General features: G+C 39.4%; 7 protein-coding genes across 8 annotated transcripts; 3 read left to right on the forward strand and 4 right to left on the reverse strand.

Annotated features, from left to right (window-relative positions):
* Positions 1-12416: 12416 nt before the first annotated feature.
* Positions 12417-15062, reverse strand: nkx3.3 (NK3 homeobox 3). The gene is made up of 2 exons (XM_086258105.1): positions 14253-15062; positions 12417-13624 (listed from the first exon to the last, which is right to left on the reverse strand). The coding sequence occupies exons 1-2, from the start codon at positions 14494-14496 to the stop codon at positions 13089-13091; spliced, it is 780 nt and encodes a 259-aa protein (XP_086114231.1). The 5' UTR covers positions 14497-15062; the 3' UTR covers positions 12417-13088.
* A 2610-nt stretch (positions 15063-17672) lies between these two features.
* nkx2-3 (NK2 homeobox 3) lies at positions 17673-20373 on the reverse strand. Its single transcript, XM_086258106.1, has 2 exons — positions 19726-20373; positions 17673-18962 (listed from the first exon to the last, which is right to left on the reverse strand). Exons 1-2 carry the CDS (start codon positions 20114-20116, stop codon positions 18319-18321), a joined length of 1035 nt encoding a protein of 344 aa, XP_086114232.1. The 5' UTR covers positions 20117-20373; the 3' UTR covers positions 17673-18318.
* Positions 20374-29405: 9032 nt separating this feature from the next.
* On the forward strand, positions 29406-34493 carry got1 (glutamic-oxaloacetic transaminase 1, soluble). Its single transcript, XM_086259550.1, has 9 exons — positions 29406-29652; positions 31016-31197; positions 31282-31405; positions 31694-31806; positions 31899-32003; positions 32170-32320; positions 32681-32846; positions 32955-33097; positions 33292-34493. Exons 1-9 carry the CDS (start codon positions 29544-29546, stop codon positions 33429-33431), a joined length of 1233 nt encoding a protein of 410 aa, XP_086115676.1. The 5' UTR covers positions 29406-29543; the 3' UTR covers positions 33432-34493.
* Positions 34494-34581: 88 nt separating this feature from the next.
* cnnm1 (cyclin and CBS domain divalent metal cation transport mediator 1) lies at positions 34582-50616 on the reverse strand. Its single transcript, XM_086259549.1, has 10 exons — positions 49141-50616; positions 44529-44672; positions 43284-43424; positions 43000-43169; positions 42681-42780; positions 41055-41200; positions 40339-40582; positions 37991-38095; positions 37007-37108; positions 34582-36702 (listed from the first exon to the last, which is right to left on the reverse strand). Exons 1-10 carry the CDS (start codon positions 50585-50587, stop codon positions 36623-36625), a joined length of 2679 nt encoding a protein of 892 aa, XP_086115675.1. The 5' UTR covers positions 50588-50616; the 3' UTR covers positions 34582-36622.
* A 4033-nt stretch (positions 50617-54649) lies between these two features.
* Positions 54650-105016, forward strand: hpse2 (heparanase 2). The gene is made up of 12 exons (XM_086258107.1): positions 54650-55044; positions 56737-56891; positions 57974-58135; positions 81325-81498; positions 82483-82654; positions 89533-89580; positions 95109-95202; positions 96019-96125; positions 96272-96386; positions 99399-99544; positions 101668-101814; positions 103947-105016. Exons 1-12 carry the CDS (start codon positions 54659-54661, stop codon positions 104107-104109), a joined length of 1869 nt encoding a protein of 622 aa, XP_086114233.1. The 5' UTR covers positions 54650-54658; the 3' UTR covers positions 104110-105016.
* Positions 105017-111143: 6127 nt separating this feature from the next.
* hps1 (HPS1 biogenesis of lysosomal organelles complex 3 subunit 1) lies at positions 111144-119137 on the forward strand. Of its 2 annotated transcripts, none has more exons than XM_086259551.1 (18): positions 111144-111424; positions 113139-113330; positions 113437-113568; positions 113993-114135; positions 114214-114322; positions 114436-114596; positions 114750-114852; positions 114943-115027; positions 115213-115268; positions 115350-115517; positions 115789-115959; positions 116163-116239; positions 116328-116465; positions 116613-116677; positions 116880-117025; positions 118071-118184; positions 118287-118369; positions 118444-119137. In XM_086259551.1, exons 2-18 carry the CDS (start codon positions 113214-113216, stop codon positions 118604-118606), a joined length of 2031 nt encoding a protein of 676 aa, XP_086115677.1. In that variant the 5' UTR covers positions 111144-111424; positions 113139-113213; the 3' UTR covers positions 118607-119137. The 2 variants fall into 2 exon arrangements, with proteins under 2 accessions (XP_086115677.1, XP_086115678.1); XM_086259552.1 differs by lacking the exon at positions 111144-111424 and adding an exon at positions 112934-113048.
* Positions 119137-121688, reverse strand: st3gal7 (ST3 beta-galactoside alpha-2,3-sialyltransferase 7). Its single transcript, XM_086259553.1, has 8 exons — positions 121553-121688; positions 121161-121326; positions 120928-121054; positions 120502-120839; positions 120213-120399; positions 119933-120073; positions 119605-119757; positions 119137-119516 (listed from the first exon to the last, which is right to left on the reverse strand). The coding sequence occupies exons 2-8, from the start codon at positions 121307-121309 to the stop codon at positions 119430-119432; spliced, it is 1182 nt and encodes a 393-aa protein (XP_086115679.1). The 5' UTR covers positions 121310-121326; positions 121553-121688; the 3' UTR covers positions 119137-119429.
* Between the last annotated feature and the right edge of the window lie 208 nt (positions 121689-121896).

Genomic DNA, 121896 nt, shown 5'->3' on the forward strand with positions numbered 1-121896 from the left:
AGTGAGAAACAAAACGCTGGATAACCTGACTTAGAAAGACATTCTCATGTTTGGCAGTTTATTTAAAATGTCAAACATTTAAGCGTTTACAAAGCTCAGCCTCTAAATAGAGCACTGTAATTCTGATAATATTGTGTACCAACATGATCATTAATATGTTATCACCTGTTACAGCAGTTATACACAACAAACAGCGCAAATTACTTTCACAATTACCCCTTTATATAGATACAGTGCTACACCCTTTACACTTTCAGTCATAATTAAGCCGAGGTGTTTACCCAGTGGGCGTGTGTGTGTGTGTGTGTGTGCGTGTGTGTGTGTTACACATAATGTGTAAGTGTGTGGTTTAGTAGCTGCTGTGCCCTAAAACAAACCTGGAGTACTTTCACTCCTGAATATTACCTCTGCTTTAAGGACATCTTGCACGACTGCTTTGACAACAAGGCAGACACACACACATTCATGCAGTTGTGTTTCTATTACAATAATTCACCATAGTGACTGGTGAAAAAGATTACAAAATGCTGAAGGGCTGGTATACATAACCTCCCTTGCACATTAGCGTAAGTCCATGTTTTGGAAACTCAAGCCTGCAGTCAAAGCCCCTTACAGCAAGCACCTGTGGAGCTGTGTTTTTACACACACAGTAACACGCAACAAGGGTATTAGGAGTGTGAACGCCTGAAGGACTCAGGTCCCCTACAAGATTTCTCCCTTAGTAGCTTAGTAGTCTTCTCTCCCCCTCTATTGCTCTTTGGTTGTTTCTCTTGTCAGATCTCTCTCCATATTTTAAGCTAAATCGCAACTGGACCACTCAGCATGAATTACAGGGTGATACAGGATTATGCCATAATGTCCACTTATTTCCACACTTGCCAACAGATAATAAATGAGGTGTGATTATGGTCTCTTCATCTAATTCGCTGGGATACACACAGACACATATAGTTTGTGATCTCACGCTCCTTGGGGGTGCTGCTGGATAAAGGAGCTGTTGCTGTAATCCCCTTGGCTGCTGCAGTCTCTCCTGCTCTAGGCAGATTTGCAGGGAAGGCAAGGAGCCAAGAGAGGAGGAGAAACCGGTAAAGCAGAAAGGAGCTAACATAATTGGTGTTAGTGAATAAAAGATCACATGATATCCATTTATGGCTGGCATAATTTGTTTAGATTGTTTTATTTACTGGCTTTCTGTAAAACCTGAAATCACTTTGCAGCCATGAACTGAGATGTTATCTCTTCTTTTATATCCACGGTTCTAGTAGAGTGCTAACCGGAGTTTCATAATCTAATTCATTTGCTAAAGTGATGCTGAAGCATTAACCCCCACCCCTCAGTCTCAGAATTTAAATCCACATGAGTGTAAAAATATAGTCACAAGACAAAGAAAGCACCCCATCTTTTAATCCTAAGGTTTTATGCACCTGCTGACTTGAGTTTGTTTTGTAACCACAGGACCTGAGCATGCTTACACTTATTGAGTCTAAAATGAACTCCTCTGTATGCCAAATGATCTCCCACATAGCAGCAACAGAATGGCTGAAAAAGGAGGCAACTAATCCAAACTAGTCCTCAAACAATGAGTGAAAAGGGGCCTTCACAGAGTTGTGCAAAAAATAACAAATAAATGAATAAATATTAACAATAATAATAAAATGCAAACCTCATTTACATGAAACAACAATGTAATGAAGAAAACTATTTACAACAATGTTACTTTGAGTTATTGCTTCTAAATTATGGAGTGTGCATAGTTTTCCCACACACAGATTCTGTATTGTGGTTTTGCTTTTGTTACACAAATAATGACGCAGTGTAGTATGTCATGTGTTGTTGATATCAGGTTGTATTGAAATAATTTTGAAACCTGTTAGGGACCAGGTGATTTAAAATGCTGATATTTAAAACCTTATTACCCTTATTAATTAAAAATATTAAGTCTTCGTTTGTGATATCAGCTAAAAGGGTGATCGTGGCTCAAGAGTTGGCAGTTCGTCTTGTTTGAGCCCCGGCTCGGACAGTCTCAGTCATTGTGTCCTTGCGCAAGACACTTCACCCGTTGCCTACTGGTGGTGGTCAGAGGGCCCGGTGGCGCCAGTGTCCGGCAGCCTCGCCTCTGTCAGTGCGCCCCAGGGCGGCTGTGGCTACAATGTAGCTTGCCTACACCAGTGTGTGAATGTGTGTGTGTGAATGGGTGAATGACTGAATGTAGTGTAAAGCGCTTTGGGGTCCTTAGGGACTGAGTAAAGCGCTATACAAATACAGGCCATTTACCATAAAATACTCAAAATTGCATTTTGATACAAACAGCAGGCTGTACCTAAAGGTGTCATGTTGGTGTTAGGTATGGATTGTAGATGAATCCAGACCTTTGAAGTGAGGTTTGCAGGGTGTTGGCTTTAATTACTGTAACACCTTAATGACAAACACAGCAGTACTGAGTGTCTGTTTATTCTTATAATAAGAGAATAAACGGACAAGACAGTAAGCGTAACAGACAAAATGTCAATGATAGCTCTCAGTCAGCAGGAATACTAAAAGGAATCCAGAAAGGACATGTGACAAATTTACTAAAGACAGTTAAACTAAAATATGGCACACACTCATTTGTCTTTAAATTGCTTGTATGCCAGATTACAAGGTGGTGTTTTATTTCTTTGAATGGAAGATGATTTGCAGTGCTGAAAATACATTTTTTCCATGAGGTTCTTGCATGTTCTGTATTTGGTCATTTGTGTTGTGCACACACAGCACTATGGGACAAAATCCAATGGATGACACATTCACTTTGCATAAATCACGACATTTTACAGTCAAGACATGCTTTAAGGTAAGGTTGAGGCTTAATTTGGGTTAAGGATAACGAGAGGTAGCGTCGGAAATAGGGTTAAGAGAAGTCACTGCATCCAGTCTCTATCCATCCATTCGCCTATCACATCTGTCTTAGGGCAAGAGGCAGGGTACACCCTGGACAGGTCGCCAGTCTGTCACAGGACCTGCAGTCTTTTCATTCAAAGTCTTTTCATTCACATGAAGCTCCAAACTGACAAGTCCCTATGCAGAAGGCTCTACAAATCAGCTCTAAGCTGGCCTCCAGTATTTTCAGTGCTCCAAAAAAATGGTAAAACACTTAAATGCTTCCCACATTTGTCTGATCAACTTTGTCTTGTTTAGTAAGACCCACATTCACCGGTAGCATTCAGAAACCTCGATAAGATTTGTGCCACAGTTTTCAAATTTCTTCAAGAAAACTCCAGCTGGAATATTGAGGGGTTTTTTGTGTTTACACATGAAAATACAATGAAGAAAAAAAGCCCGGATTCTTTAAACACAAAATCATTCCTGGAATAAATCCATGAGAACAGACATTTTTCGTCTCGCTTCTTTTTAGATGTTCTCACAAAGTTCCAAACATACCACTTTCAACCTTTAGAGACAAGTGACAAATGGTTTCTGGCTGTTTCTTGTTAACTCAGACATGACTCCAAAGATGGCAATCGGGGTGAAATATGAAGCACAAACAAACAAAATATCAACTAAAATAGCTCACAGATCACCAACTTGCTGTGCCAGTTGTGACTTGAATGTCTCCCATAGCATGTGTGTGCGTGTGTGCGCGTGTGTGTGTGTGTGTGTGTGTGTGTGTGTGTGTGTGTGTGTGTGTGTGTGTGTGTGTGAGCTATGAAGAATTGTGATATGGGGGAGACACAGCTCCTGTCATCACTTAAGAGAACAAGTAGGGGAGGAAACATTTTCCCACCACTGCAAGGATACAAGATGATCAGTGAAACGCAATAAAATGCTTACACATGCGCACACATAGTAACTCTGCAACTCTGTGGGAGAAGGTTGGAGAGAAAGACACACCAGCTGTTTTGATTCTGAGCATTCATACTCAGGGATGTAAAGACACAAGCAATGGGGCGATGTTGTGGGCGGCTTTGGCGTGCGTGTTAGTTTGAAACGGGATCCTTTTCACTTGTCGTGCAATAAAAGAACAACATGCAAGACTTGCACTGAATACAAAGCTCCTTGATAAAGCCAAGTGTTTACAGTATAGTAAAATGCCAGTGCTAATGGGCCAGAATAAGGAGAGGCGGGTAATCCTCCTACAACATGGAAGCTGATATTTTAAAATGAGCAACAAAGCCAAGATGTGTTATTTTAAAAAAAATGAATTCAATGGCCTATAAAAGACCTAACGATGCTTTGTGGAACGGTTCTTTGTTTAAAGATGGAAATGTATTTTTTGCCTCAGGAGGAATCCACCAATTAAAAACTTACTTTGCCATGCTTCTGTCATGATCAAAGCAAAGGCCATACACGCACGCATGCACGCACAAACACATGCACACACACGTGCACACGCAAACCCTTGGGCCTTTGGGAGTGAAGCCTTGGCAGGGTCTGATGAACTGCAGCATTGTTACAGATCACTGCAGGTGTCCAGCACTCTTTCTCCTCAGACCTTCCTTCTGCCTTGAATGTTGTGACAAATTCTGTGAATAAAAGGTAGTCGAGGTCATAAAACCATCTCGGAAACATTTTGGAAAAACACCTGCACAATTAAAAATTTCCGCTGCACAACAGATGTGCAACAGCTAATGCTTGCAAACTTGTGCATGCGTGTGTGTGTGTGTGTGTGTGTGTGTGTGTGTGTGTGTGTGTGTGTGTGTGTGTGTGTGTGTGTGTGTGTGTGTGTGTGTAAGCAACACAGGTGCAGTCAGGGACACAGGGAGAAACAACGCTCTTGCCCTTTGAACTTGATCTTGAAAAGAAAGCTGCTTTTGCTTCCTGTCAAATAAGCTTAACTGTTATGCCTTCAAGCTCTAGTCAGCACAAACTGGTCTGGCAAAAACTACAAGCTATTCATTTATTCACAGGAAGCTCTCAAACCATTTCAAAAGTTTTATTCACACTCTTGTCTAAAACAACTCCAGTGACAGCTATTGTCATTTTATAGTTTTCTTTTTTTGATTTGTGGTGTTGTACTTGGAAGATATTGTTACAGGACCGGTGACAATCATAAATTTTATCTCAGCTTATGTCCAAAAATGTTTTTTTCTTTTCTCACTCTCTGGCAAACAGCTCCAGGCAGGATCTGCCTAATTCACGTTGCATTCGTTGGTGTTTGTTGGGAAGTAGGCATATGATATCTAAGGGATGACACCTGGCCCCTCAAAACTTTAACAACCTGGAGGTGTAGACCAGGAAGTGGAGGAGGAGGGAAGCTTGAGAGCCCATAAGTGGAGCCCGAGTAGCTCCTTTATCAACTCGCTGATAGGAGACGACTGTGTATGTGTGTGTCAGAGCTGTTCAATGCTTTGCTTGTCTCTGCTTATCACCGCTAATTAAAACATTTGGATTCTTCTGGCTGGCTCTGGAGGAGTTGCTGTGTGTCTGAGCATGTGCGTGGGAGACATGAGAGCGGAGAGGAGTCAAAGGAAGGAAATGTTGCAGCTTGAAAGACTTCCTGTCCATCTATGGACAGAAGGGCTCAACACATACTCGCTATCAACAGCTGGCAGACATGCTGTTTCTGCAGAGACTTATTTAGAGACAGCTGTGGTTTCTGCATGTTCAGGCTAATATTCCAAAATGATTTTTATCTGTTTTATTATTTGTTACTCATCATATGTAATAGCACTTCATATCTAAATACATTAAACAATACATATATAATCTGTTCATAGAAACATAAATGCAACTGAGAGGTGCTGAGGGGCAAATCCATTTATGGTACTTGCTTTCTCACAAGCTTTACCTTTGCACTCCTACTTAACTCTCAGACCCTCATCCCTGAGCTATCTGTGTCTGTTCCTAATGGACACAGCACACACAAACACACACACACATACATGTAGAAACACACACAAACAATAAAGACTAGACCTACTTCCTTAAATATGGCCCTGCTCTTTATAAGATCTGGGTGGGCTCATCTCTGTATCCTTTCTAATCCTTGCCATGACCTCTGTCCCCACTCATACAAACACAGCGGTGGGGTAACTACATTTCCTAACACACAAAATATCCCTGATAAAATGAAACAAAAAAAGAGAGCACATTTTCATAAAATGCCAAACATTGGTAAGAAAAACAAAACATGCCACCTTCTTCCCAAAAAGTTGATTCTGTTCATCTGGACGTAGCGATTCGAACAGAATCAAGTTTTTGGGATTGTCTTACCTGGATGATTGAGCATGCATCAAAACATCTCACTTTCTTACGTTGCTGCGTGATCACGTAACATAACGAATTTACCAGTATGCCAGAGGAACAATGAGGACTGATTATGTGGAATCTGCTCAAATTGTGCAGAAAGGTGTCATATCTAATTCCTTTTGAAACCACGAGGCCTGTGAGTGCTGATGTGGTTGCCCTATGATGGATGGGCCTTCCCCTGGGGTAGCTGATGTCTTTTGGCTTTACTGTAAATGTTTACATTCCTACTTGCACTGATGCTATCTGCTAATAGTTTCTGGGACAAGCCTGAGGAAGCCTGAGGAGTCCTCTGGGTGGGATTATTTGCTGTGTGTGTGTGTGTGTGTGTGTGTGTGTGTGTGTGTGTGTGTGTGTGTGTAAGAGAGAAAGAGAGAGGAAGAGAAAGACAGAGACCAGGTCAAAGGGAAGCAGATCTGTCTTTATACTTGGGGATTAACCATGACCCCTCTCTTTCCTGAGTCCTGGCCTGTGCCTCCTTGGGGGGGGGGGGGGGGGGGCAGCGCATTAACAGCACCTCACTGCTGCTCCATTTTCTTCCCAAAGCAGAAAAAGACATTTGGCTGTCTCTGACAGTACAATCACCAACTGGCACACTCGTGAGAGGGCAGCCTCTCCCAGTCTCAGTGTGGCGTGAGCTCTAAATCCGTTCATTTCACCGAGAAGTCTCGGTGCCAACAGCCGTTATGTGACCGTGGTATTGTTAAATCAACAAGGCCCTTAAGAAAATAATTCCTATTGCAATAGGCGCATCGGAAATGCATGCATAATTGCTGCTCAGGAGCCTTGTGAGAATGCTCTGTCAATAGATCTGTATCTTAAAACGCAGCCTAGCATGGATTATGTGAGGACTGCCATTCCTGTGTTGCACACTACATAGGCAGCCCCACCCTCAAGGCATTCCTCTGCAACATAAAAGACAGCAGGTAATTACCTGTTTCCACTGCCATTATTAAGTGTTATTTAAATCTGCTATTAATACTCTGTTAAGTTGTGGGAGCTGGTGCGAGTGATTGTTCAAAGAGGCGGACAAACACGTTCTTCTGCACCGCTGTCTGGTCGTCTCTTCCCTTTCTTTCACTCTCTCTCTGCCGTCTCCGGACGTGCTCGCGAGGAGACACAAAAACAAAGCACAACTCAAAATGTTTATATACTTAAGCATCGCATTTAGAGTAATGTTTCATAGCTCAGTGGACTACTGGCTGGAGCACATTCCCGGGCACAAATGCTCTTAAAGAAGTGATAAAGGATGTGACCTTAGAGTGATTCACTGCAGTGATAATAAAGAACGGATAAGAGCTGTTGTTTCCGGTTTTGTACCTGGAACGAGTTTGAATTTCTTATCCACAGAACATCTGACCTACCCAGAAAACGGTGGCAAGCACTTCTAAACAATTGTTGAACTTTGGTGATAATAGTGAAGCTGGTACGATGGTTACGAATCAAGGAGCTATCAGATAATGACAAAGGAGTGCCGAGATAGTTTTTTTTTTTAACTCCCCAGTGTATAATTTTAGAAGTGGAGCAGTAAAAGGAGTCATTAATGTAATGAGTTGTGTTTTACAGATGCCATAATGACAGTTATGAAGCTCAATAGCTGACGGTGATCAAAAAATTCTTAATTTGATGCTACCTGTTGGGTAAACTCATGGGTGTCAATTGCACATTCTGTCAATGACGGTGTTTAAAGTGATACTGAGTAAGCGATGCCTATGTTATGGTTATCTTAGTAAAGCATGTACTAATTGCTACTTAGGCCACAATCGTCTGGAATGGGGGTTAAAATCCTTGCAGAGATCTCTATATTTACTCCATCAGATAATTTAAAAGAAATAACCGTGCAGTGTAACCAGCTGCTTTTCCAGTGATTATCTTATCCCACAGATGAACTTCAACTCTTCCCTCTTGAACTGCTGCCAAGTCTCTACCATGTAAGTGCACTGGGTTCCTCGGTATCTTAGCCAGATCTAGCCCTTGCTCATCTCATCCAGTTTCAGTATTGTATTACAATTATGAGATCTAGGATGCTTGCATTGGATAACCAATGTGATGTTACCAATGGCTGCCATCATATACCTCTGTATAGATCTGTTTAGATCAGAATATGCATATATTCAGTCAACAGGAGTCTTGTTCTGCCAAAGGTTTTCTTTGTTTTTTCTATTAAACGGGAGTTTTACCTTCCCACTGTCACCTTGTGTTTTCTCATAGGGGATCATCAGACTGTTGGGGTTTTTGCTCTAATAATTTATGGTCTTTAACTCGCAGCATTAAGGGCTTTGAGGTGTCTGTTGTTGTGAATTGGTGCTACATAAACAAATGAACTGAAAAGCCTCTCCAGAGCAGAACAAGGACTACCGACACCAGCTGCCAACACCAACTGCAGAGTCGACACCAGATCCTCTCTGAAGAAACAGATGAATGACATGGAAGAGCTCCTCGATAGCACACAGGCTGGTAGGAAAAACACAAGATAGCGAGGGCTCGGGGTAGCTGGTTAATAATAAGTGAACACTCAAAATAAGAGCAGTGGGATTGTCCTTTAGGAAATCATTGCATTTTATGTGAAAAATGCTAAAATGAGACGCCAGTTGCACCACTCAAGCAAGGCTTTGTGTTTAAAACACTGATGTATGTTGCTATAATAGACTGTATATAAAAATGGGAATCAGCTACAGTAGTAGTTTAAGTATTATTAATATGCTCAGGGTAAGATTTTTGCATGGGTCACTACACACATTCAGACACCTGGAAATTAATTCACATAAAAACTACTAATTAACATATTACTAGAAATTAACTTAATGTACTACATTGTTTGCAGTAAAAGCCTTAAAATGCTCCAAAAGTATCACAAAGACTGTGAGCAGCTTCAGTTGTAGATCTCCAAATCCAGTTAAAGCATCCACAGTCCTGATGCCATTTAGCATTACCACAGCTACTGTCACAGATGACACTTCCTATGTTAAGTGCAAATCTGCTGAAATAAGTGCCAGCAGCAGAAGCAGCATTGCAGTGCAATAATAATAACACAGAATTATATCCAGGGACACGGTATTAGTCAACTGTGAGCACAAAACTAGCCTAGGTAAGTGTTTTCTCTGGGAATTTGAAGTAAAAAGTATGAAATAACCGTACAACACTTTAGTTTAACAATAACTAAATAATAAATCAACTGAACCTTGCAACTCTTCAGGAGCTGCACAATATTGTCATAAAACCGAAAAATATTTTCTACCTTGCATCTTGTATCTTGGGTTACGTTTTTTAACCAGCTGCTTAAAGCTCTGGTTTTCCATGGTGTAACCATTACCAGTAATTTTGTCCTTTTTCATAGCCTGGTCATTCTCAGCCCTGTTTTTTGATGAAACATATTTGTTTTGTCCACCTTTAGCAGGAGATTTTTTTTCCTATGCTTTTCAGAATTCTGTGCTTTGTTAGAATTTGCTGAAGCAGCTTCCTTTTTGGGTAATAAATCATTAATGGTGGTGACATACGGCTCCTGCTCTCAGACATGCCTGGGCTTATCTCAGTGTTGCGTGCACTAGGACATGGCAGTACAATACCAATGATATCATGACATGGCATTTTTATACCACATAAAAATTTATGCTGGTATTGTTGTTATGATATGGCACCGAGCTAAATCCATGCTCAGAATTATGTTCACCATGGTGATGCAGTGGTTAGCACTCTCACACCTTTTTGCATGTTTGCATGTTCTCCCTGTGCCTGCATGGCTTTCCTCTTGGCACGATTCAAAGACAAGCATCTTAGGTTACAGATTAAATATGGTGAAATGCAGCTCAGGCAGTCCATTTCCATGAAAAAACAAACAAACAAACGATATTTTGATAATTACTACAGTGCATGGATGTAATCTCACCAAATACAGAACCACTGAACTGACCTGATAAAACTAGTAAGGGCCAAGGTCAATCCAGTAATTGAAGTCCATTCTGAGGGGACATGAACATTGGCATTTTATTTCCATTGGTGATCTTTTCCATTGTTTTTTTTTTTTTTAAAGTTAATCGGGTGCAAATAACATTACCAGGTTGACCCAACACTGACCTAACCTTCTTAATATAGTATATCATTTACATGCTGCTTTTACAATGCAAATAGAGATGGTGCATGTGTTTACTTTTAGCTTTGCAATCATATAGGGCAGTTTACATATTGTGGATAAACCCCTGACTGGTTCTCTAACCTCTGTGATGTCTGACTGCTTGTGCTCTTTTTTTCCCTTTTTTTTTTTACGGGGGGCACCTTGAACTTTGTTGTATGAATGGTAGGTACAGCTCCCAGCAGCTCAGCAGTGTCTTTGATGGAGACAATGTCATAATGTAAAGTAAGGTAAATTGACCTTTTAGCTGAAGCTCACCTGTGAATGAGTTTTAACTGGTGTTAAAACCTTAAACTTATCCTTTGTCGCAGTCTCCTTTCACCGTGCCTGTTTTGTTGTCTGTGGGTGGAAATTTACACGAGTGTGACACATCACAGAATAGGTGCAGGAAAAGAAAAACTCTTATCTTGTCACGGTAGAAAGCTCTGACTAGACCAACTATTTACCAGCACAATGTGAATAATCAGAGCACATAGAAAGTGGCGTACCGTGGCGCAACAGTGTTACACCCTGACCTTTTCTGCTGAAAAGTGTTGTTTTTTTTAAGTCTTTAAAAGCAAGTGTGCGCAAATGAAAATAATTTATCTGTGAATTATGGTTAGACATCGAAAAGAAGATGTGTTTTTCCTCCCACCCTGAAACCTGCTGCGCACAGTGCCAACCACTTACTGTAGTCTGAAGTGCTGTTTTGATACAAGAGATAGATGGGGTTTGGGCTGGAGCCAGAGTGCAGCAAAAGGTGATCATCTCTGCCAAAGCTGCCTGCGTTGGGAAAAGGGAAGCTGAAGCACTGTTACATCCCAGTTCTTTGATGTCTCTTTAATGTTGTAGTACTGTAATGATAATATTGTTTGGGATTATAAAGACAGGACACTGCGGTGCTTTTTAGACCTTGCAAACCTTTTGTAACCCTGCAGTGTCAAGGGGATCAGTAAACATGTTACATAAACTGTATCTTTTTTAAATATTATTCCTGGGGGAAGATAAATTATTTTATCTGACCATCCTTTCTCCACCAGCTGCAAGCTCCTTTGATAAAACACAGGCCTAGATGTTAACTCCCTCTGGATGGTAAATGCAATCAGTTAAAAACCAAACTAAAATGCTGGTCCCCTTGTATAGGAATTATATTTTTTCCTATGGCGTCTGATCACTGTGCCGTTCCTTGAGAGTGATGATGAGGGTGTAGTCTTTTCAGTAAAGCATGATTAATGTGCACTGTCTTGTGCAGCCTGGCTCCATGGTGCAACATCTCCACGGTCTATTAACCATCTCTGACTAGTGCAGCACATAGTAGAGAGCACACCTATGCAGAAGGATTAAGAAACCCCCCCACACACAATTTTTGTATAAAACAACAGCAAAGATTCTTCTTCCTAATATCACGTAAAGGTTTGTGCAATGCTGAAATGTTAGAGGAGGAAGTCAGCCAACTAGATGAACACCCATTTCCAAACAGACACTTTAAAAGCATAAACTCTATCCGTGTGAGATACAGAATGTTAGAAGTACATTCGTGTGAAGAAGCCTTATTGCTTTCTAATCTGTTGCTTTAGTACCGTGCAAAAGAAGAATGTCTTCTTGCAGGTGTTAATGTTAAGTTTCACGATCAATAAAGGTGTCCCATAAATAAAATAAATGCCCACTAAAAGTGTCAGAGGCCTCGGTCAAGCTTCTCACACATCAAGATAAGCTACTTTCTCTTGTTGGGTTTGTATAACTTCCAGATTCCTTTCTGCTCCGTCTGGTCGCTCACAATGAGCTGTTGCTGGCAGTCATGGGGGAAGAAGAAAAAAACAACATATATATCATCCTATGAACTTGTGAGAAACCCAGTCAGCACTTCATTTTAAGACACTGCAGAGATGACCCCATCAAATTTCTAAATTGCATTTAAGATATTGTGCACCATCTGACACCGTAGTATAGGTATGAGGTTAAATATGACAACAGAACCTACATTATTTATATTTTATTTTCATCCATATCCTTATATAGATATTAAAAAACACAGTTCTTATATTTATCACTGTTGTGACCTTGATTTGATTATAAAAACCCCGAATAAAAATCTTGATATAAAAACATGGAGTATTTGAGATGGTGCATCATGGAGAAAGGGGTGATCTACAAATCTGTTGCAAACATAATGTTTTTTTTTTTATGAACAGAAAGAAGAACTCAGAGTAAAGAAAACTTTTAGGGTCGTGAGAGAAATAATTTCTCCTATATTATTTGAATAAGTTCAAACTTTCATGATGATTTCCACCGTCAACACAATGAAAATGGTTTGCTTTGTTGTATTTCTTTTCTTTTCTTTTATTAATCCCACAAGAAAAGGTTGAAATATAACATTGTAGTTAATAATATTATTTTTTTTTACTTTTGAAAGTTTTGAAATATAATTCATAAAATCACTTTTTAAAAAGTTAAAAGAAATATTTAAAAGTCATGATCCTGGCCAAAGATATACCTGTCACATAAGAGGTTTGAAGAAATCAGTAGTATTTCCCTTTAAAATGTTTTTTTTTCTAACTTGCAAATAGTTACACAATATGAAACTGACAAAATATTAAACTACATTACTTATTCCGATTTAAAAATGGAGGATTTTCTGTATAAAATGTCCAATTACATCGTAAAATCCATCGAGTCAGCAGAAACCTCCTAAAGAGCAGAACGCTTGCATTTGAAGCGACACTTGTTGAAAACAGTTCTGCTTCTTTGCTTCGGAGCCTCAAAGCATCCCTCCACAAAACATGTCCATGTTCCAGGGTTGGTGGTAGTAGTAGTGCAGGTACGGGTAGTACTGATAGCCCCGGTACAGTGGCACAGTCATGGGGATATGTACTCCAATCCCCTGGTGGTATTGCTTTTGATCGTCCCGCACCAGAACTTTTACAGCCACTTTCTTTGGGGAGCTGCATACGACCATTTCGGTCGCTATCTGGCGACGTTTGGTTTTATATCTCCGGTTCTGGAACCAGATTTTCACCTGGGTCTCTGTAAGCTTCAAGGCTCCTGCCAGATCGGCCCGTTCGGGACCAGAAAGGTACCTTTGATTGCTAAAACGGCGCTCCAGCTCGTGGACTTGAGCGTGAGAGAAGGCCGACCTGGTGCGCTTCTTTGCACTGGGCCTGCACTGCTGCGCGTCCGGCGAACAGCTGGAGGTCTCCCCGCCGCGGTTACATCCCTCCTCCTCTGCACTCTCGCACTGCAGTCTTTTCTGCTGTTCGCCCTGCTCCTCACACTGCTCCTGGTCATCTGCAGCGACTGAAATAAAATATAAATCCGTGAACACAAGTAAATGTGCTGCTTCTGTACGTCAGGGTGATAAAGCACAAGGCGCCTGTTTTTTGCTGATAGGTCATTCCAACAAGGTGCTGATGCTGGCCAATATGACAGTTTTCTATTGTATTTCTGTCATGATATTAAAGTTAAGGGATGTACCTGAATAAATACTTTGAACAAGTTTAAACAAATCCCACAGATTTCCACGACGCAGCGTTATAGTTTTTATTTTCCCACAAGCGATGTGCTCTTTACGCACAAAAAAGTCACATGGGGCATGAATAAATAGATACAAATTCTTGAGACAGTAATAATTACACTGTAGTTAGTTAAATTACACATCGATGTATTTTTATGGGGGAAATAATACACAGTTCTTCAATTTAAACACACGGTAACGGGATTTTTTTCTATTGTGAAAACGGTTTCTTACGCAAAATAAATAACTCGATAAAGTGATTATGGCGTGAAACACATTCGAGTTTTGTGATGAATGTTTATGTTCCTTCAACATGATGCTTTGTGCAATATAATTTAGATGAGAACGCCTACACACCAGTTTAAGATTTTTTTCCCGATACTCTTTACAGATGTTAAAAAAAAACCCCACCTTCTATGAGCTCTGACTCTTCTCCTGTGTCCTCCTCTGTAGAAACCTCCGATTGGGCGCTTATAACGCGGGGATGTGTGGGAAGTGTCTCCGGGTAGACCTGGTTGCCATCCCTGCCACCATAGCCGGTGCGTGTGTTGTTCGCCTTTGTTTCGCAGAACTCCCCCGCGGTTCCCGGCTTGCCGTTGGCATCGAGTCCGGTGAGGATGTCTTTGATGGAAAAGGATGAAAAACTTAATGTCATAATTCAGATAAGAGCACGGGTATTTCCTCACTCTCGCGCGCGATTTCTTGGGAGGCATCAAGAAATCCGCCACTGGAAAGCAAAAACAAGCCCTCACTACTGATTCGCTCTTTTGCGCGTTGTAATTTAATTGCGGCGAACAGTCTAATGTGCTAATGAGCAGCCTATATCAGGATCTGTCAAGACTGTCAAGCAGTATTTCAACTGCAGCTCCAGTTAAGTTGTGATAGGATGTTATCTGTGCCTGCTGGTCCCTCCTTCGCACCGCCCAGCTTTAACGCTGGCCTCTTTGCTCAGTGTCAGTGAAGGACGAAGGACATTGATTCCCAAAGCTACATGGTTTTATTTTCTTTAGCTCTCGGTATTAGTACTGTGATTTTTTTTTTAAAAAAAAAAAAGTAAAATCAATCTAGTTTAATCTGTAAGAGCCAAAGAAAATAAGTAGAACCTTCTGGTTATTCTTAACATGCTATCTGATACTAAACATGAATCAGACCCATTGGAAAATGTTTTCAGTTATTTTTACGCACAGAGCTGCTTTGTTTGCTTAACAGCTTCTTCTTCTCCTCTTCTTTCTCTTCTTCTTCTTCTTCTTCTTTAGGCTGCTTCCTTTAGGTTTACCAACTATCAGATGTCATGTACATGTGTGAAAACCCAACGGTTTACGTTCACTAAGCGTGCGTAAAAATGCTGCTCAGTTCTGGTTTTCACCTGTGAGTTTGGTTTTAAAGCATTTCACAATGCAGGAATTTGCATTTAAAAACCATAAATAACTCTTTTGAAAATTCAAGTTTACTTTCCACTTGAGTCTAAACTAATCCAAAAAGGACTAGTTTGATTTTTAAAAAAATCTTCCATCTATCCATTCATCCATTCATCCATCCATTCGCTACCGCTTATCCTTTTCAGGGTCGCGGAGGGGGGGGGGGGCTGGAGCCAATCCCAGCTGTCATAGGGCGAGAGGGTACACCCTGGACAGGTCGCCAGTCTGTCGCAGGGCTTCTTCCATCTATTATTTAGTTTTAATTAAACTAAATGTCCATTTTTTATCATTGTGAATTATGTGACTGGTAAAATTGTGCACAATTTGAATCCTAAAGACCTGCATGTTTAAATATTTTATAATAAAACACATCTTAAGTCCAGTGTGAAGATGGACGTCTGCTGGTTCTGCCTTGTTGCTCGAACAGGTGTCTAGCGCCGCCATGTGGACAGGATTCTTGGTCTTCGCAGTTACACGTGAGTGAAAATAAAAGACGACAGCTACGCACATGCACATACGCACTCCCATAAAGACCAGGATTACACAATCTACCTTTCAGGTGAGGAGATGTACTGACAGATGCGGCGAGCTGCTTCCTCCATGTTTTTTGTTTCTAGTAATTGCAGTAAAATCTCCCTTTGTACCTCAAAGCCAGATCACCCTCCAGGGTGTTTTTAAGTGCCTGGGAGGGATAAATTTAAATTTTAGCGCAGTTTCCTGTGTCCAAACCACAACATGTCAGTTTCAAAATAGAACATCTGAATCCTGCAAATCAGCTTCGGAATGCAGTTTATTATTCATTTTGCAAAAACGGTTTGAAATCAATGGCGTCATGTTGATTATAATTATGGAGTCTCACACGTCATTACACGTGTCTAAATAAAACCTCGACCCTACTTGCCTTTGTCCAGTGAGGAGCGTTAAGCGTGAAATTCTGCAAGTGCATATGTTCTACCAAAAGAGATATTTTTGATGAGATTTGGTTTGTGAGGAAAGATTTAGTTTACTGTTGTGCTCACACAGAAAGAGTATAACGTTTGAACTTTTGTGGACTTGTGATCAACTGGCTTTTTCAGTCAAAACCTTTTCTTTTTTTCTTTTTTCTTTTTTAATATTTAATACTATATCAGATAAAAGCCAATCAAGTCACGCGGAATTTTGACGACTTATTATTGTTTTACGCTAAACCGAATATTAACGTTCCAGTATTCTTGGTTCCAGTATACTTGGTAATAGTGCTGTAGACATGAAAACATGTCCTAGCACAGCTGACAGGGTGCAGCCAGAATGAAACCCAATGATAGAGCTTTTATTCCCGCTTTCTTTCCTTCTCTATATTTGGGCCTCGGTTCTACTGTGAGCTCCTTGCGTGTCTGCCTCTAGACACTTTGTTTTAGGAAACTCCACGCCTATACAGCGCAGCGATGAGCCGCTGAGCTGCTATCTTTGGAAGCAGAAGATAGCGATCGCGGCAGTGTCTGTCAGAGAACCCGTGGCCAAGCCGCGTCCTCAGGCATCGCCGTCCTGTCGCCAGCTCTATTTACACTAGTGACTCTGCAGCACTTAGAGCTGACACCAGGTATGTCCTACCGGCAGTGCAGTAGCCGAGGGAAATGGCCAGTGAAGCTATCAAGGGAGACAAACACGCTGTTTACTTTGCCATTTATCTCCATTAATAGCGTCAGGGTATTCGGCGTGCCTGGTGGGTAAAGGCTTTGCTTAAGTCCATCGCTAAACAACGAAGTGTGTGTGTGTGTGTGTGTGTGTGTGTGTGTGTGTGTGTGTGTGTGTGTGTGTGTGTGTGTGTGTGTGTGTGTGTGTGTGTGTGTGTGTTAGAGAGAGTTGAAGAAAGAGTATATATGTGGTCTGGGTTTGCCTCACTGTGAGTGAGTGCAGATCAGTATTTATTATGTAATTATGACATTATTGTAATTATAAATGTGACACAGCTTTAGGTAATCTATTATTATTATTATTATTATTATTATTATTATTATTATTATTATTATTATTATTATTATTATTATTATTATTATTATTTAGCAAAAGAAGAGGAGTCGTAAGAGTATTTATCATCCAATGTTCTTCTCGTTTTTATGCTCTGTGGGTCCGGGGATGCTGGCCGTCTGGTTAATGTCCATCTCTGAATCCTGACCGGACATTAGCTCGCCTTTAAATTCTCTCTGTTTCTGGTTCTTGTCTCAAGCCGAAGTCTAGCGCAAGCTTTCTCACACAAGAAAAAAAAAAACGTTTTCTTGGCTTGAGAAAAGATTTCAGACGATAAGAAATGTTGGAATAGACCTCAGTCAACATCATTAAAAAAAAAGAAGAAAAAGAACAGATACACGCACAGATTCACACACAAAGCACACTCCACTTCAATCAGTCGTGCCATGACAGTTATTATGCTCTTTAATTCCACGATCGCTGATAACTTGCATCGTTTTGTGGTTTTTAACTCGAGCCTAGAAACAGCCTTATTTGAGCGCCTCTTTTTTTAAATCAGTTCATTGGCTTTCAGTGTCACTCACTTAGTTTTGGAGTGAAAAAACAAAGCCTTAAGGTTAAACCCAAGTCACACAAATTTTAAAAAAGAGGGGGGAGATCTTAATAGAAATAATACTAAATTGTCCTGCATTTGTGATCCATGTTAATTTCTTGCAACTTTATGCATCCAAATAAAATTCATGAAAGACTTCACTTTCTTAATGAAATCTATAGGTCTTTGCGTAACCGAAAATTTACACGGGATTTTCCTTTATTTTTTAAGCACAATACATCAATTTTGAACCATTACGGATAGTTTTGGCTAATCCGTCAAACATAACACAACAACTTCACTAAGTTTTCTAAACACGTGGCTCAGAGGGGGGAAAAATTATTATAATTATAATAGTCCATTTTTCTTCATATGCCTGTGGAGTTAGAACAAACTGACCCCTGCGCTCTGTAATGTGTTACGGAATTTGAAATTGTGGTTTTCACGGCATTAGTTGAAGATGTTTACATGCTCGAGTCTATCCATCAAGACAGGCTTCTGATTGTGCGCAAAGACCGCGCTACCATGCCCGGATGCCCTGCAGAGCTCCTTGGCAGGGTGTGACACTTGGTCCTTGGGGAGCCTGGCTTTGCGTCTGTCCGCTAATGTTCCCCAAATTCATATTCATGAAAGCATTGGCAGAGGCGTTGCTGGGCGGGAGAGAAGGGAAACTAGAATAAGTACAAGAGTAAGTGTTGCTATACACCGAGTTGTTATAGCTGTAGGCTGGATAGCCGTTGTAGCTGTACGGATTGGGAGCTCCGACTGTGTAAGGGGGATTATAGTTCTGAGATCCAGCGAGACAAGGCCTCCCGTCTCGGACGAGAACCGGCACAGCCACCCTCCTTGGAGGCGGTGGTGGGTGGTGATGGTGGTGATGATGACCCGCAATCTCCAGGGTCTTGTCCTGCCGCTGCCTCTTGCATTTGTACCTCCTGTTCTGGAACCAGATCTTGACCTGGGTAGAGGTGAGCTTAAGGGAGCTGGCCAGATGCTCTCTCTCCGGGGCGGACAGGTAACGCTGCTGCTTGAAGCGCCGCTCCAACTCAAACACCTGAGCCTGGGAAAAGAGGACGCGAGGTTTCCGTCTGGTCCTCTGCTGCTTGGTGGCCGGCTTCTCCGAGTCTGGATCCTCACACTCACCCGGCATGACACCGCAGCTCTCTGCATGGAGAAACCATGTTCAATTACACATCAGAGCTAGCATCTTGATTATTTTCAAGTATATATTTATTACAATTTTAATTCTTATTCTTATTATTTATTGTACAAGTGTATTGGAAGTGGCCTAATTGAAAATTGCTAGTAAAATGTATTGAAAAATAAAATTAGGGAGGCATACTAATAATGACGTCATGTTATATACGAACATTAACTAAACGTGAATGTTGATACATTCAAATCAGATGAGGCTAAATATAGTTTCTGTCTTGTGTTTCTGGAAGTGTCTACGTCTTTTTAAATGCGTGACAATTTGGATCATCAGTTTAATATATTCAGCAAACATAAATTAGCAGCTTGCAAATGTAAACACTTTAATCTCTGCCAGTCTTACTCAGTTAGCTGGCAGCTAATGAATTGTATGAAATAATAATCTTTTTGTTGTTGTTGTTGTTCTTTGCCGTCCATTGTTTGGTCCTATTATGAAAATATATATTATGTATATTATTAACCAGGGGCCTATTTTCTTGTTGTCCGTGTTAGGCGATCAATTTATAATAATTTAAACAGAAATCGGAAAACCGTTTCTCCAGAAACTGCTCATCAAATGTATCAATGTCAGATTTGATGAGCCTTTTTTTTGTCTCGTAGGAAACTTTAATTCAGATTTTATGATTTGATTTTCTCCTTTGGCATTTTCGTCCATGTGCATTTTTATACAATTAACACCCTCAGAGTAACTCGCTTCAGTAGACTGTGTACTCACTGCCGTCATGCTCGTCCTGCTCTGTCTCCGGCCGGAGGTCTGCAGAGTGGGTTTGCCCCAGGTTGCCGAACACCTCCACGTGGATACCGGAGTCCGTCAGTCGGTCTTGCACATTCAGTGAGTTGAGGTACGCCATCCTCTCCTCGCTCTCCGACAGGCAGGAGCTGATGGGGCTTGGGGTGTCTCTGCCCGCCAGCATGCAGGAGAGCGGCGAGTGAGAACGGAAGGATTTGTTCGATAGAGCTCCAGGCTGTGAGAGCGCACCAGAGAGACCGAAGCAGGAGATCAGCTGTAGCTGGTGCTGCTGAGACTGTTGTTGGAGCTCTAACTTCAGAATGTCCTTCACGGAAAAAGGCGTGGAGGACGAACCTATGACCGGACTAGGAATCATTATTACCACCAAGAAAGAGATGGCAAAATATACCGATCAGCAGTCCAAGAACGGGACCGATTCGCCTCCGGACGCGCAAAAGAAGAAAATTAGGCGTGCGTAAACCAGAGGAACGGCCGCGCTCTGTTGTTTTTGCATACACACCGAAGACAACTGATTTTCTCTCAGCTGTGACATCCCTCTTAGTTGCATATGCGTCTGTGGCTGGATGGGTGAGAGAGAAAGAGAAAGATCGATCCCGTTTGGTTGGCTGAATTCAGTTATCTAGCGAGAGAGGGTCAGCCAAGATGCTGTCCTCTCCCTCTCAGTGACGTCCTGAAGCGGGGGAGGGATTGGTAGGGTCTCTCTCTCTCGCTCTCTCTCTCTCTCTCTCTCTCTCTCTCTCTCTCTCTCTCTCTCTCTCCCTCTCTCTCTCGCACTCTTCCTCCCCCTTTCCCTCTCTGTTCTATTTAGGTGTAGCCTACATATGTCAGGAAGTTATCCCTAATTTATGAAATAATATTGATGCCATCGACTGCAGTGAAACTGGGAAATATTTTGAAAGGTAAGGAACTTCTTAATTCATGCTTTAAATGTTTCTGCATCAACGCTGTCACACAATTGTAATAATTAGGCAAAGCATATTATGTTGTGTAGTTTAATGCAAATAGCCCACAAAAATACTTAACTTGGCGGAACCAATATTTATTTATTCGATTATTTATGTATTATTTTTAAAGAATTTCACTTATTTCTTGGACGATCCCTCAACATCGCAGATTTGGCGATTTTTAAGATTAGGCCTATCTTTTTTTCCCCTCTCGGCAATTCCTTGATAATATCATATAACGAGAGAGTGGGAAATGAGATGAATCCGGCAACCGTGAGAGGCATAAAGAATGCTCAGTGCTAAATTGTTGTCTGTGAATTATTTATGGCTTATTTATTTGTGGAAGTTTTAGGATGATTTGGCCACGAAAATGTGGCCACAATAATAGTTCCTCTTGACACTGGTAAAAGGAAAGCAAAAACCTTTTTTGAATAAATAAATAAATGATCAGCTTCAAGCGCTACAAGGAAAGAAAATAATAATTATTATATTAACAATTATATTATATTGTATATTAATAGGTAAATTAATGAGCTTTCATTTTAATTTACCTTTGTGCTTAAGGGATAAACGTGCTGAAACGAGACACCTCTCTTCTGGTCGACTATCTTTGGCCAGGTCCAGGCGCCAGGGTTTGAGGACCCATTGCTCTCAAACCGTGTGGAAAGAAAAGAAGAGCATGTCCACATAATCTCATCCGCTCACCATCAACAAGGCGCTGTTTAGAAATGGATAGCGTCACCCCCTCCCATGGAGATACACGTCTATTCAAAAAAGGCCGGTTTAAGTGGAGTAGTTTAAGTCAAGAGCTGAACTGAGTCTGAAAAAAAGAAAAGCTTTTAGGCCACAGTAACTCTCTGTGCACTCTGAAAAAATATAGTGGTCACTTAGTGCTGCTTGGACGCAAATTTAAACATTAAATAATTTATCAAGATTTACTAATAAGGAAAAGTAATTTCCACACAGTGGAAGTTTGCGCGAGTTAGGTGGAATTTACGTGATAGAAGCTCGTAAAGCAACCCAAAGGGCAGTAAATCTGGTCATTTTGTTTCCCAAATATTTACTCATTCCTTTTTAATGAGTGCAATAATTTAAAAATACCAAACATAGACATAAATGAGTAATAGCTGTGTGTGTGTGTGTGTGGGGGGGTGCTTTGTTTTGTTTTATTTAAAGTGTTTAGGAGAAAATTATTAATACCCCAAAAGAGATTACGCGGTTAAAACAATTACTTGTATACACGGGTCCGAGCAGAGTCACCACGCTTTCGACCTAGAGTGCACAGGGCCTCTAAAGCCCCCCACTGACCATCATCACGGGCTTCGCGTGCCACCGGCAGTCCAAAAGTGGCCAAGTAAAGACTCGTGTTTACGGAGCGGAAGAGTCTGTTTCCTGCCTTTAACAAAACCCAGACTCCCAGAGAGTGTCAAGGAGCGACTCGTTGGTGAATGCGACTCCCCAATACATCATCTTCATTTCTGAATCGTCTTGATAGCCTCGGTAAGGTCGAGTCCACAGCAGAGGTCAGAGCGGATACAGGCTACAGAGGCCTAAGCCTTAAAAAAAATTAAATGGATTTTGAAAAATAACTTTAAAAAAAAAACCCGATCAGCTTTCTGCCTCCGTGGGAGTCAAATTTCAGTCACTCCGCACAATTCACTTTCTGGTGAGTTCTTCAAAGTTAGTGTTTTGCCAAGCAGCGCTTAACGTGTCTCTTCTTGTTTCCCTCCTTATCTCCATATTTCTGGCAGTCTAACGTATACTGAAGCAGGGCTTCGGCATCAGAGGGGCAGGTGTACAGTACACCACTGAGATACAGGGTGCACAGAGCACAGACCAGACGTTTGAAGAAATAACAACATTTATCATCGCTGCTTCTGGGTTTTGTGTCTGACTGGTTGATGCAAACAGCTGTTTATTTATGAGAGAATGAAGGTTTGATATTATGACTTGACAGAGTTGTGTAGAAGAGCACTTACAATCCTTTTACAATGGAGGTGATTATTAACAGGCTCTACCAACAGCCTGTATGTGTGATGAGGAACTCAAGTGTGACTATCCATTTGTCTTAAAGTGCTCTTAATCAGCCAATAACAACAATAGATTGCTACTTTAGGAAAATAGATTAGCTCAAGTGCGTTTTCCCCAATGTCCAACAAGTCCAACAGGATTATTTAACTGGGTGTGACGCTTTCCCCATCATCTTGCATATAGGGCATGCAATATGTAAATAATGAGGCTGTGCATTACAGAAAAAAAAAACTTGAAAAGATTGTGAGAGCAGATACAGAGTGTGTCCGCCTCATGTAGCTCATAATTAACTTTCCGTTTTCCTTTAATTTCATGGTCAACAGAAAGAATGGCAGTGGACCAAACTGTTGTGTGGCAGTAATGTCTCAGTTCTTCTGGGTCCCGGAAGGTGAGTCTTATCAGCAACCCATGTGGTGGTGTCAGTAGCCAGGACCCAGACTGTGCTATTGTGCCGCTGCCTGGAACCGAGTGACGGATGACAGCACCTTCTCATTGGAGGAAATGAGGAGGCCAAAGGCGAGCCCGCGTCGGGCCAGATTTTTCAGCAAAAACCCTGTTCTCACCCACTTACTTTGGACTCTGATAGAGCCATATAGTCCACAAAGGCATTCCTATGATAATAGTTAACACTCCCTCAGGGCTCATTGTGTTAACCAGGTTAGGAAAAAAGATACCCTAATTAGCTGTCTTGTTTGAAAGACAGTGAGAGGGTGATTTGTTTGAGAGCTGACACCTTGTTCTGTGTATCACAGTTCTAACTTAGAGACCATGAAAAGAGGAAGTGAGGTCAGGCCAGTCTGGATCCCCTGCCCTTTGCCCTCCCTTGGGCCTCATAAATTAGGCTGCTGTAATTCCCTCCCAGACGGCCTTGCCCCAGCAGGTGTGTGTTTGTATATATGAGTGCGAACAGAGGGGGGTGTAAGGGTTGTAATATCTATGATCTACGGTGTTGGGAATGTAGTTTGGGAGGAAACAAGCAACCTAAATATGCTTATCCTCTCTGCTGCCATGCAGTCAATGTAGATAAAGACAGTGCGGGGAGGCAGGCTTTCAAATGAGAGGATGTAGGTGCCTCTAGTTGCTTATATACGCTGTCCCACTTGGCTAGAGCTGGTGAAATTTTTTTTAAAAAATTATCAAAAGGTTGAATCAAGTTCAGCTTGCTGCTGGAGGAACTCTCTCTAACTTGCTGAATCAGTAACAGCTCTCTTGGGAAGGACAATGTTACCATAAAATAAAAGTATGCGTGCATCCTGGCTTCCAGAGGTAAACATCCTTGAGAGAAAATATTAGCATCTGTCCAGCAACCGCGGTGGTATTTCTATCAAAGTGACAGACTGTTTTGGCAAATATCTGACTAGTTATCAATAAAGTCCCATTTTTGTAAATACTAACTGTATAAAATATCTAACAATGCAGCTTCAGCACGCAGCGGGTTTTGGCAATGCTGATGCTCAGATTAACCATTAGGATCAAAGCTGACCAGGCCTTCAATCAGACAGCTTTGCTACAAGCTCCAGCGCTGGCAGGCATTCATCCTCATATATGAAGATACAGAGTCCCAGATCTGTAGCTGACCCTGAACTTTGACCTCCTAGCAAAAGGGAGAATTGGTCTCCCCATCTGGATTCAAAATATACAACATAATTAGAAGTCATGAAAGATAAAGTTTGTTTCCTTTGTCACTTATCATATTTGTGTCTCTTTACCTAATCCAGACAAAAAAGCAAGTACTTTGGGTTAAAAAAAAAATTAAAAAAACATCTTCCACTTCCTGTCTTTGTGTCTTAGCGTGCATATTTGTATAAAGCCAAAGTGCCTGAGTTGGTAAAAAGACAAAATCAATCAAGTGGAACAACACAACGTAGACCTTGTGTTTGAGGTTCCACCCAGCTTGAAGGCCACATCAGCGAAAAACAATGAGACACAACCATTTTTAATATTCCTTCAAAGTCCAAATGCAGTCCTGTTAAAAAGTACACCCAATGATTCAGTAGCTACCTTTAGAAGCAGTAACTCGAAGTTATAATTTTCTGTTTAACTTTATCAGTCTCTCACATCGCTAAGAAGGAATTTTGGCCCACTCTTTTTTACATTATTGCTTCAGTTCATGTGGGCATTTATTTATGCACATCCCTTTATAGTATTTCAATCAGGTTGAAGTCAGGACTTTGACTGGGCCATTGCAACGCCTTGATTTATTTTTTTCTTCTTCATCCATTCTGCTGTGGATTTGCTGCTGTGCCGGGAATCACTGTCTTGTTGTATGACTCAGTTTTAGCGAAGCTTTATCTTTTAGACAGATGGCCTCACATTTGTTTCTACAATACTTTGCTATTCAGAGGGGTTCAGTGTCGACTCAATGAGCGCAAGCTCCAACTTTGTAAACCTAAGCCATCCTGCCATGTCCTTTTTTAGAAAGAGGAAACTCTTCCAAATAAGCCATACACATTCAGTCTTTTCATAATTGTACTGTCGTGAACTTTAACATTTAACATGCTAATTAACGTCTGTAGAGTCTGAGATTTAGCTTTCTAGTTTGTCTGCAGTTTCTCTGAATGTTTCACAAGACTGCATACTGCCGTGTGTACACTTTCTTATTCACTGTATGTGAATGTATACATACCAACTTATACTCAAGCAAAACAGCTAAGGCATTTTAATGGTTTGTTTTAATTTACCTCTGTATTTTTGGAAATGTTTGATTAATTAAGACAAATTTCAGGAGAATGTTATGTAAAATAAATATAGGACTTCCTGTATCTTATTATCTGTTTCTAGCAGTTGTGTTAAGCTAACTACTGGCAGTTTGCCCTTTTCTGCATTGTCAGGTGCAAGAGGACTATATATCACCATATCGATCTGAAATATGCTCATTATAGTGCTTAGGTGTTGTTTTATTTTGCGTGAGTGGCACATGCAGTCTTAAATTGTCAGGCTTCTTCCAATGGTGTGTAGCCCTTATGTCAGTGAGTTTACTTTTTGCCTCCATGTTGTTAACTGTGGGCTCCATACATTTGAACTTGTGGAACATACAGACCCCGTCAAAGCAATATTAGGCATGAGATGTCTGAGATTTTGCATCTTCCAGTACAATTCAACTAAGGTTGCACTTGGATGTATTCGTGGCTCATACTACGGTAGTTCACTGAGTCCAGTTGTAGGTTGTCATCTTTTGTCAGCAGGGTAGAAATCTGCATGCACACAAAAAAAGGAGATTTTATGTCATGATATCAAATGGAGCACAAAAGACATTTGCAACCTAAACTTGCACAGACAAACGCTCATGCACCCTGGTTGGAATGTAGTCTGACACAGAGATTACTGATATCTATTACTGCATGCACGGTCCGTCAGTCACTGATCTGCTCAGGGAGCAACAGGGAGGTCCTGTGCTCTTTGTTGTTGCTGTGTCTAGTTCCTTGTTAGAGAATTGATGACACTGTCTTTAGAAAACAAACAAGGCGGGAAGCTAAAAAGGTGGTCACTCACCACAGCTCTCTGACCCAGAGACACCGGGGCCAGAGCAACATGTGAACGGCGCTGAAACTTTGCCCTAGGAATGCACAGCGGTGTGTGCGCACACGCTCTTGTTTGTGTTTCTGTGATACCGCAGCTGGAATGTGACTGTCTTGTGCCTGAATGCCTTTGTGTGTTTTAGTGTCAGCTTCCTATAAGCAGCGCTGATAACCTGCATGCAAAATTTTAAAGAGAGAAAAAAATCAGATTAAACAAAACCCCATTCACACTTTGACTTTTTTGTCATATTTGTGTTACTCTGCTGGATGCCAAAACAAATGTTCTGTGTTTCCTTCTCAGGGAAATGCAGAGAAAGTGCAGGTGAATGTTGGGCTGAGTAATTGATCGATCTAGCTGTGACACACTCTCTTTGGAGAAACTGTCTTGCTAGAGGCTACTTCTGTCACTCCCTGCTCTGACTCACGCTTCACATCACAGCCCAGATCGTGGCCCTGGGCCTCCTCTGTATGCACACACTGAGCCCCGCCCCAGGCCCCCAAGCCTTGCTCTAAGGGAGCTCAAATCCCATAATTGCAGAGCTGACAGTGATAGCTAACATACGAGACACCCTCACCTGGTTGGAAAGAATGAAAACATCTACTGTCAGCGTGAAGTGAGGAGATGAGTGGGGGTGGGACCAAGTGGTGAGGAAAGTTAGCAACATGTGGGACAAAACACTGGGGAAAATAGTAACTGGGTGTTGTGTGATAGCAAGGTGTGGGATTAACTGTAGCACTTTAGCTAGGAATGTTTTTGTAAGGGGTTCATAAGGCTTAACCAAAGATATAAAAAGGCTTAAATAATGATTTGTCCATGGCTGAAAGATCAGAAGTTAGACTTTGTTGCTAGTTATTATCATTATCTTATTTTATTTTATTTTATTTTATTAGGAGGGGTAGGGTAGGAGGTGAAGACTGTGAAAATAAATTTGACAAATTTATATCCAAAAGCATTACTTCATATTCACACTTAATTAATATAACAGCCATGCATTTGTATAAGGAGGAATGCTTACAGTGTTGCAGAACGTTGATTCAGTTTCTCTGGATGCAAGAATCCAGACAAATACTTGGGAATTGTCTTGAGCACCCACAGTGCTTCTTGTACCCACAAAATCACAAGGACAGCATGCAAACTGAAACACAGCAAGGCCTCTGCAAGTTCAAATCTAGAGTCCTTCTCGATGTGAGGAGACAGAGCAAACCACTGCTCCACCTAAAAGGTTGTCTATAGTAGTGCTTCTCTGAGTCATAAAGCATGAATGCCTTGAATAAATGGATTCCACAAACTTTTTTTTAAAGCATTTTTTCCTGGTTAACTGTAGGAACAGAAGCAATATTCAAAAATAATATCAGTATATTATCAGCTTATAGCAATATATATTTAAGACTATTTACACCTGTGTACATATTTATCACATGATTTAATGATAACAATAAATTTCTGCTGCTTGTATTTAATCCCGTTCTGTTTTCGTGGTCTCCACTAAGTACTGGGAGGGGGAAAATCATCTATAGCAATTACGTTTCATTATAACCATTGCCAACTCTGTCTGTCTTCTGTTTAGTGCTGGGCAAATATTTTGCAAGAGATCTGTAAGAACCTCTTAGTGAAGATATCCTGCTGCAGCTAAAATCAAGGCAGATGGGCCTGGGACTGAATAAAAAGAGCAAAGCTGCAGGAGCAAAACAAAGAAAAACGAAGAACTAGTGCAGGATGACAGTTGTCAGTGCGTTTATAAGTGAGCTGCTTCAGATTTGGTGGTGTCATTTGAGCCAATGATAGTATAGGAATATAATAAGCACAGTCTTAAGTACATTGGCTTGGTCCGTGTGGTGTTCTCTATTTTATCTGTCAGAGACATTAACAGCAATTAATGACATATAACTTCTCCTTACAATAAGATTACCAACATAACTGGTTTGTCACAAAATACTTCTTGTTACTTCTTGTTACAAATATAGTATGGATGCCTTTGCAAAAAAGGCTAAAATGCACACTTGTTAATGTGAATAAGAGAAATATTCCTAATCTAGAAATTAATGTTAAAAATATATTTCCTTAAAATACGTTTTGTGCAAATTATTGCACATTACAAATTATTATCCAGGACATGTAAGTGTGATTTTTATGTTGTCCATGCAGAAAGTGGAGCTAAATTGTATTTTGTACTCTAATGAGCATTTTAAACTATAACAGTCCATCAGTGCATGGGAACATCTGATTGTATTGTTCATGTTTTAAATCTTTTAATTTGATATGTTAAAAATGGCTTACAGTTAAACAAAATAGAAAAAAGAAAATAATTTATTTTAAAAAAATGTAAGTAGCATGAAAACACTCAAAGCCAGCACTTCAGGACTAGACAAATATGTGTATTTAATTTCACCCCACATAAACTTTTATAACCCATCATTTGTCATAATGCGAAACTTTTGAACTACAAAAACTAAAGTCGAGCCGTGCAACTGCACTCTTATTATACCAGACAGAAAACATAACTAAGTCTTGTCTTCCCACAAAGTCGCCCTCCTGGTCCCGGAGAGCAGGCTGGAGTGGCCTTCATTTATCAACCACTTCAGCTCCTGCAGACAGCTGTGGGGAGAGCACAGAGGAGCCAGTGTGTTTACACCACAGCTCAGCCTAGGCCCTCAGGACAGAACAGATTAGGACACTTGCACATATTCGTCTGCAGAGCGTGGTGACCTAAGCGTGATAGCTGTCTGATCAGCCGGAGTTCGTATTTACATTTATGATGTGACGATGATACAGCAATCAGTCTGTGAGCTCTGACCTTAATTTGTGTTCTATTATTTATTAATGGAAGAATTCTTTCTGTACCAAGTCATGCCAACTAAAGCTCTGTTTAGATGCTCTAGATATGAGCTTTAAAGCAGGTTTATAGCACCACCTTGTGGCGTAGAAATTAAATGCGCTAATCTCATGCACCGCCCACTCGCAGTGACGCTTCCTCAACCCCACACATTAGCTAGAGGATTTGTCAATCCCCTGCCCGCGGCGTTCATTGGGCAACAGCGCCTGTGCGTTTGTTTTATTGACCTTTGAACTGACAGGGATCAACGCCGAGAGCGATTTCTATTGGTAAATCCACTCACACCCACTTTGCAGTGACCAAATCCAAGTTGAAGGTGAAAGTCTTCCATCATCCCGCTCAGCCAGCTGATCAAGTGACAGCTCGTCTCTTCGTGCTGCCGCAGCCTCCCACAGTGCAAAAAAAAAAAAAAAGTAAACAAATAAATAAATATATATATATATTTATTTTAAAAAATGTCGCTATTTTCTGAAGTCCCCCAGGCTGCCCCTGTGGCTGTCTTCAAGTTGACGCAGGATTTCAATAACGACCAGTTTCCAAATAAGGTGAACCTCGGAGTAGGAGGTAAGTTGTGCATTGTTGTCAGTCATTCATTGCATCCCAGAGGGAAAGGTTCTCCAGCCTGTCTTACACCGAGTTCATCTATGTTTGTATGATGGTGCCCTCATATGAATTTCTAACAAGTTGTTGTTATTATAATCAGAAAGTGACACAAAATTGACTGCTAGCCTCAAACTAAGCACAGCAATAGTTAAAACAGCCTGCTGACTGATATCTGAGCTGTAAAATCTAAACAGAAGCTATCTAGATGTAACTTTAATCAGTTTAGTACACCAGGCAGTCCAGAATGGTGATGGCTCACCTGTGCTGTAATTATTGCTATTGCTTAAATTCATTTTCGGATTAATCTGGCCGCGCTACAGGCTACTCAGTCATCACACACCCACCAACTACTGATTGCAGCTCTGTTGATAATATATCTTTGTTCTGCAATTAGTGTGACACTGAGAGCTGAATCATCTCTGTCCTCTGCTATCCTGCACCTCTCACTCAGCAGACCAGGCAGCTGATTGGATTACTGTTCTGTCATTACACAAGAACAAGCAGGAGTTTAAATTTATTACAGCTCAGTCGTGCTTCTCTCCGAAACAAACCACTGCCACATTTCGTCCTTGAGAGCAGCTGTTTTCTGTGCTAACCTTTCTGCAAGGAGTTATTTCTTCGCTGCTTGCATTGCACAGGAACAGTGTGAGAAGCGTTGATCGCTTAGCTCTGTTTTGGCAGGACAAGGATACCTGAGTCCTGTGATTAGCAGAGGAGGCCGAGGCCTCGTAATCCCTTTCTTTCTCCAGATGGTCAGCTGCTACATGGCAGCTGGGAAATGTAGGCCACACATTTCTCTCTACCTAAAAAAACACAGAGATCTGAAAAAGATCCTTGACTGTAAGGATTTTCTGCTTTTCTGTGACTTTTCAGTCACACGTGACTATAGTACCGGCCCTAGATCTTAATTTAGATGTATTATTACAGATAATCAGTGCCTTTCCAGCTAGTGGACATAACAGAGAGAAAAAGGTAGATCATTGACATCGCCTGGCTAAATCACCCAACAGATATTGAAAGTGCGCCTGTCACAAAACCCTGTGATCTTTGCACTTCTGTTATGACTCAAGAGTCCCATAAAGTCACAAACATCAGGATTACCAAGGTACAGGTGTTAAGCTCGCAAGCTAACCACTTCTGTCTGCTGTATCTGTTTACTGAGCAATTTAAGGAATGTTATATTTAATCTTACTTAGAGGTTTCTTTTTGCTTAAAACTCACTAAAAAAACAACATATCAATGCAGGAGGGAAGGGCCGCTTCCTACTATATTAAGCCATTCTTTCACTTTTTTCTGTAACATTAAATCGCATTGTTCCTTGCAGCCTATCGGACAGATGAAGGCCAGCCCTGGGTTTTGCCGGTGGTGAAAAAAGTGGAGAAGATCATTGTGCATGATGACAGGCTAAACCACGAGTACCTGCCAATCCTGGGCCTGCCTGAGTTCAGATCCTCAGCCTCCAAAATAGTACTGGGAGACAACAGCCCTGCCATCCAGGAAAACAGGGTTTGTGGAGTCAAAAGCCAAACGACACTCTTTGAATTTCTAATGTTTTTACATTTAAACTGACTGTTCGAATGTCACTGCCAGGTCGGGGCTGTCCAGTGTCTGGGTGGTACGGGTGCTCTGAAGATAGGCGCAGAGTTTCTAAGGCGGTTCTACAATGGGAGCAACAACACCAAAACACCCATCTATGTGTCTGCACCTACCTGGGGTACATTCAGGCACACACACAAACATGCAGTGAAGTAGCACACACCTGTAGAGGACTTTAATTTACAGGTTGTTTTGTGAACTTTCCCCAGACTTTAAACTGTAGTTGTTGATAAAGTGTTCTATTGATAAATGTCTTGTTACAGCTGCATGTTATCAGTGAGCCTGGCTGTATTGTCAGGTCGGATGTGAGGAGTATTTAAAAAAGCATTATTCACTCTTTTATCTAATGAAAGCAATGATAAAAATCGAACGCTGCCCTCAGAGTTTTTCTTACTGTTTTTCTCAGAAAATCACAATGCTGTGTTCAGCAGCGCTGGCTTTGAGGATGTTCGTCCGTACAGGTACTGGGACGCGGAGAAAAGAGGCCTTGATTTGGCTGGCTTCCTTGGTGACTTGGAAGTAAGTACTGCGTGGCAGCATACTGTTCACTTATTACTACATTTTGGTCTTCTGGGTTTCACGTTGCTTCTTCATATCTCCGTTTCCCACAGAGTTGTCCAGAGCACTCAGTCTTTGTCCTGCATGCTTGTGCCCATAATCCGACAGGCACAGACCCCACGCAGGAGCAGTGGAAACAAATCGCTGAAGTTATGATGGTAACATGCGTATAAAGTGCATGCAAACATATACAAATTGTCTGTACTGTGGTCTGAACTGCCACTACTGGCAAAAAGGTGTCATTTTAAACAGGATATTATTTTGCATGCACAGTGTTTATCTCAGTATGATAACCCTTTGATCTTTTATCCGGTTCTCTCCCAGAGGAGGAAGCTGTTTGCGTTCTTTGACTCGGCTTATCAGGGATTCGCCTCAGGTAGTCTGGAGAAAGATGCCTGGGCGGTGCGCTACTTTGTTTCCTCGGGCTTTGAAATGTTCTGTGCCCAGTCGTTCTCCAAGAACTTCGGACTCTACAGTGAGTGATCCTGTGTGTAAAGTGTGCTTTGTATGAATCTACAGAAAATCCCAAGCTAAATCAACTGCAGGGATTAAACTTTGCAGGAAGAGTAACCTTAATATACATCTGTCTGTGAAGGTTCTCAGTCATCCAGTCATCTTAATATACATTGGTCTTATTTTCAGATTATGCTGAGTATAATGTGCACAGAATACATCAAAAACTCTGTTAAATTGAAAGGAATAGCCACAAAATTCAAATTAAGCAAGTCTCAGATTCACCAGAGGAGGAGCTGTTTATCAGATACTGCACCTACACATCAGGTAACAGGTATTAGCTGCTGTATTGTTTAACTGTGACATGTTTTTGTCCCATCAGACGAGCGTGTGGGCAACCTGACCGTTGTGGCTCGCGATGCAGATAACCTGAAACGAGTTCTCTCCCAGATGGAGAAGATTGTCAGGATCACCTGGTCCAACCCACCGTCTCAGGGAGCTCGCATTGTCACCATCACTCTTACCTCACCTGAGCTTTTTAGTGAATGGTAAGTGTAAAATAGCATCATTAAACGATGACTCATACCTGTGCATGAGGCAATATTAAAAAGCAGTCGATATCAGACATGCAGAGTGTTTTCATTCTCTGACTTTAGGCAAGAGAATGTGAAGACCATGGCTAACAGAGTCTTGCTGATGAGGTCTCAGCTGAAAGCTAAGCTCCAAGCTTTGGGGACACCAGGGACCTGGGACCACATCACAAACCAGATCGGCATGTTTAGCTTCACAGGCCTCAACCGTGAGTACAGCAATCACTTCCTTCTGCACACAATCACAGCTCAGTAAAAATGCACATTCCACTGGTCAGTTTAACAAACAATTTCATGGCATCCAAGTTGTTTTCGTTTTTGGGGGGTCGATTTTAAAAAGATCTTTAAAAGATTCAAACACAGTCAGTAAAACTTAAACCAGTATCTGGTGATTTTCCTGCAGCCAAACAAGTGGAATATTTGGTGAAGGAGAAACATATCTACTTAATGGCGAGCAGTCGCATCAACATGTGCGGTTTAACCACTAAGAACATCGACTACGTGGCCGAGTCCATCCACGAGGCCGTCACCAAGGTCCAGTAGAAGAACGGCACCATATCTCCAATTCTCACCACTTCCTGCTGCATTCCTGATCCATCCTGATCACAGGGAATGTGTTTGCATCCAGGTTTCCAGATTTTTCTGGAGCAAATACAATTTCTCATGTGCACAGAGAGCTCACAGGCCCCTGGTTTCTCATTCTTTTTCAGTATTTGTGCTATGCTAGGCTAAATGCATGCTGGGACCAAGTTCTCTATAGACTGCACAAAGATCGTTTGGATCTTTTTTAAGAGCCACAATTTTCCAAACTCTGGAGTACTTATGTAATTGTGTTCATCATTTTTCACCCTTATCTTAGTCCCCAATGTATTGTTTGTAGCTCAAAATATGTGTTTCATATTTCAAGTTTTATGCATCATTTAGAAGCAAGTCTGTGGCTGTATTACGGTTCCTCAGCAGCACTGACTCTACAGTCTAAAAATGTTATACTGTTCATGACTCATCCATTCAAAGTGTGAAATAGAAGTATTTGTGTGGACAGCAGTAAGAGTTGTTAAGGGGAATGAGAAAAAGAGAATATTAACATGACTAATCTGTATATTTGTGTTTACCACCCCGACGATGAATGAAGAATAAAGAGGCAGTGTTTGTCATTTGTAGATTAAATGTGAACAAATGTTCTAAGGAGGATTTAAGCCTGAACTATGTAATCATATTCATGACAAAGCTCTATGCTAATGACCTCACATTTAATCTGTATTTGTAGAGTCTTTTTTTTGCTTCCAGTTGACATTCAGTGAGCACAAATGACACTGAGCGTTCTGAACAGGTGCCGTGAACCTGGGGTCGTCACTGCATGCTGAAGGGTTTTGATGTTTCTGGTTCTGTCAGGTACCTGCCAGTGGACGTTGACTGTTCATAGCAGCCGGGCACTGTTACGCAACATTCGTTTGTCACAGCACAAACAAACTAATGATCAACCAGGTTGCTGTCGCACTACTACGCAGGGCATTTACGAAACAGACGTATTGTTAAGCAATGAAAATGTCCTCAGACATTCTGATCAAATGAATGAACTACTTCAATAAAAAACTGTCAAACAGATGTGTGTGAAACTGAGTGATAGTGTTTGCATATAAGCACCGACCTTTAGCAGGCCCTGCAGATGAAGACAAATGAAGCAGACAAGAGCAATACTCCAGTAGATTTATTAATAAATTAATTTACCCTTGTGTAGAATGATTGATCCATTTCTTGATATCTTTGGGTTGCTAATATATTCCTCTGAATTTTGCATTACAAAATGTATCTTTGTTAGTTTACCCCAAACAAACACTACATCAATCCTTACAAATATAAGGAGGTGAAAACCAACTGCAAATTCTGTAAAAGCCTCACCCTTAAAGTTCCAGATTCACACTTAGAGTCAACAGATCAAAACACACTCCCCCAGCGTGTTTGGTACAGCGGGGTCATTGTAAAAAGCTTAGCAGTGCAATAACCTTTGTACTTAGCCTTACCAGGCAGATTGAATTAAATCACTGAGCGTACCAGAACACCACCTTTGTGTGCATTTGAAAAGAGGCGGTGGCTTGACGTCAGTGTATGTCATATTGCTTTCGTCAGGCAAATCTCCCTCTGTTCAGGTTCAAGATTTCAAGAAAAGAGATCAGCGTAGTCCACTGGGGGACTAACTCACAATTTAAATGGAATCAATTCGTTTATTATTGCAGTAGGAGATTATTTCCTGTTTCTTATTAAAATGTTCCTTCTTGAGCAGCCTTCTTGTGCTTCCTCTGAATTCCCCAATCCCCGTGTACATCATTAGTAGCTGTTAAAGCGGAACCTTCAATGAAGTCTGCAGCCTTGTTTTGTGCTTCTCCATTAGCTGGCAGCATTTGCTGATTCTTTTCAACGTTAGCAATTAAAACCCAAAATCTGCTGCCTATGTGTAAGCCATCTTAAAATCTACATAGGATTCAGGAAAGTCAAACAGCGTCTCAGTGCTGAGAATGTACTGCAGCCTAGTCATGCATCGTAGTCATGCATATGGAAAAGCAGGGGGTAATTCTATAGTAAAAGCAACACAGAGAAACATGCAAGTAGCAACTTCTTCTTCAGTAATGCCCCTAATGTTCATCTGGATCCCCAAACCCAAAGATCCAAATGCCATAAACCCCTAGCTTATTTTTAATTGGTGTGTGCAGCTTTAGTGAGTGACCCTGTGCGAAATGAACTGTACATAGACAACTTTCTATGCTCCCTATGAAATGCACAAAAGACAATGTGTTCTACTGAATGCAATCAAACAACAGATTAATGACTGTTTATCTAAAATATGAAGATACCGAGGAAAAAAGGTGGAATGGTGGTTGCTTGATAGAAACACGTAAGGTGTGTCTGTACAGCTACATTTATGAACTTTATGAATGAACGTGGAGTGCAGTGATAAGTCCAAGCGATTTACAGTATTTAGGAGGACTTATATTGCTATCTTTAAATTACTTTCCTCACACTTCCATATAAAAACTCAGGTATATGACTATAACCTTCTACGTTGCTGAGTCACTGAATACAACAAGTAGTCTTTCAAGCTGAGGATTAATTGGTGGCTTTTTTTTTTAAATATAGGTATATAGTTACAATGTTTCTCTTAAAAAAAAGTTGTGCTCTTATTGTTTGGCTTTCTATTTCCGCCACTGGTTAGTGTGTGTTGGGTTGTGTGGCAGTAGTTTGCCGCCTTATGGCAACATTAGGACAGTTCCCTGTGCAAACAGTGGTTTCAGTACAGTATGTGGAAACTGCCTTGTTAACATGACAACTCAATAATAAATATCAGTGTATCAGCTGGCTCAGATACTATCTAAGGCCCTTGTTGGGTTTATAGTGACAAAATTCAAAAACAAGTTACAGTTTAAATGTTATGAATAAATGTTAACCTTGTGGATAGAGCTAACATATAAAAGAAGGATGTACCAGTAACTACAAAAGATGCACTGGTGCAAAGCTGGATAACTCAAATACTACTGTTTAGATCCGTCCAATCACGCTTTATACATCAAGTGGGCCAGGGTGGGACCTGAGTATTTTTGATGGCTACAGCAGATAAGATGGCTCAGTATCCTGAGAGTTGAAGGGGGTATACGAAGAGTTTGTAGTTAATGTAGTTAATCTTGTGAATGATAAAGAGGAAGAGGATGTGTGCGTCATCCCTCTTCCTACATGCCACTGTGCTAGCTCGTCACTGGCTGTTGCTCTGAACCTTCCTCCAAACTGTTTTCTCCATCCCGAGACTTTTTCCTCCTCTTGTTACCTAGAAACAGATGAGAACATGTTGTGAAAATGCAGCAGCTCTCATTTTTATAAAGACCAAAAGCATGATACTTGTACTACTTTTAAATTAAACTTGTCACAAACTAATATAACATCAGATGTACAGTACAGCAGAACTACAGCCTCAAATAAATAGATAAGGCTGTTGAGAAAGACGTAGCACATCACCTGTTGCTAAGATACACTCGGCACCGTCGCTATGTCTGACAGAAAAGTTGGGGCACATCTGACAGCATGTGTGGGAGTGCTGTCGCATTAGTGTTCATGACAAATGGCTTACTCACTCAATTTACGCAATAGCTTCTTGCCAATGTTCTCCTCAGAGCTGGACAGAGACAAAGAGCTTATGAAGGGAGAGGTGGATGGCTGAGACTCTGTAGGCACATCTGAGGGAGAAAGTTCGAGAGTGAAAGGGAGGGGGGTGCTACGTAGATACACGGCCCACACTAGGTGACAAGTTCTGCAAAAGATTTTGTAGAGTAGCTTTAAACTGAGATTCCTTAACTTGTGACGTAAGTAAAAAAAATGAACACATCCTCCACAGCTTGAAAACCAGGAAATACAGAGCTATATTCACGCTCTGGCCACTTTACTAGGTACACTTAGTACCATGTTGGACCCCCTCTTGCCTTCAGAACTGCCTTAATTCTTTATGGAATGATCATGATTACACCACCCAGTTGCTGCAGATTTGTTGACTCCACATCCACAATATGAATCTCCCATTCCATCACATCCAAATGGACCTCTATTGGATTCAGCTCTATGCTGGCCATTTGGGTACAGTGAACTCACTGTCATGTTCAGTAGAACAGTCTGACATCATTTGAGATTTGTGACATGTCACATTATCCTATAAACGTTGGTACTAAGGGGACCGGCCATTCTCCTCTGAACTCTGACATCAACAAGGCATTTTCTCCCAGAGAATCATCACTCACTGAATGTTTTCTCTTTTTCTGATCATCATTCATGGTTATGTAGGAAAATTCCAGGGGATCAGCAGTTTTTGGCACCAACAACCATGCAACACAAGTCACCTCTCTTCCCAATTCTGATGCTCAGGTTGTCCAGACATTGTCTACATGCCTAATTACTGCTACATGAAAAAATATTTGTGTTAAACAGAAACAGGTGTATCTAATAAAGTGACCAGTGAATGCATCTCTTTACTTATGGAAAAAAACGTTTTCTGGAAAAAAAAAATTTTTCATTTGAAGATGAAAAAATTAAATGTTTGATTGTTGGCTGTATTGAGTGGCACTCACCATCCTCTCCATGACTTTCTGGCCGGTCCTCATGGATATAGGGAATCTCATCCATGCGAAGGAACACGGTATCATTTGGACTTCTCTGCCCATCGGATTTACTGCCTGTAAAATGAAATTAAACAAGTAAACGAGAAGCAGCATATTTGTAACTCTACCTGAAGAGGGAGCTAGAGAGCTTAGTATTATTTAAGTGTTTTGGGGGCCTCCAAGAGGAGGCTGAATATTAAAAATAGTACCCAGTGTAGGATTAAAAATAAAAAAGAGGACCTACAACTAGCAGAGGAAGTTTAATTCTTACATGGTAATTTAAAGCTGTAGACACTTTTTTTTTTGACAACCAGAGTGGAGCCATCTGTCCGTGACATTTCTTAATGGAACTAACAAGCACACAAAAGTGGGTGACGGGCTACACACTGCATAAGACAGATGGTATGTGGGACCCCTTTAAGCTTCGAAACAAGTACAGATTGGTTGATGTCACATTTGAACGACTCCTGTGAGTGAGTCATTTTGAATATTTGCCGTTTGTGAGTCATTCTTTACGTCTGTCAGTGCCCTCCATAAATATGTTGAATGAATCCGATTCAAAGTGTTGAATTTCTGTGTTAAAGCTTTTCTCTGATTTCAAATATGAGGCCCAATGAAATGTTAATGCAAGTAAAAAAAACACCATCATTTCGCATCATTAGAGACAGTAAAAACCTCACAGAGATGGTAAAAGCAACAATCTGATACATTCTTAAAAAGAGTGAATGCACTGGTAACCTCAGCAACACCAAAAGGCCTAGCTGAAGAACAACTTTACATCATCTAACCAAGTCAAAACTCTCTCGAGGAGGTTTTGTATCACTGTCAAAGCCTACAATCAAGAGACTTGTTCATGAATGGAAATTCAAGGGTTTACAACAAGGTGCAAAGCATCATTTACATTCCAGAATAGAAAGATCAGATTAGATTTTGCCAAAAAACCTCTAAAAGGGCCTGCACTGTGCTGAAAAAAAAAAATCACTCGACCAGATGAAAACAAGATGAACTTGTATGGTTATGGTGGGAAGAGAAAAATGTGGAGAAGGAGAGAAAGGGCTCATGATCCAGAACATGCCACACTGTTTATCCGCTCATTATGTGCAAAAGCAACAAAGACTTTCTCCAGGTGAAGAAATTAGATAGTCTTCGACAGCCAAGTCAGTCACCTGATCTCAACTCATCAGTGCGTGATGAATGCAGAATGACCCACAAACAAGCAACAACCAGCTGCAGAAAAGGCCTGGCAGAGAATCTGAAGGGAGCAAACACATTTGGTAACGTTTGGCGTGTTCTAGGCAGCCAAGTTTTTTCATTTTTCAAGTATTAAAAACCTCTTTAAATTTATTTCAGCATGTCCAATTAGTTTTGAACCTCTGAAATTGGGAAAGTGTGTATAAAAATGACTGCAATTCTTAAACAGTTTGCGCACACGTTTTGTAAAACCCCTTGAAGTGAAGTTGAAAGTCTGCAGTTCAATCACATGTTGACTTACAGTCCACTGCAGTGGTGTACAGGGACAGAAGTCTTTGTACTGTATAAAATAAACTATTTGTTCCAAGTTATGTGCTGATTTCACACATGCATACTTATGAAGAAGTAGGGGACGATTAGAGGATGGAATTTTTATTATTATGAGCAGCTGATTTCATTTAATTTCTTAGTTTTGCCATAATTATTTATATAGCTCATCTTCAAATAACAACATGGGGAACATCAAGCTGTGTTTCCACATCACGGGCCATCAGTATGTTTGTTTAAAATAGTTAAATGAATCAATGGTGTTTCTTTAAAATTCTCTATCCCTGCTTTCAGATGCACAAACTTCAATTTGTGCATTTAAAGCTTGTTTTCCTCTTTGAAAGAAAATTTGACCAACACAAGGAAATTCCTCATACTTCAAGTTTAGGTGGTGTAAAAACCTGGTGCTGCCTGAGAAAAATCTCATAATAATAATGGATTGGATTTATATAGCGCTTTTCAAGGCACCCAAAGCGCTTTACAATGCCACTATTCATTCACTCTCGCATTCATACACTGGTGGAGGCAAGCTACGGTTGTAGCCACAGCTGCCCTGGGGCAGACTGACAGAAGCGAGGCTGCCATTTCGCGCCATCGGCCCCTCTGGCCAGCACCAGTAGGCAAGTAGGGTAAAGTGTCTTGCCCAAGGACACAACGACCAGGACAGAGAGCCCAGGGATCGAACCGGCGACCTTCCGGTTACAGATACGCTTCCCAACCCCCTGAGCCACGGTCGCCTCATGAACAAATTACAGTTTTTAGTTGACTTCTTGTTAAATAAAGGCATCTATATTACTTACGAACAATACGGTTTCTTTCATTGAGCTGCGAGGTGCTGCGAAGGCCACCATGGGGATGGAGATGTGCAAGGCGTGCCAGTCCCAGTCGAGTGTGTGTGTGCGTGAGGGGGAGGGCGATGCTGTGTGAGCGGGCCTCTGGGACCGGAGGCCTCCCTTTGCCATCAGTGTCCACCGCTTCTGGTGTCTGTGGGCTGCTGTCCATCCTGGTGGCCGTTAGGGCGTTGTGGTAGTGGTTTCTGGTGATCTGTGGGCCGCCAAGAAATCTGCCATTATCATCAGCGTTAGATCTGTGTGTGCAGCCACCGTTAAGAGTTGCGCATTTGGCCGAGAGGAAACGTGCACTGTGTTTAAGAAAAGGGAGGCGAGGTGAAGTGAGAGGGCACATGTATCATCTAAGGTTAAGATATTCATGCTTGAAAAGGAGCTCAATTATCCGCAGTGATTAGCGGAAAGAGGCTGTGTGGTGGGAGAGTTAGAGACAGGATGTCTGTGTTCAGTCAGAAACGGGGATCAGGACATATCAAAGGCAAATCCAGCAGCAGCGGAAGCATTTTTGGGAAATTTTAAGATTAAATGGAGGGAGCTTAAAAATTTTCTTCCTTTGTGGTCCCAAGTTTTTCCTTCAGTGCGCAGGAAATTAGAGATTTAATTTAGCCTATAATAACAGTGGTTTTCTTCATATTTTTCTGGGTTATGTGTGTGCAGCCGTCTGTAACCTTGATGATCTGCAGGTCTGTGAGCTGCCGGACTGAGTAGTCTGGTAAATAGACCCCTCCACCTGCAGTGAGCTGACCCACACTGCCTCCGCTCAGTAATGAATCCGACTGGTTCAGGCTGCTGGCCCGGGAGCTATACCTCTGACCTGAACAGAGCAGAAGAAGGAAACATATTTTGAGGTCTGTTTTTTTCTACATACATCATTTGTAAAGGTCAAAATCCTTAACCAGAATAAGCATAAAGAGTTCACACAAACAAGTCCAAGTTATAATGTCTTTTTCTTCTATATACCTCAACAAAATGTTCAATTGTCAGTTAGGAAAAAGTCTTGAGTTATATTTCTAAGCTCATTTTAGCAAATCTCATAACTCTCCTTCAAGTTTTAGTTATTCTTGAGGTACTTTAATTGTAGCTAACATAAATTATATTATTATTATACAATAAAACCATTGCATAATAATGTTTTTTTTAATCTCTTTCCTTCAGTGTTAAAAAGGTCCTCATTTAATGAGCCATTCATATGCAAAACAAATGATGAATAACCAGCAATCTGTCAAGAGAAATTAGGCACGATCTCAACAGTGCATGCCAGTCTTCCACATTTAATCAATCTGCTGTCACTACATTAAAGACACACACTGGCTCAGCTCCTTGGCTTAATCATCTTATTTCAGTGTAGCACAGCAGCCACGGGTAATGTCTTTGTCAGAAAAATAGGCTAAAAAAAGACTTCTAGGACTGATAAAAATTAAAAGCGTCAACAATCGTTCTCATGATGTGATTCGTGTGTAACAACTTAAAAATACAGGCAAAAGTCAAAAACTGAGCCCTTGTGCTGCAACTTTTGCTCACACAGTGGGTGAAGTGGTCCAACAGGACCCTCCATGGTGCTGTATGCTGCACTGGCCACCCTCATCTTTTACCTCATGCTTGGAAAATGAAGTCATATTTGAACCCCAAATGCATTTTAAGTGACTCACTCTCTTGCTTTACAAGAGAGCAGTAAAATTGTATTTGAATAGTAACTGAGCATGCTTTACGGAAGGTCATGCAGGTCCTTTTAATTCATCTACACTGTTTTCTGCCTGTTTTTGTGTTCAGCACTGTCTAGTGTAATAGCGAGAAAAGCTATTTTTGTCAGTTCAATGCAGAGCGATGAGTCGGAAAGAGAGAAAAAAAACTGTAAAAAGCTGCTCTTTTGAGATGTGATGATTGTGCAGCTGTTTGAGAGAAAATTCTGAAATGTCCTAAGTAGGGATTTTCAGATTTTTAATGAGGCCTTGCAAATAGCTTAAACTCACCCTGAACATCACACGTAAAAAATGTACACACTACCGCCACAAGAAACCAGGGAGAGAAAGCAAAAGACTTGCTCTGCAGTCTTAGCTGGATTTCATATAATCCTGTGCAGGTCATGTCCTTCCACTGGGAAATTCTCTGAAATCTCTTCTTTTAATTACTTACTTCCCACGGCTGCTGCTGCTCAGCAGGCTGACACTATACAGACACAGGGTGGCATTAAGGCAGGAAATACACTTCACCTCCCCCAGTGCACTGCATGTTTTCATCATGCGAGATCCTTCAAAATTACTCATCCATATTGCTTCATATTTCCAGTGAATTACCAATAGGCAGTGGTGGGATGACCGCTGGCATGCCATAGTAGGAAAATGCTCCGTTTTCAAACCGAAGAGCCTCTTTTCCTATCTCCACCTCCACCCGTCCCTGCAAGATTAACACAACCATTTACATGGATTAGGTTTGAGCACTGCGCTAATAATGTGAACAGTCAATTGATTACTCATCTAATGGAGCGTCCCACGCAGGGAAAAATGCACATTCAAATGCAAATTCACTGCCAGAACAATGCTGAGCACACAGATAATTGTTGCTTGCTTCCTAATTCTTATTCAAACCCTTTTTTTTTTATCAGTTTAGAAGTACCTGCAGGATCAGGATGAAGTAGTCAACAGGTTTGTTTCTCTGGAAGAGGTAGTGTTGAGGAGCGTGCTTGTTCTTGGGGTCGAACTTTAGGTCCTGCACAACGCTGGGATGTTTGATCAGTCGCAGCAAGATCTTTTCTGACAGGTGACACGGCCTGAAGGGCTCCACCTCTGTTGTGAAACAACACAAGTCAAGGGAGAAACACCACGTCCCCTGGCCTTTGTTCTCATGTTATTTGCAAATGCTTAGCATTCAGCTCATGGAGACAAACACACAAATGCTACCTGTAGCCAAAAAACGGTGTGTTGCAAGCAACAGTTGGGCCGAGATCTTCACCTTCAGCTCATTTTCTGCCACTTTGAAGATAGAGAAGTCCTGCTGTTTCCTTTCATGGTTGGACACGCGCCTTTTTGTGCGATTATCAGCTATGAACAGAAACAAATCCGAGAAAGTGCGTAAAAAAATGTAGCATTTTCTCTGATGATAGGTTAGAGAAGCTAAAGAGTTCTTACCTCATTAATTAGGTTTAATTACTTAATGTGCCATATATGCAGAGCGAGGTCATTGTTTTTGTTTGCACTATAATTAATTAGGAACTACTCTGATGTGGCACTAATTAATTGGTGCACTTCTATATCCAGCATGCTTAGTATATTCATCTAAAGCTGTACAGAGCTGGAGATTATCCAGTGCTGTAACCTCTGACTGATAAATTGGCTTATCCTCTGCAGAGTATTATATATATATATATATTTATATATTTTTCATTAAATGCATTATTGCTACAATATTATTTCTAGAACAGCTGGGTTCATGAAAAAACTGTATGACAAAGCTCGAAGAGATTAGGTCCCTCGTGCTATATATAAACACACAAACATTATATGCAGACACACAGGTGCACCACTCACAGAAACTGCTTTAGACACTGTATATAATTTCAACTGCAGCACACTTATATTATATCTTGCTGTCTTCTGAGAGCAGGGACTGCTGTGAAAATGTACAGGAGAATAACAAAGGAAACTAAAATTCAGTGAGCGAAAGCAGGTGCAGACTGGACTAGATATGAAATGAAGGGAGCTTTGCATTTGAATTCATTTGAATCCGTGGAGAGTGTTTCCAGCCAATTAAAAAATAAGGGGATTATGGCGATTATCTGAAGAGACTGGGTCATTTAGTCACATTATTTAATTAAGAATTAGGAAGGAGCTGGGAACAACAGGGGAGAGAAGGTGGAACCAATAGCGGGATGAGAAAATAGCAAAGTAGATGGACCACAAAAAACCCCATTCCATTCCAACCCATTCACAATTCATACTACAGCATTATTAGTTGCAGTCCTAATAACTGGTATGGGAATTTATGCTGATTATCTGGGCATTTTCCAGTGACTGCTGGAGAGCACAAAGCTGAACAAAATGTGACAGCTGCTGCAATAAATTAAGCGAAAATCTTCTCAGTAGGGGAGCTGGAAGCAATAAGATAGCCCTGATGCAGAGCTTCATAAACACTATGTTTATACATACTGTACAGATCTGTCTCATCCACAATCTCAGACTTGATGATCTCCTCTATAACGTCCTCAAGGGTGACGATGCCCATCACTTCATAGAAGGGGTCTCCCTCGCCTTCGCTGTTCACCCGCTGCACCACTGCGAGGTGGGACTTTCCTGCAGTCATCAGAAAAGAGAAGAGGACAGGTTAGAATGTTTTCAAAATGGGAGCTCGGGCTAAAAACTGCTCGTGCAATGTGCTGAGAGGCAAAGTGAGCAGATAAAAATAACTCCAGTCAACAGCCTCCAACTGGCTCTGTGCAGTCAAGATGAAAATCAGCATCAATTCACCAACTAAAAACCTGAGGGATCTATCCCAGAGGTTAAATTGAAAATGACTTCAATGCCAGACTTGCCCTTGTTTGTGTTCTCAGACAAAAAGAAAGTGGACATTGGGGGATTAGTCTCCAGACACTTTGACAGTTGGAAGACTTGGCTTCCTTACGTAAACACAGAGATTACACAATCAGTCTGGGGATGCCTGCATCTGCTGAATAAACTGCCCATGCTGCTGCCGCCTCGGTAAACACTCATGCCCACACGTACACACACCCACAGCACATCTGTACACATCCATGAGCAAACCGAGGGCTCACTGCGACTGTGTTTAGCTGAACGCGACAAGCCTGTCGGACACAATGACGTAGCTCGCCAGCATCATCCTTGCAACAACTCGATAGAGCGAATGTGACAAGAAGTCAACGCCGCAACCAAACTTGAACATACAAGGACAGAAAAGTTAAAAAAAAAAAAATTATCAACACAAACAAGTTGCTCTATATTGATATTTTTTTTTATTATCATTATTTTCTGTTCCACTCACTTAAAAATCAGATATGTTGAAATATGCTGAACTCATCAGTCTGTTCTGCTTTCATCAACACGAGTTAGTCTGGTGACCAAATAAGTTACCTAACCAAAATGATGTCACTAGACCACAGGTTCCAACAGACACATGAAAAAGTCTCCAGCCTCACTTTGAATAAAATCTGTGGCTCAAATAAGATGGGCCGATTTAGGGGATCACCGCCAAGGGATAAAATGGATCAAATGCTTTAATCCACTGCAACAAGAGAAAAAAAAATCTGATTGACTGACTGGCAGTCATATCCAAACATGAACCTCTGGGTTATGAGGGATTGACTGAGATGGTGAGGTTGCACTCACTCAGGTCTATGTCTCTGCAGAGCTCAGGTGAGTCAGCGACGGATTTGCTCTCAGCTGCTGATGTGCCTGGGCACCGCATTACATCATTCATATGTTACATAATACTCTTGCAGAATGACGCACACTTACTCACACACGCAGACACACATGCCCGGAGCAAAACTGGGTCCTCCATGGTTGTCCCTTTTGCAAAACGTTTCTCCTCTACCACTTTCTGTGGCTCCGTCAGTCTATGTTAGAAAACTGTGTTTTAGATTGTGCATGTTTGTACCTATTTCTATCTGCTTATTTAACCACAGCATTAAAGCCAAAATGAGATCTGGAATAAAATATTTCATTTTATGTCTCCGGAGCAGTAATTTTCCTCTACACTGGTGCACAAACAGCTTATGAAAACAGTTGGTTTAAACTGTGTCTACCTTCTGTGGTTTGTTAATTGAGTCTGAGCCTATTTTTTGTAGTGTAGTTGCGGCGTTGACTTCTTGTGACATTCACTCTATTGAGTCGTTGCAGGGATGATGCTGTATTAAAGTGGCTTATTTTCCAAAATATGTGTAATTGAATCTATTCGGTTCTGTTTTTAGATACAAGTCTTTACTTTGTGTGTGTGTGTGTGTGTGTGTGTGTGTGTGTATATATATATACACACACACATGATAAATGTATTATAAATCTATATAATGTTGTTTAGAGTTCAACCAAAAGCAATATTAAAAGGAAAAACCTATTATCTTTAATGCATTCTAGTAAAATTTATAATGCAGTGTTTTTATAGGGGTGCTGCTACTATTACTTAAGAATAATATAAGAATAATAACCTTGCCTTTTCCTAATAAAAATCTAATATTTACAGCAGCATAAAACACTGGCTGCAAAAGCCTAAATGTATAAATGGAAGTCTGCTCTGTTCAGGTTTCGTACATCAGCTCAGTCAATTTGATTGCCAAATGCTTTACATTGAGCAGGCTTGCATCAATATACGAGCAACTGTTTGGGAATGTAATCCTCTTATAGTGTACTTTCCAAGGGTTGGATGTTCACAAATAATATGAACGATAACATAATAATTGTCATATTTAAAATCTTTTGCAGCCTGAAGGCTCTGACCCACAAACACAAGAAGGTGCCATGGTAAAGCTTTCCAGGATTTTACTGCAGCCATCTTCAAACGAGCCATACTCATTGTGAAGTCTTACTATTTTTATTCTGGTCTTCAGGAATCAGTTGATTCTGCTTATTGGTAGCTAAGGATATCCCACCTCTTCACCCTGAAAATTTCTTTGTTATCATGTGTTTAGAATAACCGTCCTGTTGCATGATAAAAATTCACCCTGAGAGTTTTGATGCGTATGATTCAGAGTGAGCAGGCTACTTATCCTGGCCCTTCACCAGCAGAATGAATAAATAGACAGTTATAAATAAAAGCCAGCGTGCCTGTTCATTTGGCAGCCATACACACCCAAGCCATAAGAGCAATACCACTATGCTTGACATATGAGGTGGTATGCTTTGACTCATGAACTGTTTCTTTTTATTCTCTGGTATTTCCTCTTTCATTTGGATAGAGCCTGATGTTTATTTCAACAATCCTTAGGATTTGCTTTCCACGACTCCCCCGGCCTTCCTTTTGTATGTTTTTGTAAAGTGCATTCCATCTTTTTTATTTTAGATGTTTGCAGAATTTTGTATCTCGTGTTGAATTGTCTGAGGTTGTGGTCATTAAGTATTCTCTTTGTTGATGGCTGACAAAGAAAAACATGCCTCTAAAGAACACTGTAGAAAGCATTTTTGAGTTGCTGTGCAATCATAAAGGGGGGTTTTCTTCAGCATGAACATCCACAAGAAAAGCAGCTTCTTTGCTATCGATTTTGGAAAGACTTATATTTGTCTGATAGATTTTTACTTGTTTGATTGCATTATCTTTTCACTTGCTCTGTCACCTTTTTACCAAACAACTTTAAAAAATAAAAAAGATAATTGTAGCTGAGACTGGAGAATCTTTCTATTTCAACTTGAATGTTTATGAGGCCTGAAAAACTGAAAAATGCTAACTGTCTGCATGGCTAAGTTCTCCATTCAACAGTATGTTTGCAGACGATAGTATCTTCCTGGTGACATTTCCATTCTTTACTCTAACACAGACCTCACCTCTGCCCACCAACCATCTCAGTGAGACATCATCACAGCTTCCAGCCAGGCTTCCTGACCAGCAGGAGGCTTTTAGCCATGAAAGCAAAGTCGGAGGGAGGTGAGAGAGGAAGGGAAAGGTTGGAGCTGAATTTTTCATGGTTGCTCTGCAGGGTTGGTTGGCGATGACCTACAGAGTGGAAGGAACTTCAAAGTCACAGTGGGCTGACAATTAAGTGTGCACAAATAATTTAAAGGTGAAACCAGGCTTCACACCCAAGAGAGACACACAAGCGATGCTGACACACATGTGGGTCAAGTGTGAGCTCATGGATCACTTGTGTCAGACCAAAGCTATATTTCATAATCCCAGGCAAGGTGAAGTGTAGTGGACCTCCTGAACTGTAAGTGGCAACATAATTCATTATCTTGCCAAGGCCAGCTGCATTCAGCAGACATGTATTGCCCTTTCTTTGTCTATAAAACAGATTTCCTTGCATAACAGCTGTGGCAGTGTGTCTTTATTTTACAATGTGACACTTTCAGTCGAGGAGTCAGAGGTTTTTGCTACTGAGCGCTAAATCTGAATCATATTTAATGTTATCAAGACTGAACATAGTCCCTAAAGAGAGGCAATGCACTTTTCCTCTATAGTAAACTGATGTTATCACTGCATGTGCGGCAATGCTGTCAATTCACTTATCAGCAAAGATGGCTATCAGAGAAGAGAGAAAGATGAATTCTGGTGTAGGCAAATCGTGCAAAATTCCTTTTTTGATACAGTTTAGCATTTCAAGCATTTTAAGTGAGGAGCCGATAACTGATACTTGCATAGAAATGGGTACCGAGCCTGGGGCCAGATGAAGTTCACAGTGTTGTCATGGGAAGGCGACTTAAATCTCTCTCATCACATAAATTCTTAAGATAACCCTATTATGGTAGCCTCTAAACTCTAGCTGAACCAAACACACTGTGTGACACAGTATCAGATTTCACATATGTCTCTCACTGCTCTGGGGATCAAAGGGCTTTACTGGCAGGCCCACTTTGAGCCAATGGGCTGATGTATACATTGACTTCTGGACTGAAAATGTAGTTCTTAAGTGCACAGTCACTTCAAAGGACATTTAACTCCTAACTGGTGGGAGGTTGCTTTAAAACATATGGCGCCTCACATGCTCAGCTGACTTCTTACTCATAAGTTGTGTAGAGGTCCTAGACAGGACACACAGGGAGATATGAAGACTTCAGAGACCAAACCTCTGATATGATTTAAAGTGAAGTGAGTTACCTCTCTTAAATTCCTCCAGCATCACGTCCAGCTTGGTGTCACTGAAGACGCAGTGCATGGGATGCTTGTAAAACTGAGTAATTGTTTTCAAAGGAGTGCAATCGTCAGGATCCACAAAGGCTAAATCTTTGACAAAAAGGATGTCTACAATGTTGGACCTTTCGTTCTCATAAACAGGGATGCGTGTGAAACCGCTCTGCATCACATCCGACATGGTGCAGAAGTCCAGCGCAGCATCTGAGGACAGCATGTAACAGTCTGACAGCGGTGTCAGCACATCCTCTACGGTCTTGGTCCTAAGCTCCAGGGCTCCCTGGATAATGTTGAGCTCCTCTTTGACCAGGTCGTGGTAGGGGTCTGTGACACGCAGCATGGCCACCAGTTTCTCCCTCGTGTAAAAGTTGCTGATCTCTTGGTGCAGCATAATGTCCAGAATCTTGGAGACCGGGTAGGCGATGGGGAAAAATATCAGCATCAACAGGCGGGTCGCGCACAGGGTCTTGGATGCGATGGCGAGACTGTGCCTGGATGCCACCGAGTGAGGTAAAATCTCGCCAATAAAAAATATCCCCAAAGTGCATGAGGCAGTGGAGAGAGCGGTCATTCCTAAGATCTGGCACATCCACACCACAAAACACGTGTTTGTAAGCACGTTACCCAGCACCACAGTGCAAAGGATGTAGTTGCCATGTTTACGCACTGACTCTATTTTTCGCGCGTATTTCTGTTCTTTCTCTGTGCCGCTGTTCTGCAGGACCCGCAACTCGACCGGGTCCAGAGACAGCATGCTAATATTCAGCCCGCTGCACAGAGCAGACAGCCCCAACAAGAGCACAGAGACTCCTGCCTGCAGCCAAGCATCTGCCTCTGGAGGTCTCTCCACCACCGCCAACCAGAAGTCTTTGGTGCTCAAGTGCTCCCATTTCACTCCATCGAACGCGCACATGGAGTAGTATTTGATCACCTCGTCTCTGCGCAGGTCTTTGGCGAGCAGCTCCACTAAGACTGAGTTATGACTTGAGGTGGATCTGAAGGAACCCAGCAGCTCGATGTCTGAGCTCCGGGCATTCTCCTCTTCGCATGGATTCCCCCTGGACAGAAGCGGACTTTCTGCATCTCCACTGTCCCCACCTGGTTCTTCTATAAACGCGATCCACGGGGCGGCAGGTGCTGCGTCCGGTCTGCCGCTGATGTTCAGGCTGTTGGGATTTTCGGTACCTGGAGAAGCGGAGTAGTAAACCCTCAGCATGAAGCGGGTCCCCTCGATAGCCCTCAGTATCCCGTCCTGCACGGACAGTTCTCCGCTCTGGGTGTCTTCAGGCCGGACGCCGAGCAGCGCCGTTGTCTTGGCCGGCAGGGAGGAGATGGTGACGGTAAGAAAGAGGAGGGAGAGCCGGCGCGGATGCAGGATGCTGCAGAGAGCATCCGCAGCATCCGCAGCCATCATGCTGAATGAGCCGCTGAAGGACACGGGAGAACTGGGTCACGTGGTTTGCGGATGGGATGGATGGAGCAGCTGGGTAACATGGAGAGAGAGAGAGAGAGAGAGAGAGAGAGAGAGAGAGAGAGAGAGAGAGAGAGAGAGGAATTCAAGTGTGTGTTTGTGAGCTGGCACCTTAAATATAAATGACAAATCCTGACGTAAGCCTCGCTTATTTGCTTTCTGCTGCTTTCTATAAATAGAAAGCAGGAAATGCCCAATCATTTATGATTCATGCGATAGAGCCCCTACAGCTACGCCAGAGGAAGATATTTACTTGCTAAATAGTAGAGATATACAAGCTGAATACAAAAAAGAAACTAAATGAGAAAAACTGGGATGTGTATCAAGTAAGCAAATGAATAGAAAGAAATGCTGCGTTGTGTTGTGTGCCAGTTTGTGCGTTAGTGCAGAGCTCAGACTTCATTATTATTTTTAGTAATTTTTTCATTTACAATTTTAAACTCCCCACTAGATGGCAGCATCGCCACCTGTTTTCGGTGCAGTACAGTTTGAAAAACTGTACTGCACTGAAAGGCAACAAGTACAGTGAAAAACTGTACTTGTTGCCTTTCAGGATAAACACATAAATGTAATGTGTTTCTAAAATCTCTGTTATAATAGTTTGTGTTTCAGTAACCGCATCCCTTAACAAATTAAAACAAAGTGTCGCTGTATCTAAATCTACTTTAAAAGAACACTCACACATTTCATATATATGTAAATATATATGTATATATTATAGATATCACTTTTAACTTCTATACGCTTTGGAAATATTAGCCTCTGTTTAAAGATTATATGACAAGGAACAACGTTTTACTGACTTTCATGACGTTTAAATGTTGACATGAAGAGGATTGTTCTTGTTTGTTCGTTTGGTATTTTTTGTAAAAACAAACTAAGTTGCAAATAAATAATTACAATCAAGTCCCACAGATCATTATTATTATTACTATCATTATAATTATTATTACTACCATTATTATTATTATTATTATTATTATTATTATTATTATTATGTACAGTTCAGTGATCAGCTGGTTCAGATCTAACGCATCTCAGTTCGGTGACCGGTTTGTGGGATTTACGATGCAGAAAACTGAAGGCGCAAAGGGCAAACAGTCATTGCTACACTTTACTCAGACGACAAAAAACAGCAAAACAAGTTATAAAACTGTCACTCCAACTGTCATCCTAGAATGACAGAGAATTTTCCTGATAAAATTACACATTAAATAGTTTGCCAAACAAAACCAAAAAATATATGCGTATAAAAAAATTCGCATCGTTAAGGATTATGCTGATGTATGAATATGTCGACCATATATGTTTTACATGAGATATTTTTCACGATCGATCAAAATAAACGCATTGGAGGCGGTATAATAAATCTTAAAGAAAGCCAACCATTGAGTCCGCCCAACAAAAGTCGCCGAAAATGCTCTGATGATTCAGTGTATTTGTCTAAACCTAATTCTGCTTAGGAAGTTTTTAAACGTCTCTATGCTCTATTCTTTTATTCAAACACCCTGCTGGATGAATGATATAACTCGTGCTGCTTTTCTGCTGCGGTCAGTAATTTTTTTTTCCCCTCACAAAGCAATAATTTCCCATGATTGCAGCAACAGATCTTGATTTTTATACAGCAGCAGTGTCTTTAACATTAAACACAAAACAGACAGAAAAATACTCAGTTTAATTAAAGCTGCGAATCATTTCCTGAACAAACTATTGTAAAGTTTACATTCAAAAGAAGCAACGAGAACATTGCCGCACATCATGATTAAACTCTCCCTTCAAATTATTAAATACGAAATTAGAGTAGGTTAGATTTGATCGAAGAACTAGTCTATTGTAATAGTAGCAGACTATTTTCCCTCACTGAATATGTTTAACTGATTTAATATTTTCCTAGAAAGTTTTTCTTCTTCCACTGACAGCTTAGAGTTAACAACATAACTTTATATATAACTTGTGCATTTTTCACTTCTTTTTATACCGGCCCGTGGAGAAGCTGAGAGTGTAAAAAGTCACCGTGCTGTTTTGTTTGGTTTAAATTTGAGTTTCAAATCCAAAAACAACAAACCAAACCGTTTTCAAATTTCAGCAGTACATTCGATCGGTAGGCCGTAAAGGAGTTTAACATTCACTAAAACAACAGCAAAGAGAAAATATAATAGACAAAAATTTCCTGCGTACTCATCCTCATTATCCATGCCATTTCCTCTTAGAATATTATATGATAGTGCTGTTTCGATAGGCTAAAGGTTCCGTTTTCCTTCTTTTAGAATAAAATATCCTCAAGGGTGAGATAGATGTCCCAAAACGCATTTGAGATCTAATTATATGAAAATGTTAAATATTTTTCCACTGAAAACTAAAACTGTGGTTGAATTGAAAGCGCATGTTAATTATGATGTTATCTGCGCCAACTGACAATATGAAGAAATGCGGAAAATCAGACTTTGTGCTTTTCTGCTGCTCTTGTTGACCGTGGGTCTGCTTCTTCTAACAGGCCGGAGAAAACAGGCTACCACCCCACGGAGAACGTTACGTCAGAGTTTCTGACACTCGTGAGCGACACTAAGAAATATCAGCCCACTTTGTACCAAATAAAATCTTTTAATCTGCTTTGTGGGGAACTTTTGTGTCCCTAAACCTAAAGCCTGACTGCTTGGATGATTCTGTGTTGTGGCTTCGTGGATTCGTGAGTAGGTGTTGTATACCGGAAAGAAACGATTAAATTGAGCTTAACTTTGTGCATTTTTTCTCTTAAGTACTTCGTTGCTCATCTGTGAGACAGCAGTGACCTTAAACGACAATCGCCTGAGGAGAGCTTGGCGCATTGCGCCCTGGAAAAAAAGAAATAAGCGGATGGGGGGAAGCGCAGTAGCCTGCACTTTGGTTGGTGTGTGCTTGCTCACAAGTATCCCAAGAACATCTGGACTAAAGCCATATAAAGAATTTATAGGTAAGTTCCATGTGCGGAGACTTACATCCCAAACTGGTTTTGAATGCTTCTGAAAAGAGGCCAAATATCCAGACTGGCATCTCCAAGTGCCATCTCTAAAATGTGCAATCAATAATCTATTTGTCAAGAAAGCAGAGCCTTTGCAATGATCATGAGTTATGCTGCTGACAAGATCTGTTTTTGTTTTGAAGCTGAATTTTTGTTCTTTTGAACAACAGCCTCGAGATTCTTTTACTTTTAATATTTTCGACTTTTTGCTGGAACGTTTAGTTTAAGAAATACGACGTAAAACGTCTCTGCTGTAATAATTTCTTATGATGGACAACTGAGATTTTCAGTTTGGCCAGGCGATTAGAGGCCTGCGTACGGTCAGCCTGAATTTAGGTGAGTCTAAGCACAACTTCTGGAAGATCTTTATACAGTCTCCCATTGCGCTATCAATATGGTTATTCTAAAATTATTTTTTTCATATGACAGTATTGCATACATTTAATCCAAGTTTTGCTTTTCTTCAGCTTTTTTTTTTAAATGATTGATTATTATCTTTCCGAAAGGACCAGCCGCCATGGCTTATCATTTTTAAGGAAAAAAGCCTTTTATCCTCGCCCAAAGGACTTAATCGGTTCTAAATGTGTACTTTTCTTACTTGTTGGTATTTGAGTATACCTTAATTACTGGACTGAACTCGAGTTTTCTACAAAATCTGATTTTGATTTTACCATTATAACAGCGTTTTAAGAAACAACGATTAATGTCAGTTTCTTCAGAAAACAATAACCTCTGTATTCGGTGTTTAGGAAAAAAAACTGCAATCATAGTTCGTAAGACTAAATTCTTATACTTGTGAACTGGGAAGACTTTCGAGTAGTCTGTCCTCATACCTCGGAGAACCTTAGAGGGGCGGTACTGTCTTCTCTCCTCCTACCAGTTCTTGCTCTCACAACGGGAAAGGCTGGCTCGGGGCGTGCGCTCTTGCGTGCAGCTCCCAGAAATACTCGGAGGGGCGGGGGGGGGGCAGGGGCGGAGGGGGTGAGACAGCTAGACAGGAAGACAGATCCAGATCGATGAGACCGAGGTATAGAACCGCCATCGAACTCCTCGGAAGCAGAGTTTGTTTAGTGCTTGATTTCTTTCCACCTTTAAGCTTCTTTGCGCACACTGATCCCCCTGCTCTCCAAACCAAGAAGATGCCCAAATCCTCTCCGCGCGTATTCCCATGGCCCTCCCTGTGGCTGGCATCGTTGCTTATTTTGATGGTGCAGTCGGTGCTCTCGTCCTCCTCTACGTATCAGAGACCTGCAGTCGCTGGGAAGCGCCAAGGCTTCTTGGAGAGGACGCTGGTTCTCCTGGATGTCAACACCCGCAGTTCAATCAGAGTCCTCAACGAAAACTTCCTCTCGCTCCAACTGGACCCCTCGATCATCAGAGACGGATGGCTGGACTTTCTGAGGTACAAAAGAACCCTTTCCTGCTTGTCGTCTACATCGATCTATATGGGTGCCCTCCTCTAAAATATTTGGAGGTTATTTTATTCATTACGCACGCAGCCACGTTGTCTGAGTTGTCATGGATCGATCCAGCACGTTTCCTTCTCACTCCGGGAACCAAGCAGTCCAGTTCTCCATACTGATTCTGACTGAGGTTCGCAAAGTTTAACTTTAAAAAAGACTACACTGAGAGTGGACGATTCCTTCAAAAACTGTCCATTTAGGGTTGCAGCTGTTATAGTCTACAGTGTGCACTGTTGCATCAAGATTTGATAAAAAATGATCTAATGTCTATCTAAATCTAAAATGCAAAATGTCACTTTCATAAGTTAGCCAATCTACTTTTCACCTTCTGAAAATAACTAAAAGAACAGATCGACTGGTTCCAATGGCAGCTATGTTGCATTTTTTTTTTTTAATAATGAAGGGTAAGTATTTATTTACTGCTGACTTTTCACCCTGAGTATTTCTCTGAACAGTTGGAGGAAAGCACAGACTGAGACCACGACCCGCGCCACTGTCACAATATTTTGGCTAATGAAGCGCAGCATTATTAAAACCCAGACTTTCAATAATAACTTTAAAGTGTGTTTAAACTAAACACACTGACAATACCCTAAGAAGTCTCTGGCCCGCTATGACATGTATTGAGTAATGCCAGATAATGTTATTCGGTACAGCTTCTTATATAAACTGGAAACCACTCAGTGACAAAGAATGAGCACATCTTAATCCGCGCGTGGCCCATTCTCGGTTATTATTTTACAGTAAATATATGACAACATTTGATATTTTATTCACATAGCCGTTACACTTCTACGTGTCACCTAACCACTGTTCCAACTTTGATTTTTATATTTATTATTATTGTAGTTCGTATTGTTGTTTGTTACCCTTACATTGAAATGACGAGGATTCATATGTGTGATCAACCAAAATTAAAAATTCAGTAAGACTCGTGGGCCGTTTCCGCATTTTTCATAATTGAACTGGATTATGTGGTTTAGACTGACAATCGAGCAAAGTAGAAGTCTCTCTCTATACTTTGAATTAGTTTTTAAAAAAATGAAAACTTCATACTCACTAAATATGAACTTAGCTTGAATAGCTTTGTATGGACTACACGCTCCTTTTGATCGGCCTCTATTTCACGTGAATAAAGAACATGAATAAGTAAAAGGCAGCTTGAGTGTATGAAAGAAAATAGGTAAAGAAACAGCAAGTTAGTTGGGAAAAATATTTTTAAAATATTGAGGATAGAATTGTTCGTCAACTACACAAAGCATGTGTGTGTGTCGTTTTAATCCTTTGTTCATCAGCTTATGGCCTTGTACTACCTGCTGTAGTGGCTGCCAAATGCGTCGTGGGTCTGCAGACGAGGGGAAAAAGTTTTATGATAGACCTGCAGCAAATTAGCAGTTACGGGAAAATCCAATTTCTTCTGTAGCTAATCTGTTTAATAGCTGGATGGTCTGAAGTAAACGGAACTGAAGAACGGGAGACAGGACGATCACAGAGAACGACGACTTTTTACTGACTTTAACAAATATATCCCTCGTTATAAATGTACACAGGTTAGCAGTTTTAACGTGTGAGTCTAGTCTGTAAAAACCACCCAGTTGCTGAAGTGTTTTCTTTTTGTCCCATATCCGCAGCTCCAAGCGGCTCGTGACCCTGGCGCGAGGCCTGTCGCCCGCGTTTCTGCGCTTTGGTGGAAAGCGAACAGACTTCCTGCAGTTCAACAACCAGAAGAACCTCGCCAAGTTCAGAGGGCCGGGACCAGACTACTATCTGAAAAACTACGAGGACGGTGATTAGACATGACATTTTCTCCTCTCTCTCTGGCCCCAGTATTTATTTTAGACCGACTTTTAGAAGATGATTAAATGTTTGCTCTCATGTCAGTCCCCATTTCTTTGAGGGAATGTTAAATCCTCTGAAGCTAGGGTTGCCTATTTCTTCATAAAACGCTGTGCTACGCTGCCAGTTTAAGGACTCCTAGCTAAAACGAAAGCGAAGACGAGAGAAACAGAAGTTTAAAAGAAAAGTTAGAAAACAAATAATTTTACTAGCCGCTACAACTGTTTTTAATATATCGATCCTATAGTATGGTTATGCCTTTTTCACAGCAGGACGTTATGACATGAACACAGGTGTTATCATCTTAATTATGATTCACACCTTAAAAGCACAAAACCTTCATTAAAGTTGTTGGAAACACCTGTGTTTACCTAACATTTCATGTCACAATGGCGGCTTTTCGCCGTGGTCCGCAGAGCCAAATATTCAGTTTTTCATAAATAAAAAACAAAAAAAACATAAATAAATAAAAATTAAAAAACGGCAGATATTTGGCTAGATATTTTTATATGGCTTCACTAAAGTGTGTTGAAAAAATATTAGAAACACGTCTTTGTATAACCCAGTGGACTACAGTTTAACGCATCCCTAATGTGTACACTTTAAAAATTAACTTGGATTAATTTTATTTAAATAGTTTGATCGCACACTTCATGTTAGACACATGATAAAGGCAGAGCACTAGACTGTATTCATTTTAGATAAATGTGTGTTATAAAAAAAAAGTCACAACTGAGGATGTAAATGGCGATGTAAGGAGGTGGTCTATATACTTAGTCTTGCTAGATATCAATAAAACACGTGTGTTTCTTTGAATAGTAACAGACTGGGTTACAGATATAACTTTATGTTCTGGCTTTGGCAGTGTGTTAAACTGCCGCAGCCTTCTGGTTTCAGTGTCAAATTACAATTTTAAAATAAAATAAAAAAAGATATGTACAATTAGTTTGGGGTGAAAAATTGCAACATAGGTTTCTCTATGGCAAAAATATTAATAAAATAATAATTTTTTCCATTCATTCTGGTTTTCAGATATTGTGCGCAGTGACATTGCACTGGACAAGCAGAAGGGCTGCAAACTGGCCAGCCATCCTGATATAATGCTGGAGCTGCAGAGGGAGAAGGCAGCCACCACCCAGCTTGTTCTGCTAAAAGAGCAGCTGTCTAACATCTACAGCAACATTACAATAACAGGTAGGAGATCACACACACACGCACGCACGCACGCACGCACGCACGCACAAAATAGGCCTTTTTTGGCACTTATTCATATCCTGGCGTATTGTCTGCAGTTTGTTCATACACATGCATGTGCACTCACATGAGGTTCAAAGCACACCAGTGTAAACCATCAGCTTTCAGAATGACAAATGTAATTTGTAAAGGAGGAATGTAAGGATGGATATAGGGGTGCAGCAGCAGGCAAGTAAACAGAGCACTGACATTTTCGCTGGTTACAGTTAACTCAACCTGACCGCAGAAGGAACTCTGACGTCTTGATGTTGGGTGGGCTGCATTTCTTATCTGTTTTCCTTTGTGATTGATTGGGATGGAAATAAGAAGCTGCAGGAGAGGATAGTAACAGAGGCAAAAGTAAAATATTGGATTTATGTTTTAAAAGTATTGTACTGCTCAGAAAAGTCCACAGACTTGGACTGCATCTGTCAGCAATAATTAATTCATGCTGTTTGTTTGGTTTCAGAGGACTTTGGATTCAAAATAAAATTGTAGTTGATTACTAGGAAGGTTAAGTCTTATGCACGCCCTTTTTATCTTCGTTAGCATGTTGAAAAGTCAGTGGGTTGGAATTGTGTTTTGGGTTGGTGGGATTTTTATACCAAAATCTGAACCACCCAAAAAAGAGTTTCAAAACCTGTAAGTTCTTTTGGAAAAGTAATGTTGGACTTGGGAATTAGCAGGGACCTGAGTTGAAGGGAATCATTAGATACAGTGATGTACATGACCACGTGTTCTCTGTCTGGAGACATTAAAAATATTTGGCCATGCAAATCTTAAAGTCATTGATAAATTATGTAAAGAATCCAAATATACGTTAATTGAACCCCGTTGAATGTGCCACTAATATTTTGGTCATAACATGCAGAGAACAAAAAAGCCTTGCATGAGTTGGTCTACAGAGTATTTTTCATGTATTCAGACTGTACTGCTTCCCTGGGACAGACCCTCTGTGTGTTGCTGTGTGAGTGATAGAGGCAGATATGAAGACCATACATCAGCTGCATATTTTCAAATAGTCTCAAGTGCAACAGTGAAAACACAGACATATCGCATTTATCACAGTAGGCAAATACACAGAAGAAGAATTTGTACCTGCTCGGGTGTGGGGTCAGTTCACAAGTTCAGGTCAGGAGTTATTTACTGTAGCACCCTATCATTAATACTGATCTGTTGACTGTGCAAAAAAACCCCATGGCCTTGCAGTATTTCATTGTATCACTGTAGGAACTGAAGATTTTACACAGAGTTCCAGCATTTTTGGACATCTACTGTGCATGAGAGTTTGAAGTTTTTTGGGGGGTTTGTTTCTTTGTCTTTTTTTTTAACAGCCAGATCTATTGTTGATCAAACATGCTGGTAGCAATTACGTAATTATATTTTCTTGCATTGTTGTCATATGGTGCTCATATGAATACAAATTTAAAGACACAGTACGAGCAACTAGTAATGTGGATGTTATGGCCAAGCTTGTTGAGACATGCAACTTGTATAATTTCAGAAAAGCATATAACATGACTACTGTGCGAAACTGTAAGATCAGCAGAAAATAGTGTTGGAGTATCCAGTTCTGCAGTTCAAATCTCAACAAATACTTATTACACACACAATGTTGTTGTGATGCATTGACATCATTTGCATTATCATTCTGATATTGTCTGAGTTGCTGTTTCTTGAAAAAGAAATAGCCATAATCTTAAAAAAACATGATCAGGACACCTAGTCCCAGTCTTACATGTAGTATAGTGCTAATGTTGCTCAAAATTAAGACCACATTTCCCATAAACCCTGCTGCTTCCTGTCACAAAGAGGATGTTAGCAGCAGCAGCTGCAGCATAGAGGAGAGGCAACAGCTTGTCTCAATGACTAAAAGATATGTTATTTTATCCTGTAAATACTGTTTTCAAACTGTTTTTAAATTTGCTGAAGCAAGTTGATGAAGTATAATCTTAAAATATTGATACATTTAACCTTTTGTGAATATGAACTAATTGTTATTTTCCTAGATTTGAGACATTTTAAGTGTTTGGGACTCATGGAGAATCATGTCCTTTTAAATGGTAAAACCTCAGTTTGGAGACCCATAGGGTAATGCTAGTTTTACGCAGGTGCCACATTTCTTATCAGACTGCACTTAATTTAGCGAAAGTCTTTTCACAAAAACATCTAATTTTTCCAAACACAGGCTAAGCTAAAAGCAATTATTTGAATCTATTAAGGAAATTGGTGAGGCTATTGGTTTCTTTTAAAGGTGCAAAAACAAAAAATGTGGAACTGAGCAACCATTAGTTGAGAAATAAGTCACCAGAATGCACGCTGATGACACTGAAAAAGTCCTGAAAGTGTGAACATGTTTGTGTGTAAAGTCCAATCTGTGCAGAAACTTCATCTCTGTGCTGGAGAGAAACAGGGGTTCAGAGGCACTAAGGATGTGTTTAAATATGGTCTGGTAACAATTAGTCAAGATCTGTGTGTGTGTGTTTGTGTGGGTGGGTGTGTGTGTGTGCTTGTGGTGTGTGTGTGTGTGTGTGTGTGTGTGTAAAGGCAGGTGGTGTTTTAAAGACCTTTAACAGTCTCTCTCCATCCTTTTCCACTCACCACTGTCTGACCTTTGGCCTAGGCTTGTTAGAGCTATCAGTAATGGGGCCACTCTGAGTTTACATGCGCAGACACATTCAGCTGGGGTATGAAGTTGAGAAATTACCATGACCTTAGACAAGGTCATGGCGAGCGTCATTTCATGTCTCTCTGCAGGAGAATATTCCTCCATCAAGGATCACTTCCTGGACCTTTTTCTCTTTTTTTGCTTTACTTTTTCTTCTCTAACTCTATCAGTTTCCTTTTCTTCATAACACAACACCTCTCTTATATTTACTGTTAGTTTAGCTATTCTGATTTCACATGAGGATAGGCATGTTTTACACTGAATGAAGCGACCAGTTCGTTCAACTTGGGACATTGAAAACCTCGTTCATGTATTGAATACTCAAAGGATAGACACAATTCAATTTAGGAATTCCTATACTGTGTTATTCTTGTCATATAAAACTGGAAGATCAGTATTTGTGAATAGGAACCAGAAGAAAATCTTCCAAAAACAGAGAAATCTGAGAAGCAAGAGTGAAGAGGAGGACATTGTCAGTAATGAGGTCTGCAGCTGCTTGCAGGAGAGTGAATGGAAAGTTTTCTACTTTACTTTAAAAGTATCAATGATCTTGAAATGTTTTCTTTGACATTAAATACAAAAAGAACTCATCTAATCAGTGTTTTTATAGTTCTAGCTGAAAACAGCTGCACCAATGGGAATTTAAAAAGCAGAGTCTGTCTTTAGGCAATACTGAATATGAATATTATGATATGATTTCTTATACCTTTTGCAAAAACTGCATAAAATCAATATTTGTCATATTCAATGCAGCCCTACCCAGACACTGAGGTAATAGTATTATTTGGTTGGTTATTTTATGTTTACATGCGTGAATAGTTATATCATTGGGGGAGGAAGTATCTTGATGAAATATGGCAGTTGATTAGCAGTTGATTTCCTCATAAAGGCAAGATGTCAAACTCCAAGATAACTGGCAGTTTTGTGGTCCTTGCTAAAGCCAGCTGTTGCTTGTTGGAGAAGCCAAGAATGAAGATCACTGCAGAAGGAGTAAAGTTATTAGGACTTTAAATTAGTAGTGTCCCCTGCACAAACTATTGCAAAGAGGAGTCATTATGTGATGGTACATAGAGATGAATTTATTTTAATTGAGTATAGTGAGACAAAGATGACCACTTCACTTGATCAAATTTTGGTTTGAGATGACACACTTAAGAATATTATTTTATTGTAAGATGAGTCAAATGTTGGCTTCATGATCTAGCAGATGGTTTGGAGCCTGACGTCACAATTTAGCCTCTACTCTTTCTCTGTTTCTTAGTCTGATCTCACACTCGCAGTATTAAGTGACATGAATGTTTATGGGATTTAATCAGTTGTTAGGTATACGCAAACATTACTGAGAGTAGATCAGACACTAATACCATGAGCCTCTCTCTGTAAGTTGGCACAGTCAAGGCTAGAAACCGCTAACAGAAAGATGCATAGCTCCCCAGGAAACATGAGAAGAATGACAGAAAAGTGAAATATGTTAATGTTTATGTAATGTATTCTTTGCAACAAATGTTCTTGTGCACTTGATAAAGGTCATTGTGCTTAAATGAAATCTTGGCCACGTAGTTTGTTTGGCGTGTGTACAATTCTACCTAAACATGAAGTCTACATGTAAAACTGAAGGGTTTTTTGTCAACGACTGTATGTTTCAGTGACTTATTCAGTGTTCAGATTCTGAGTTGCAACATATGGGAGAATAGAGGAGAATTTCACTGTATGCATATCTCAAATGTTCCACAGAGTTAGTGGATAGCCTTTCTAAGCCTGCTAGAAAATATGAACAGGGCTGGACATGCAAACTTTGATTATTACGTTTGACTGTTTTCATTAATACTGTACACACTGCTGCACTCTAGCTTGTGAAACCAGCTGTACTTTTGTGTACACACTTGATGTAAAACTGCACATCAAATGTGTAAACACATATTGAAATATTTCACCCCAGCTCAGATATCAAATCGGATTTTTTTGTGCGAAAAACTCCTATCCTGTGTGCAGTACAACTGTGAAAACTGAAATGAAATTCTTGACAGAAAGCGTAATGAGACACTAACATACAGGAATATGTTAAAAATCTGGAAAGACAAACATTAGGAACAGAACGGGGAATTCACTGAACATCTGTGAATGGCTTGAAAATGTTTTCATCAAAACAAACTGGCACAGCTGTCTATAGCCTCTAGTTATAACTTTCTCTTTTTAAAAAATCAAAACACATTTTCTCGCAGCACTGGGAAACATGCTCTATTCTTTGTATTTGTTCTGCTCACCATCTTCTCCCAGACCTTTATCACTCCTCTTCTTAATCGTATGCTTTAAACTCTTTCGTGAGTGACCAGAAGTGTTTCTCCAACGGCTTCCTCATCTTTTTGTTTAAAATTGCCTCAGTTAGTATGTTCACACTTTGCGTGAACTGTAATGGATTTGGTTTTTGGTGTTGCAGCTGCTTCAGTACCCGGACCATCTTTAGCTCACTGCTGAATACAGATTTATGAGAGTTTCCCCTGCCAAGTTTCACACGGTAACACTACAGTGCAGCCAGTTGCCATGTCAGCAGGAGAGTGAATATAATCTGCTTTGATTTGTATATATCCATAATGATATTATTAGATATGAGCAGCTATTGCGGTTCTTGGACAGAGTGGAGGTAGTTGAAAAAACATTAAAGGTTGTGTGCATATTTTTTCATGCAACGTATTGCCCAGCTGTTTACTTTATTGTACTATTAAAAGAAGCGATGCTAGAACCCTGCTGTGTTGTCCTGCCAATAGCTTAAGGGAGTCAGAAGCATAGCATTTCTTTTCACAGATACGTGAAGTGTGAGTTTTAAGTATTTTTCTGCCTTCAAACTGCACTCACACTTAGGTGAAGCAAAATTACTGCTGTCTTATATGGAGTTTGTGTTGAAGAGGTTTTGCAATAGTAATTTCACAAATTTTAATTAAATTCTTTTGCATTTTTAAACTTTTTATTTATTGCAAAGAAGAAATATTTAAATTGGACTGTTTTGTGTTCTGCCAATTCAAGCAGTAACTGCAAACTGGACAAAGCCTATTATGATAATACCCAAAATAAGCTTTTCCAAATTAGCGTTAAATTCTGTTTGAAATTCAGAATTGTTTTCCGGTCTTAGGTTTTACATAGTAGTTTTTTTGTTTTGTTTTTTTGGTTTTTTTTGTTGTTTTTTTGCAGTATTACATTAGATGCAATACACACACTTATGAAAGCGCATTAGAACCAGACTGGGGACAGTACTGTTGGTATCCACACGCTGAAATCTGGGCACACACTTGATTTGAAAAGTCAATATTTTTCTGACAATGACCTGCCTGAAAACCAGTTAACAAAAACAGGATTTATAGTTACAAAAGGGATCCATGTGTCAAAAAAACACACCATAAATTTAAAGTGAGTAGTAAAATTATTAATGTCTTCATTACTTGCACACCTTGAGCAAATTTTCTGCACTTTAGTTTACCTATTGGCTTAAAATGTATCCCATCTGCTTTTATATCTTTTGAAACAAGACATGCTCTTTTCTTTTGGGTTTTTGTTCAGAACCATAACCTTCTTTGTAGTTTTTTTTATATATATTTTGTGGCTTTCAGGGATTTACTTCATTGCATTTGTCCTCTCGGTCACCATGTGTATCATCTTAGCGCAGATGTGTTTAAAGTCATGTTCATTTTAAGTGTATCTGTAATAACAACCATTCTCTAAATAACTTGCATCATTAGATTATTCATGTTCATGTGCACACTGAAAAGATATGGATCCAGACTTAAACCCTGCGGCACGTCACTGCAACCAGTTTCACACACAGAGCCATTTACAGCATAACTCAAAGTAGTGAATTATCTATAGACAAAGGAGCTCAGTCAGAACATGACTACATGTGAATTTGTGTGACCTTTTTTTTTTATGTGTGTTTGGCTGAATTTATAAAGTGCTTTTTTCTCATTCTTACATGTCAGTTTACAATTATCACCAGTGATGTAATCTCAGCGTGACAAACGTTTGATTGCCATTTAGCCTACTTTTTTTCCTTACTCTTTCCACATGGCCTACACAGATCCAGAAGTGTCTGTTTTTCCTTGATCGAAAGAATACCCAGTGTTTAAATCATGGATGGACATAACATGTAATTCCATGTGTTTGCAATATGCCCCGAGACAAGTGCCAGCAACCTGCAAACGAATGTCATTTTAATAGCCTGATGCATGGGAAATGTTTGAAAGCAGTCCTTCCTCTCCCGTGATTGTTTGGCATGACATCCAACCTCCACATTTTTCTTCAGAGCTCTAGAAAACATAAGTTTTGTGTCAAATTTCAAATCATGGCACTGTGTTCTTGACTGCTTTGAGCAAGCTTGTACCAGTGGGATGGCTCTGTTGCTGGAATGCTGGTACCTCTTGAATATATGTGTGTCTAGGTCTCCGTGTGTGTGTGTGTTTATACAGACTGTAAGTGTGTGTATGGGTCCAGATGAAGTTGTTATCCCGAGGCAGAAAACATGCCTCCTTCATTACCAGTGAGACACATTTTATTTCCTTAATTTGACTCTTAGGCTGTCATCCGTTATTTATGAGATTACCCTGTGTGTGTGTTTGTGTGTGTGCCTGTCCATATGTATTCATTGTGTGTACAGTTTGCACTGGAAATAGGGTCTGGTAAGGGGCTAAAAAGCTGTAACTGCTGTTTAGAGAGGTGATTTGACTTGGTGTTTAAGAATGTTACGCTAATGTTTCTTCTCTCAACTACTTACCTTGGAATTTAACACACTCATTAGCATCGCACAAATGTTGGCAACATTGCTACATGCGTGTGTGTGCTCCAGGAAAGTGTCTGCTATTTCTTGTAGCGAGAGAATACAGTTTTGCGGGGCTGAGCCGTCATCAGTACGTATCTAAGGAGTTGAGTCAATTTTAGCATGAGTACATAAACACTGTTCTTTTATATTACATTTTTATATTAAGAAATTAAAATAAAATATTTTCATATGTTTTACCTGAATAATTTTAATATTATTTTTTTCCTCCTACATTCTGCTTAACGTTTCTGTAATACTTAGTTGCAGTGGTAAATGTAACTTTAGATATATAATATATATGCACAGTTGCAGAATATGGATGAGACTACTTACCACCTTTTCAGACTGACGTTCTTCCTCTAGTTTAATGTGATTTGCACCCAATGTTTTCTAACCATAATCATTCACATTATTCCTGTTGGATAAATTGTTTCTTTCCTCTCTTTGGTTCATACTTTGTGTTCATACTTTAACACTGGGGATATTCAACTTATTGTGTCATCGTGCACTAAACCCCATCCCCCCTCAAAAAAACGTTGCTTTCATACATGTTTGGCATGTTTTTCTTTGGCCACTTGTGAACCCTGTTTAATTCTGTTCCTTTTTTTTCATTTGGAGCATATGTTGGATTGTGTTGGACCTTGTCAGAGGCCATCTATCACTCCATGGTGTCCTGCTGAGTTGGAGATTCACAGCACAGCCCTCAACTCTCAAAATGAGAAAACAAGAGCATGAGTGAAGAATAAGAGAGCAGAGAGAAGGGGGGAAAAATGGGGAATGAATAGAGTGAGAAGTGAACCAACAGACTGATCAAAACGGAAGTATAAAGAGCAAAAAGAGAGCAAAACTTGAAGATGAATAAAACATTTCAACTCATGTGAGACCTCCAGTTTTTCTCTAGAACAATCTTTTACCATCTCAGCCAGGCCCAGCACTTAAGATCCATCGCACAAGCCAACACCTGTGGTGTAAACTGTGCCTTCAAGGTTGAGCAAACCTGTAAATGTTCAGGGATCAGTAGCTTCACAAGTGTTAGATTTCCCAACAGCCTCAGAGCACAAATAACATCTTCAAAGCACCCTTCCAAAAACATCTTTAATAACTAGGGTGTTTCCAAAAATCTTTCACAACCCACTAGCTTGTGTCAATTTCTTGTTACCACTGATGGATGGAAATCAGGACAGTCAATTTTTATAATGATTTTTTTTGGCATGTTTATAAAAATACCATATTATATTGTTTCTGATGTACTTCTATTTTCATAGCTTAAAAGAAATCACAGTTGCCTTTAGAAAACTATTAAAAAAAACTTGTTATCACTAAGAAAGGAGGGGAAACACCATAATTGAGAAAGTATGTGTCTCCTTGTTGAAGTGGTTAGGAAATAAAGGGCAAGTTCTATCTGCTTCAGGGGCCTTGCTGCTGGCTGTCCATGACCTTTGACCTGGACATAAAAAGAGGACATCTAGGTGCCTTAGAGGGATGTGTAAAGAAGCTACTTCCTAAATTTTTATGTGTAAATATATTGTTTTTGAGGTGGTGTCTGAAGACCCTGTTATTTGTAAAACAAAAAACAAAACAAAACAAATGAAAAAAATGCATAATATTCTTGATTATGAAACCCATTACTTAACAATATATATTATTGTCCTCTTCCATCTACTCACTGACCCACATATCCCAAAATAATCTCATATATTTAATAAATAATTCTAGTGATGTAACAAAGTGAAGATTGATGCCAGATTTTTTTTAAGTGGCTTCAGTATTGGCTCAGTAAATTGTAAGTTGTTTTCCAACACATAACTCAAATGACAAACAGCAGTATAATGCAATTCCTCCATTATAAATTTGTACCTCAGTGTGAGAATTCAAAGAAAGAATTACTGTGTTGAGGCAACATCCTCAAATATACCTGCTACTTTACTGGGACTCATTGATTTATTACAGAGTCATATCAGTTCATTGTTAACAGCTGCCTCTGAACTATGCAAATCCTGCTGTTCTTAAAGCAATATTTCTGCATTAAAAAGCTCAGGACATGCATGACATACATGCATTATTCAGTCTGGGAGTTATCTTTTCACACATCTATTATCTTGAAGTTCTGATGTGCAACCAACCATAAACTGTATGTATAATATGGATAACTTCACCTGGTGGCTGGTAAAAATACTGTTCTGAAACACCAACTTGAACATTTTGAAATATGGACTGACAAGTCCAGGATTTGCAGTAAGATGGAGATTTGTCTATTATAGCACATCCACTAATCAAATCAGACCCCATTTTTGTCTAAAAGGCCTAATTAAAAAGAAAAAAAATCATGCTGTACTGAAGAAGGCTTTAAACTAAATTGTACCAGCATAAACTGGGTTTGATGGGGTTTTTTTTGGTTTGTTTTTTTTTAAATAGAAAGATAACACAGTAACAACATTGAATGAAGGAGGTGGGAACATGCAAATAATAAATCAGTATTGAAAACTGATTTATTAATGCTTGCAACATGCAGTTTACTGCTAATTTTGCTAATATTTAACGTAAAAGAAAGCATGTCTTTTTTTTGCATTTGAAATACACTAATTCCTCAGTAAATCTGGCCCTAAGTAACTAATGGGGTCATTTTTCTTGGACTTCTGATGAATTCGACTTACGTTTTTTAACAGTGCGAGTGCACGCCACGTCCTTTAGTAATGCTGCAGGTTTAAAGCACATTTGCTTCACTTTTCAGACCCTGAGACATATCCATCTTTTAAATACAGTCTGTAGATATATAACATGAGTATGCATCAAGTACATCTCTAACTTACAAAGAAAGTGGCTCAAGTATGTCAAATCATGCTCTGTGTCGATATAGTTACCTATAAACAACATTAGTTGTTTCCTTCCTTCAGATCTCTATAATGAAAATCCAGACAAAAGCTGAGTATCGTGTCCTCTAGAAAGATTAAAACTGCAGGTGCCCAGCTACCTTCCACAGCAACGATTCATAGACTTTATCCCAAAAAAACCAAACAAATCCAGTGCTCAAACAACATAATCCAGAGTTGCAGGAAATTGCTAAAAAGTCTTACAAGGAAACCGACTTCACAGGGGAATCGTCTCTTTGTATTTTTTCCCCTTTTTTCCTTTTTTTTGTTGCTTGTTTTCATTTCTGTTTATTGTGAAAGATTCTGATCACTGAGCAGCTTTAGGGAGTAATGGATTACAGTGTGGGTTTTTGTTTACACTTGAAAAATGTTGTAAACTGAAGTGAGAGAAGCACGGTGGGCTGTGTGTTTTGATCAGATAGAGCCTTGAGTCTAAGTCTTAAAGTCAGAACCCACATCACTATCAGAGCCTGTATTTTGTTTGTTTGTAAATCTCTAAAAAAACAAAAAGAAAAAAAAAACATTAGGAACTTGGACGGACACATATGGAAGCCAGTTTATGCTTGAATGTTAGGATGGTAACCTACTTTTACTGAGACCAACAACAGATAGCTGTTTGGCTTCAACTTAAAATCAGTCACCTCCGTAAAGTTTTTTGGCTCATTAGAAGAGTAATAGAGGCATAATGTTAGATGTGTGACCAAATTGTTTTCTTTCTCATTTTCCAGAGTCTCTCTTTGTTTCTGTTTTTGTTAATTGGCTTAAGTATCCAGTAATTTGGTGCTTTGGGTTTTTATTTGGAGATTTTATTAGATGCCAGCTGATTGATTGTTACAAGATGACAGAGGAAATATGTAAGATATTTTATGGCCTTTCATCACTTAAGCAGTGCAACCCACTTAACTTATTTATTTTATGTCTTAACCATATTATACAACTGTTTATGTGTTGTAAAGAAATAGAAGGAAAATAGAAAGAAAAGGATGGGAAAAAAATTGGAGTAGAGTGTGTTTCATGCATTAAAGCATCTCAGTTCTTATAGATGGTTGGCCTCAAAGCCCTTTTGCTCTGGTGCGATTTGGCTTTAAAGGAACCCTGGTCTGTGGGACAATGCACTTTGTTATTAAAGGAATTTTATAAGTCCATAAGTGTGTAATGAAATTTGCCTCGGTCAAAGGAGCGAAGCACGGAAAGGAAAACTGGAATTGAATTTTCGTGGTACGTTCCTCAGACCTGCATTCCCTTAGGGAGAGTACAGGACTGCTTGCAGTGGCCCAGGCAAGAAGAGGCCAAGTGAAATCTTTCCCTGAGGTTTTGAACTTTTGCTGTGAATGGCAGGAGTCGACACCTCTAACCAGGAGCAGATGTTTGGCTTGGCCTGGTCTGTCCGCTGGCAGAGTAGGGAACCCAGGGTTTGATTGAGCCAGCATGCCCTACTCACAACACTAATAGCCTGGCTCTGCATTACTTAGGCTACCCCTGCTGAAGTCTGCTGCCTTCAAACTCCTTTACTGTAGGTCTAGAAGAGACATGGGAACTGAGCTGAGCCAAGACTCCTGTGCATTCATCGCAACATTAGAATCTCAACACTGAAGCAAAGCCGTAGCTGATTCTGCTATAATGTTAAGCAACTGGCATCTTTTGATGCTTTTTTAGATTTGCCTTGAGTTTAAATTTTTCACTCATCATATGTATGTGTATACAAAATAAGTACACGTCAATTATAGAAATATCAAAAATTGATTGCTTTTAGTCTAACTTGTGTCAGCGGTAAAAATTTTAAGCCAACGTCTCAGTGCATATTTATGTTAAAAATGATCCAGCGGATTCAGGTGATGTTAGATGTTTGTTTTTGTTTTAAGCAAATGAAGGACAGCTGTCTCCAGCGTTTAAGAGTAAATACTGAAGATATTACAAGACACATTGCCTTTTTATCTTCTAAAATCTCCTGATTTTCTTATCCCCCAACATGAAACATTTTTGAAGTTCTAATGTAAACATCTTAGTCCCACCAGATGTTGAGCATCTTCTCTTTACTGGCAACCTTTACTGAAACGTTGAAAAAGACACTGTAAGCTGTCTAAACTGCATGGCATGTACAAGCATAGTCCTTCTACACACTTGGTAAAGATTTCGATTTTATCATATAGTTATAGTTCAGTCATATTTCCGTTTGTGTTTTATAATATAAATGTAATTATGTTACTAAAAATATGTTTAGGATCTGAAAAATGTACAGAGCACATTACTGTCAACTGTAAGCAGGTACAAAAAACAATGCTTATAAAATCCTAATTATGTATTAATTATTTGTTTTAACTACTTCTTAGCATGACTCTGCCACTTGTCCCTCATAGGGTTAATGTCATACACTGTTTCTAATGGTTAAATAATCTAGGATCAAGATTTGAGGGGAAAAAGTAAATCCTAAAATAAATTCAGTACATCAGCATTACTGGTGAGCATCAGCATTACTTGGACTGCTTTCTAAAGGATATTCTGGTAAATGGTGCAAATCAAATCACTAATGCTAAAAATGTTTATTCTGATGGATGAACTTGCAGTAATATTTTGACACAGCAATGTATTTTTGAGGTTTCCTACACTGGGTGTAAATGAAATGGTATTTATTTGTAAAACTGGAAAAATATGTGTGATTGAATTCAAATATTTTAGCATACAATATGGTTTTTGCATCGGTTAAAAGTACCGCCACAAGTGTTAGAGCACTAAAGAAGAATGTCATTTTTCTAAACCGCAAACATCTCAACAGACTAATTGACCAAAACATAATAATAAAACAAATCAAAATCTCACTTGCATTCTAGCCTCTGCCAATAAGTCCTTGTGTAGATGGAAAGCAAATGGAGTAAAAAATGTTTTCAGATGAAGAATAGGCTCAATTTGTTATAGCATTAGGTTCTCAGCAGACAACATCATGAAACTTAGCCAGAGCACAAGACTGTTGAGAGGATGGTTTGAGAGGACTTTTGATGATGTGATTTGTTAAGGTGATTAGTTGGAAAATGTTTCTGTGTTTATTTCCTTGAAAATCTGGCAGGAATATCATCTCTGTCATACTAGGTGCTGTAAAAATCTCATGGGACTGAAGGTTGTTTTGCTGGAGAAATCTGATGATGATGTCATTTTAAAGCTTGCTGTAGAACTGACGTCTTATCATGCATTTCCAAACCAGACATTTAATGTTATTTGAACAAGGTGCGATCGAAGGTTTATGTTATCCACGTTAGTCATAAAAAGCAAACTCTCACCTTTTATAAAATTCACTGCTATCTCCATTATGGCCACGTGAATGGAACGATCGCTTCCAGGACTGCTGCTTGTTTTTAGATCAAGAACTGTGTTGATCTGCAACGTGCTGGATCTCCTCCACGGTGTTAAAACTCTGATCCTTCAACTTAAATTAAATTTTGTGGTAAAGGACAGTTTTGTACAATAACACGCACCATTGTTGAGGTGATTTGCAGCAAATCTCTTCCATCAGATACCAGTACAACTGCATGCTTAGATGCTGATCGTGAGTAACAAATTCTCAGTGCACAAACCTATGAATGTCAAAAAAACCTCAGCTTTCATCACCACTGATGATCCTCATTGTGATTTTGAGTCAGTCTGACACAGAAGTTGGACTGTTTGCTTTGCTTTGAAGGTAGAGGTCCATGATTAAAGCTGCAGACATGCAAGTGCAAGCTGTAGAAAAGGACTTTGCAGTGATTCCATTCTATGTTGCACAAGTATATACAGCTTTTGACCTATATGTCACACAATAAGCAGGCACTGAGAACAATATCTACCAAACAGACATTTGAGGGGCTTATTTTAGGTTTGCTAAATAGCAGTGTTAGATCTTTTCACGTTAAGTAGTGACCACAAGATTTAAAGCTAAAACTGCCTGTTTTAGACAGAAAGAACTGAGTTCCTGTGTAGAGAGCCAACATAACATATATAGGTTTTGGTTTTTGTGACTAAAGTTATTCCATGACATTCCAGAAGAATATAATAGATATGAAAAAAACCCATAAAAGGTCTCCTTGAATGTAAATTTAAAACCTTGAAACATTTTTTTTAGTGTTTTATACTGTGCTAAATTAGCAATTGTGCACTTTTGTCTTCTAATCTTCAAATTTTTATCTTCTAATTTCATAATGTATCATTTTTTTTAAACCTGAAAATATGATGATTTTATCATCTTAAGAGACCTGTAGGATTTTTTTCTCTGGCTTGAACTCACTGGCAAAGTATTGGTTCAGGTATTATCCGAGAATTATTATGAAAATAATACATACATTTCTAAAATGTTATTCCATCATTCAGTCAATTATATTTAATTAGTGCAGTTATAAGTGATTAGATTTGAATTGCAAAATAACAAATGGCTTATGTAGTCGGTATGGTCTGCACATTACGTAGTAGCATTTTTATAAACATTTTCTGTCTTTTCCCAGCATCTGATATTATAAATGTATAATTACCTATAAAAGTTGTTATGCAAGATGGTGATTCAGTAACTGTTTAATCTGGCTCTGCACGTTCAGCTGAAGAACCTCCAGTTTAAGTGAAGCATAAGTAATGTGTGTGGATATAGTTTGAGAGTGGAAGATGATTGCTGTGATTATGGTGATTATTCTAGCAGTGAAAGGGAGTCTGGAATACTGTGTGTTTGCATTGCTGCCCGCTTGGGATCTGGTCTTCATAACCCTCATTCATCACACTGCCTGGGATCAAAGATACCCTTTTTGAACTGGAATGTAGCAGATGTCCATTATGCCCCAACACATTGTTGCCCTTTGCCAGTGGTATAATTTTTGAATATGATGGTGAAGGTGTTAAAAGAAGCATTTGTTAAAAACTTGTGAAGATAGCCACTGTGTCTGAATCCTAAGCAGGTGGGGTGTTTAAAGGACTCCTGAAAATATTTTAGGTTCAAGCTCTTTGATGATTCAGGGCAGTAAAGCCCTGGGCTAGTCTCTCATTCATTCCAGCCTATGTATGTGGAGGAGTTTTGTTTCTCTACAACTACAGAGCATTCAGTGCTTAATTACAGCATCAGCAGAGGTGTGTGAGACGAGATGGCTAACCAGATAAGAGGCGGAAGCTTTACAACAACCCTCTATGTAGGTGACAGCGTTACTAATCTTTGGTAGTGAAACTGTCACACCCTTTGCTTAACTGCCCTGCATTGGCCAAAAAAAGTAAACAGTTTATGAAGTGTAAAATATGTTACATGGTAAAAATGCAGTTTTATATCCTACAGTATAAAAGCAACAATATACATATTTTCATGTAAAAAGCTTTAAAGTTTTTCCTTTACATGAAGTGTACGGACATATGGTGCAAACAGAACAAAAGTGTCAGACCATATGTATATATTACTTTCATGTAATTGAATCTTCTTTTTTTTTGGGTCAGAATGTCCTCCTTTCTCTGTCTCAGACTCCAAACAAGTCCCCACATTAATCTCATAATAACTCTAATAACTTCTAATGCTTACAAGTCTGAACACATGTCTTGTGTTGGACCTTGACCTGATGAAGATCGTTTTGCAGCAAACATGGTGTAGGTCTTATTCTTCAGTATGACTGCTAACAAAATACTATCCATCCCTAGACAGTTATGCAAGTTAGTTTATATTTTGTCTCAGCGCCCTGCCAACTGGCAATACTAGCCTGTCCATCAAGAAGCATTTCTTTTGCTTATCAAAAAACCCTTTTATTTCTATTACTTCCTGTCTGTAATACAATAATATTAGAAGAGTAACTTCATCGAATTTGACTTTGTGGTGTCGCTTTGAATGTAAATGCTGGGTGTTCAAATATTAGAATTGGTTGCACATTGCAAAGAAGCTGCAGATTGGCCATCTTAATCATCTTGTTATGAAGACAACTGTTTGCCTTAGACAGCGATGAACCCTCAGTTCGATTCACAAGTTACTAAACAGTCTGTCAGTTTGTAATAAAAGAATCATTCACAACAATTTTGGCTAATGATAATGGCTGCTGTATTACTTCGTGCTTTGGTTGTGTTTGGTAGTGGTTTATAGGTAGCTCCACAGTACATACAAATACAACAGACATGGTGATGTTTCTCTCCTGGGATTTCACTCCTTGCGCACACCTTGTATCTTTACAAGCCAATGAGGTCATTAGTATCTAACAAGCGTGCTTTTCCCATTAGGGAGTGATAGACAGCAGCCATTGCCAAACAGATGTGAAAACCACTCACACCCCAAACACACCCACACCCTTTCCCCCCAACAAGTGGTTTGAGTTACATGGCCCAAAGCCAATAAAAGACACTTGATGTCATTTTGTCCATTTCACTGCCTTTCATTTGTTATATGCTGCATCCTCTTGCCTTGTTTGGAACACTAGGGAAAATAGTGCTTGCACACACACACACACACACACACACACACACACACACACAGGAGCACAGAGTTGTTGTACTTTACATCAAGAACAGCGTATGTTAACATACCACTCATCTTACTCACCAGTCCTGTCGAGCTGCTCTGCATCTCTTTACACTGGGTTCACAGAAGGGGGCCACACACAAGTCTAGTCAGAGCAAATTCACAGATTGAGATAATCTCTCTCTCACATTCTGGTTTCAACACATATGGACGCACACACATATCAGTCCCCCTCTACTAACAGAATTGAAAACAGGTGCCCACCACATATCTTGCATTCTTCCAAAATACAAAAGTGGTTTGACCTGAATGGTTTTGCTGAAGTGGAGCCCCCCTGTATGAAAGGAGAGTCCATGTGGAGATGTGTGTTTGTGTAAACATGGAGGCGTTGGGTTCTGTGCAACATGCTGGTGGAGCAGCACAGGCTCGCAGTATATTAGAACCACATTTTCCCTCTGCGCAACCATAACATTCAGTGTCAAGCTAGCGTCAGGGTAAGTCATAGATATACCACGCGAACATAGCAAAACACCTCTTTTAACATCTTTGTGCACAGCGACCGTAACAGTATACTGGTCTGGGTTTCACCGATATGGATGAATTGTTAAACTGCGGTTTGATCGATAGCTGCTCTTGAGCATTTGACTAGCTGTTGAAATAATTGGATATATCAGTCTTCAGATGATCTTGCTTCAGTCACACGGTCTTGCTCTGCAGCCCGAGAAGATCTGGTTAGTGGATGACCCGACCAATGAGAAACAGAAGGCAGAGATGAACCACTGGAGCTGCTGGAAATTGTAGCCATAATGGAGGTGGCGATGATAAATGCACTGAGCTTGAGTTTTCCTGGATATTTGGGCAGTTTAATTCCAAATCTTTCATGACATCATCTTGCATGTTGTAACCGCACGTGTTGTGTGTAAGTATAAATGTTAGATTAATTTTAATCCATCTGGTAAAGCCTCATAAACTGTCATCAACAATTTTCTCCAGCATGTTAACAATAATTTGATTGATGTATTGTTTCAGAATAGCCATTTCCACCATCTTTTCCCCATTGAGTTTACAGTGTGCGTTTCACTGCAAACTTTAAGCCAGTGCGCTGTGAGTTTTTACAGCTGACAGAGAAAATTACAAGCACCTACAGGGCGGCAGTGTGCTCAGTGTGATTTTATTTCATGCATAACTCTCTTTTCCACCTACATCTACAAAGTTATTAAATCATTAGAGGAAAGAAAAATAACATAAAAAGTTTTAGAATTCATTTTAGATCATCTTCATTAGCAGTGTGGACACTTTTCAAGAACTCTGGAAACTTGACTGCCACATGTGCATCTATGGAAAACATATTGTGTCCATAAACAGGAAAAAAGACTCACAATTAATTTCTCTAAACAGCCTTCTACCCTGTCTGCACATGTCTCTTGAGGATTCAGTTTTGATTTGGCTTTTAAAGCAAGCCAGAACTCAGCTGCAGTCTTTTTTTCTGTGAGCGTTCCGGGTATTACTCATGTTGTGGGGACCTAGGTCTGTTTACACAGTCAAATTATGCAGACATGTCATCCTAATGAGCACAAAAGCCAAGTCCTATGGCATAAATCATAACATTTTAAAGGTGAAGGCATTAAGAATAGGGTATGGTTACATTTTGGGTTTGAAATTTGTGTGTGTGAATGTGTGCACACACCCACTCCAGACTGATTTCCATTCAACTAGTAGTTGTAAATTGTGTTGGCAACTTTGTTTCGGTATTGAATTAAATATCTAATGAAAACAGAAAACTAATTTCTGCTGTGCTTGGTATTTTTGTCTCCCAAGGCATAAATGGTGGAGAATGCATGGATATACTCTGTTTTTGATGCTCAAAGCAAGAAATGTTTTCATAAATCACTGAAACTAAATTCCAAATGATCCCTCACATTTTAGGCAGGAAAGGCTACTTGTTCTGTCTGCATATCTGTAGCCTGCATTCACTTTCCTCCCAGTACACAAAAACATATGTTGCAGAGTAGTCTGGAATGGTTGCAATGTTTTTGTGTAATGTATACTCTCAGTTAAATGTGGTTGTTCACTGACAATAAAAATATAGTCTTAATATAGTATCTCTGTGATTTAAAAGAAATCCTGATGGTGCTTCATGTTTTAAGTTCAAATTTTAGGTTTTTATATTTATGCCGTCCCTTGCTTTTTTAAGCTCTGTTGTGTGATCCTCGTCTCAATCTGTTTTTCATAACTTTTATGAAATTTTAGTGAGGCTGTGTGATATAACGAAGGCGAATCTAGCAGCTCAAAAGTGAAACAAATCCAAGCTGTAATAGCAACAACTTTCATGTAAAAATACACCTGTCCTGTCAGCTACAGTAACCTAGTGAAAGCACAGTGCTAGAAAAGAGTGGGATTTCATTGGAAACTTTAAATGGGTGTCTGCTCATGTGGGTGGTATGTAAACCAGTAAACACTGTGTGAGTGCATAGAGGCCTGGTGCAAATAGACATATGTGTACCTCAGTGTTTGAAGGAATATGCAGAACTGCAGAAATGAGGCATATCGCTGACTGATGCTGCCGGCCGCTCTGCTTCACAGAGCCGGCTTTTCTATCAGATAGACAGCTTGACAATATCCAGACTCCACTCTTTCCGCTACACACAAACACACAAAGGCACGCCAGCAGAATCACACATATAAGCAAATGCACACCCGTGCACACACGGCTTTCTGGGGTTTGTTCTGCTTGTTTCTGGCTGGACTGTTTGTAAGATAAAAGAGAAGATTGTAGCTGAGTACAGTAAAGTCTGACCTCTTAGACAGGCTTTCATTGTTTTGTGTGTAATTGAGAATTTTGAGACCTGTTTTAAACCACATTACAATGTAAGACCTGTTTCTGAAGGATTTAGTTTTCTTAAAAACTGAAAGCTGAATAATGATAAGTGCTTCAGAGATATTATTAAATGTAATTGGGATGAACAGAAAAGACAATTTAATGTTTGCTTTATTGATTATCTGTGTCTAAGTTTGTGAGTGATTATCCAGAAATAGTAAGTTCTGGTATTCCCTTCAGAATTCCAACCACAGTATGTCTCTGGAGTTCATTGAATCCTGGAGCATTTGTGCTGTAGCATCACACAGATGTGATGGTGAGCTATAACAGATGAAATAGATTAATTTACAGTGCCTTCATTTTGTCTGACCAAGATCACTGACTTGTATCTTAAAGGCTTTTTAGTGTCTGCATAGCTTTATGTATGGGGGTCAAGTTTGCCCCAGTAAGTCGCAGATTTTCTGACATCAGGATAGCAAATATACCTGTTTCTGCTTTTAAGAAAACACATGATCTCCACCTCCTAGATGATAAGCAAGAGCTTTGCTATGCTGGGCTATGCTGTAATGTATGTTCTTTACAAGCTGCTGTCAGTGTGAAAAAGAGACTCCAACAACTGCTCACCAATGGGCTAACAGGGGATTGCTTTTATTTTAAAAAGGAGACCTTATCAACAGAATTTTATATATTTTATATATTTCTTTTTTACCCATAATCGGACACACAAAATGGGTCTAGGTCAGCCTTAATTTCAACTCTTCTTTACAATAAGTATAAATACAGTGCTAAGACTGCTAAAGCTGCAACTAATCATTTCGATTACTAGTTATTTAACGAAAATCAAAAATATGTCCAAAAATTCTGATAATGATAGAGGTCATACCTTTGCAGGTACCAAGTTGATTTCTTCAGATATTTGGGGGGGGGGGGGCATGTTTATTTTCCCTGTTCATTTAACTTACAGGAGAAATGACAGATCCTTTCATTTGCTAAGCTGGAATCATAGTATGCATATAAATAAATATGCATTTATAAAGTCTGTATAATAGATCCGTTAGATGAGTATGCTGTCAAACATGCAATTATTTATCTAATAGTCTAGGTGAAAAGCAAAATTTATGTTTAAAATTACTGAGTGCAAAATATCTTTTAGCACCTTCAGCTTATACGACAACAGTTACAGAATCAGAATCAGAAACTTTATTGTCATTGTCATGAGAACTACGAAATTAAGAATGGTCCCCGATCATTGCATCATCCCTAGCAATATCAAAATATAAATAAAACAATAAAATTCAATAAATAAAATAGATAGAATACTTAAAATACTAATAAGATATAACAGTAAAACATTCACATACATTCCCACACACATGCTTCAGACCGTGCATAGATTAACACAAGAGTGGCGTGATGGACATTACGTGTGTTTCATAAGCTTAAGACCTAGACTCGGTATAAAGATTTAGCAGTAACCAGCCTGACATGCACACATAGACTCTTATTTTACACACTGCTCTTAGATCAGCCAGCAGAGAAACAGTATTTTTAGTAGCTTGATACATCTCATGATGCTTTTATGATGTGTTTGCAGGCCTGCTAGCTGTGTCTTGCAGTAAGGCTGGTTGCCTTCTGCTCAGATATCAGGTGAGGAAAGGCCTGGAATCACTCATCTTGACAGCCACATCTGGCCCTACTTTCTCTGTCCAGTTGCCCTCAACTCTGCTGCTGCAAACAGACGCCACTCTGATTCCAACCACAAAGGGAAGAAGTTACAATAATAGCAGTTATGATAATAACATTATTGATAGTTATTAATGAGACAGAGAACGGGGAGTTTACCCAGGAGATATACACTCCCCAAAAGAGCTTTGTGGAATAAAGCTATTGTTGCTGCAAACATTTTTTGCTTTTCAGGCTTTGTCCTGCTATTAGCAGAGAGCAGATTAATGCCAGGTGCAACAAGCAATCTTTCTGTTCTCTCTATTTGCTCTTTGGATTATACATAGCCAGTGCTCTACTAGAAATAAAGGGTTGGAGTAAATGCTGAATACACAAACACATTTGAGTTCAGATATAACTTAATAAGCATTACTCACTATTTAAATGTGTCCTCTGTTGAAGCTAGTTGTATCCATTTTTAAATACTATGCCTTTTATTGGCATGACACGTATCCAAACCTTTTACATGCACACGAGTCTGCTCTGCATTTGTCTTCATTCCACTTTGGACAAAGCTATCATTTGGCAAACTCAGGTGGTGCCAAATCCAGAGCTGAGAGCAAATTCTAGCAGGAACCAGACCTGCACAGTCTTCATCTGGTCCCTGTTGAACCTAGGAAGTAAGGGTTAGAGTTCAGGGTAATATTTACATTAATGGAATGAATCCAAACAGATTAAATTTCAAAACAAGAGCCTAAGATATCCAGGAGCAGCCTACAGTCACACATTAAAATATAAACAGACACTTTTGGCACTCTCACTGTATGCCAACATCTGCAGTTGGCCTTATCCTCTACTGCATAGGGAGAATAATGTGTTCTAATGAAGACAGCAGACATAAACATGAGTGAGCAGTCAGCTGCAGAACAGAACAATCCTGTGCCTGATGCTTTGAGGAGCGCATCACCACAGGAGTCCATGATGGGAAAATCAGTCTGTCTGCATTCTTCTCACTGAATGTTGCTGAAGGAAGAAACTCTGCTGTCGTGTGTAAAAATGAACACACGAAATTCAGAACTGGTTGCAGAATACATTCCAGGTATATCCTGCACCACGTGCAGTCAGTTTATTCAAGTACATCTTACAGAGTACTTACACAGTATGGCTAAGGAATGTTGTCCTCTTTGGTTGTTTGAATGGTTTAGTTTGAAAGCTGAAGTGGTGGAAGCAACTTTGTACACAGTTAATCACAACAATGTTACCTACGCCACAGACAAGATAAACATTCCTCAAAGCTGGGCTCTATTTCTGGTTGATTTACTTCTATTTTCACTATGCGAATAAACTGATCAGTTGATCCACAAAGAACTGAGCAGAACCAGCTTAGATATTGTTCAGTAGCTAATGTAAAAACAATTAATTATTGGAATTCTCATTTTGGATTTGTTTTTATCATAACTGATTAATTATCTTAAGTTTTTAAGCAGGTTTCATAGTACTCACAGTGTAAATACAGTAGTATACACGTGACACAAACCTATACTGCTCCAATTTTGTTTCCCTCCAAGTCTGAAGGTATGTTTTGATAAAGCTGACTTTAAAATAAGTATAATAAAAGTGCATAATGTTACATAATGTCAACACCTTTCCATCTTCTTCTTTTTTTTTTTTAATGAAAAGAAAATGTAGCCGGTTGCAAACATACATAGTTGTGGTGCAGAAAGCACCACAGATATGGTTTAAGGGCTACTGTATACATAAACATATAGAAACAGAGGGCATGTGAATCAGGGAATCCATGAGTTACACATGTTTTCTATCATGTTCATGTGGTCATATGATTCCATACGCGTAAAAAGAATCAAAGTTACAACTGCTTTGTGGGTTTTTCCCAGCCAGGTCTTTAGACAAACTGTACAACTTTGCCGACTGTGCTGGCCTGCACCTGATCCTGGGGCTCAACGCACTACACAGAAATCCAGACAACTCCTGGAACACCTCCTCCACCCTCAGCCTCCTGAAGTACAGCGCTGGGAAGAAATACAACATCTCCTGGGAGCTGGGCAATGGTCAGTACAGCAACATACTTCAAACTGTCTACTAAAACACATGACTTACAATCATATCTGCAGTTTTGATACTATTTAAAATATTTAGAGGAGTAAAAGGAAAAGAAAGCGTTTTAAAGGTAACATACTGTATAGTTTTTATTGCCAAAATCATATCATTATTCTCTCTGGTTGAGTGTAGTAAATTAAATTCGAAGTATAAACTAAATGCAGTATAACAGTTCATGCTTGTATTGTCACTTGTAATACAAATTTGTTACAGAACTAAAGTAAACTGTTGCAGATTTAATGAAGGATTTTTAAGTTCAGTAGCAGTTAAAGGGTTAATCCAAGGGTTCGCATAGGGGTAAACTATTTTTTTCTTTTAATTTTCTGAAAATCTAAAAATACCCTCACATTAAAAACTTATTATCACCCTTTTTTTCAGCCTAAGCCTAAGAGTAGCAGCATATGTCTAATAACTTTATATGTGACTGCAACAAAGGAAATAATTTCAAGTAAATTGCTGAGGTAGCACAAGATATAGAGGACATTTATATGATGAATTAAAGGTTATCTTTTAAAATGTGCAGTTAATCATTTCATAGTTCTCATAAACAGCATATCAACATGCACTAATAAAGCAGACATGTTAGCAGCCTATGTTTTTAGGATGAAACAGCCTGGTACAGAAAAATCTTCAGTGAAGTTGTTAATCAACAATGAGTCTGCAAAAGTTCAGTCTTTCTCCTTTTGTAAAAATGCTTCACTCTCTTAGGCTTACTGATTCTGCAAGGCCACCCTGTGTGCTTTGGCTATTCCCTTGAAGCAATGTCCATCTGTCTGTATTACTGTGAATTGGCCAATTATCCTTTTTTTCTACTGGCTGTTGGATATTCTAAGAGCAGGATCAGACTACAACAACAACATCATTCTTTGTCATCTTCCCAATGCTGCTTGTATAAACTCTTATCTTCCTCAGTCTACTGTGTCTTCTCTTTCCAGAGCCCAATGCGTACCGCAGCATGGTGGGTCGTGCGGTCAACAGCACCCAGTTGGCTCAGGACTACACCAAACTACGTACCCTGCTGCAGTCTGTGCGCTTCTACCACCGAGCTCACCTCTTTGGCCCCAACGCAGGACGACCCCGGAAGAACGCCATTCTGCTGCTGGATGGGTGAGTCACCAAGTAAAACAGGGATTGGCCAGGATTACACTCCTTCTTAGGCTGTCCTGCTGGAAAAGAAAGGGGGAAGGTAGCGGAAAGTATGCTGCAGTAGTTTATGCATTAAACACAGTAAAGCTCAGTAAAAGTTTTACGCACGCACACACACACACTCACACTCTGTAGTTGTATTCAGTGTTTATGGATTCCCACTCTGCAGGTTTTAGGGTCTCAGCTTCAGTTATACCATGTCAGCATAAATAAAGTGTCATCTGATTGATAACGTGATGGCGCAACGTCCCACCTGCTTGTCTCACCCAGAAGCTGCAGCAGCTTTGGATTGACTCTGGTCGCTTATCTAACCGCCCTCTTTCAACTGCAGCCTGTCCTCTGCAAAGGTTGCATTGTTACACTTGGTAGCCAAACCTTTACAACAAAAGACTAACCAAGACATTGTCACAGTGTCATTGTGTAGTATTATTCACCAGCATTTGATACAGATTACTATAATCTTTGGAAAACAAAAAGGTTTTCAGACATACTTTCTTTAGCTGGCCAAAATTTTATTCAAGTTGACTGAAAGCAAGATTAAATTGTTCGGACTCTGTTTCACTGAAAATTACTGTGTTGTTTTTGGACAAGTTGTATTGTAGCCACACAATATTGTAGCCCCACGGTTTATCTATCTTGCATTCACAAGCTGTAATTATCTGGCAGATGAAAATCAGAACATTAACAATTCACGGGCAACGTAAGATCATGATGTGAATATGGAGCACAAAACGGAAAAGTAATACCTCCTTTAAGGCGCTGACTCATTTTGTATTGTCTTTATCAATTCATCAGTTCAATGAAGTCTGTCCAAGTATATTTTACAAAGTGTGGCTCACTGAAACAAACCCTTGAATTTAGGCAAAAGAAACATAATTTGTTGTGATCCTTAGAAATTCAAAACTTCAATGACAAAAGATTTAAAAAAACAAAACAAAAAAAAAACCTCCCCATCTTGTTCTTCCACAAACCACTTTTCCACTGGCAGTGAGCATGTAATTGGCTGTCTTCAACTTAACCTAATCTTAATTCAAAATTAGTTTAAGGCTTGCAGTTGATCAAGTTGGTGATTTACAAAATGCACTTTGGATACAAATAGCAAATCAGTGCCATCAGAGAATAACACATTCTCCTCTTTTCACTAATGATTTGGAAACGTTTGTGCATAACTTTAATTTGGATAATCTAATAGATAACAATAGTGATTGTTAACCAAGACAAAAACTTTTTTAAAAGCGTAATTTGACCTTGCTGCATTACAAATAACGAACCCCAGATTGCCTCTCACAGGTATGTAGGCTTCTTTGGGTATTACTACAAGTCTTAGTTTGTTGAAATTCATTTTAGACAAGAAATTTATCCTTAGTTCTGTCAACCAAACAGCTGACAGTATTCCTCAAACAAAATCATTATTTCCAAAAAAGTAACGCCTTTGTGAGCTTTTCTGTCTGTTGAAATGGAAACAAACTTGACTAAAATGAATGCATCACTGGCCCAGTACAACAAACAAAGGGTGAAAGTCAAACATGGAGGTATATACACAACTCTGTCAGTGTTGGACAATACAAATAAAGTGTGACCTTATGGTGCAATGTTTGCTTTTTTTCCACTGGATAATAAAATAATTTAGTACTATCAAAATTACTTTTTGCCCTTTGTTTTTGACTTTATGAGCAGTATATAATAATTTGATTGATTGTTTTAAATTAGCCTGACTAATACTGGAATTTTGGAAATGCATACACTATCCAACCAATAAATATATACATATAAAATGTATTTATTTTTTTTTAGATTTTCCACTATGTTTTTTTGGCAATCCAGTTTGAAGTTTAGCACAAAGAAACCAAGTGGCCATGGTTCTGTTGCAGACATTGAGAGAGAACTGTAAACCACAAGGTTGAAATTGCACTGGTGGACAAACAAACGACACCATATGTACGTTACCTCAAGCAAAAACGTGAAAAGCTTCGTTGTGGTGCACAGGGGATAATATATTCATTATATATATCTATGATAGGCCAAAATCAATAATAAAATTGTCGGACTCTATATTAAACTCACAAGGGTGGTGTATAAAAAGCTAGTAATATATAGAAAAATGTTGTTATGATCATTTAGATGTTGATAACTTGACAGATATTTTACGTAACATCTTCATGTTTTAAGATGTTACGTGGGGCCCTTATCAAGTCAATCTAAAGTTTAATTACTTTATTCAGACATTCAGTGTGCAATATTTATAAAGCAATTTAAAAACGACCACAGCAAATACAACGTGCTGCAACCAAAAGTGAATAAATGCAGGACCGTTAAAAACAACTAGAATAGAATAAAAACACAAACAAGCTCCCATAATAAAACAAAGGCAAGTAAGATCAATGTATAATGCCCGGTCGAAGGCCAGAGAGTATAAATGTGTTTTAAAAATGGGCTGTGGAGGTGACTGTCTAAAGTGCACAGGCATTTATTCCATAAACTGGGGGCAGCAATGGAGAACGCTTTGTTCCCTTTTAGCTTCCACTTAGACTTTTGTATATGTAAAAGCAACTGGTCAGATACACACAGTCATAAACATGACAATGTTGGGAACATTTTGCAATGTCTGATAGATTTTGGTGAATAAATGCAGATGTTAGACGTGCTCCTGCGCAGCAACCATGAAAACTTAACATCTATTTTGTGTGGCTGAAAGGAAGCTATATTCTGCGGTCCACTAATCTGTCACAAGAGGTTTAGGAGATTTATTACAGAGCTAATAAGACAATTAGAAGTGATGGAGGTGGGATATATAGTTCTGGTTTTAATTTGTTGAATAAATGGGGTCAGCATGTCATTTAACCAAAATACCATCTATAAAGTAAATTGAATATGTTTATGTGTTAAAATGTTTTCACATGCACAAGTATATAAGCACATGTGTACTTAAATTCACAGGAACAGTTTAATGTCTCAATATATGTTAGCCTCTCGGCAGCCGCACACATTTTGACAGGTAGTTGGAAGACTATGGAAAAAGAATAATTTGGTATGGATCTGTCTCCACTATGTACTTGAACTACTTAAATCAGTGAAACCGTTAGGAGCTGCCTTTTATCTCACTGAGCACTGACAGTTCAGATTTAGTCAGAAGCAAAAAGGTGTATTTTTTTGCTCACATGTGTGTATGTGTACTGTAATAGTCAGACTGATTAATGAGCAGTGTTATCAGAACAAAGGGAGGACATAGAAGATGAGTAGTGAGAAGAGGAGGACGATTGAGAAGATGAAGAGTCGAGAGCCGGAGTACCCATGGGTCATGGGTGTCGCATTTAACGACACGACGATTCTTGTGTGTTTGACACTGTTACGAGGGGGTTGCTCATGTGTTTGACAGCCCAACTACTCTGCTGCTCTCAGGAAATAAGATTAATTAGATGCTGAGCAGCTCAAGAGTCCAAATATCTGAGCTGCACAGACTAAACAAGCCAGCCCAGTGAAAGTTGTGTTTCTGTGACATGATGTTTAGAGACGCACATTTTGGCATGTCTGACAAGCTGTTACAGCCAAATATGGAGCGATTTGGGTCAGGTAGATCAGGAAACATACACAGATGCAAAGAGGCGACTCTGTGTTTGCACGGTGTTTGTGTACAGGATGATTCTGCTCTCAGATGATTTTCCTTTTATTGATAACAATTAAACTGAAAATTAACAAATCAAATCCTCAAGCTATAGAATCAGCAACTCTAATTAGTTAAAAATAATAATAATAAAACTAGTAGTTTGCAGATTTGCCATGATACTTACATTTGTTTATTTTCAAATTCAATGTTAGACTGAATATGTCGTGAAAGGGTGTGCTTAAGGGATTGAACAGAAATATTGCATTCACTTTTGAGGGACTCAAAATATTTTCAGAGGGTTCAATTTAATTGTCCTTCTTATTTAATTATTTTATTATATGTCTTATGGATAGGTGTAGCATATCTTTATACAGGGAGTGCAGAAGTATTAGGCAAGTTGTGTTTTTGAGGAATAATTTTATTATTGAACAACAACCATGTTCTCAATGAACCCAAAAAACTCATTAATATCAAAGCTGAATGTTTTTGGAAGTAGTTTTTAGTTTGAGCTATTTTAGGGGGATATCTGTGTGTGCAGGTGACTATTACTGTGCATAATTATTAGGCAACTTAACAAAAAACAAATATATACCCATTTCAATTATTTATTTTTACCAGTGAAACCAATATAACATCTCCACATTCACAAATATACATTTCTGACATTCAAAAACAAAACAAAAACAAATCAGCGACCAATATAGCTACCTTTCTTTGCAAGGACACTCAAAAGCCTGCCATCCATGGATTCTGTCAGTGTTTTGATCTGTTCACCATCAACATTGCGTGCAGCAGCAACCACAGCCTCCCAGACACTGTTCAGAGAGGTGTACTGTTTTCCCTCCTTGTAAATCTCACATTTGATGATGGATCACAGGTTCTCAATGGGGTTCAGATCAGGTGAACAAGGAGGCCATGTCATTAGTTTTTCTTCTTTTATACCCTTTCTTGCCAGCCACGCTGTGGAGTACTTGGACGCGTGTGATGGAGCATTGTCCTGCATGAAAATCATGTTTTTCTTGAAGGATGCAGACTTCTTCCTGTACCACTGCTTGAAGAAGGTGTCTTCCAGAAACTGGCAGTAGGACTGGGAGTTGAGCTTGACTCCATCCTCAACCCGAAAAGGCCCCACAAGCTCATCTTTGATGATACCAGCCCAAACCAGTACTCCACCTCCACCTTGCTGGCGTCTGAGTCGGACTGGAGCTCTCTGCCCTTTACCAATCCAGCCACGGGCCATCCATCTGGCCCATCAAGACTCACTCTCATTTCATCAGTCCATAAAACCTTAGAAAAACCAGTCTTGAGATATTTCTTGGCCCAGTCTTGACGTTTCAGCTTGTGTGTCTTGTTCAGTGGTGGTCGTCTTTCAGCCTTTCTTACCTTGGCCATGTCTCTGAGTATTGCACACTTTGTGCTTTTGGGCACTCCAGTGATGTTGCAGCTCTGAAATATGGCCAAACTGGTGGCAAGTGGCATCTTGGCAGCTGCACGCTTGACTTTTCTCAGTTCATGGGCAGTTATTTTGCGCCTTGGTTTTTCCACACGGTTCTTGCGACCCTGTTGACTATTTTGAATGAAACGCTTGATTGTTCGATGATCACGCTTCAGAAGCTTTGCAATTTTGAGACTGCTGCATCCCTCTGCAAGATATCTCACTATTTTTGACTTTTCTGAGCCTGTCAAGTCCTTCTTTTGACCCATTTTGCCAAAGGAAAGGACGTTGCCTAATAATTATGCACACCTGATATAGGGTGTTGATGTCATTAGACCACACCCCTTCTCATTACAGAGATGCACATCACCTAATATGCTTAATTGGTAGTAGGCTTTCGAGCCTATACAGCTTGGAGTAAGACAACATGCATGAAGAGGATGATGTGGACAAAATACTCATTTGCCTAATAATTCTGCACTCCCTGTATACTAAACAGTTCTGGTGTTCATTCCATTTTGGACTTGGAGGCTGTTATTGTCTCTTCAAATGAGCAGAAATTGCAAATGAAAAATAAGTGGAACCAACCTTAAACAGTAAAAAAATAAATAGTTAGAACTGACCTGCTCAACAATTTTGTTCATTTGGAGGATAGAGTGCACTGTTGAGCTAGACAACATAGAAATTCATGGACACTGTGGAAGATAAGTCGTAGATGATCACAGGATCCTTTCCATGATTAAATAAAATCACTACAAAAATCTACCCTAATAAAAGACTTTTGACAAGACAAGTGAAAATAGAGGTTCTACACTACCAGCTCAGTCTTATGTAGGCAGATGTGACTAAGAGCTACCTTTAATCTGAAGCATACTACATCTCTTGGGTGAAGAGTGAAGGCAGTGTAATGCATGGACAAGCATGACTTTCAGTGTAGTTTGCTGGTGATGTGACAAAAGCAGATGAATGATGTCAGAAGTATAAAGTATTGCAGTCTGTGTTTAGCCTCATTCCCAAAGGTAATTCTTTAGCACATCACAGTACAGATGGAGAGTTACCTAAATCTGTAAAAAGGTTTTGAAAGATCAGGAAGTGGAATATTCCACATTGGCTTTGTTTTTGCAATAGAGCTGCATTTCACTTGCAGACAAAACCAGAGGTAGAAAGAGCCATGAAGGAACAGTAACTGAAGACAGCTGCAGCAAGGGTTTGGCAAAGCATCACAAAAATATATGGACCCAACAGTGACTGTCAAACCATGTAATTATGCTATGTAAGCTATATAACTATGAAAGAACTCATTTTTATGAGCGAAATCTAGACTGCTGCATACACATATTTTAAAATGACAGGAAATCTGCATAATGCATACACACCATTTGCTGTCTTTTTAAGGAGCTCTCAGCTGTTAAATTACACTTTTCTTATATTTATAATTTGTCTTGATTGATTTTCAGAAATTTGCCTTTAATCCTGAAGTCTAATTAATTACCAATTGCTTACCTGCTAAAAGAATGAACACTGCAACACATTTTATGACAGTTGGCAAAGAGTTTTAGTGAATTATGGCTTTTGTCACCTAGATAGATTTTGTTTTCTTCTTGAGATAAAGTGAAGGTGACATATGTGCACTTGAATTAAAAATATTTTTGTTAAATAAACTGAGCACTAACAGTTAAATGGGTAAAATGTTGTAATATTCATATAGCCATATTGTAATTGTGTAAGGAAGACATAGGTTGTCATATATTGAAGACAAAATACAACGAATCAGTTAATGACATTTGTGTTTTCTTTCAGGTTCATGAAGAATGCTGGCTCTGTTGTAGATGCAGTTACGTGGCAACAGTAGGTATTTTACCCTTTCATTTTTACCCTTTTTTATTATTTCATCTACAGAAAAACGCAGAATTAACCTACGTTCTTCTGAAAGAGAGTAATTCAAAACCATATATCTAACAGCAGAGGCCACACTGTGTTTTTGTACCAATATTGCAAATTTGTCAGCACAGTTACCAAGAGAGACTAATGCATATTCACCAAACCGTGTTTATCCTGCAAGTGGAACAACAGGAAAAGGAGCCTAAGAGACAGTGTGTGTGTTAAATTAGTAACACCTGCCATTTGTCTGTTGCACATACTGTAGGAATGCATACAAATGTATCACTGGTTTGATCTTTTTCCCCAATGTTTTATCTGTATCTTTTTACACCCACATGTAAAATATGTACAAAAAGGCACATTGAGTGTAAACTAAGACAAACCCTTTGTGTCTGAGTGAGTGGTCATTAAGGTGAAGGTCAGGTCTAATTAGGAGAAATTAGATGAAACAGAAGGTGGAAGGGCTGTCAGTAAGGCTTGGAAAAACACCACCCACACTGTTAAAATCAAACCATATGCTCTGGCTCACTCCCTTTGTCAATTAGCCCGTTTTACACAAGAGGTCCAGATTCCAGTCTAACCAGGCTGCGTGACAGAAACTCTGACCTCTACAAAAGAAGCCAACCTAATAAAAGTAGAGACCACTCATTAACACGTCTACGACATAGGTTTTACTCTAGTGCAGCTGTCTCAAGTTGTTTTGAGTCAGACGTGCTTGGTAGGAAAAAAGCACTCGATTTAAACCTGTTTGGAAAGTGTTGTGAATTTGTTAGTATACGTCTGTCTGTGGCTTACAGTCGGAGGTGTCCGGTCGGCACTTGTGGTGATGAAACGTGTTGGTTATGATGTGAAATATTTGTGTACCTCCAAATCTTGAAACAACGATATGTGGTTTGCATTATATTATGACATTTTCTCACAACATTGTAGTTTGACATTTGCAGCATCTTGTCTCAGTTAATGCTTATCCATGTTTGGATTCACCAGCAAGACATGATCAGTATGTGTAGTCGTTCTCTATTAAACTCCCTGATTTTGTCTCTGTCTTCTCTGTATTCACATTTCTTTCTGCAGTTCAGTATTAAGTTTTCTTTCATTTTAGAGGCCTGGATGTCTTTTTTTTTTTTCTGTCATGGTGCTTTAACCCTAAAACCAGATATATATATTTTATCCAAGGTTTGTGATGATAAAACATCTCCATTAATACATTAGAGGTGAATAAAAATGAACTACACTAAACAAAAAAACCTATCCAAATGTCAGGACCTGTTTTGAGGGCCTAACATCCCAGTAGTGGTTGCTTTAACAAGTTTTGTGGATGTTGGGAAATTTTTTTTTTTTTTTAAATCAAGCTGAAAATGGTGCTTTTTCCTCTCTTGGGCACTTTTAAAAGCACCTCCCTTTTTTAGCCTGACAAGGCACATATAACTTTAGGTCAATTTTCGCGAATCATTACATTTTACAGCAAAGACAGGTTTGAGCTACTGTAGGCTTAGTTTAGATTAGGAGTAGGTTAATATTACACTACCAGATGGTAGTGTGTGCATCTGTGAGATAGTGGAAAGAGCTTGTTGACCTGTTAACTCAAGTATTGCTAACTTAATTTTACCTCTTGTCAGTGTGTAGTGGGGGGACAGTAATGTATGTGCACTTAATAAAACAGGGAGTAAAGAATGGGCTTCACACTGAGCTCACACTAAACTAAAATAAGACATATAAATCATCTCAATAAATATATTGTTTTAAAACAAATTACATTTAAATTAACAATAACACTGACATCTATCCTGAAATTAACAGCACACATTTTTGGGGGAATTCCTGTTGATTGGTTTTTAAGGTAACTGTGATCTATCAGTATTTCAGTCAAAATCTGACTTGCATTATATCGATAGGTTTTTATAGATTTCAGTGAAACATTTATACTCCTGAGAAGATGGATGTTAATGCCGATTCCCTGACTTATCCTCAAGCCATGCCATGTGGTTGACATTTGTGGTTTTCGACAAACTTTAATCACTTTGCTACACCAAGGCTCTCCAGCCTTATGTATAGTGAACTGCCTTACCAACAGGGGCTGCTTCTTGGTGAGAGATTTAAATTAGTTTAAAGTGTGTGAGGACATGGTGCCAGGTTTAAATTTGACCAAGAAAAGTCAACAAGACAGATTTACAATTTTTGAAGTTGCTGTTTAGTTGCCCCTGAGCAAAGCACATCTGAGACTAATTGCTCCAGTGGTGTGGACATCTGGGTGTGAAGCAAACAAGCAAGCTCCCTCAGTTAAATGCTCTAATAATGAAAGGCACACTTTGACAAACCTCTCCTTTCAAATGAGCCCTTCTTGATTTAATCATTGTGGCCTTAAAGTGCATTAGAAACATTTTTTTTTTTCAAATATATATGTTAGTTAGTTTCACTATTTCAGCAGTGCTGCTTTTTACAAGCCAGGCTAACATGTTACAGCCAGAGGTTTCTTGTTTCCTGTCAGAATGGCAGTGGTATCAGTTCTTATTTATAGCTTATGTAAAGGGGGAGAAATAGATGTTAAAGGTGAAAATCACAAAGGGGCTGTAAATTTACTTGTGAAATCCTAAGGGATGCTACATATTCTTCAGCCGTTACGTAATTATGATTGATCTAATGATAACCTGATGGTCCACATTCAAGGAACACATCCTTTTCTTATTTTGCTACCCCTCTGCTTACTCCCAAAATCTCTTGCTACACCAGATGGACAATTTTCGGTGCCTCACATGCAGTTATTAAAAGTAAGTTGTTCTACATTGTTTATAGTTTAGGGCTTTTAAAAAACCATTAGCAAAAAATTCCACGAGTGCAAAAATTAGTAACAGTCTTCTAAAAGTATCTTCTGTGATCATTACAAATCAAAATGATTTATCTATAAATAAATAAATAAATAAATGTACCATTTCAGCTAAATAGTTTTCAAACTGTGGTACTGATGCAGTTGCACCTCTGCTTCTGTCCATCCTTGTCTGAACTGATTACATCTGTGTCTCTAGGCTGTGCCATATTTTGGTGTTAGTGGAGTGCTAGATACTTTTGTAAGTGAGCTGTCTTTGATGTGGTGCTGGCACTTGGAGAGAGCAGTGGAGAACAAGCTGAGCAAGTAGATCTTTGTCTAAAAACATTCAGTTCCTGTGTTGTAAATTTTTGCATTTTAGTGAATTTTGGAACGTTTAGCCCAAAGTAGTATGCCAAACATTGAATGAACAAAGGAAAATTTTGTGGTTTTGTTTGAGGAGCTTGGACCTGAATACTAATTCAAAGTTTTTGGTCAAAATACTTGAGCATTGTTTGCATAATTTTGTGTGTGTGTGTGTGTGTGTGTGTGTGTGTGTGTGTGTGTGTGTGTGTGTGTGTGTGTGTGTGTGTGTGTGTGTGTGTGTGTGTGTGTGTGTGTGTGTGTGTTCCTGCACTAATGAACCACCAAGTTGAGTGTTTATCTTAAAGGCTAGTGTTGCTTTTTTACTGGATGCTTGTATATACTCTAAGCAAAATTAACCCTAATGGTAATTTGTAGTGTAAGATGTAGATAGAATTTGTGCTGTCTTATTCTGTTTCCATATATGAACTGGAATTTCTTCCCTTAGATCTAGACTGAAGAATTATTGTAAGCTCTCAGAAAAGATGACAGGATAGCCAAATAATTTGTGTAAGGCTATGACTTAATCCGTGCATTGTTTACAGTTTGAGGCCAGGAGCTTGGGACTTCTCCAGTGCTATGAGGAAAATTTCAACAAGGTTAAGCTCAGATTGCAACACTGCTTCACCCCACATAAACTAAATTCAGCTCTGTTCTCAGCAGTTTTGTTGGCACATCTGTCATTTCTGTAGACCTTTCCAAAAAGGTTCAGTAGAGGTTCTAACATAGTTTTTGAATTTATGAGCCCTTAGTTGTTATGATTATATGGTCTAATACTCTACTTTCATAGTATTTACAGTACCATTCTTACTTATGTTGTCCCCATTTATTTTGAAATTTTGATTAAGAAATATACTAACTAGCATTCTCCAAGAGACCTAAGTGTGTCTATTAAAAATTGATTGAGGAGAAGAAAAAAAAACAATTTTACATAAAATATTTTTTACTTCCATCTTTCTAGAAATTTGGCTATATCTTATAACATGTGCTGCTTTTAAAAATTTAGAAAAGGACACATCTACATTATTCCACCTGCTATGCATGCTTCGTTTTCTGATGTTTGTGCAAAGGATGATATTTAATGACATCACTGGGCTTAATAGTTGTAATTTCTTTTCACCATTATACCATTGATCACCCTGAATATTTTCATTTTTAATTTATAACAATACCCAGAGGATAGCATGTAAGAGGTGAACACTTGCTGCTGTCTTTTAAAAATAAATCATAACTATTTACTGAAGCAGTCGGCTGGATAATGAAACACTCAAGCTAAATATGGAAAATTTTAATATATAGGACTCTGGGATACTTTTGACAATATAACTGAGCAAGGCAGTTCTTTGTTCATAGAAATGCTGTTTCTGAAATAACTCGACCTTGGAGAGCCAATCACAGTGTACTGACTAATTAATTGATTGATTGAGTGTACAACTGTTGTCTCCCCCCTCTGGCAGTGAGAGTAATTACACAAACACGATCAAGGTAGTTTTATGATACACATCTCCCAATAAGGAAAAGCCAGACCTTACAGAAGCTGTGCCAGGAGGAGATAAAGGCTGTAGCCTTCTTTGTCATGACAATTACTGTTGTCTTAAGCTTTCTGGTTAGCTGGTCATTACTGGTTGATATAAAATGCATTCCTAACGTCATGCGTCTTGCCACAGGCACCAGATTAAAAACTCTAGGACAACAACAAAATACAAGGAAGTTTACCTGCCACAGATTGGTTTAGTGTTAAGTCGTTTTAACAGTTGAATGTAACAGACATATTTACGTGTTCACCGCGCTAACTTTGCAACTCACTCATCAAATAAAATAGTGGGGGGAAAAGCCTTTTTATGGCACCTGAATATGCACTAGACAGTGTAGCTATTATCACTGACTTTCCCTCGTTTAGAGAGTATGTTGGAGGGGATTTTTGTTTTCCCACAGGGTTTTGTTCAGCAGGACTTTGGCTCTAATAAATAAATTCTTCTCTTCATGCTGCCTAAACACTCTTTTTCTCTCATGTCTTTTTGTTTTTTATCCTTTTCTCACACACATGCAGATTGATGTCTTTATTATTCAGTCTGTCTGAAATGTCCATGCTTCCAAGCCATCCATTATGCAATCTCAGTAAAATTGGATTATCACTGCACTGAAATATAATTGAGTATGTCAGTGCCTGTTTATCAAAGCTGCTGTAAAACCTTTACAGTCTAAAGTTCATCGTTGCAAGGTTAGACTGAACATAAGCGGATGGATGGATGGATATCAAATCAAGGATATCAAATTTATATAAATTTGCATATATTTTCACTCTGTTTGTTTTGCATTTTCATTACAGTTATTACATGGATGGCAGAATAAACAAAGCAGAGGACTTCCTAAAAACTCGACTTTTGGACACACTTGCAGAGCAGATCAGTAAAGTGACCAAGGTACTTAAGTTTTACTTAAACTTTGACTATAAATAATCCCAGTCATATGCATATATATTGTATTCTTGATAAAATGGGGATGCCTGTAATGACTCCTTAAACTCTGGAGTTCTATACCTGTAGTGTAAATACAAACTATATGACCGGACATATATTTGCATTTCTAATGAGTTTGCAAAATTCTGGATCATCCAGACCTGAGATAGTTTTGGGGCAGGGTTGCTGAAGAGGCCACATGTGCAAACCACAAAAGTAAGCCCTGAGGGTAAGATGGTTATGGCTGCCAATTCGTAATATTATCAAAACTGGGTGAGTTGAAAGATGATCAGGGAAAATAAGCAATCACTACCAAGAAATAAAACTTAACAGGAAAAAGGAGTGGGATTCCTCTGTGTACCACCACTCAAACAATAAGGTCACGTTTATGTCTTTCCGATTTGTTGTTATTATTATTATATTTATTATTGTTCTCTTTGTATTGCTAGAAGTATTTTGTTGCAAACTCTCACGACGTCTCACTCGTTTACAGAGACAGTAAAATGCAGTCATTTAGCATAACAAAACAAAGGTTCCTCTTCATCATTAAAGTTTATAAAGTTAAGAATTTAGGATTGTAATGCTCCTCAGATGGACTAGGGATGCTGCTTATCCCACCTCTTGTTCAATGTTAGCTGGCATAATCTCCAGCCGAGCCCAACCGTGAGTTGGATGGATGGCCCTCAGATAATTTTAGATGGAAAAGGTTGCACTGATTCTTAAGCCTAAAATGTGAAATCCAAATTTGTTGATAATTTTCTTTTCAATGACTCATCGCAGGTTGTGAACACACATACTCCGGGTAAGAAGGTGTGGCTTGGTGGACTTGGGCCAGCATGGGCAAGCGGCATCAGCAATCTCTCTGACACGTATGCTGCTGGCTTTCTGTAAGTATTGTTATCATCATACTACCTTTGCTTAAAACATTGGAAGCCACAATTAAAAAATCTTTCATATTTTCTAGTTTAAAGTATTTATTCCTAATAAAATATTGACTATTTCTCATGTATCACATATTTTTCACATATTGCAGGTGGATGAACACACTGGGTATGGCTGCACTGAATGGCATTGATGTTGTGTTGCGTCACTCATTCTTTGACTATGGATACACACATCTTGTGGACCAGAATTTTAACCCTCTACCTGTAAGCTTCTTTATTTTATTTCAAAAAAGATTAAAATGTCTGTTCACTTTCTTAGTGTTGCAATCAAAATGGCCAAGATCTGACCGGACAACTATGCAAGAGTTTTCCCTTATTAGACTTGGTGCGTTGATGGCACCTCTTACTCTTTCCCGTGGGAGCTATTAGCTGAGATGAAAGGTGTTTAGTGGTGATGAGTAGTTAGACGCGGGGGCAAAATGCCATGTAACCTTAGCCCTTTATCAGTAGCACAGGACAGTGTCACTGCTCCCCTCAACCCCCATCATAACTTTGTGCTTCTCTGTGTGGGACAGTCTGCCGGTGAGAGATCTGCAACCTGAGAATCTGATGCACAGGCATGTTAGTCAAATAGCCTGCAAACCTGTGTGGAATGAGACTGCCCAATGCCAAGTTCCCCGGTGGTTTGGTCTAAAAAATAAAAAAAACCTAAAAAATGTATTATTGTTTCATTGTTAGTCACTTGGTTGTGCATTATTAGAATATGAGGGGGGAATTATATTAACACGTGTAAGAGGTATACCTCTGCAGTCCCGATGTTTGTTTCTTATTAAACCCTCTAATTAAATTCTTTTTAAAAGGGTGCTTTGTAGCATTGTCTCGCTTTTTAGCTAATCTCATTTTGTTAAAAAAAATCCTGAAATGTCAAGAAGTGATAAAATGGTACCACGTGTCAAGTTCATAAAAAAGATTTATTCAGTTAATAAAAATGGGTTTATATAAAGCAGAGGCAGTGTAGGGTGAGACGATTATATTAATGACAGTAACTCATTCTTCCAACAATAAAGGAAAAAATGATGGAGTCTTGGCATTTATCAAACATTTGTTATTATTTAGGACTTATATTCTTTTTCTTTTCATTTTGCTTTACTTAGAAATAGGTAGTCTAATGTGTACTGGGAGCTCCAAAATACATTATTAGCTGCTAATGTTATTGGGCTCATGAACTAATTACATCTGCAAAACATTTTTCAGAAATTCCCTCATTAGATCTCACTAGCGGGCATGCACTTACTTTAACCTCACTTCACCTATAAGATATTAAACAATAAAGATTGCTTCATTTTTTCCTCCCTCTTTGTCTCCATTATTTTTCTGGGAATGGGGATCTCCCGCTAAGATCACAATGCTTTTAACATGGCTGGATGTCTGAAGGCTGCACCAGCCTACCTGCTGAGAGAATTCACTGCAGCGCCAACCTGTCCACTGCATGGGAAATTTATGACCTGGCCCCATCCCCTATAGGATGACTCCACCATTGGTAGAATCTAGTGAAAGCCCCCAGCCCACTGAATGGCTCAACTGCCTCATCTTTTTTCCACACTTTTCTCCCCTCCCCTTCCTACTTTTTTTTTTTAAAGCATACTCTTCTTTCCCAATCATGCTTCTCTTTCCTGTTTTGTGTTGTTTTGACTCCACATGTGTCAGCCATCCCCTTTAGAAGTGAGCAGTAAACGCCTAAATTAAAGAGATGGCTGATTTTGTCTGAGATCCATTCTTTAAACAGAACTCTGTCTGACTGGCACTAAGTAAGGAGATTTTTGCTCACCGTTAAAGAAGAAAGAATTTTCAAAAGCAGGTTGATGATGCAATGGGCTGAATCTAATTTGTCCGTATTAGCTAACCATAAAGGTTTAATTGTTATCATCCTTTGTTACCTCTGAGCAGCTGAAGTTTGTTTGGTGTCTGGTGTTTTTATTTTATTTATATTGGCATGTTACCAGTTCTTGAAGTAATGGTTGTTCTAGCAGTTGACGTTTGTCTGTATATCTATCCAAGGGGGGAAAGTAAGGTGCAAAAATACAAAATTAAATTTAAAAAAGACACGGAAAGGGATTAAAAAGACGATGGCGAGCAATAGGATAAGAAGGAAACAGTTACACAGCTGGAGATCTAGAACCTCAACAGATATTTCTCTAAAATATTCCACATTAACAATCACTAATCATTGCTGTGGTCATCACAGCCACAGATTAAATTCTATCGGTTTATTGGTGTTTTTTGTTACATGTGTTTTTGAAATTTAAAAACAAAGCAACAAGTTTGGAATAAATGAAACCCAAGACTCGTCACTGCTCTTTGTCTTATTCTTTGTGTAATAATCATGGATCATACATTCATTCATCCGTCCCTCTGGCCGTGGCCACCACTATACTGTTCTATACTGTGCTGTGCTTCTTCGATGCCTTGGCAGCAAATTAAGTTAAAGTCTGAGTGGAAAAAAGAAGCCCTTAAATGTTGCCATATGCAGGATTGCATGGGAACTTCCTGAGGAGCACATGTTGTTCTGGGTCTCTTGAAGAGGTGTTGAGTCCCTATAGTCTATAGAGTTTAACTTAGTATGGTGGGCCACTCAACAATCATAATGAATACAGCAATTCATGATAGAGGATAATATTTTGTAAAAATGTCATATTTAAGAAGTGTCAAATCTAAACGAGTCAGCGGTTGTTAAATACAATGTGATGTGTGTCATGTGACAGTGCGCTCCAACTAGAAGTCCAGTATTCAGACTTGATGTTTTTGTGCACCACATCTCTCTTTACACACGTTAGCCACTTACGACACATACTTAACTCTCACAGCTTGCGAAACCAAATCTGTTTCTACAATCACCGGGACATTTCATGTCTCGATTATAAACAATAGAGATTTTGGAGCTGTTCTGTTTGAGGGGAATCCAGAGTTTCTCTCTTTTTTTTTTTTTTTTTTTTTCTTTTTTTTTTAAATGAAATGTTGTTTTCTTTTATTTTGCATGTAAAACGTCTTCTCCACACCTATTGCTTTTTACTGGTGTCTTTCAACTGTCACTACTGGAACCCTGTCTTGAAAAGTTACAATGAGAATCAATTAACTAATGCAATCATAAAAATAATGCAAATTGTTGTCTCTTTGTGTGTGTGTGTGTGTGTGTGTGTGTGTGTGTGTGTGTGTGTGTGTGTGTGTGTGTGTGTGTGTGTGTGTGTGTGTGTGTGTGTGATGATATTTCATTTACAGGATTACTGGTTTTCTCTGGTGTTTAGACGTCTGGTTGGTCCCAAGGTTTTAGCTGTGCGAGTGGCTGGACTGCAGAGGAAGCCGCAACCAGGACGAGTCATACGAGACAAACTACGTATCTATGCCCACTGTACCAGCTATCAAAAGTACGTGCTTAACTACCTTGGATTAGTTTGTAACCTGTTCCAGTTTTGCTGCTGAATGCTCATAGACTTTTAGTAAAGTCTAGCAATACTTTCAGGAATGTCAGACAGAAAACAGATGACTGTAGTTTAAAGAACGCCCCCTCTTGCCTCTCACAAACACCTGATGCTGGTGTCTGGTGAGGAAGAACAAAATCCCTAACTCCACCATTTGGCTTCCCATAAATAAGCAGACCATAGACACCCGCTCATTCACAGCTCAGAGACTATAAAACTTAACGGGTATCACTTATCAGGTGTGTGGGTTCTGTCTCCCTGTCGTCAAAGGGCTGCTGAAAGGTGTGCACAGACCTTTATCCCATGTCAGATTGGCTGGAGGGGGATATTTGAGGGGGAGGGACAATAAGGCAGTCTGTGCCGCGAGGAGATAAAGAGTGCCACCATGGCCTGTTCAAGGTTATCATTTAACCCAGGCCAGTGGCTGTCAGCACTAGGGTAGACTTACGGCCATACTCTAGACGGTGCTCATTTACAGGTGGAGCATCTCTTAGAAAAATATCGGAGCACGGCAAAGATAGGTGGTTGATAAATGTGCAAGAAATACTACAGAAGCGTGAGTTCTAGTGACACTCATGCAGATATTCTAAATAGTTTTCAACAAGTGTACTCACTCAGTCTCTTGGTATGTATTGTAAATTTAGGAGTAGAGAAATGCCCTCGGCATGTGGAGTCACTGAGCTCCACTCAAGATACCAATCAGCCCTAGACTCATATGTTCAGACAGTGAAGCACTAAAGCAGTCTGTCTCAAATCCAAAGCCACTTCAGTTGCCATTATTTCTGCTACTTTGTGGTTTTACACAGTCAGCCCTTAAGTAGGCAAACCATTGTAGTCTTGGTGGTTTGACTAAATTGTATTAGAGAGCAAAGAATATAAATGTGTCCAAGCAGTCTTTGCAGATTAAATATGACTTCCACTGCCCTTTTACCCCTTTTAGTGGTTTGAATGGCATTTTTTTTCACTTTCCAGCGATGCTCCAACATCAAACAGCATCAACACATGTTTATGTTCCTGGTTTGGATCTTTAAGAACCTCATCATTTTAAAGGTCTAAAAGGTTATTATCTCCTACTCCATCTAACCATCTGAACCATGGTCCACATTTCTGAGAAACAAGGCTGTAGGAGTTTAACACAGAGCCAGATATAATGTGTTCCCAGTAGGAGTACGGGATTATATCTCCTGGTAGATATATTAAACATTAACAGTCCTGCCGGGTTACTGAAATTGCTAAACCTGTGCACAAAAAACAAAGGTAAACATAAAACCAAAATCCAATATTGCTTTGAAGATATGAGATTTAGGAGGTGGTAACTGGGAGCGATGTCTACCAGACGGTGAACACCAAGGCTGACATGTGGTATTCACTAGAGCTGTGTTGTCTTTGTCCTCATATATGGGCTCTTATTAGATTTTATCATGTTTGTCTTATCTGTCTCACTGAGTTATTTACCTTTGACCAGTATTCCTATCAAATTGTGTCCCCGGTGTTTTGCTCTAAGGAGAGGGACTCAAAGACTGTTGTCTGTGTAACTCAAGAAGTGTTGCCCTTTGTGTTCACACCCCTCATTTGACCCTGGGCCAGACAGCGGCAGGTTTCAATACTGGATATTGTATAAGAGAAGCAGATTTCTGTATTAGATAGACTTTAATGGAATGATAAAGGCTTCAAAAATGAAATGCAGTTTAATATGTTGATGCTAAATATACAGTAGATGATGGGTTTTAGGCTATAATAAAAAGTAACTTGCTATGTAAAGGAATTTCCTTTTTTTAGCCGGCTTTATCTTTCTTTATTAATTTTCCGAAAGCCTTTTGATCCAGATTAGATCAAGGAGTCGTGGTTTTATTCCATTACTATATGGGATGCAAATATCAAAGACTTTCTTCTCTTTGTAGTCATCTTTAATTATAGAGAATTTTATTCAACATGGCAATGTAATATATAATGAATCCCCATTAACAGATGTGGAGAGGCGACGTTTTCTGTTGTGCCCTGATCTTTTTTTTTCTAAATGTAAAAGAAAATTAATGAGGCAGTGTCCATCTTTTTCTTTGTGACACTAGTCATAACTATGTCAGAGGATCCATAACGATCTACATCATCAACCTGCATCGATCGAGGAAGAAAATCAAATTGGCTGGAACGTTACGGAACAAGACTGTCCATCAGTACCTACTGCAGCCCTATGGCAATGATGGACTGCGAGCCAAGTTAGTATCTCTAGTCTCTTACACATGTGCAGATATAAACTTAAACATGCACACGTGCTTTAGGTAATTGTTTTCTATGTGAAACAGTTCTTTTCTATTGATTTATGTCGCTCAAAAAAGAGAAATGTGACAGTTATTGCTCATATAAAACAAAAAGAAAAGAATAAAATGCTGATTATTTGTACACTGCTTGAGTAAACCTTGGTTTGTAAAAGGAATTACTTGTGCAAATGTCAGGAAAAACACTGAAATGGAGAATAGGAAAATTATAATTTTATAAACAAGTTTATGCCTCCAAACTTAATAGGGTGTTAAACATCAAAACTTCAAAGAGCTGCAGTGACTCAATTTACTTTTATGACCACAGTGTATAATTTATATGGAGCCAGCATGCTGAGTGAGTGCCACACCGCAAAACATGCAAATGTACACTCAAATGCAATTACCTTTTCCTGTCTTTATCTGGATTAGAGTTAGGTGAAGACAAGTATTCTCATAAAGAATAATGTGTAACAATTAAAGCTAACTGAAAAATAAAACTTAAGTTTGTTCAGATGGTCATTGTCATTGCACTGCTTTAATTTGCCACCTTAATTATTGAAGGAAATTTTCAGAGAGCACAGTCCTTTGCAAAGTTTTAGTGTGTTTTCATGTCCTTTTTTGAGTTTGTTTTTATAGCCTACAACAGATGTTTTAGCAATCGATTTTTCATTTTATATACATTCCATTTAGCTACAATATATTTCACTTTATGTAACAAGGTAATATAATTCCCATTTCCTTAAAATGTCTCTTAAAATAAAAACTTTATGGTTTCAGTCTTTAACTCTCTCCCTTAATCCCCTGGCCTGTTATTCGGACTCAGACTTAAGACACAAATCCTGAAATAACAGTCTAATGACCTAAGACTGTGTGTGTGCGTGTCTGTCTTTTTGTTATATGATACCCATATGCGGCCTTAATGAAAGCTCAAGCATGATCCTTCAATAACAGTGTAATGATGGAGGATGTTTTAGGTGTTAGAACAGGATCGCAAGGCAATTAATAGGAGAGCAAGCTAACGATGTGCCTGGCCTAAAGTGCTTTCATTTACCACATGGAGTGCAGGGAGATTTTTATGATGAATTTGGCAACACCAGATGTCTATAAATTGGTTTGAGTAGTGGAACTTTTTAAGTTTTCAGACCCATGTATGTGAAGAAAGGCTTTGAGCAGTCCGGTTTGAATTACAACTTCTCATTAGTGAACATCATTTTATTTGATCTTTTCTTGAATTCAATGTTCATGTAAAAGTCTTCAAACCACTGCCCTTTATTCCTTTATTATTGTGAACATTACAATCTCAGGGGAAACGTAGATAGAAAATAGTGTGGACAGACTGCATTTACATTAATAATAATTAGCATATTGTGTCCTGTATGGATAAAGAGAACCACTGTGAATTAAAAAAGCAAAGGTCATACTCAAACTGACTGTTATTTGGTTTAATGAAACTGGTGTTTGACTTTGTAAAATTGGATTTGTTCACGTAAGTAGATTTCTATGATCATGCCTAGTCAGGAGTCTTAAAAAAAAGAAAAAATAAATATTAATAGGTTTTACAGTAGATGAAGATGTAGCAGGGGTTATTTTGATGAATGTGACAACCTAAATCATTACAATATAACACTTTAACAGAGTGTCTTAGAAAATTGTTTCATATATATGAGGAGCATATTGGTTTTTGTAGCCTTATGACTTTTATCACAGTGAGCAGCTGCAGTAAATGCAGCTAAAGCCAAATATTAGGGAATACAGATGACCCAAAATGTTAACAGAGAAATAAACTTGGGTTTGCTCTTGGTATTTTCCACTCAACATGTCAGTTTTCACACTTTGCAGTTGTTTTAATTACAATAATGTGACAACAGCACCCCCTGCTGGCAGAATGATAGGCAAGATACAAGGCCCATGAAATAATGAAGATCCCGAGTCTTTTGTTGATAAAGTCTTACCATGGCCTACCAGTTTTAGTTGTCAGAAGGCAGGGGAAGAAGACTTGGAATATAAGACGGTCGGTAAATTTGATTATGTGACTTAAGCATGTTGTAACTCACTGAGTTAACACACCGTATTTCTTCTTCTCTTTGCAGACATGTCCAGTTGAATGGGGAAAAGCTGGTCATGATGAACAATGAGACATTCCCAGAGCTGAAGCCCAAGACATTGAGGGCGGGACGGACAATAGCTATGCCTCCCATGACTATAGGTTTTTATGTTATCAAAAATATTAATGCTTACGCCTGTCGGAGATAACATTGATCCTTTATCCCCATGAAGTGTCATCTGATACCACACCACCAACACCAGTTTTACTCAGATTTTAAAGACTAGAATACCACTTTGTGAGAAGTTTTACAAAATGCTCAAGTACTCTTACAGACAAAACAATTCTCTGGATAACAAGCTTCCATCCGCACTGATATATATTTAAATGATCAAGCAGATTAAAAAAACAAACCCAGGCTTTCTAAGTCAAGACACACACGCACTGAAAACTTCCAATTGCTTTTTACCAGCAGTTCCTCAAATGCTACAAGACTGCAGTTGCAGAAATAAAATAAAAAAACACAAATTTTTTAACCATGTGTTAGAGAGTTTAGACTTTTGAAATTTTATTTACAGCCTCTATTTCTAATCTTTGACCTACAGAATGAGGAGATTTACACAAATCACTTTCAGTATGACTTGATCCTTTTCAAAGAGAGAAAACATACCATGGTGTGTTTCTTCTTGACCCCATGCTGTCTGTGTATGTTTGTGTATGCATGTGTTTTATTGATAAAGCTACTGATGTGTCTGTTGAGGGTGCCGCTCAAACCACACTTTGTTTTCCTCTGCCATATCAAATGGCTGAAAATTGCAAATCTCTTTTTTCCCCTCATTCTTTTTTGTGTGCATGCTTTGAGGATCTTTGTGCGCACTTCAGTTTAACTGCAGGATATAATAGACAGGATGTGTCACTAGCTGTTTTGCTGTGATGCGCAGATAGATAATGTGAACCCATCATTCACATCACCTGGATCCACAGCTAAATCAGACTATAGATTAAAAAAAAAATCAAATACAGATTTTTTTCAGGTACATTTTAGCACTTCTTACTCTTTTCTTTTCTTGATCTTTTGTTTTTAATCCTTTAATGCTGCTAGGTTTCTTTTGTACTAAATATACTATATATATATATATATATATATATATATATATATATATATATATATATATATATATATATATATATATATATATATATATATATATATATATATATTTTACAGTACATATTGTACAGGTTCACTGTCATATTATTAGATTATGTATTGTACATAAAAAAGAGTGATAAAGTGTTTTAAGCTTGATATGTTTACTTATATTCAGTATACAACTAATTTATATTGCTTTGTCTTTATATTTCTATTATATAAGAGTTGTACTAATGCCCCAATTTTAAAGCAAAATCTGTGCAAAAGAACAAAAAAGAACCTGTAGGAATGTACTCATTCAGTAACAGGGTGACCAACTGACATTGATTTTAAAAAAATAAACACACACATGGTGGTGGGTCTAATTAAAAGGGGGGGGAACCAACACACAAATCCAACTATCTTGCGATGGTTTACAGACTGTCATCTGCATTTTACTTCAAAATATTTTGACTAACTTATGCTGAAAAGTAAGACCGCGGTCAGTGAAAATGTCCCCTCGAGAGAGCTAGTCATGACGCCTTTTGAGCTTTAAACTGACACCATTAAGAACAGTGATAAGCAAGTGCAGGTTAAGTGTCTAAACATGTAAAATATAAAAAATAATTATCCTCTGAATGTGTTTATAGTTAATGTGGAGATGTTCATATTTCATTTGGAGAGCATTATTTTATATATGTAAAGTGTGCCTATATTATTTTTTGGTAAAAAAAAAAAAGTTTACATGAATAATAAAGACCTAAAAATACCCAAGATCTTGAAAGCTTTCTTTATTTTCTTTTGTAAAAATGAGCAATTCACCACAGACTACACTAAAACAAAGAATGTAATCCTACTCAGATGTTAGTTTGTCTACAGGTCAGACTCCATAACCTTTGACTGTAAATTCATTATAGCATTAACGAGGGGATTTGGGAGGAAGTTTTACGTCTGCACAAACAGCTAAGTCCCATCATGTGAAAGTGCACTGAAACCAGACTCCACAGCGGTTCTCGGGACATGACGGAGATCTGCAGGAGCACATGGTAACCAATAGAAAAAAGAAACAAAGAGATCGGAAGATATGATTTATACTTGCACAAGAGCACAAAGCAAAGCAGAAATGCCCTTGTACTGTGATCCCAATACAAAGGCACGGTATTAAAGTTTACCATCGTTTGTGCACTCACTCAATCAGCTCTTTATACACACACACAGACTGTTAGACTCTGTGGCCCAGTTGTGGAAGCAGCTGGAGCAAGTCTTTGTAGCGGGAAGAGTGCTGTCTTGTCACTGCATGAGGCAGCTGCTGATGGGAAACATGAAGCCAGGATGAACTAAAAGTCCAGACCTCAGCTTGACCCAGACAGGCTAAACCTGAGCCACACTTGGCTCAGTGTGCGCTGATGCATAGACAACTGGAATCTGCTTGGTAGACTCGTATAGAAGGGAAATAAAGGACCATGGTTAAATGCCCGTCATCTAGGTTCCTTCGGGTTCTCCTACACAGGAAAAACTCCACTGAGCAAATTTGATCTTTCCTGACACGGAGTCATTACCACTGGCACCCCTTCAAGAGCCTGATCCAAAGCATATACCTTGAATTAGATTTTGTGCCATTCATGCGAAATAGCTTCTTGCTTTCATGTAAGGAGCAGAAATGTTTGGTCTGAGAAATGAACTTCAGGAACAGCCTCCTTTCACATGTGGTTTATTTTAAACAGCCCGACATTGTTGACATGTAAGAATCAAACCAGACTCGTTAACACCTGGCCCATTTCATCTGGGATCTTTGAAGAGGAAATTTTATTCATTATACTGTGTTGGCTACACATATATATACAGGGTTAGATAAAAACATGCTTTATTTTCAAAGTAAAGTCAGAGAGAGAGCAGACGTACTAAAGTTGAATAAGATAAGTCGATTAAATTGGGCAGCACGCTCCAGAAAATTGCTTTAAATCTCAGTTGCCAGTGCGGGTTAGAAATATTCTTACATCAGCTACCTGTTGATATGGATCAGAAAATAAAACTGCATGCCTTTCTGATGAAAAGCATGTTGAATTTGTTAACTACCCGCAGTACCTCTGCCCTGAAAGTAATGGTTAAGCAATAATTGACCGAGGCAATGGGAACAGTGAACTTAGTGAACTTCCTAAGACTCAGAACAGGATCTTATCAACCTGAATGGGTTGAAATGGTTTTGTTTGGCAAACTCTGGTTCATATAAACCCGTGCTTTGTGACAATAACGGCTGAACATCAAATCCTCTGACAAAATCAAATTCTGTTGTGGTTTAGGAGGACTGTATGGTGTCCAGCCACTTCTGCGTGACAGTCTCTCCTTAGCCGAGGTAACTGCTACCCAGGCCCACCTAACACTGTTTATACTCCATGATCCATTTTGAGACATGCAAGGCCCTCTTGCCCTGTTAGCAAACACTGAGGATTTCTAGATGTTTACTCTGTATATACAGGATACAGCTTAAGTAAGACTTCTGTGGATGCCGGATACCTAGAAAACTGATGGACCAGATTAGATTTTGGCCCGCAACATTGAAGTCTTGGCATTTTGAACCATTTTGAGCTAAGCAAGGTTAATAAAACATAAATATTTATCCTACTATGGTTCTTTGCTCCACTCAGCAGCCAAGCATACAAACAGTGCCGAATATTATGATATAACACAGATTTGCTGAAGACTTTTCTCTGAAAAACATAATGATATTTGTTGAATATGTTTTTATATGGAAGATGTGTGTAATATGTTGTTTACTGCAAAGGTTTTAGGCACCAAAAAATCAACATGCTTTCATAAATATAACCATTTAGTTTTTTAGGTCGTACAATATGGATCGAACAGAATACACAAGTCAACATTTCGTGAAACCAACTTTGCATTCAGCCTAGGTTTTCCAGGTTGTTCAAAGCACCTCCAAGAACTTGAAACTGTTCTTGTGCAGATCTAAGCTGTTCCTACAGTCTCTGTAAGAACAGTTTCTCACACTGACCCAATGGCATTGGCCCCAAAGTCAAACTGGCCCAGTGGCCTGTAAAATTAACTCAGTCCAGAAAAGATGCCTTTCCTTTTTTGGAAAATGTTTGTTAAAAACACTCGGTCACGCTATAGGTCTATTCGTCTTTATTCTCACTGGCACTAAGATCTAGTAAATGTCAATTCTGTGGTAACTGTGACGCTCCTGCATGAGTGAAAACCTGATCTAAAGATTAAGACAACAAATTGTCTGTCCCAGGACTTTTTGTGCCTACTGTGATAAATGGGTGGATGTTCACTGTGTTTTCATGCTTCAGAATCAGTTTTGGACCAATTAGAACATTAATCTGTTCATCCATCATTCCATTGACTTTCAGTTCAGTTCATTTTTATTTCAAACATTTCAAACATGTGCCTTCACAATCATTACAAAATATCATTCCATTATTTGTTTGAAAAGGAGTAGGCAGAAGTATTTACTTATTTGTCCCTACCCCCTCAAGTTTTACCTCTCATTCATTTAATTTTTTTGTTTAGTCTTAAATTAAACAAACAACATATGAAACAAAAGTAAAACAAAACAAAACATACATAAATCAAAAACAAGAAATTAGCAAGCCCCACCACAGTATAGTTTCTTTCATATGAAAAATACAGAATGTGTATATTTGCAGATACACAAGTTATGGAAAAACAAACAAACCAAAACCAAAAAACCCCCTAAAAGAACCACAACACCATTACCAGCAACATTACCGTCCTGGGTTAACCCCGTTTTCTTCATTCTTATACTTATTTAAAATTATGTTTTTATATTTTACTTTAAACTGTTTTATGTTTTTACTGTCTTTTATTTCTTCTGTTAGACTGTTCCATAATTTAACTCCTGCAATTGAGATTGACATAGTTCTTAAAGTTGTTCTAGCACTTTGTATTTTTAAATTCCATTTCCCTCTTAAGTTATGCCCACCTTCTCTTCACTTTCTTCCACTTCTCCAATTCCAGGTCACAGGGAGCCTCAAACTTATGCCAGCTGTCATTGGGTGAGACGCTGGGTACACCCTGGACAAGTCACCAGTGTATCGCAGGGCTAACACAGAGAGACAAACAACCATTCATGCTCATATTCATGCCTATGACCAATTTAGAATCACCAATTAACCTGAGAAACATGCTTTTGTGGGAGTGCCACCCAAGCCAGCAGGCCACCTCCTAAAATCTTTGCTCAGCATGCAGAGTAAGGTCCATGTATATAGCTTGTTATTTTAGCCATTTATCAAAACATGTCACATTACCGCTATAGAAGGATGAGATTCAAAAATGCAGACTTTTGGTTTAATTCAAAAGTTTTTAAGGTTTCCTCAATAACCTTTGAAGAACAGAATTTTGATACCCAGTCCCTGGTTTTTAGGGACTCATGAGCAATTTGGCAAATTAATATAATATTAAATAAAAAGCTCCACATTTTTTCATGTGACAGGTTTTATATTGACTGTCCTTCCTGACAAAACACCAAAATTATTTCTGTCTCCTCCAGGGATTGAACTGGGGGTCTTTTGGTTGCAAACCCCTACACTTTGAAGTCTCGTAACATAATATGAAATATAAAGCTACTTAGATAAAAACGTTTTGTGACTGTGTGCATTGTGGAATCTATGTTTTTTATGAGACTTTGCCTTTTTAAGTTGTTGTTTGTTTCTGGGGTCTCCGGGCTTTAATTTTGACTTCAGGTAGCAAAATGCAGCTTAAAATGGTCAATATTCCACTTCCTGACCTTCAAAAACTCGTGTGATGCCATCGCTGTTTGTTTTAGATCTGTGCTCTAACGCACTGCTGCATTTGACTAAATCTGAGCACAAAGTTTAGAATTTATCAGGCTGCTTCTCTTTTCTGTCAATAAACACTTATTACACCGTGTGTTTAACAGGTGCTTTCCCCTTCACATCATTAAAGAGAAAACATCATCAGCAAAGGTGGTGGAAGTCTAACTTCCGGAGGAGGGGAGAAAAGTCTTAAAACATTTTGGGCAATAACAGCACTCTTTTTAGATTTTTTTTTTTTTTATAAATATGTTTTTACGGGTGACTTCATACATGCAACTGTGACACCAAAGTGACCACTTAAATTAAAGAAAACTTTAGTGACAACGCTTCAAAATAAGTGTCTAAATAAGTGCTTTTAGATATTTCAGGATGGCTGTCAAGTGGCAAGACTTGGTTCTACAAGGGCTTTGTACATGTACACGTTTATCTGTCTATCCAGATGAAATGTTGAATAGCTTTTTAGGTATGAAAAGCCTAATCTGGCTTTTCTAGGCTGATCTCTGATTTGTACATTCTAGTGAATGAACTGAAAGGGAAGCTGGGGAGTGTTCTTAAACTGGGTAGATATTGTAAAAGCCTTTCTCTTTACCATGGAAAGCATCCTGCTATCATCCAACAATGTTGTCTTGCATGGGTGTCCAGAACGGGTTAGGGTTTTTTTTTGGGGGGGGGGGGGGGGGGGGGGGGGGGTTGGTTTTTAATGCTGCTCAGTGTTTTCTTTTTCCCTCTGAATGTAGCAAACATCTTTGATTTCAGCACCACTCGCTCTCTGGTGGAACTGTTCTGATCTTGCAGTACAACTACCTGTTTCTCTTGCACTCACTCCTCCTAGGATTCCATTTGGTGGACAGCAACAGCTCCCAAATGCGAAAGTCTGACTTGGAATGAACACCAGGCCTTTTGCAGTATTAATCACATAAATAAACTTTCATACATTTGCCAAACACTGTGACTCCCCCACCACCACCACTACAATATAATACATCCAATTAATTAATTTCAATATTTTTTCCTCTGTACACGTCAAAGATTTGCCATTTTCTGAGTAGCTTCCATACAAATCCCGAAGCTTTACTACAACAGGCAAACAGATTTGCACTAAATGTCAAACCAAGAAAGCGGGCACGAGTACGCTACTAATCTCAGTCTCAATCATGCAGCTGCATGCCACAAATACCAGCTATTATACAGCATAGCTCTCCTAGTCATGTGGGCCACTTTATGCACCAGCACATGACTTTTTCCTGCCTCACTGATCATCGGGCTCCACGAGGGGTAATCCACTTCGAGGAGCTTCCACTTAACACGAGCTCCTTAACAGCAGCAGTCTGACGAGCGCTTCTCCTCGATAGTTTGACAGCTCCAGCTCTTTTCACACCAGCAAACTTCCTGCCTGAAGTCACATGACTGAACGCTGGTGTCGCGCTGCAGCGCGGAAGGAAGAGGGCAGCTTGGGTTGAAACTGTAACCCGCTATGAAAACGTCCCCAAACGGCCCGGAAAACTGAGGAGGGCTGATTGATAGGACAACGGAGACACTGGACAGGGATGCTGGAGTTATCCGGCGCAGAAAAGTGTGAGTGATTTGCGGTGATACGAGTTGTAACTTTGGTCACTACGTTTGTGGATCAGCAGACTGTGTATGGAGGAAGTTAAAAGTTTTGTAAAAGAGGGAAGGCTTTTAGTAAAACACGGGATGTGAATGCACGGATCGGAGCTCCATGAAAAAAGAGAAGCTGCTCATGGTTACATCAGGTGTTTCTGACTGCACATTTTTAGTCTATGGGTTTGCAAAAGATTTGCAAATCAGATTTTTCTGCCTTTCTCACAACTTTTGCCCAACTGGCTATCATGAGATATTAATTAAATATGCGTTAGATGTACAAAAACCAGCCAAAACATAAAAAGAAAGAGAAGAAAAGATTGTTTGTTATGTTTCAAAGATCTGAGCCCCTAAGGATCCTTTCTGTTTCAAAGCTGTTGTTACCCCATCTGTACACTCACTGTGTTGCTCTCACCACAATTACAAACATTATTTAAATCTTTTGTTGAGGAGAAGGACCTTTGTGAACAAGGGTGGACATTTTGGTATTTATGCTCCCGATCTTACTTTTTTCCTGCCTCTGAGCCTGAATATCGTCATTAATATACTATCAGAGTCTACCTACTTTAGGCCAGGAAGCAACAGAGCCTAGGAGAAGGCTTATTTCCTTGCTTTCGGTTACTCCTGTGGCAAATGTATTCACAATAATAATACTGTTACAATGACTCAGTGTCACTGAGCTAGTCGTGATCTTTATACCAAAGATGCTACAGAGATACAAGTGTCATTAATTTCTGTACCTATAATCTATAATGATTTTTTTTAAACAAGTATCCCTATTTCCTAATAATATAGGATTTTTAGGTCGATACAAATAGCAATATTTGTTTATTTAAAAATCTGATATATGGGTGGATTTTTTTTCAGCCCCATGAAACAGTCCTGTTTTTCAAAATAAGCGTCATGACCCAGACTGACTAGCTTCATATTCCTCTGTGTTAAAACGGAGGCTTTGCTCTTTATTTAACTATTTCCACATTGAATTGTGGTATTGAAGCTCCATTAACTAAGATTTTTCACTTGATGATGGCTTTTGCATTGACAATGCCTTCTTTATTCACACACATGCTACTACCTGATCAAGTTTTCTGTAATGGGAAACGCACCATGGTTGAAGGGTGTTTCGGGTATTACAATGCCGACATCGATATACTTGCTAATGGCTAATATCGGCCCCACCAATATATCAGTCAGGGTCTATTTGGCAACCTTTTCATAAGTCACTAGTTCTCCAACATTTTCTATTACAGTCATCAACAATATAAGAATATATCATTCATTCTGCTCTATATTCTTGCCACCTGGTTGTCCACACCTACCTGCAGTGGCTTTAAGCCCCATCAGGAGGCCAGTCCTGCAAACTGAGAACTGCTTCTGTAAGCTAATCAAATATAAATGCATGCTTACACAGACATGCTTTCAGATCAATACTTATGATGTGATCTTTCTTTTTCTTTTTTTTTTCTTTTTTTAGATTTTTCAAACTTGTGCTCTAAATGCTGGAACAATAAAATGGAAATCTGAGGACTGTTTAATCGTGTTTCAAGATTTTAACATCTTCCTTTTGGGCATGCCTTAGCTGTGTGAATAGTATCAAGTCAGTCCTTTGTGCTTCACAAAATTCCTCCCCGGACTCTGTTTTATGTCTTTCACCTCAGTACTTTTAACATTTTTTTTTTTTTTACAGCCTAATGCGTGTGGAGAAGTTGGAGTAAAATAGGACACCGCATTAAAAAAGGACAGGAACGCATCTGTAGTCCAGATGAAGTGCTTGCTGATAGCAAGTGAGAGTGCTGAAATGCTCTTCTACTGGACTGACTTGGAATTTCAGCAGAATATCCAGAAACAGTATGGAGCGTCTCAAGAGGAAGGCCACGAGGTAAAGTTGAAGAAAGCTGTATTCAGCAGACACTCTGCATGTGCTTTTGAACTTGTTTCCTGTACGTGTTAAAATGAGTTGATCGTTTGCTTTTTTTCTCTCCCAGTTTCCGGCCTTTGAGGACAGCATCAGCACTCTGTTTGCTCCCATCATCATCTCCTTCAGCACCATGGTGACAGAGGCTGACAGCTACACATCTTTCACGACAGAAAACAACCACATCTACGTACTACACCAGGTAGCACCCGCCATACACAGAAAAAACTGTCTTCATCCCCCTGCACAAGTTCCTAAGTTATCTAAAAATTGTGCTATGACTCTAATTTCTCTTGACCTTGTTTGAAGATTTCTGATCTGTAAAGCAATCAGGCTTCAGCAACAGCACCTAAATGCAGGCCTTTGTCTCTGTGAAGCAGCATGTTTTATCATGTGAGTCTTGTTAAGGCTTTATCCTCCTGCCGTGCATGATGCAGTTATCGAGTCCAAGCACTTGACATGTTTCAGGTCCACTCAGCGTCAGCAGCCTTTTAGCTCTTTCTTGTGTAAACCCTTTATCGCTTAGAGAAATCAAAGAGCAGAAGACAACCGCCTTCACTTTATTTTCCAGCTCATTCATTCGCTTGGGGCAAAACCACATTTATTAGGGTATTTTGTGTCTACAGTTTGATGAGTGCCTGTACATTGCTGTGAATGGAGACGGCGAGGAAAAGGAGGAGGATCTAAGGAGGAAAATCTACGTGATGAATAAGATGATTGAAGTTTTGTTTGGCATGGTGACCCTCAGTGGGAACCTCCTCAGGAAAGAGTAAGACATTTTGTCTGTTTATCATTGGCTTTTAATACAGCATGAGGTTTAGTATGAGCATATGTTGCTCATCACCAGACTGCGCGCCCGGGACACGGAGCAAAGGCTGAGACTGTGGAAGCATCTCCAGAGTCTGCTGGAGACCTACAGCCACCTCCGAGAGAATGATCAGAGCTTCTTAGTGGAGGTGTGGTTCTTTCTCACTTAGTACAGATTAGAAAATAGACTTTTTCTTTCTTTTAAAAAAAAAAAAAATCTCTTTAAAATCTTATTTAAAAATCACCATCATCACTCTGTTAGGCGGTGGAGAGGCTGATCCACCCCACACTGTGTGAGCAGTGCATCGAATTCCTGGAGCGCCGTTTGGTTCAGCAGATCAACAGCAGCGTAGAGAGAGGAGGAGAGGAGGTGCTGCATGCCTTCATCCTGGTTCACACCAAACTGCTCGCTTTCTACTCCAGGTACAGATGTTTCTATAAACCTGTCACATTATTTTTATAGCTTACACCCTTCCTCGTATATCACCTGTACTTACAGTTCATATACTCATACCTACCTTTTTTACTTTTTACAATTCAACATGGTAATGGCTACAACCATCTATTTCTTTCTAGTCGCAATGCAAGTATACTCAGCACCTCAGACCTCCTGGCCCTCATCATCATGGCACAGAATATGTATCCTAGCAACGTGGATGTGGATGACCCAAGTCCAGAGGTACAAAGTGGTGACAGCCTCTCAAACAGCACCGACAAAGCATGTTGTTACTGAGTGTTTATTCTCTCTTTCTGTGCACTTTGCCTGAAGGATATTGATAGTACATCTGGTTCTGGCCATGAAAGTTTTTACACCCCAGAGCCCTCACCTACAGACAAAGACTCAAGCAGTTCAGGTGGGTTGTTGAGTAGAGCTTTTGTGTTCAGATCATCAAACAGATTTTAACAGACAAGGATAAAACCGAGTAGATACAAAATGCAGATTCCTACTTCTCAAACTGTATCTGTGACCAGATTAAGTCATGTTAAGTGTGCAGAGCATGTTCTTTGTCATTTGTTTCTTTATTTTTCACATCACCAGAAAAGCCAGTGAGGGGAAGCACTCCTGTGTTTGAGTTTGTAGACCCAGACATCCAGGTGAGAATACATTTGTAAACAAAGTAAACAGCTTTCTGTTTGTGTGTTACCCTGACACAATGTGAAACACACTGTATTCAGATGGCAGAGGACAGCTTGAGTACTCTAGAAGTTTATCCACCTGATCCAGCAACCCCTCACAAAGTCTTCTTAGAGGTCTCGCAAAAAGATGGCCTCTATCCCATGATGCCTCACTCCATGTACTGTCTCAAACTGTGGCCTGGCATCACACTAGTTCTGCTAACTAAGGTTTGTGAATACCAACAAGCAAACAATGTGTGTATTAGTGACTCCATATGAAGTCGCGTACAGTCTATATGTGCAGTAATTTGCTTGTTTACAGTATGTGCGCACAGACATATTGTTGTTTGTGGCCAGTAGGGGGAGTCTTTTTGACTTATTTGGAGATACATCTATTTAACCTCTGTGCCATGAAGTGTTCACAGCATCTAAATATATTTTTGCTCAGTTGTTTAAACAGTTCATTTTTTTTCATATTTATCTGTGTCATCTGTGTCAGTTTCCACACAGTGGAGTAGCCATGTCTGTGTATACATTTTGGGAAGCCTTTGCCAAACTGGAGAAGCGCTTAAATGAAGGCCAAGGAGGTTCCACAAGAGGCCAGCCTATGCATGAAGTGCGCAGCAAGCTGGATAAATTCCTTAAAACCCTGGCACTGAATGGGATACAGGTTTGTTTTTGTGTGTTGTTGTGCTTTTGCGTTGAGTGGCTGTATTCTTCTACACTTCCTCAGCACTCGTCTGCCTTTGCCACAAACACCCAAGTCAAAAAACTGACTTTAATCCTCATTTGTTATCACAGAAACACAGAATGTTTGCACATGATCCAATCAAATCTTTTTCTTCTTTTTTTGTCTTTTCTTCTTCTAACCAGTCCTCACAGTTGCAAAATGTCTGGACCGAATTCAAAAACCGGGCCTTCTCCAGAGGAGGGCCTGGGTTCAGCAGAGAGTAAGTCTCTTACTGCCCTCTGCTGGCCAAATGACAGCAAGACAGTTTGATGACCCTGTGAGGCTTTAAATGTCTGTTTATGTTGCAGTCTTATCCTGTGGTGCAAGAACATGAAGACCCAACTGTGTGGCATATACCGACAGTGTTTTCTGTCTGACTCTGGACCAGACGACACTCCTCGTCATCTCTCCCCTGGCCTGCGAGAGCGGGCCCAGACCATGGTGCAGTGAGTGTCTGTCAGCTACTATTTTCGTTGTTATATTTTAGGCTTGCCAACTTGACTTCATTTTTTTATTTTGACACTGTGCAACCTCGTCCTTCATTGTTTTGTCTGTATCCTCTTTGTCTTCCTATCTTTGTCTCACTCTCTAAGGGAGCAGCTGATGGACTGGAAGGACTTCCTGTTAGTGAAAAGCAAGAGGAACATCACCATGGTCTCATATCCTCTCAGTGCAGCAACTCTGTGATGTCCTGTTTTGTCTAATTTCTCTGCAATTGTTTTCTACAAAGCAGAATTTGTAATATTTGTAAAAGAATATTTTGTATTTTTATGGTTTTTAACAACATACATACACTTAAAAAACCCAAAAAACAAACCCATTGTTATGCTGAGCGTATTAATCTTAACTGATTAATCTCACTTACCTGGAGGATTTCCCAGGCCTCGTCCACTTTATCTGTGTGGACCGATCAAGCGGACAAATGATAGCGCCATCACTCAGCATCACAGAGCGGACCACGTCTGAGCTGGGGAAGGGACCAGTGGCTCAGTATATCAAAAACAAGGTCACTAAAACTAGAACTACATCTTATTTGTTTTGGGGTAAAGTATAGAAGTCAATAGCCCCCTCGTCATTTCTTTCTATTTTGCTGGGGAAATGGGAAATGGGTAAATTGATTTATTGGAATGTGTCCAAACATAGATGGAAATAGAGTAGCTGTAGCTAACTGTAGACACTCGACTGTTCTACTCGTCTCATCTCTGTACATATTGATGATTATTTGAACAAAAAATGTCAAATTTGAATTTCTCACTCGATAAGATCTGTTGCCCTACTTCAGTCAATTTCTCTCTTCAATGAACAGTAGACCTAATGGTCAGATGCATTTCTCAGTTGCTGTGTCAGGTCTTTGCAGGAATGTTTTCCATTTTCTGTTCATCTGCTGGGTTTTAGGCCTGCCATTTCTTTTTTGGCCTTCACTTGTTCAGTTTTCAGTTACATTTTTAAGGATATGACAAGTTTTCAGCTAATAGCTTTTTGGGAATCACATTGTTGGTTCAAAAATACAATTTTATGTCTATCAAGCTATGTCATCTTTGGCATTTTTCCTAGACTCAACTAAAGAAATGTCAGCAAACTGTGTGTTTGTGGAACAGGCTGCTAGTAACAAAGTGCCAAAGGTAGTAAGGAATTTGAAGTAAGCCTTTTGCTAAGTTTTCTGTTACGTCTAGACACAACATTAATTCTTCTTTTGTGGTAGGTGCCTTTTTTATATCACTCTGCAAATGGTCAGGTGCAAGGACTGGACTGAAAATTGGTGAAAAGGCAGGCAATATCAAAGAAAAGCTTTGAAAGACCTTCAGAAAGCCTGGAGACCTATTACTCAAAAAACGACAAAGTCTGACTTCTTGGAAGTCAAACATGTACAGATAGTTTTGTTTCATGTGTGGTGGTGAGTTTATGTGTCGACTCTTTCCTAGTGTTGTGATAAATTAGGCCAGCTGTCTGTAGCCTCATGTTCATCGTACATTGGGCTGTGCATAAGACAGCGTGTGGATAATCACAGTATGCATATTTTTGTCATTTCTTTTTTCTAATCCATACTGAAGATGTGGAGCCTGGTCAGCACAACACGGCACTATCTTCAGAAGGGTTACTCCACTCTAACATTACGTGATGGAGATTTCTACTTCTGCTACTTTCTCTGGTTTGAAAATGAAACTGTAAGTCACTGCTGTACTTTGTTCTGTTATCCATAAAAACAAATTTAACAGCCTGAAACAGCAAAAAAGCCTATAATTCAATTTGTATACCTCTTCAATCAGGGCTTCAAGTTGGAGGCAAAAGACATACCCATCATGCCCGATGACTCCGCCCCTATCGGGATGCTTGCTCAGAATTACTACAGGTAACCAGCCTGGTGTGATAGAAATATTTTCTTTAATTCGTTCTCCTGACTAAACAAAGCGATGCATGTTGCAGGAAGCTGCTGCGGTACTATAGTAAGAATCACCCGGGCGAGACAGTGAAATGCTACGAGCTCCTAACAGTTCACCTGGGAGTCATCCCCACTGAGATCATCCTCCAGCACTGCAGGCAGCTGGCAAGCAAATTATGGGAGCCCTCACGCAACCCACTGCTGTAGACAGACCCACACTCTCACAGTGGGTCAGAGTAGCCAAGAACAAAAAAAACAACTCTTATTTTACATGTTGTGTTCTGCATCGGTTTCATTGTCAGTGTATTTTTGTATTGTGTTTAAAATCCTAAGACCCAAAATTATTTATTGAAAGCACTTTGATTTCTGATTAGATAAATCAAACCCCACTGTGCGCTGTACACACCTCGTCTTTTATGAAGCATGTTCCACTTCCTAATTTTTGGGTATTTTAATATGTTCTTAAAAATATGTATTTGACTTATTTCTTATTTATTATTAATCTAAATATTTGTATCATTTTACTGAGATTTTTTTTTTCTTTTTAAAATTTGTGGCTGATTTTTGGTTTGTTTTTTGGTTTGTTTTTAAGAAATGCAGCTATTGTCCCTTTTTTTTGCCTTTACTAATGGCAGCGTAATAAGATGTATGAAGGAAACATAGTAATAGTAATTATGGTTTGTCTGTCTTAATAAACGAGAAATAATTTTTGAGAAAAAACAATCAGTAGTCTCACATTCTTATGTTTTATGTTTATTAAATTGTTGTAAACTCAGTTGAAATAGTACAGTGTGAACCCAGACCATCACGTTTCTGTGTGGTAGCACAATTTAGCTTCTCCTATCACAATTACAGAACAGGATCCAGTGATTTAACATGTTCATTGAATTGTAATGAGAAAAATTAGCCTCTACTGTCACTTGAAGTTAAATGTGCTCAGCAATCAGTTAACCACATGATGCTGTGAGCATTTTAGAATCAGTCTGCAGTGTGTAGGGTTCTTCAGTTCTGTATATCACCAATCTTTGACTCATACCCCTCCTGTTAGGTCAGTCACTACTCCTGCAGCCACCAGGTCCTTCAAGAAGAGTTTTTCAGCAGTTACATCATGCACCACCTGGATATAATCATAGGGAGAAAAATGAGTCGAAGCATGAAGCTCAGACGCCTCCTTGCCACTGCTTTGATCATTAAGCTAAACTTACTTGAGACTTCATTGTGTCCATGCGTATGGCCTCATAATAATGAAGCCTGGCCTCGGGGTGCTGCATGTCATACCCAAACCCAGCCAGGCTCACCTGGTCGCACATCTGCAAAGCCATCACCACTCCAGTAGCACCAATTGTTGGCAATATGTTCTTGGGGAGGAAAAAAAAACGACCTGTGACGTAGTTTGCAACATAAGTTCAGTCCCATTTCAGCATAATAGCAAAAGCCCTCCTAACGGCTGTGAGTTTATGATTTTAAGTGAAAGTAATTTTGTTATTTGCACAGTCATTAATGTCCACAGATTATTCATTCATAGAAACTCACATTTCTCTGGTTCAGTTCATATTTCTCTATAACTTGGCCCATCTTGTGAATAATCTCTGGGTGGACGATCTTGAAGCTCTCTGGTGTCAGGGGGATATGATCCACAACTTCCTTCCAGAACCACATTTTGGACCAGAAGCTCTATTGAAAAATAAAAATAAAAGGAGATCTAGGGTGTATATGTATAGTATAGTGCCATTGCTACATGACTTTCTGTGATGCTTGTGTGTGCAATATGCCCTTTCCGTGTGCAGTGGAGGATCTTGTGATGTGGCCTTACCAGAGGTTGTTTGGTGATCACAGAAGTAAGCCAGTCTAAATCGAGGCTCTTAAAGACCACCACAGCAAATATGCTAGTCTTTCTGTACTCGTTTGAGGAGTGAGGTGCTCCCTCTGGGTACGTCAGGCGGATGGTTGTCCTCGAACCAACATCTCTCTCAAAGCCATGCACCGGAGCATTATTCAGCCTGGTAACACAGATGGAGCCTGTGAGATGACGACCATCACAACAGTTTAAAAATAGGCGCCACAGTCTGTCTTTGGTGTCCACTTGACACAGGAATGCATACCTGATAATGATGTCATACTGATCTATATGTGATCCAAGATGGCTCCCATGAAGAATCCCTCCACTACCCACCACCACGCATCGCGTGCAGCTGCCTTCTCTCTTCAATGATGGAGGAAGGCCAGGTTGAGGCAGAGTGGCGAGCGCTACAGCGAGATGCTGTTCGATGCCCTGAAACCCAAGAGGAGGAGACAGACTCCATGGCTCACGCCTCTCCTGCTGTACAAACACGGGGATGTCTTGGAGGCCAACAGGACAAGACAGGTGCTTGAGGTGGTTTAGACACCAGCGAGGCAGACAAGGTCCTGCCAGCAGAGAGGCTGACCGATTTAGTACGGCCTGAACAGAGGGAAAAACATTTAAGCTAAAAGAAAGGGAAAGAAACCATCTCAAATACTTGCCAAGATGTACAAAGATGCATCTGTACCATATCTTTGGGTTGTTGATAGTCGTCTTTGATAGCTGCCACCTTGTCCGCGGGGAGATAAGCAGGAATCAGAATAGCCAAATAACATCCGATCAGCAGCATCAGGCTAAAGAAAAGGTTCTCCTCTCTTTACAGCAGATTGGTTTTTTTTAATGCAATAAAATATAGTGTTAGTTATAAATAGCACAGATAATATCCCACAAAGGAAATGCAGTACTACAGATGTGCTGCACCTGTTGAGAAAAACATCTCTGGAGTCAGTCTTTGGGACCACTTTCTTCCTGTGAAAGGCTGGTCTTGGGGTTGCCGCTTCTGCGGCCTCAGGCAGCTGCTGAGAGCTGTCGTCCAGGTCTGCTACACTCAAGCGATTCAGCGTTACCATGGTGCTCGTACTTTCACCTGAAACACACACAGTGCTGAACTCACGGCAGTGAACATAATCTCCACTTTATAACAGCAACGTCATGAACTAAACTCTTTCTATGGCAGATACAAACCTCTGTAATTATAGACATTAGAATAAATTTAACTGAAAAATGTGAGCTTACACTCTTTTAAAATGGTTTTTACACAGTAAAAAGCCAAGATCAACATCAATTTGGGTAATATAAGCAACGGTACTCACAGCCAGGATGATAAAAGACAAGCTGATTGTTAACTGTGTCCTTGCCTGAGCTCCATGGGTGAGAGGAGAGGAGAAGAACATAACAACATCTATTGTTATGTTCTGCTAAAATGGCTGCTGCTGCTTCCTATCCGTCTGAACTCTGTCACTTCCTTCAGAGTCACTGGTTAAACATTAACATGTCACTCATTTGCAAACATTTCTGACTGAGTGGGACCAAGTGAGTGTGTGTGTCTATACAATTAAAATCTGCACAAACACATCATGTGAAAGGGGGGAAGTGTCAGACATGGTAAATACAACACTGAAGTACACCTAAAAGGTTTTAAGCACTAAAAAGGAGA

Source organism: Aulonocara sp. 'chitande type north' Nkhata Bay, linkage group LG13 (assembly GCF_057382095.1).
Source record: "Aulonocara sp. 'chitande type north' Nkhata Bay isolate Kocher_YH1m ecotype deep benthic linkage group LG13, A_spYH_male_GT1.1, whole genome shotgun sequence".
Lineage (NCBI taxonomy): Eukaryota > Metazoa > Chordata > Actinopteri > Cichliformes > Cichlidae > Aulonocara > Aulonocara sp. 'chitande type north' Nkhata Bay.

What these genes read in the sequence shown, in the direction of transcription:
- nkx3.3 (XM_086258105.1), bottom strand. Translation starts at nt 14,496, where the DNA reads ATGACATTAAGTTTTTCATCCTTTTCCATCAAAGACATCCTCACCGGA. An exon ending in AGAGTCAGAGCTCATAGAAG is followed by an intron (nt 13,625 to 14,252) that starts GTGGGGTTTTTT and finishes ATTTTATTTCAG; the next exon opens with TCGCTGCAGATGACCAGGAG.
- nkx2-3 (XM_086258106.1), bottom strand. Translation starts at nt 20,116, where the DNA reads ATGATTCCTAGTCCGGTCATAGGTTCGTCCTCCACGCCTTTTTCCGTG. An exon ending in GCAGGACGAGCATGACGGCA is followed by an intron (nt 18,963 to 19,725) that starts GTGAGTACACAG and finishes TTCTCCATGCAG; the next exon opens with AGAGCTGCGGTGTCATGCCG.
- got1 (XM_086259550.1), top strand. Translation starts at nt 29,544, where the DNA reads ATGTCGCTATTTTCTGAAGTCCCCCAGGCTGCCCCTGTGGCTGTCTTC. An exon ending in GCTTCCTTGGTGACTTGGAA is followed by an intron (nt 31,807 to 31,898) that starts GTAAGTACTGCG and finishes CGTTTCCCACAG; the next exon opens with AGTTGTCCAGAGCACTCAGT. An exon ending in CAAGAACTTCGGACTCTACA is followed by an intron (nt 32,321 to 32,680) that starts GTGAGTGATCCT and finishes TTGTCCCATCAG; the next exon opens with ACGAGCGTGTGGGCAACCTG.
- cnnm1 (XM_086259549.1), bottom strand. Translation starts at nt 50,587, where the DNA reads ATGATGGCTGCGGATGCTGCGGATGCTCTCTGCAGCATCCTGCATCCG. An exon ending in ACTTCATCCTGATCCTGCAG is followed by an intron (nt 42,781 to 42,999) that starts GTACTTCTAAAC and finishes TTAATCTTGCAG; the next exon opens with GGACGGGTGGAGGTGGAGAT. An exon ending in TGAAAGAAACCGTATTGTTC is followed by an intron (nt 38,096 to 40,338) that starts GTAAGTAATATA and finishes TTCATTTTACAG; the next exon opens with GCAGTAAATCCGATGGGCAG.
- hpse2 (XM_086258107.1), top strand. Translation starts at nt 54,659, where the DNA reads ATGAGACCGAGGTATAGAACCGCCATCGAACTCCTCGGAAGCAGAGTT. An exon ending in GATGCAGTTACGTGGCAACA is followed by an intron (nt 89,581 to 95,108) that starts GTAGGTATTTTA and finishes TTTTCATTACAG; the next exon opens with TTATTACATGGATGGCAGAA. An exon ending in AGAATTTTAACCCTCTACCT is followed by an intron (nt 96,387 to 99,398) that starts GTAAGCTTCTTT and finishes TTTCATTTACAG; the next exon opens with GATTACTGGTTTTCTCTGGT.
- hps1 (XM_086259551.1), top strand. Translation starts at nt 113,214, where the DNA reads ATGAAGTGCTTGCTGATAGCAAGTGAGAGTGCTGAAATGCTCTTCTAC. An exon ending in CTCAGTATATCAAAAACAAG is followed by an intron (nt 117,026 to 118,070) that starts GTCACTAAAACT and finishes TCCATACTGAAG; the next exon opens with ATGTGGAGCCTGGTCAGCAC. An exon ending in TCTGGTTTGAAAATGAAACT is followed by an intron (nt 118,185 to 118,286) that starts GTAAGTCACTGC and finishes CTCTTCAATCAG; the next exon opens with GGCTTCAAGTTGGAGGCAAA.
- st3gal7 (XM_086259553.1), bottom strand. Translation starts at nt 121,309, where the DNA reads ATGGTAACGCTGAATCGCTTGAGTGTAGCAGACCTGGACGACAGCTCT. An exon ending in TGATCACCAAACAACCTCTG is followed by an intron (nt 120,074 to 120,212) that starts GTAAGGCCACAT and finishes ATTTTTCAATAG; the next exon opens with AGCTTCTGGTCCAAAATGTG. An exon ending in TGGACACAATGAAGTCTCAA is followed by an intron (nt 119,517 to 119,604) that starts GTAAGTTTAGCT and finishes GATTATATCCAG; the next exon opens with GTGGTGCATGATGTAACTGC.